A 144,179-nucleotide genomic window follows, 5' to 3' on the forward strand; every position below is an offset into this window, starting at 1 on the left:
TCAATAGTAGGTGTTCTTTGGGCAGAATATTTACTTGACTGTGTTCCACCATTTATTCAATCAGAAATGAAACATTGATTGGATCCATCTAAATGATCAGAGGGTGTTTCTTTTTTTTTTCTTCTTCTTCTTCTTCTTTTTCTTTTTTTTGTTTGTGAGAAGAATCAATGGGTTCTTTTTTCAAACTAAGATATAAGATAGAAAGGACTAAGCCAAAGTCATTACAGAAAAATCAGTGGGAGAATAACTGAAGAGAAACAAAGCTGCTAAGATCACTTTCTCGACTCAAATAAATATTGTGATGTTAGGAGTTATAATTAAGCTGGCCCATTGGGCCCTCGTTCTCAGAAAATTCTAAAGCTTTTACTTTTAGGCATTCACATCAAGTACTCTTTTGCGACCGATCAAAATTTTCTAGCACCTGAATTTCAAACATTCAAAGACAAATACCAATCGGAAAGGTTTTCTAGACTTGTTCCATATCTTTGAACCCCTTTAACTTACAAGGAAGAGACCATGTGAACAAAATAGTTGGCCATTCGATGGAAGTACAGATCATTATCTACATGATCTGCAGTACACGTAATACCCTTCGCAAACATGGTCATAGGTTAATGGGCTAGGTTTATTAAGTAATTATTATTTTTATCTGAGGTACTTGCTGTTGGAATTTATCCCATTAGTTATATTTGGATGTGGCCCAAACTTACACATATAGAAATTTATTTTATATATTTTAGATCGTTCTGAATTCTAACTAAATATAAATCTTCGATAAAATAACAGAAATATATTTGATAATTTGATAAAATTAAATACTATATAACCATCGTAGGTAATATATATCTTTCAATCTTTATGACTGATTTAGAACTGCCTCTGATAGGTGATGTATATTATAAAAGAAGACCTCCTATGGATTTGATCTCTAGCTCATATGAGAGCTTATGAGATCATCTTCATCGAAAATATTCGGAATTGAAATTGGAGAAGTCAAGGTATTGCTCCTGGACAACGAGGAGTACACCTAGCTTGATTTCTTTTTATGGTTGCAGGTAGACTAATTTCAGAGATCACGAATGGCATCAATGGCTTCACACTCGATATATTTTTTATTATTAGACAGTAAACTGGCCTGTGAAATATTTTGAAGGACCTTTGTCATACTCTTTGCAGAGGATACCTACCTTAATTTGCCAAGCCAGCAGCAAGCTCCATGCTTTAGTATTCGGATACTGTGCTGTACATATTTTGCACCGCAGAATGTTGTATAGCCTTCTATAGCCACCACATCATTTCATCATGGATATGGATAGTTGTCAAATGCAATCCATTGCATTAGTTGTCAAATATGATGCATCTCCATGGGATATCAAATAATCGTCTATCTTCACAATCAGATGATCTAGCAGCTATATAACTTTTTGTGGTGCAAAACATGCAACATGATAAATGTTGCTACCAAAATCCGAGCTAACGTTGAGGTCGGCTTAGTAGCTGGTGACTGGGGCGAAAGATGTCTTGGACAAATAAAGTTGGTCCTGCAAAAAAAATATCTTTGATCAGAAATGCCTGTGGTAAGGATTCTCTAATGTTCAAGTTAGTAGGCTATCGAAGAATATATAGAGAGAGAGCAACATAGTAAGAGTGCTTTTTTAGAGTGGACTTGAGACTTATCTAGGAACCCCTGCCCTCATCTATTTATAGAGGGAGAGTACTGGCCTTTCCTGCGAAGGGAGGCGATCATTATTGAAAAATTTGCAAATCACATGGGTGGAGATCGTGCTTCGTGCTTTGGACATGGAGGGATAAGCTGTTCTCTAGCTGTTACATCAGTCCTTTCTAATACGGTTATGAGTGTCTTATCTGACTCATCGTAATCGGAGGGATAAAGTTACTTTCCAAAATTAGTGGTTGATCAATTTAGTCCAAAACCTTCCTCGATGTCGACCAAAGAGGTCAGATTGGCCACGGTGGTTGGGTCGATCAAGATCGCGAAGCTTAGATCGACTGAGGACAAGTCAACCGAAAGGATCAAATCGGTCAAGACTAGAGCTGATCATGAGTCAGATCTTAAAATTGAACTCTATTCAATTTTTATCGGACTTTGGATCATATTTATATAAAATTTGATATTTTTCTAAGCCTAAGTCTGGCCCATGATGAGATCTAGTCAACACCAAGAAGCTCGGGCCGATCGAGGTGGCTAGTTGGATCCACGTTGAGTCCAAACTCATCTATGGTCCAAGTCAAAAACCTTTTGGCTGAGGTCAAAGTGATATAGCCATATCAATGAGGTACACTGAATTGCGTGGGTTCATCCTCACTCTATCCTGCTGTACGTACCTAATCCGCCAATTGTATGCCGGGGTTGGCGGGTGCGGGGCGCACGGTGGAAATGTAGTGGAATCACATCCTCTGCTACCGTAAGTCTGCGCCCGTGCATCAAGCCAAAATAATTGATGTCGATTGGCAGACGCCACGTATGCCACCAAGAAAACCATGCTCTCGTCATTCAGATTTTGTTCATTTAGATCCTTCAAGCTGAAATCTTTTGCTTAGCGGCTCTGATTATATTGAGTAACAGAACCACGTTCTTCTCACTATTTATCCATGTGATTAGGACAGCCAAAGAAGTGAGCCATTACCGTGCAACTCTTGCTTGACTCGAAGCTTAGCTACTACATAAGCGCTCGCCATTGATATATAAACGAACATGTGTTCTGGAAATCTGAGCTCGCCATTACGCACCATTTTAACTAGTTATCATTAATTCATACGTTCATATATCACATGTGAGCAAACGTGTATCTTAGTCTGGTTTGCTGATTTGTATTTCAATCACTAGGTCAAAACCTAACAATAGAGAGAGATTAGCTCATCAGTCTGCTGTCTAAGCCGTACGTGGACAACTTGAATTGTGCTGAAAGTTACGAAACACGAAGTCCTGGTACAGACTAGGTTGCTCATGCTCTGTTCCTGTCTGTGGCAACAATGATCTATATACTCTATTGTTCCCACCCACCTACCTGTACATGTAACTCCACGTGCCCAAACGTTGGAGCCCCTGGCTCAATATGTAAAATTTTCAGTTCCCTTGTCACAAGGTCTCTTTAAAATTTTAATTCTAATTCTTGTCTAAGCTTGTTATAGATTAAAGTATAATATTTTAATGATTCCATTAATTTGGTGGCTTTTTCAGCCTCCATTACCATCAATATATATATATATATATATATATATATATAAACCTCCTATTTGTGTAAATACCAAGTGAAGTGCCAAACATGATTTCCTTGACCTCATGCGTCATTTAGCATGCTTCCGCACCCCGGGCCACGTTTCATACAGGAACAGGATGCATCACTAACACCTCCATTTTCGCAGAAATTGATGGCATGAATGGCTTCCAAGCATGTTCCAGTATCGGCATTAAAAGTCAATTGAACTGGACTTTGCTGTAGGCCGTAAAGCCCACACGATTGCGACATTTCCACACAAGTAGCAAGAGCCACCACCATTCCATTGAAGTAGTGGAAAGAGTACAAAAAGCAAATCCATACAGATCATGATATAAAAAGAAACCAAAACAATGTATATAAAACACCCAAGAGCCCCACCCTAGAGCCAACCAAATGGAACATGCAAAAGATGTAGCCACTTGGGCTGCCTCACGAGTAAAACCAGCAACTCAACAAAATCTTGCTAGCAGGCAAAGCAGCTTTGTGCCAGTCCCCGGACAAGTAGAGAATGCAAAAAATCCAATAGGCTGCTGCGTTAAGAGGTCTCAGTTCCGTCCCCTCTTTAGCAATACGCATGTATTTTGTTCCTTCCATATTGCCTACAAAAAAAGAATGCTGGAAAGCAATTCCATTCACATCTTGGCCTTCAGAACCTATCCGAATCTCCATATCAATGACATAGAAGCCCAAGTATCAATTAGAAAAGAGAAATGTTGATTTTAATTGGATAATAAAAAATGTGTATAAAATCGTCCAAAATTATGGCATTATTTCTATCAGCTGACATAGAGGGGGAGTCAAGTTTTGCTGCTAGGAATTCTCAATAGCAATTTGAAGGTGGAAGTATATAAAGAGATGCAAGAGCTCCCACCTGATCGCTTCTCATTTTCCATTTCCTATCTTTACTAATTCGGTAAGGAACAGAGATTGGTTTGGCATAATGTGAGGGTGGTTGGCGCAAATGAGAGAATGGTAGCAAGGGTCGGGTCCAACAAAGGATAGAAAGTAACGGACAAGGGAATTGGAATTAAATGTAAGAAGAAAAAAGGAAGGGAGATCTGGGAGCGTCAGAATATTCCATCCACGTAGAATTTGGATGCGAAAAAAAGGGTTGAGATTAGTCATGTGATTATTTTTCTTTCCCGAATGGCCAATGTTGATAACTGTTATATAAGATTTTTTTTTTTAATCAAATAATATTTAATCCATAGATGAATTTTAAGAGACCCAAAGGACCCCAGCACGCTTTTTAATATAGTACGGATTTTTTTAAATTGTAGAAATTGGTAAATAAATATGATATATGAAATCTATTCCACATATCTAGGAAATTTTATTGACAAAAGCCGCGATTCATTTACCAGCAAAGGATTGCAAGTTGATTGATTTTATCTATTTGCATTTAATAATTTATTTGCTATATTCACCTGGATGGGTCAGAGTCCGGTGGAGTCTAGTTCGATTGGATTGCTTTTGATTGGATCGTGTTAGTTATATAGCTAAGTTGGTTGGATTGAGTTTGATTTAGTTGAACAAGTTTTGTTCGGGCTTTGTTAGATATGCTCAGAATTTAGTATGATTGATCCTAATTAAGCTGCAGATTTAAATAGGACCTATATTTATTTAAGTAATGTCCAACAAGATGAGGCAAAACCAAATTTTTGGATTCTCATCACCGCTGTTTTGTCGCATGTAGATACCTTTACACAGTTTATGTTGTTATCGTGGTGGAGAAATCTAAACATAATCTTTCTCGAAACCATGCAATGTCTAATTAATTTATAGCTAGTCCTGACAGCCTATAATGGTAACAGCTGAAGGCCTACCACACTTGACAAATTGGAAGCTTTCACGTAAAATAACAACCCAAAAGCTCTCTATACTCGGCTGCATTATTTTCCCTCTTCCCTCACAAATTGGACGGCATCTCATGTTCTTGCAAGGTGTGAGAACCTAAACGGGCCAACCAATCTGTCCACAAAGCAAGCAGAAAAGACCGGCACAAGACGGAGAAAAGCTGACGCAAGAGCCCTAATATTTCTTGGCCTATGCTAGCATAGTTGTCCATTTAAAAACATCCAAATCTACTCTATTTGATGTGATGGATATTTCATGTGACCTCCATAATAATTGAAGTTGGGCCACTTTGATAATATCTGACTTCATTCGTCTTAAGTACGGATGAATTAAAAAGATCATTATATCGATCTTAAATTAGCAACGAGTATCATGGCCATTTAATTATTATCAATATTTTAAATAGCTATAAGATAATATAAAATATAATTAATATATTATTAAATATGATGACAATTGTTGCCATACAATTAATATATGTTTCATATATTTTTATGATAATTATTATATTTTTTTTATAAATAAAAATATATAAAAAATTTTTAAACATTGAACTTTCATTTTTTTTTTTAAATTATTTTTTAAATTTTGATTGATTTGAGAATCAAAAATTTTTTATTAAAAAAACTCTATTACAAAATTTATTTTTCAAATCAAATTGTCAACAGAGAAACCACAACAATTACAGATTCAAATCCCGATTACATATCAAAAGAAGATCGACTTCATTGTTACTATGGTCTCAACGTCCTCAATTTGATCTCCAAGTTCAACAGCAACATTACTCATTTCCTTAAATTAGAGCGATAGGTTTTGATGGACTTATAATAGCCGAGGATTCATGCAGTATATGGTGATATGTAGTGCCAATCACGGTTCCTGTATTATAATCGACTTTTTTCGTTAATTAAGCTCCGATGTATCAAACAAGTTCGATAGCGGGGGAACAGAATAATGGAGCAAAATATTTTTGCATCCTATGAACCAAGATCAAATGACATACAGCATCTCCTACGCCACAATACCATCGGTATCTTCAAGTACTCAAAAGTGGTGAGCATCAGATGATCCGATGAATAATTGTAGTACGATGATGATGGAGGAGGCGTTAATCAATAGACTTATATGCTATCAGTTTCATGCCTGTCCCCTCTCCCGTGAAATTGAGGCCCCACCAAAACCAAACCGAGCGGCACGGCCGCTGGTTTTCCACAACCCTTCTCCACCATCCTACTGTCTCTTCCCACGTACGTCCGGACGTAGTGCAGTGTTGTTGTGGTCTGACGAAAGAAACAAAGGACACCACCAGCAGCAAAACCTCCGATGAGAGGGACAAATAGATTAAAAAAATTTCCCCATTCACTCCATCCCGATTCACTGAACGTAGGCCAAACCCCCTCCTTCCCTCCCCTTGAGTCCTTTTCTAAGATGCCCTGCCTCCGGGGCTGTCATCGCTACCTCCTCCAACCGCCCACCGCTCCGACATTCCGTCGAACACCATGCGGTCGTCGTGGTCTTTCGCCCTCTGCGGCGGCTGCGAGGAGGACCCGACATCCCTGTGGACCCTGGAAAACATCCTCCAATGCCAGAAGGTGAGCGACTTCCTCATCGCCCTTGCCTACTTCTCGATACCATTGGAGCTCTTCTACTTCGTCACGTGCTCCGCCATCTTTCCTTTCCGCTGGCTCATCCTCCAGTTCGGCGCCTTCATCGTCCTCTGCGGGCTCAGCCACCTGGTCGCCGCCCTCGCCTATGCTCCCCACTCCTTCCTCCTCCTCCTCTCCCTCGTCGTCCTCAAGCTCCTCACCGCCCTCGTCTCCCTCGCCACCGCCGTCACCCTCCTCCCCATCATCCCCCAGCTCCTCCGCCTCTTCGTGCGCGATGGCCTCCTTCGCCAGAAGGCCCGCGACCTCGGCCACGACCTCGGCCGCATGCGCCGCCAGGAGGCCGCCATCTGCCGCGTCCGCTTGCTCACCGCCGAGATCCGCCGCTCCCTCGACCGCCGCACCATCCTCGACACCGCCCTTGTCCACCTCGCTGACGCCCTTTCTCTCCACGACTGTGCCATCTGGATGCCCACCTCCCCCGATTCCCTCTCCCTTACCCACCACCTCAACCGCCGTCGTCGTGACCACCATCACCAAACAGTCTCGATCCCCACCGCCGACTCCGACGTCGCCGAGATCATCACAAGAAAGGCGGTCTTGATACTCGACCCGAACTCCAATCTGGTCCAAGCCACTGAGTCGGAGCCCGTCGGCCCAGTGGCAGCGATCCGGATGCCGCTGCTCCGAGTGTCCAAGTTCAACGAGGGCATGCCGGAGCTCGTGGAGGAGTCGTATGCCATTCTCGTCCTTGTGCTTCCCACCGGTGGGGACAGGGTCTGGACGACCGACGAGGTCGACATCGTGGAGGTGGTCGCCGACCAGGTGGCCGTCGCCCTCTCCCATGCCGCCGTCCTGGAGGAGTCCCTGCTGATGAGGGAAAAGCTCATGGAGCAGAACATGGCTCTCGACCGAGCCCACCGCGAAGCTCTGATGGCGAAAGAGGCCCGGAAGTCACTTCAGAGCGTGATGACTCGAGAGATCGTCGGGCCCATCCGTTTGATGGTGGCGCTCTTGTCACCATTGCAGCTGGAGAATTTGAACACCGAGCAGCTTGCCATGGTGAAAGCGGGGCTCGCCCTGTCCTCCCTCATCAAGGAAGCTGCTGATGTCACTACGTTCGACAAGGGTGCAGTGGAGCTGACATTCCGGCCTTTTCACATTCCGTCTGTGGTAGAGAAGATTGTGAGCGTGTCGAGGTTTTTATGTGCTTGCCGAGGTGTATCCTTCGAATTCCATGTCTCCGGAGGTATTCCTGGACCAGTGCTCGGGGATGAGAGGCGCATACTTCTGGTTTTGTTATATATGATTGAGAATATTTTGGGCACTGGTGATCAGGGGGCCGTTTCTCTCCAAGTGTGTATAGAGGATGCTACCGATGATGGAAGCTCGGATAGTAAGTACGTAGTTGGGAAGCAGAATGTGGGTCAGGGGATGGTTACCTTAAAGTTCGAAGTTTGCAGAACCAGTTTTGGAAAGGAAGATAAGATCTCTGATTTGAAAGAATCCAAAGATGCTGTTGGTGATCGCGAGATTAGTTTTTCCTTCTGCAGGAAGCTGGCTGAGGTGAGCTTTTCTTTCTCTGGTGCTTTCAGTAATTGTTTGATGATTAAGAATGCGTTTGACTTTTTTTTTTTTTTTAAAAGGAATGTGTTTAATTTGTTTGGATTTTACTATCGCATTGCTTGTGTACCTCGTTGATCCCTAAATTTCTTACAATTTGCCACTAATGGTAGAATAAAAGTTCATATTGAATGAGATCTTGACGTATATTTGGCCCTGTTAGAGCTTTTATAGCATGCTGCACCCTGTAAAAGAAGTGGTCTTTTCATCAGACAGGGTAATTAAGAACTAAGGAATGCTGGTAATTCCACTTCCGCTTCATGCATGGACATCCAGTTGTTTGACACTGTTTGTCATGCATTTTCCTCTCTTTATTGTAACCTCACTTGAGTTTGATCCCTCTCAGATCATTCTTATCATTTATACTTTTAAGGATAATGTTGTCCTATGGATTTTGAGTTGTGTGATGATTAACAGACGCAGCACCATGAATTCCCTTCTTAAGATAAGCTAGAACAGTAGAACTATACAAAGTGGAAAACTCATTGAGGAAAATACTTGTGATACCACAGTGGTCCTTGGTTGCAGGAAGAGAAGATTTGAGCAAGGGATCTTTTTTCTCATGCACCAAGTAGTAAAATAAAACTACATATGTTTAAGTTGAATTATTAAATCTCCTTTTTCATGGTAGATTGCATCTTTCTTTCTCTCTTTCTTTCCTTGATTTCTTTTCTCATTAATCTTCCTTTTCCTCTGTCACAGCAGCAACAGCAATAACAAACCTTGTTTCTTCTCTTTTTCTTCGGGTCATTTTTTTTTTTTAAAAAAAAAGAGGGCTATTTGATCTGAAGTTCAATTTATTTTTGCATGTAGTCTCTTTTTTATAATTCCACTGCCTTACTTTTATAATATCGGGATAGATTTACTAAGAGACTGAAATCAGGTTCAAATCTGAACTATATCATTAATTTATCCAATATTAAAATCTTATGACATTCTGAATCTCAAATTGCTATAGACCATGATTTTGTTGTTATAGACCCTTCATGATTTATCTGGGTTTTTCTTTTAACATCAGAATTTCACCATTTCTATTACCATTGGTGATCCGTAGTCTAAGTTATAGCACAATTTTGTCCTGTTAGGTACTTTGGAACCACCTAAGAATTATCAGTATCTCACAAAGAAAGTAAAATCATGAACAAAAAGAAGCTACATTAATATGAGGATACAAGTAGTTGAGCCCAAATTAAGATACCTCTGTAGGATAGTTGCTGAGAGAGATAAATAGGTCCTTCTACACCCCTTAATCTCAGATTAAACAATTCATTTTCAAATGACTAACCCATCAGTCACCTTGTCAGGATTTCGATCACCTATATTACAAATCTAGCTAGAAGAAACTACATTATATCTTTCATTCTGCATCAAGTGTTGAGCCTCATACTACCTGGTCTATGCTCATCACTCTTCTTGAAAAGCCATAGGTTGCAAACTTCTATAAGTTCATGCTCACCAGAAACTGTGCCATGTGGTTGTCCTCCATACATGTGCCATTCACATCTCGACATTCATACTATGTTCTCATTAACACTGGACTTTGCATCAAGAGTCTTAAAAGGTGTTTGGTTCGCAACCGAAATGGAAATCGGAATGGATTGGAATCGGATCCGAAGTGTTTGGTTTCATGATCAGAATTAGAATCGAAATCTAAATGGAAATTTGAGTCCTTAGAAGAGAGTACGGATTGAGTTTTCGATAGATTGGGCCATTCCCTTTCCATTTCGGAATCGTAGTCGGATTCCTCTCAACCAAACGGTTGGAATAGGAGGTCACCCATTCCCATTCTGATTCTAGATCCCAACCCTCCCCAATCAAACATCCCCTTAGAGTCTTACCAATGATCATGCATGGTCTTCCAGCCTCCGGGCCATTCCATGTGATAAAAAGATGGCACACTAGAAGTGATTCATGTAGAGATTCAAGCCACTGGGATGAAATACAGGTCTGAGGTGCAACGAGCCTTGGACTCTTAGACTATGGAGAACAGTTATAACAACCAAAAGCGATGCATGCAGGACTCTCTTTTCCAGTTTTCTTGATTAAAAAAAAAATGCAAAAACTGGTGGGCTCTTACACTCTTGGCTTGAGCATGGAACAGAACACACCCGGTTTTTTGATGGTTCATAAATTGCGACCTGGGGTTTATTTCTCCCCGTCTTGGAAAAAGTTGAGTATATGCCTCCTGCTTTTAAATATACTGTATATCCACTAGAACAAAAAAATGCACAATGCGTAAATGATATGTCATTCAGATGTAAGAGAGGAGTTTCTTACTGGAACTGCTTGGAACCATGTATTCTTTTATGTCAACACTTCATGGGCTTAGAGAACTATAAATTGCCCCCTTCAACATAAGGTCAGAAGTAAGTCAGTAACATTTAGGTAGTTTTTTTTTTTTTTTTACTTTTCCGGTTCTTTCATCCTTTCCACCAGTTCTATGTGCTGATATTCTTTTAAAGCTTTAAATCCTTCCCTTGCTCAATTTCAAGTGCTTCTGCTATCAGATTATGATACAGTATTGACCTTGATCCATATTTGCAGCTTATGCACTGGAGGATTTCAGTTTCCAGCACAGCAGCAAGTCTGCAGAAAAATATGAAATTGCTTATCAGATTACAACATCTGCAGTCAGGGAAAGGATTTGTTTGGCCAAGATATATGGATATTGAGGCTACCAGTTGCCCATTCAAAGGAATGAAGATTCTCCTTGTGGACAATGATTGTTATAATGTATATCTTACCAAAAAGCTTCTTGGAAGATTTGGCTGTCATTTATCCATCGTGTCTTCTAGGTCCCACTGCTTGGAGATGCTGTATTTAAAGAGAAACCAGTTCCACCTGCTACTTATTGACCTGCAAATTTTTGAAGAAGACAGACATGAACTTTCTGCTCACATCAAGAACATATGCACAGAAAACAGGCCACTGATCGTTGCACTCACTCCTGATACTCATAAGAATACCAGGGAGCAATGCCTTCAGGATGGAATGCATGGTGTTATGTGTAAACCAGTTATATTGCAAGAGATGGTAGACGAATTGCAGAGGATCACCCAAGGAACACAATCTTCACTTCCTTTATGATGACCAAGAAAACAAATATCACCCAAGCAATGGAGAGTTCTCTTCTGCCTCTATGTACTCCTTTCTCATTCACAATGGGACCAAATGGCCTCTGACACATGTAATCTGGAATATCAAAGGCTCGTCAAAAGTCAAGGGCATCTTGTGGCTTGAGAGAGCTTCCCAGAGATTGGCAATTGTGTTCTTTGCGATGGTGGCCCAGAACTGGTTGATCATCTCCTTATCTCTCAACCCCTCTCAGTTTTGGTTTTTCGTCTGTGATGTTACAGGCACTCCTCCACCACCTGATAGCTTGTTGCATATGTACTCATCTTGGCTGAGGGAGTCCTTCCTTTCTTGCAACTATCTATTTTGATGCTGCTTGTGGTTTTTAATTGGAGCTGTGGGACTGAGAGGAATGCCTGCATTTTTCTCCACAAGAACTCTTCTCTGTTGGCCATTATGAAGAAGGCAAATAAGCTTTTCTATGACTGGTCTATCTTCTGCTCTGATAAAGAACTCATGGGCTTCTCCTTCCTTGCAGGAAAATTGAGAAATCATCAACTTCAGGTTATAGCCTATGATTAAACTCTTTCCTGTTCATTTTGGGTCTTTCATACCTCTGTTCCAGGCCGTTTTGCCTTTTAAATGGCCAGTCTTTCTCAGGTTGTTTTGGTTCGACTTTGTCACTTCCTCTCTATATCTCTGTAACCCATCATCTTCCCTTCTGTAATTCTTTTTTCTAATAAAGACTGGTGGTCTATGAGCTCCATTTTCCTTCAAAAAAAATGTTCTCTTGATTTGTGCAGAATTCTGCCCCGTTAATTGTAACAATGTGAAAGTTGGTGAGGCTGCTTGAACTTGATCAAAGTTCCAGAATTTGGTAAGATCTGGGAGATTCAATCAGCAACGATGATGCAAATTAAAACTTACATTCGTTTCAATGATATTCACTTTGTTGAGGGGTATTCTGATTTCCTTTGAGTACTTGGACAAATAAACTGAGTTCCCATTCAGAACTGTGCAGCTATAGCTATGTTGCCATCGCATTAACAACTATTCTGATATGAACTGTAGAGAACCCAGTATGGATGTGTCTGAAATTGCTCTTTTCCTCATGTTTGCAGTGCGAAATGATGGCTTCTAGTGATCATTTGTCAAAAGGTAATTATTACAGATCCTGTTCATGGTTCTTTTCCCCTTGCTTCTCAAAAGCAGTAGAGAAGCGAGTCACCAAATGCAAGAAAAGAAGACTTGACGATGGTTGCCATCCTACGTAGAGATGAGGTTTATGTGATTGACTTGAGATGTTCATACCAGGCTGGCTACACATGGAAGGAAAATTTCACAAATGGTTGCGACTTTATCAAGGTACATTTTCAAAAGTTAAAAGGAGTATCTAGTGAATGGTTGTGATATGATGTACTCTTCTCACAGGCTAGCACATGCATCCAAAGCCTGTCATGTATGGAACAGCATATTAATTGAGATGTCTTGGTCCAACATTTCCAATCAATCTTAGTTCATAATTCATACTGCCTCTTAAGCTGCTTGATTTGTTTTCTTTTGGTAAGCTGCTTGATTACCATGAATACTTAATGTGATAATGTATGCACAAAATTATTTCTTCAAATCAAGAAGCATGTTAGTGGAAATTTGTTTGTTTATTAAGATGAGAGAAGATGCTTGTGGAGGATATGTATAGTGGAATTAGTCTAATGCTTACCTTACCATTTGCTTTTGGGCTATATCTGATGGTTATTGCACCATCCGATCATCTATGATCTTATAAATAATGCTATGAGGCTCTCAGCATGTGGACACGAACAATTCTCTTGCTTTGTGGAATGATAAATTGTAGCAATTTACAAGATTCGTTGCCTGACATGTCGGGAAGCTCGATAAGCGGGTGCGTGAAGCATTTGCTTTATTATATTAAGACCTATTACTTTGTAATATGTGTAGCATGTGCAACACAAGTGCTGTATGCGGGTGGGGTATCTGCTTTGTGGCAGGTGTTCAAGCATGGCACCGACCGGCTCATTCTCCATGAAACAATATGAACCCAAGCCTCTTCTTTCATAGTTTTTGTCTTGAAATCGGAACCAGGAAGTAGGTCTGCAGACATGGGCAGCAATCTGTGATCCTGGTCTCCTAGATCCAGCTATAGGCTGCGTACTGGAACAAAATGGAACAGTATATCACCTGCACTGCAATTGTAGGACCTTAGAAGTCAGATCCCTCGGTCTTCCATCGCTCTGATCGCTCCTTCAGTCTGTCATCAGAGGATTAAATGACTCCTGGATTGCGTCCTCCTCATCAGGGCTACCTCAACGAGTGTTATGGGCCTCCACTACCCTCTCACTGCGTTGAAATCTTTTAACGGAAACATCGCGGTCACAGGCACCCTTTTTTAGGGTCGGCCGGCATGCGGCGTTCAAAAATAATGGGTCGGAAAGCGAGGATTTAAATATAGGCAAGGTGGGGATCGAAGTCATCAAAAGGCCCGGCTGATCCTTCGCTTATCTTATCTTCCCCCTCGAAACTTTGGACACACAGATCGTACCCCCAGACGGAATTGGTACCGGGAAGGGCTAAAGGGAAAGGTCCAAATTTGGAAGTACGACCGGCGAAGTCAGGAGACTGCCAAATTGCACGGCATGACGTTAACTAGATGGGCCACGCAACCTGCTCAGTCCCTCATGCCGGTTATTTTAAACGTTTTTAACATAAGCACAAACTATATTTAATGCATGACTTAGAGATAAAAACAGCAATTATGGTGCCATCATGGCAGCACCTTCGCTATATTTATCATTGTATGGTACACAATAACAGTCCTATTCCTGTTACGATTGTGATATTGCTGCTATAAATGAAGGTTACAACAATCGTACCAGGTCTTTTCACTCTTTAAAAACAGAAGAAAGAAAAGTTCTTGATATGTTAGCAATGTTGTAAACAAAGAGGTAGATATACCAATTTGAAACATAAAAATCTGAATATACATGAGAATAATTTTTTTTTTTTGGTAAAAAAAATATTTCTATTTTTTACTATTTTTCACTATAACATCTAATGATGTTTGTTATGATAGGCACTGCTTTAATAAATAAAGTAAAAATTAGGGTAAAAAAATAATCAATATCATTACTATTGTGATGGATAATAATAATTTTAAGGTTCCATGATGACAAGATAATGACATTTTGAAATTGTCATGAAATTAAACTATTTAAATGCAGAATAAAATGCAAGGACCACTCATTATGATTTTTATGATAATTAAAAGCTATATAGCCAATATCATATCTAATCATTTTTTTCAAAAATATATAATATTAATTTTTAGTAGTATCAGAATAATAATTAGCTAGATCTTATTAGTGGCTTATAATTTATATCTATCTATCTATCTATCTATTATCAGTATGTCTATCTATTTTATGTGTAACATTTGTTATCACTATGATATAACTATCGTAATATTGTGCCACAAATATTTATACATCTCTCCTTGTAAGGGAGGCATGCCAACTTCTTTTTATAGAAGCAGATAGGTTATATGAAACCATGCTACTTAATGGCATGAGAAATAAGCAAGGAATATCATCAAATATACTTAAAATCTTGGTTACAATTACCGTCACAAAATCGAGGAATCATATTTTTGACACACTTCTTGGAAGGAAAGAAGTTATTATAGCGTTCTATTAAGTCATAGTTTGCATTTGCTTAACAACTGGTACAATGAGGTTCACGGACGATGCGTAGTGCAAGACAATGAAACATGTGGCACAGGTTGTGGTACCGTTTACAACTCCCATATATGAGCGGTTTCCACAAAGTTTATTGTTCCACTTCCGTCCTCTTGAAAATCTCAATTCCTTTGCAGCCCTAGAAGCTTATTTTTTTAGAAGCATTTCTTCTCGTCGGCGCATTCTACGGTGCCAGGAGGGTGCAAAACTTGAGAAGTGCGCGTGTTTTTAACGTCTACAAAACAAACAGGGAAGCCGCAGCGACATGCACATTGATCTACTCTTTACAAGCCTTTGGAGCGGCGAGAGAGCGGGTGGGCGTGCCGCTGTCCGCTGATCCGATCGGTCTGCCCCCCATTGACCGCCTTGGAAATTTCCCCCGTCTGCATGTGAAGCCACGCCATGCCACCCACCCAAACCGAAAGCCAAGGCTGCCTTCCCTTCAAACAGACAGCGAGATGCCATTACCCAGAAAGAGCAATCTTGCAGCTTGGACGCGATCACCATCTTTTGCCTACCGGATTTTAGTTTATGAGGGCAAGTGTGGTGTTGTATCAGCTCTTCTCATCTCACACTTAACCACTTAGCCTACATATTATGATAGGGAGAAATTATTAGTTAAATTGGGTCTACCAGTTCAATGATAGACCGGCGCCATACGTCACATTAAAAAGCAGAAAAAAAAAAAAAGAGGAGGGAAAAATGAGCTAAACACATTCAGAGACCTGCTTGCGTCGACCTTCATCCCTGGCGAAACCCTAACACTCAACCTCCATATGATGTCGATCTCCCCCATCTTCTTGCGCCATTGTTCTTCGACTTTGGTGCCCCTCCGTTCTCTAGCTCTATTTGCCATCGGCATCCTCCCTACCCTCCTCTGCTCGATCTCCAGCAGATCCACTGGAGTTATAGGCGGACTCTCGTGCACCATTGTCCTCTGATCCACCAATGCCATGTGCCTCTTCATGAAACCCCCCCCTTGGTTCTCCATCTGCCCCTGTTCTCCCCTCTATGTCTTTTAGTGGAGTTGCTCGAGCTTCAATTTGCAACCTGAGCGCTCTGCTCGATCTCCCTATGCCATTAGCTTCCTCCCAACACCCCCCACGTTCTTTGTGCATCATCACTCTCTCCTCCAAGTCTTCTGATGGAGTTGCCTGAGCACCAATCTGCAATCCAAGCACTTCACCCTCTCCCTATCCCGAATGGTGTCCTCCATCTCTCGTGCGCCACTCGTTCTCTGTAATGAGCCGATCATTTGATCACCCAGAACAATTAATCTCTCACAATTCACAAGGCATGGAAAGAAAGAAAAATTAATTCCTCCTCTTTTCTCTCTCCTATCTTTCTCGACAAATTTCTCCATCTAGCCTATTTTTCTACAACTTTCTCTTCCTAAAAACTTTCTCTCTTCATGAATTTATCTCTCTAGTATTTTTATGGACCGATAGAGGTCCAGGTATTTAGGTAAACCAGAAAATTGATTGACCTTAAGAGGAGTCTGGGACCTATAATATTTAGATATTTTTCATATTTTTTATCATGTGGCCAACCCAGGTATTGAGTTCGAAACATGACAAAATGATATAAGAACTTAGGTTATGATTATTAGAAATAGTGGCTTAAGTAGTATTTGAGCTTAGAAATTAATTTAGAGTTGAAGTTTAAGCTTATTAAGTATTGTGACAAATTTATGCATAGAAGTTGGAACATGATGAGTATAAAGAGGTGATTGATGTCTTTAACTTCCATGGGTGGAATTTGACTTAGGATGATAGTATGAGATGTTGATTATAACATTTAGTATATTAAATGAGTTGGTTATATAATGTCATGTATATTTATGTAGTTATCATTTAAGCGATTTAGAATCCTTAAGTTGATATGTGCTTGGATATTGATAGCCTTCTAGTTTTGTCATTAACTATTTAGCTAGTCACAAATTTTGAATTTATCATAGGAAGTTGCTTAGGATATAGCCTACGAAAGAATTTCATTGTATGAGTGAAGAATGTTCTTCAAACATCGAACATCATGTATGAAACTCACATATTATAAATGAAAATTATATTTGATCCTATTGGTGGATTTGATATTATTATCAAGATATGGGATACACATCTTGACCTGATTATTTGATTTTTGGTATATTTGTTAGAGATTTTTGGGTTGTGTTGAATTTCAAGTCTAAAATTTATTTTTCTGAATGGATCTAGCTAGTATATTTTGCTATTGTTATTAAATTGAATAAAGAAATTACTTTTGTGAGTCTTAAATGAGCTTAATATATAAGGGACAAGTTTTCACATGGGTTTATTGATCGATGCTAAAGATCATAGTAAGAAAACTTTGTGGGAAATAGTCAAGTTAATTCTATTCATAAGAATGTTAATTTGAGATTTTCTAATTTGTTGGAGATTTAATTTAATCCATTTTATAAAGAAAGATTGGTTTGGAATCGTCTTATTGATTATCAGATAAATCTAGGATTAACTCACTTCAAATTAATTTTAGATGTATTGGATTATAGATGAGTAGTAAAACTTATGCAATGGTTTCAAATATAAAAAGTAGATCAAGGTTTAATTTTAATGTAGTATGTTCGAGACATAGTGATTAAATATAAAGAAACTTAAAACTTTGCTCTAGTTCTATCAAAAAAAATAAATTAGAATGTTAGATCTTTCTTAGATTCTAATGTAAGGTGATATTTTTATTAAAATTCATTCGATAAACCTATAAAATTTAAAAAATTTAGATTAGATTGTGCAGTAGAAGTATGATGGTTTGAACTGATTAAATATATTAATTTTTTAATTCAAAAAATATTATAATGAAAGACATTAGTTTTCAAGTAAAGAAAAATTCTATTGATCGTGCAAAAATAAATGCTATTGATTATTGATCTAAGCTAGATATAGCCATGCAATTTTTGTCAATAGATTATTCTATTGCAAACAATACCAAGAAGGACACTAGACATCTCAAATTTATTGTCAGTGGAATGATGGTTCTTTGGTTAGGCTCGAATCTAAAATGTTTTGGCATAGATCTCATTTTTCAAGATTTAACATTGTTCCTCTATATGGTTGTAATGGTTTGAGGTTTTTCTAAGACAAAAAATTTAATCGTTAAATTATGTGAGGGTTTAAAAAAGAAAGAAGGCTATAGATCGTGGAGAGCATTCCATGCTCAAGTTACTTTTTAAACTATTTAGAGTAGATTGGGTTAAACATAATTTCTACATAGAGTTAATCAAGATCAATATATTTCATGAACAACAAATGATGTATTTTAATCTAAGTCGAGATGTTAGTGGTCATTTGAAAGAAATCAAGGTAATTTAATATGTATTGTAGATGAAAGGATCTAGTTTTAAAATGCCACATAATTTTTTTTAATATTAAGATTTTGTTTTGAGAGGGAGGCTATTTAGTAATTCAAGGGTGACATGAGGGATTAAGTACTTTCAAAGTTTGATCTCTAAATATGATAATTTTGAGGACAAAATTAGTTAAGAGGGAGAATGTAATGACCCGACCCTTTGATCATCCAGAACAATTTATCCTTGCACAAATCTCAAAGCATAAAAAAGAAAAAAGAAAAATAAAAATAATTTCTTCTCTTTTCTCTCTCTACAGATTTCTCTGTCTAGTTTATCTCTTTACAACTTTCTCTTTCTAGAATCTTTCTATCCCTTCATGGATTTCTCTTTAGAAATTTTATGGACTAGTGAAGCTCTAGGTATTTCGATAAACTGGATCAATTGGTTGACCCTACGAGGGTCCTTAGATCTATAATATTTAGATATTTTTCATAATTTTTATCGTTCATGATTATCTATGATTTATCTTAATTATATAGAGATACAATTGTCTGCAGCGGAACACATTGATCTGGAGTTCGTGAATTGAGGGGTTGCGATTATTATGATTGAGTCTGAAATCAGTTAAGATAAGAATTTATCGATATTGATTACCTATTTATATAAAATTATTTTATGAATTAGTAATTTTGATTGATGTGGTTTTGAATAGTTACATACTATATACCTATTTGTTAAATATATGTATGATTATATATGAAGTTATGTATGCTATATCATTGATTATGACTTAATTAGATGGATTTTGCTAACCATATGCATCAAATTTTATAAAAGAATGTGATCTTGAATTATAATACTTATTAAGTATATAATTGAATTGTATGACTGAATGTGAGATTGTGATACTTTGAGCTAGCCACTTTATTAGTATCCTACCATAGACTTGAAACGTGATCATAGTCAAGTACTTATGATCTTTTGCACTAGTTACTTTATTACTGTCCCATCACAAACTTAAAATATAGTTGTGATAGTTTAAAGTTGAGTATCTGTAGTCCCTTGGACTAGCTACTTTCTTGGTATCCTGTCATGAATTTAAAATATATCTATGGTAGTCTACAAAACTAGCCACGTTGTTATCCTATTCTGGATGATCATAATAGTCCATAGGACTAGCCATTTTTATTGTCCTATCACGAGCTAAAAATATAGTCATGATAATTCAGAGCTGAACATCTTAATATGATCAGATCTGATGTATGTTGATTTGAGATAATTATAGGACGTAACTCATTACACAAAAAAAATATATTTGCTATATATTTTTTATAAATTATGATATATTTTAGCATGTGATTTATATGAGTAACAATCATTACTAGTTTCTCATTTATTTTTATTATATTGGCATTAGTGTGTAGAAATTTTTACTGGACTGTAAAGCTCACAATCTCTTTTTTTTTCTTTTTCAGAGTTACAAGATATTTATGCCTGGTTAAGGCTAGGATTATGATTTTATAGGATTGATTAGATAGAGTATCATCAATATCAGTTGAATGATTAAATTTTAAAAATTATATAATATTTGATATTTATTAATAAAAAATATTTATTATGAATTGAGATCAATAGTATCTATAAAAATTTGAAGTTGTAATTAATTTTAAGATCTTGCATATTCTTTAGAGCTTTATCCTATGGAGTGTGCGGCCGTTGCATGATCAACTTAGGTACTGAGTTCGGAGCATGACATTCTCTAGTTGGGATCAAAGCATTTTCTGAGCTCATGTTGCTTCTCGATGCTCGATCATTATTACTATCTAATCTAGAGCTTCTCATGCCTTTTGCTCTATCAATCAATGAGCACCGAATCCAGAGACTGGCATCACATATGAAATCCTAGGGTTTCATTAGGGATGATGGGAGAAGAGAAAGGAAGAAGGTGGAGCACATTTAAACTCCATTTCTCTCTATTTTACCTGATAGGTTGGCTTACATGGATTGATCATTGTGAGCATTTAGATTGCATAAATTGGTCTCCGTAAAAATTTCTCTGTGATTAAAAAAAAGCTTCATGTAGAAGATCAATAGGCTTACTGCAGTGCACAAAACTGCAAAGCTATTGCTTGGTTGCTAGTGCTTGGCACTTGCGATGCTTGTAGCTATAGAAAGCTTATCATACAAAAATATGTCATAATTTCATCTCGTATGCCACACTTTAAGCCCTTTACATTATATTATGAGATAAATATTTCATAAAATTATTTCAAAATTAAGATAAACTATTCGAAAAATATGAGATTTCATATTGCTTAAATATCTCAAAAATTCTTTGATCATGATTGATGGTGGCAATGGAAAGACATAATCCTTCAGATGGACTGGTATTTGTTGAGTTCGAGTAGATCTAATGGGCTATGGTTCGAAAATTTGGTCCTGCTCAATAGGAGGCTCTATTGGAAGCATTTTAGATGAATTATTTAAATCTGTAAAAGGTTCGGATATGAGATTGGCAGTAAGTATGCTCGATGATGGATCATCGAGAATGGGCAATGGAATAATCAAATTGGTTCTTTGGCTATTGCGCACTAACTCTACTGTGGAATAAAAGCAATATAAAAAAACATGTTCATGAAACACTACATTTCATGAGATAAAGACATTGTGATTTTCAAGATCGTAAACATGATACTCTTTTTGTCCATATAGATAACCAAAAAATATACATCGAATGGCTCTAGAATCAAATTTAGTGCATGACCTTGCATGATTATGTGCATAATATAAGCAACCAAATACACAAAGGTGATCATAAGAGAGTAGTTAATTAAACAATACCTCATATGGTATTTTATGCAGTAAAACTGGAGTTGGCAAATGATTGATTATATATGTAGCCATAAGGACACATTCTCTCCAAAATTTTATTGGCAAATTAGCTTGAAATCTAAGTGCTCGAGCCACTTCCAATAAGTACCTATGTTTATGCTCCACTACTCTATTTTACTGAGGGGTATAAACGCAAAATGTTTGATGCATATTCAATACTCTTAGTCAAGTAAAATTCTCTCATATATATAGATGTGAACTCATCCTCATTGTCACTACAAATATTTTTTATTTTAGAATCAAACTATATAGTAACTGGTGGGGGTAATACGTTGGCCACTACAAACTAAAGGAAGTTGGGATCTTTGATCTTGTTTAAAGTGATATACCCTGAGTATTATTTAAATTTCATTGATGACTGGCCTGAAAGGTCGCCAACTAGGCATTCCAAAGGAACGCCTATGAGAGAAAAAGACTGAAATAATATTAAAACTGTTGGGAGAAGGTATCCCACTATAACTGGAGCTTGTCTTTGCCAACCACTTGACGAAATCGATCCCCCTAGAAGTTTGGCATCACCTTGCCTACTTCGGTCTCTACAGCAAACACCACCAAAAGATACAAATCCTTGGTTGCCCACTTCAAAGAACAATTAAGGATCGGATGAATGATCTCCACCTAAAGTTCAGGCTGAAAAACACTAAATGATCCCCCATGTGGACCTGTTAGGCTTCATTGTCTAGTCAAGTCATTCCGCCTATCAGTCACACATCATGTCGCATCATCATCCCTTCCACAGCTGCATGTCGAGAAAATTTATGGCTGCTGTCAGAGACATTTAAACACCTCACATGGTCTCATGTGATGGGACACAATCATAATGACCTCTTATCCTCTCACCCTTGAATTTAATCCTCCCTTTTTGGAGATGGGGCCCTAGCCAAAATTGCGACACCGATCCCTGACTCGACCATGGCTTCCAACACCTTAATCGATCCATACATCAATCGGTCCCCCCCCCCAAAAGTAGCATACGGATGTCAAGCATTGAGCCAAGGAAGGTCGACTATCTCCGGAGATTTTGAGTTAATCCTTATGCCTAATCAGTCTTTGAATCATATGCTATTATAACTTATCGTACATCGAAAGATTGACCTTTTTTCGAGCCCCGTGCGATGGGATAAATCGACCCTTAGGTCACGCTGAGCCCCACTTGTCTGACCTCCTGCTAACTTCAGATGGTCCGCTCTAGAGGATCTTCTAGCCTTCTTCTTGGCCACCAACCTCTATCGCAGTCAACCAATGGGTAGACTGGTCCAGACAGATCGGCCAATCCCCTCAGTCAATATCATCCGACGATGAGGATATTCGTAAATTCTTGAGCTTCGGCATGCTGGATAATGACCATCCATCTAAAATATGGATCAAGACGCATCAATTATGATTTTTGTCTGCATAAGTCAAGTCAGGGTACACCCTTTCATACTATTATCCCACTTGCGACCCACATGCTAGATAGATTCACATCACTTGACCTCTCCTAATTGACTACATGCTGCACAGCTCCACATGATGGGATAGTCAGAATAACTTTCCGCCCCTCCTCGCTCGATTTTGGTTCCCCCCATTAATGAAAGAGCAGAGAGGACTCTCGGAGAATGCACGAATAATGAGCCATCCGGACATCGAGCTCGAGATCAATGAAAGCTCAATTTTGATGTTATTCTTAGGGATTCTGAGTCGATCCTTATTCCTAATCGAACCTTGAGTCCTTCACTATTATAACCTATTACTCTTGAGAAGATGGCTCCTGTCATACTGACCCTTCGAATAGGATCCTCTAAAAAGTCTTCTGATATCCACATTCCTACCTATGGGTAGGTTCGAACCAACTAGCCGACCTCCCTTCTTGGCCAGCGCTCTCCATCTAATAGTAAGGACCTCTGTTGGCCTCCAAACTTCGGTGTCAAAGAAGATATCAGACATCAGACAACAGAACAGGCCCATAAATTAATTATAATTCTTGTCCAAACATATCAAGTTCGGACATATTACCGCCATTCCACTCGTCACCCACGCGCCTATTAAGCCCGCATCACGTCACCTTCCTTGCCAGTTATGCGCCGGCTAAAGGTCTACTTACCAACTAATATGATTCATATGGTCCATCACATCATCAATCACCCTATAAGTAGAGATAAAGAGGAGACCCCCAGGTATGTGCATTGTTGGGTATAAAATACCCACAGCCGAAATCCTCAGCAGAACAGCTTCGCCCGGACTCCTACGGGAGCCGGGCTCCGCCGCCGACACCAGAACAGCTCCGCCTGGACTCCTACGGGAGCCGGGCTCCACCGCCAACAGCAAGTGCAGCTCCGCCCGGACTCCTACGGGAGCCGGGCTCCACCGCCGACGGCAAGTGCAGCTCCGCCCGGACTCCTACGGGAGCCGGGCTCCACCGACGACAGCAAGTGCAGCTCCGCCCGGACTCCTACGTGTGCACCCGGAGTTGACCTATTCCAAGCTCCTTGGCGATCCTCAATCCTGCGATCAGGGCTTCATATTCCGCTCCATTGTTTGTTGCGGGGAACTCAAACCACAGAGCGTACTCCGCGACGACTCCCTCCGGGCTGGTCAAGATCAGGCCCGCACCCGCGCCTGCCATGTTGGAAGATCCGTCCACATGGAGGGTCCAAAAGCTATCGAGGGAACTGGCTTCTTCATCGGGGAAGTTCGGCCGACATCTTATTCTACAGTGCCTTTTCGAGAATGGCCACACTCCATTCTTGTTGAGGCAGAAAACTGACTTGAGCGTCGGAGGGTCTTGCCGGAGCAACCCCACCTCCGGTTTAGAATTCCCTTGCAGGTCCCGGCGGCGACCGCGGCTTCCCCGACTCCAGCTTCTCCGGTGCAAGCGGATTTTTGCACCAACATGCGTGTATGCCCATTATACTTGTGCCCTCTTATGATTTTCTCTTCTTCTCCTCTATTGCACCAGATTTCTGACTTGATCGTTAGAGGATCCTCATCAGAACCAATTCCGATCGAGACTTATTTTGCAAGAACGTCATTCTGATGGTCTTCAGTCTACTCCAACCGTATCTGTATGTGGTCAGAAATCTTCCATAATAGTAATCATATGACAAAAGGATACAAGATAAATAGATGCTTCCTCATAGCTGCCCATATATGTTTAATTGGATACCAAGGTCTTCAACATTGCTATCCATATGTGCTTAATTGGATATTGAGATCTTCATCGTAGCCGCTCATATCTGTCTAGTTTTGATATTGAGAGAATCAAGATATGATTTCTCACTCTGCTTGTACCGTGGAAAACATGCTTGCCTTGACCAAGGCGGTACACATCCAGCAGGTGAAAACAGGTCTTGGTTCTAACCGAGAGACATCTTCACAAGTCAAATTAATGCTGCTTCCTTTCTTTCTACAGGTCTCACTTAATTAACACTTTGTTTATCACTTTGCTATTATATTTAAGGCAAAAGTGGGTGCACAAATGAGTGATTAATCACTTGGTAAGACAGAGATCACCAATAGAAGTGACTAGGCTGTGCAAGCTCAACACAAGTAAAACTGATGCAAGCTTTCAGACTGGATTAATATTGCTGCAGTCTTGATCCCCTTCATCCGGGAAAAGGAGGAGGAAAAGAGAGAGAGATGGTTATCGAGTGTCTGGCAGAGGCAACGTGGATTAATGGTGCCAGAAACCGACCCCATGCGAGCAGAGGCATGGAATGGCCATAGATGGCGAACGGCAGACCACAGGCATCTAGGATCTAGCTCAAGGCCTTGGACAAGTGGACGGCCACTGCAGCTTTAATTAATTTATATCATTTACTTTGTCTTCCTCCTGCTCCCTAAGCCCATGTGACGCGACATGCATTTCTCTCTTCCGAGCACTTGCCCGAATATATAATACCATATATTATAAGCTTGAATCCATTAAACTTTAATCCGTGAGCCAGCCGATCACTCTAAGATTTCTATAGCTCCAAGTCCCAACATTGGAACCTCTGCGGGCTACAGTCGTGTCCTCTCCACTGCAGGCTCCCATGCCCCATGTCTGATAAGATCCACTTTCTGATGTCCTACAGGATTACCTCTGGGCCAACCGTAAAGCCGAGTGCATTCACGTCACACAGGGAATCAGAGCACCCACATCAGTTCATCCTGTCAACTCAGAGGGCCAATTCAACCGGTGGGTACCAACTGCACCTTGATTGCTAGGGTGGGGTCGGTACAGTTTCCTTATTCGGAAGTCTGGTGCGCCACGGAACTCTTTGCATCAGTCATAGTTACACAGCTCTGCCCCGCAAGGTGGAGTTGATGGCAATAAGCATGCAGCTGAAATAGTATCATGATGATTATAACAAATAAACATAGTGTAATGATGACAACTTTGTATATAATCCTTTGAATTTCTGCGTGTTCGGATAAAATAATCTTGGAGATCCGATCATTTAAGCCTTTCAAAATTGCAAATTGCCTGGATCAGATTTTGACCAGGTCAGAATTTCATAAAATAAAGCTAGACCTGCCTAACTCCACATCAGTAAGTCAAAACTGCCCGGCTTGTATTTGGTGGCCGGTTGATGCATTCCCACGAGTTGACATAGTCCGTCTCAATTTGCTCGATCTATATAAAGTTCACTCAATTTATATAAAGTTCACTCAATTTGTTTGATCTATATAGAATATTATATGCCGATAAATGGTTGGTCAAAAGTAACGGAAGATAATGAAAAGATAAAGTCAACCATAACAAGCGCTCAACTCATCGTTATGTCATTCATGGTGGAGAATTTGAGAGGGTAAGCGCATGCAAGGATAGGAGTATCGAGAGATGAGAATAAATGTAGTGCAGGTATTTTATGGCTTTTCTATCAAACTTTTTTTCTTTTCCTTAGAAAGTAGTGGTGGCATCGCACTAATTATTTAACAAAATGCAAAGAAATGTTATATGTATTATAGAACAAAATGATTTTTTAGCTGTGTTCGAGTACTCTTTTGTTGGTCTAAGATAGATGGTGCCTTAGCAGCAGCAACACCGATATAGTACTCCAATCTGAGCAGAGCCCGACACGTACCAAGCTAACTCGAGTACTTGCCCATTTATGACTCTTGCTAAAGATTCATCCAATTACTTAACCAGACCAGTTTGTAATCCTTCTTGTTATGGAGTTACGGGAGCTGGTCATCGGCCGTCGGAGTTTGTTTTTGACAGAAAATAATCGATCAAACAGGGGCCGCATGCAAAATTCCTAACAGCATTATCCGTCATAAAACGCATGCATTAGTGGGTTGAGTGGTGGGTGATGAAGCTTGTCATGGGAGGCTGGCCGAATGCGATGGCCGTGTTTAGGGGAGGCGCGTGGGCCCCTTAATCGATGCCCGTTCCGGACCTTGGCCTTCGCCACCGCGTCGGGACTCGAGACAGTGACGTGTTCCCACTCCGCCCCACTTTGTCATGCGCACGTTACCCCACGCCACCCCCCCGATGGCCCAAGCCCAGCCCGACATTTCTCTCTCCTCTCTCCCTCTCTGTCCCGATGGAAATAAAGATAAAGATAGCGAGAAAAATGGAGAGAGACAGAGAGGGAGAGGTGGTATACGGGGAAAACCAAGATTCCACCAAAGCGGGGCCCCAACTGTCACAAAGGGAGCGCCAGAAAGAAACCATAGCGAAGAGCGAGGGAAGAGAGGTCATTCTCTCTCTCTCTCTCTCATAGTGGATGGGTGGTAGGATCTGGATATATAGAGAGATAAACGGACCCGGAGAGAGAGTGATTGCTTCTGATAAGCCAGTGTGTCCCGGGAGGGGATCATTCCTGTACTGCATCGGCCGTAGTCCGTGGAGTCAGAAAGCGGAGAGGCCAGGGGGAGCCTGCCGATGGTTTTGTTTATGAAAAGAGAAGGCTTCTAATCGCCAGCGAAAGCCCAGTTGCTTCGCTGTTCGAGTAGTTGGACTCCCATATCCATATGAAATAGACGACGACGACTTACTTGCAAGCAGGTGCTTCTATTCTTTTCTAACCACTTTATAACCGGAGACCTTCTCGACCTTTCCTGGTCCTCTTCTCTGTGTCTTCTTTTCCCCTTCTTTATATCGACCTCCTCTTCCTATGGTTTGCATTTGGCCGGAAGATATTTCACTGAATAATAGGATTCGTGCAAGGAAGAGGAAGCTTGTAGCTAGACCTTTGAGTGGGGCTGGAGTTTCGTTATTCTAGCCGGAATATCCCTTCACGGCATCTGATCATCAAGGAAGAAGAAGGGCAGTAGTAGCTAATTAGGAAGGAGGAGGGCAGAAGCTTCCGGAAGAAGGTATAGCCACTAGATCTAGAAGGAGAAGCAGGAAGAAGAAAGAAGGAAAGAGGAGTATCAGAATAACAATAATATTGGCATGCTTGTACCCGGAATCCACCCAACAGGCTTTTGAACGGTGATTGATTTTACATCATAATCAAGCAGTGCCCGTCTTTCCCTGGCCTCGCTTGTGTGAGTTTCGACAATCGACGATCTGGCAAACCGGTGGTGGACCGGGAGCGTGGGCATGGGAGGGGTGGACCCGGTGGTCACTTCCTCGGCCGCCGGCCCCCCTCCCTTCCATCTCCGCAACCCCAACAATTCCCACCTCAGCCCTCACCGCCGCGACCAACAACAGCAACAAGACCCCCCGCCCAACCCCGCCACACCCAACAGCAGCGCCAGCAACAACGACGGCGACGACAGCCGCGCCGGCACCAATGCCGACGACCACTCCTCCGCCGCCGGCCTTGAGCTCGCCGATGGCGGCTCCGGCGGGGGAGGCAGCTCCGGCCGCCGCCCACGCGGCCGCCCTCCCGGGTCCAAGAACAAGCCCAAGCCCCCCATCATCATCACTAGGGAGAGCCCCAACTCCCTCCGCTCCCACGTCCTCGAGATCGCCAGCGGGACCGACATCATGGACGCCGTCGCCGTCTTCGCGCGCCGCCGGCAGCGTGGGGTGTCCATCCTCAGCGGCAGCGGCGTCGTCACCAACGTGACCCTCCGCCAGCCCGCCGCCCCCCTGGCGCCGTGGTCACCCTCCACGGCCGCTTCGAGATCCTTTCCCTCTCGGGGGCGTTCCTCCCGCCGCCGTCCCCGCCCGGGGCATCGGGGCTGACGGTCTACCTCGCCGGCGGGCAGGGGCAGGTGGTCGGAGGGAGTGTGGTGGGGGAGCTGGTCGCCTCGGGGCCGGTGATGGTGATCGCGGCGACGTTCACCAACGCCACCTTCGAGCGGCTGCCCCTGGGGGACGAGGAGCCGGAGGTGGCGGCGGCCCCGCCGGGATCGGAGGGCATGCCATTGCAGCCGAGCCCGGGGGCCAACGGAGTTTCGTCGTCGCAGCAGTCGCATGGGGGGATGGGAACGGACCCGAGCTCGATGCCGCCGCTCTATAATTTGCCGCCGAATCTACTGCCTAACGGTCAGCTGCCGCATGACGTGTTCGGCGCTTGGGCTTCCGCCGCTCCTCGTCCTCCGCCATCCTACTAAGTTCTTCTTCCCCATACTATTTTCATCGTGGAAAAACAAACAAAAACATTTTATGCTCTCTTTCAGGTCTTAGTTAGAAATGTTGTCTTTCTTCAGCTTCTTGTTATGTTCATGTCGTTGCATGGTTTTTGTAAACTTAGCTATGTGATATTAGCTAGCTAGTTGTAGAATTGGAGGACAGTTTAAACCAATGTGTTGCTTTTCTTCTCCCTTTTCACAGTTCCTGCTTATCTCATGTTTGGTTAGCATAGAGTTATGTTTTCTGTTTTGGTCCTGGGATGTATCAGCTGTATAATTAGAAGATAGATAGTTCTTTAATAGAAGTTTTCCCTTTCTCTTATCAAGAAAGTAGATTGTTTTTTCCTCCGATACGTCTTGCTCTCTTATATTTTTTGAAAAAGTCCATTTCTGTCATACTAGCAATTATATGTACGTTTTATTTATTTTGGTGGTTCTTGTATAGCCTTTCCATGAGGTGGCCGGTTTTGTTGTCCTTTTTTTTTTCCCCCTTTTTTTTTTAAGGGCGGGGAGGGGACAAGAAGTCTAACGGAAGGAACAAGGAAAAAAACTAGAGACTTACGGTAGGAAGGAACTAGAAGCCTAACGGAAATAGTAGAAGCGTATGGTGTCCTTTTGTGAGATTACTGAGAAATCTGAAGGCAGCAAGGCTCCACACGTCAAGTCCAAATTACTTTCTGCCTGCCAACCAATCTGCTGCATGGTTAGCCTCTCTGTAAGCATGACCAGCCTTGAAAAACTCCAGATTGGGTATAGTCTGACGAATATCCTGTAGAAGAGGGTACCATTGATCCAAGTGATGACTACTTGGAATCTCCCTCAAGAAATTTTTTTGTGCAATTTAGAGTATGAACAGCAACCATCAAACCTTCCCATGCTGCCCTTTGTTTCAGAGAGTGGGCCTGAAGATGATGGAAAACGCCTTGATCCAGCATAAAGAACCCTCCCCCAATATTGGCCATAGGAATGTACCAATATATATGTATATATAGGCCATAGGAGCCATCACAGTGAGGGTTAAATTTCAGTAATTGCGAGTTTATATTAGATCGACGAACGTGAAGACAGGAGTGAGATTTTGCCATTTCGGCGATTGTTTCATGTCTGGATCTCTAGTAAATGATGAGAAGAGTTGTAGCTTCGATCTGATGCTTTTTGGAGCCTTTTGCATGCAAACTTGCCGGGCGCAAAGCTTCCATTAATGATCAAGATACTGGTGGTTCACAATAATTTTAGGTAGAATCTTCCAGCAAAGCCTGATTTTGTTTGGAATGGATCGATTGGTTTTCTTGATGAAAAGCCAAGGTGTGCAGGAACTAGGATGATGGCTTGAAGAGATCGAGTCCTTGGCTCACTGGTGCATCGAATGCTTATCCAGGTGGGTCATTTCTATGTCAAGTTTTGGATAACGTTGTTGGGGGTTGGGATGCATGCTATCACATCAAAAGAATTGTTCGCTCATGCATTCCTCTAAAGGGTCTTTTGTGCCAAGGAAAACGTAACCAATTAGGGAAAGTAACCTACTTTTGGGAACTATATATCAGTTTACACAAGTGGTCCGAACCTCCACCCATTTCTTTTCTGCATTTAATCTGATCTCGTCTGGTAGAATCTCATGGTCTATTTCCTGGCCTACATTATGGTAGACTAAGTAGAGCAAAAGTATTGTCTGCTATATTGCATTTTTGCCAATTTTTTTTATGACATTTGGTTTTCCATTCAGACGGGAAGCAAACTCTCTGGTAATTGCTGAGTCCTGTTTATATATTTGCTTCTTAGATGAACATGCGTTTAGCAAACTCTCTGAAAATTGTCATACAACTAATATATTTTCTAATAATAGGAATTTTTTAAACAGATAAAACTCTATTAAGTATTTTATTTCTGATAAAATATATGTTATCTAAAGTTTTAATTTTTTAAAACTCTTGTATAGTTATTAGCAGTTGGGAAACTTGTCAATGTTTAAAAATTTCTGCAAAGTTGCATCTATTCTGAAAAGAATCATATGCGATGTTCGAATTCTGAAGGGTTGCATCGCTTCTGAAGTTATGCGACATTTAGACTCTTATAATCTATGGAACATCTGAAATCAAGAATTAACTTATTTTTTTATTCAGACTTTCTATTCTATACTTTCTTAAAACTCTCTTTCTATGCTTCATCTTGTTGGGTGTGGTTCTTGATTAAAGGTGATTAAAAAGTGCAATCTTACATCACCTTTGTGTTGGGTATTATATCCTGGATTGGATTTTCAAGAGTCCTTTTGCACCTAAAAAAGAGAAAATCACTATCTTTAAGAAAGCTTCCTGGAAGTACCTTATCCGACTAAGTTCTTTTCTTTTATCATATTTCTTTCTATTTCTTCAACCCAGCACAACAAGTTGGTCTTTAAAAATTATATATTTGGTCATGTAATTTTCAGTAATAAAGAGTATTGCACTGTTGTTTCTAGTCTCAAGGTGAATATCTTTTACAAGAATGAGGTAGTATGACTCAAGAGGCACAAAATGAACATGGAAAAAACATGAGGATGAGGGACATAGGGTCCACAAGGGCCATCCACGGAGACTTAGTACTGATCCATTTATTTGTTTCCTTGACCACATCAATGGGCAAGGTGAAATTGTTCTTGCTTCTTGACTAAGCATGTTTGCCAAGTTTTGAGCTTTTGGGCCGCTGTCCTTAGTCTTGTTTATTCACAGCGAGTTACTTCTGGATCGCCAACTTAGTTTTGGGACCTTGGTGATCGCATTTGTAGGTGTAGATGAATATAGCATACACTTAACTTGAAAGGAACTTATGACTTGAATGACTTGATAAATTGGGTGATTTTTCACTGAAGTCACGAATTTCATGTTCATCATTTGCTCACTTTTCTTAAGTTAAATGTAGTCATAGCAGTAGCAGCTGCAGTAGTAGTAGTGACTTTGTTAGAACATCAACAATATTGTTAAGACCTTGCCATGAATGAAGATTAATTTTTGACTTCTGTTTTTAAAGTTATGAGGATTTTTTTCCTGTTCAGATAATCTAATTCTTTACATCATTCATTTGTCACAAATTAACTTTGGTTTGTTGCAAGCTTAATGACTGTTGCATTTAAGCACTAAGTGAATTTAATCATTCTCAAATATTGCTGGCATTGTTTGACATTTTAGCTTCTTTGCTTCAAATATATCTAGATAAGTCTCTGGCCACAAGACAGCCTTTGTCTTTTTTTGTTCATGTTCATATGCACTTGTCGAGTGTCCTTTTTACGAAAAAAAAGGAAAAAGTGAGAAAAAGATCATGACCCGATTCTTTTTTGTCAGTTCTTTGGTTTGGCTCCTAGAAAGGAACATATAAAAATGATGAATATATTATATTCCTTATATGGTTACAAGTAACCAAGACCGAGGTCTCTTGTCATGGGCAGATGGTCGTCCTTGTGCTGATCTTCCTTCAGTTATTAATCATGGATTGAGTTGCCCATAGATCTCATGAGCTTTGTTTAAATGTCAACTATCCACATGCTAGTGCCGTGCTTGACAACAGACCATTCATTTAAATGGCTGCATGTGATTAACAGATACCTGGTACCTGGGACATAGCTCTGTAACCATGTCTATTTGACTCCAGCTCAATGTTATAAATTCTGCATTTTGCAAAGGCTATTGAGCCATGTTGATTAGGCACCCAAATCCACATTATATCTTTTGTTACTCTTATTGGCTTTATTTTAACCCTGCTAGAGTATCCTCTAACTCCTAAAATGACTTGGAGTTGTTCTTGCCTTGAGTGTAGCTCGCTATCAGAACTAATGTTTGTACAAACACATTTTGACAACAAACTCATTCACTGTCAATTTAAGTTGATCTGTGAAATGACTTGGATTTTTTCTTGCCTCGAGTGTAGCTCGCTAGCAGAACTCATGTTTGTCCATACTCATTTTGACATCAAACTCATTCATTGTCAAGTTAGGTAAATCTGTGCTTCCAAGCCAGTCTAATGGACTCACCAAACCCATTCTCACTCATAATCTGATAGACATGGTATCAAACAGACATTTGGGTTATTGCATCAAACTCACCTGGTTGTGAACTCATCCTCAGGATTTTAATACTTTGATATGTTGAAAATACTTTTTTGATACTCATCCAGAAAACTAATGCTGTAGCTCGGTGAAATCCTACATATATGTCAAGCACATTCATATAGAACTTGGTATCCTCTGACTTATGATCTTCATCACTGCATCTTTGTGTATCGGTTATGTTGAATCATTTTGCTCCAATTCTATTAACCACATGTTTAACAATTAACTTGCCCTCATATCAGTCTGATGCCTTAGAAATCTTTCTCTTGTTTAAGTTAGCTTGCTCTCTAGCTGAAGCAGTTATTCTTAGTCCAACAGACTTATTAGAAACTCTTGTAAAAATATTAAGCAGAATCCAGCTAGATACACACGATTCACATTTTCTGAAAGCATAAATTGAACAATTATGAACTCTTAGAGCCAACCATTGCCTTATTCTTTTTATGTATGTACACAAAAATTGAGATTCAAAATGCAGTAAAAAGAAAAAATGGATCCTGAAACTTCTGGCGAAAATTTCTGTTGGCCCATGAATCTTTGTATGGATTATTAAGACCGATCATCTATTCATTCACTTCACAGTCTATCTGGGGATTTTTACAGAAAATTTGTACTTTTGCATTCTCATTTATTTGTAAAATTGAATTGCAGCAATATCATCGGTCTCACTAGCCAATCTTACAGGTTCCTTAACTTAAAAGCCTTGCACAGGAATTGTTTCAGAACTATGTGACCACCTTTATTGTTGTTTCGCATCAAGAACAGTCGCATTTGTTTAACAGGTAGATGTGTTTTTAGTTTAATCAGAAATCTCAATTCAGCATATCATATTTCCTTGGTTGAACATTTAAACCCTTCTGTTGAAGGTTGAACATCTAAACCCTACGTACCTCTTTGTTTCCCCCATGAATTCTTTTCTTTTTTTTTTTTTTTTTTCCTTCAAAAGGGACCTGTACAATTATTATTATACATAATACATTAGGCTGGGTACAATTATTATTGCGCTTGTTTCTGTATGCCGTCGTTATCCCATGAAACTAGAACCGTACTAAATAGATTGATTTCTTCTTCCTTGTCCAAACTTAGCTTCAGCTCGGATAAGTATGTTTGAAGCGGTCACCATTATTCAGCATGCGAGCGCTTTGCATAATTGTCCGCTGCTTTTTATTTTCCTAAAGATAAGGGAGATTGACAATGAAATGTCTGACAAACTTTCTTTCCTAGCATAGAGAACCATGTTTTCATGCAATTTACTGCATGTTTAATTGAGCTAGGCTCTAAATGGTATCTTTAATTAATTAACCTCTCATACTGTAATTTAGTGAAGCATACATTAGGCCGTTACCTAGTTCGGGTCATAACAATTACATCATTTATTGAATTCATATAGAGGATCATCTCAGCAATTGACCAGCATAGAATAATTCTTGAGACCTCGTTTTTTTCTTCAATGTGAAGGGGCCGTTTCCTACATCATTTACAAGGAATTTTACGTACTGCATTTATCTTTGGAAATTTAGTCAAAAAGCTCATGTAGGCAATGAGCAATCAATTACACAAAAGTCAAACTCGCCCCGACCACTTTGTTTTGCATAGAATTTTAGTTTGAAGCAATTGCTGCGGTAAGACAAGGAAGTCCGAAGTCATATTACTTTTGACAAGGCAGTAAAAACTTTTTAAAAGTATTTATTTTTGTGTGGGTGTGGGATGCAACAATCCCCTAATAAAACAAATAACACGTGTTGCTTAATTTTGACCTTCTTGTTTCAGATAAGATTATATATTAATTAGAGAGCTAGCTAAACGACCGATCATTCGTCTTGTTTTGAATTTAAAAAAAAAAAAAAAAAATCAAAAAATAATCATTACGTCTTTTATTTTCTCCTGTGGAATGTGCTTCCTTTCTTTCATTGGCAAACAAATGGAGACTTGAGGTTTATGATTGGGAGAGCTGATACGATCCGCATTTTTTGATCTACATATCGATGGGCATTTAGCGAGAGGCATACATCGAGACGTTGCTTGCTAGCTAACGATAGCTAATTTAAAAATGAAGGAAGCCGGTACCAATTAGAAGCTTCCCCCTCGTGAGGAAGCAAACAGTAGGTTTGGTGGATAGGCTCCATGCCAACATTAAGGTCCAAGAGAGCCACTGTGTTGGTCGGGCCCATCTCATATTATCCCACGTGCGTGTGGCGACATGCCATCACTGTTTTATCTTCTTTGCCGTGGGGCCAGTCCTGCCGAATTCATTGAATGATTTGGTCCTTCAGCGTGTATGATTTGAATTCAAACCTTTCTTTAATTTTTGGTCATGAGTTTTGGTGTCCTCTTGTCAAGTGGGCATGTGATAAGGACTTCTGCAGTGTCAGTTTTCTTGGATTTGTTTGAAAGAGCGGTTGCAACTTGTCTAAATGGGATGGCGGGATTGTTGACCCGACTCGGATAGATAGGGAGAGAATGGAGGACAGGGAAAATAAAGCTGAGGTAATCATTTACTTTTGGTATTGACGTGCAATGGGTTGTTTCTCCATCAATACGATTGACGAAGATGGGGACGTCTCCAAGTGGCCCTGGAAAAAATGGTCACGCAGCTTGGCTGATTGCCTGTGATGTTCTTGGAGAAATTGTTGCTGAAAATTGACTGCTCATTGATCATTGAAGATGGTAATGTAATCCGGTTTCCCATGCTGCTGATTCGGAGTTGGATGAACGTTGCAACGCTATATGCAATCAACCTGCAGAAATATAACGCCTCCAACACATTCAAGGACCACTTGTCATCGAAACTGGTTGATGTGATCTAAATCTATCGTATCTATCATGGGCCGACATGTGGCCTACCAAGAGGCCGATTTTAATGAGACTTATTCCCAGAGTGATCCAATTAGGAAAATTAAGCCTAGAGGTAGTTCCTCATTCATATTTAGATTTTAAAAAGTTCAACTCTGACGTAATTTTTAAGCACCAGAGGATCTTGCCAAAGTCAATTCAATGAGCTTTTTTTCTTCGTTTTATATATAGATTAGCAGCGACTCTCTATGAGAGATCGGTCCTACATCTTCTACCATAACAGACATCAACGTCCTATTCGTCTCCTTTGCTTCTTTCTCCTTGTGTGCAAGAAGACGGGGGCTCTACGGGCCTCCGGTGTCATCAGGCAGGAGTTTATAGTTTAGTAGTTGCAACCTTCCTCTTGTTTGGGAATTGGAAGGTGTTCCCGTTAACGTCACCCGCACCGTCTTTTTCCCCAACGCTCGAGTGCTGCTTCCTATAACCATTCCATCCCTAATAGCATTGGAGGATTAATGCAGTACACTGGGGATCACGTGAGTGACAAATAGGCCCCCGCATACCATCCTACCGAAGGCCCCATGTATCATCCTACGGATCACGGCACAGGCGGGGAAGGGGGGTGGTGCCGTGAAGAATTTTTCTAAGTGGGACCGACCGCCAACAAACCAGCATCAGTCTGCGCGCTCCCATGACCACTGATAGCCTGCCCTGGGGCCCGACTTGATTGACCTGCTCGTCCCTAGTTCAAATAATAAAAATATTTTGGAGGGAGATTCGAAGACAGTAGCGACTTGGATTAACGGCGGGGATTGTTCACAACATCCCACAATGAGAAATATCAGGCTTCTTTGCTCTACCATGAATAATTTCTCTTGCATTCATGTTCATCGGGAAACTAATTATGTAGCTGATCGACCGGCCAATTTTGCAAATATTGAACGGGCTGAAAAAATCTGGATAGAAAGATTTCCAGCTATATTAACTTTCTTCGTCAACACGGATGCTAGAGGTTCCCCTTTCATCCACAAAGTAGTAAGTTCTTCTCCTAGCCCAGTTACCATGATAAAGTTAGTTTCTCTTCTCTTATTATTTCATTGTCCTTTGATAGAAATATATAGATTACGATTGACCAACTATTACAGAAATTCAAATTACATATTATTGTAGTCTAGACCAATTATGACAAGAATTCAAAATACATGCTATTGTGGTCAATGTCAATTATAACAAGATTTCAAATTTCATGTTAAGTAAGGAGGCCAGCTATTATAGGAGAAGCATTTCAAATTTTATGCCAAGTAGGGAGAGACCAAATATATGATTTGATTCATGCATTGATAAGAGGTCAAATATAGATAAACCAAATATAGAAGATGATCTGTGCATTGACACACCCCCTCAAGTTAGAGATTCGTGACCACGAATCTTTAGCTTGTCTCGTAAGAATTTGAATCGTGAGGTACCCAAAGGCTTGGTGAGAATATCAGCAAGTTGATCTTAGATAAAAATGAACTGAATAAATAGTTAATATCGTGCAACACTTTCACGAATAAAATGAAAATCAATCTCGACATGTTTCGTACGAGCATGAAAAACAGAATTGGCAGAGAGATAAGTGGCCCCAATATTGTCGCACCATAGAATTGGAGGACTATGGATATGATGGCCTAGCTCCTGAAATAAAGACTCAAACCAGATTAGTTCAACTGATGCATTAGCTAAAACCTTGTATTCAAACTCCGTCGAAGAATGAGCAACTGTCTTCTGTCTGCGAGATGCCCAAGAAATGAGGTTGAGGTCCAAAAAAATTGCATAACTCCTATTGGAGTGCTGCTCGGTCCCACAACCCGCCCAATCTGCATCGAAAAAGGCTTGGAGAGAGTGAGATGTCGACCGACTAATCTGTAACCCATAATCAGCAGTTGCTTTAAGGTACCGTAAGATTCGCTTGACCATAACTCAATGATTGGTACTAGGAGACTACATAAATTGACATACTTTATTCACTGTAAAAGAAATGTCTGGATGTGTCAGAGTGACATACTGAAGAGCTCCAACAATAGAGCGATACTGTGTGTAGTCCGGATGTGGAGCATCTCCTGAATTAGAAACTTGTGGTATAGCCATTGGGGTCTGAACAGGTTTACAGTCAACCATGCCTGCCTTGAAAAGTAGATCTTTAATGTAGCAGGTTTGAGATAATAACAAACTGGTAGAGTTTCGAACAGCTTCAATTCCTAAGAAAAAATAAAGATCATCAAGATCTTTAATGAAAAATTCTGTAGCCAGCTGATGAAGGAGTAAAAAGACTTGATTGGAGTCACTACTGATTACCAAAATATCATCAATATAGATGAGCACATAGATCACATGAGAGATCGTTCTCAAAATAAATAATGAAGAATCGATCTTGTTGGCAACAAACCCCAATCCAAGAAGAAACTCGGAGAGACGATGAAACCAGGCACGGGGTGCTTGTTTTAACTCATATAGAGATTTGCGAAGATGACAGATATAATCTGTATGGTCGTGGTCTTCAAAGCCTAACGGTTGAGACATGTAGACTTCTTCTATCAGGTTGCCATGTAGAAATGCATTGTGAACATCTAATTGCCGAATGAACCAATCCTGAGAGATTGCAAGACTTAGAACAGTCCGAATTATGGTAGGCTTGATAACTGGTCTGAATGTCTCATTGTAGTTGAGGCCAAGTTATTGGTGAAACCCCTTAGCCACTAAGCGCGCTTTGTAGCGCTTAAGAGAGCCATCAGCCTTTCGCTTGATTCTATACACCATTTACACAACCAAATTTTGCTAATGAGATGAATATGGTACGAGAGATCATGAATCATTGCAAATTAAAGCATTAAATTCCTCAGTCATTGCAGTACGCCACTCAGGGTGTTTTGATGCCTGTGTAAAATGAGTAGGTTCCTTGGTAAGGATAGTGGTGGTGAGGGCAGATGGTTGGTTTGGATGGGGTTAAAGTACCATAGGATGGGTACGGATGGTTTGAGCAGATGGGTCAGAGGAAGACATGTCTAGCTAAAAATCAGCTATTATAGAAGGTATAGGAAGGGACGATGTTGCTGATGAAGGGTTGCGATAGAGGTCAGTAAGTAACCTGATTCGAACAGGTGCAAAGTCGTTAATGCAAGAGGGAGGAGATACTACCAGTAAAGGAGAATGGAGAACTGATGGAGGGATGGATGCCAGTGGTGGGGTGGCCTTTTGTAAAGGTTGAAGAGATGTAACACCCCAAGGGGGGAAGAGGGAGATGGTTGCGATGGAGGATTCAATAGGGAGTGAGATTGAAAAAAAAAGGTAGATTCATCAAAGCGAACATGTCTAGCGATATATATACGATTTGTTGTCTAATCGAGATATCGATAGGCACTGTGAGAGGGACTGTAGCCGAGAAATACACACGGTTGAGATCGATACTCCATTTTATGGTGAGTATAAGGACGAAGATAGGGATAGCATAGACATCCAAAAATTCGTAAGAAAGTATAAGATGGTTTGTTGTAAACGACTTCAAAGGGGGACACACCACTAGTTACTTTAGATGGAATCCTATTAATGAGAAAATAGTTGCTTTCAAGGCATAGTGCCAATACAACATAGGCACAGACCTATAAGCAAGAAGAGAGAGGCCGATCTCCATAATATAATGATGACAGCATTCGACAGCCCCTTGCTGCTCATGTGTGTGAGGAGCAGCCACAGATGGGTAATACCAATTTTATTAAAAAAATTAGGAAGAGAGCAAAACTTCCCTCTCCAGTCAGTTTGGATGGATTTAATAGTGCGAGAGAACTGCCGTTCAACCAAAGCTTGAAATTATAAGAAAGTGGAGAATACATCATATTTACGCATTAATGGATAAAACCAAATAAATTTGCTTTGATCATCAATGAAAATTACATAATAGCGGGTCCTAACAAAGACGGAGTAGGGAAAGGACCCCAAACATCACTATAAATAAGATCTAAGAGAAACTGACTACGATGATGGGATGGAGACAAATACAACTTACTAGACTTGTCTAACTAACACGATAGACAAAGAGGACGAAGATGTATAGATTTGCAGAGAAGATTATTATTTTTCACCATAGAGCGAAGCAAGCAATAATGGGGATGGCCCAAACGGTTGTGCCAGCCATCAAGAGTGGTACTCTCAGCTACATGAACAGATGCAGATAAAGAAGGGTTGGATCGAAGAGTGTATAATCCTCCTTTACGCGAACCGGATAACAGTGTGGCCTTGGTGGTTCGATCCTTCACAAGAAAATAAAATGAGTGAAATTCAAAAAAAATATTATTATCTTTTGCAAACTGTAATACAGAAAGTAATTTTTTTAAAATAGAGGGGACATAAAATGTTAGATAACTGAAAAGAAAGAGAAGAGTGAGGAAAGAAAAGAGAACAATGACCAATGTGTGATTTGTGTAGCTCCTTACTATTGCCTACATGTACCTGATCAGAACCAATATACTCATCATAGGATGACATAAAATGAATGTCAGGAGTGACATGGTGAGATGCGCCTGTATCGGGGTATCAGGTGAGGGCAGTGAAGGGATGAGGGGTAGGGAGAAGTGGTTGATTAAGATGATGGTAAGATGGATTTGGATTTGGATTTGGGTATGGTGAATATGAAAAATTGGTATTGGGTTGTGGAGAGGAGAAATGCGAGTAGGACTGCTGAGGGCGATAAAAGCAGTTTGCATTAGAATGATTGCTACGATAGCAAAAGAAACACCATTGAGAACCATGACCACCAGGAGGACCAAAACGACCATGATCTCGACCAAATCAGCCACGCCCCCCATGACCTCGAGTAAAGCCACGACCAGTAGAGGACCCAGGGTTACTAGAGGAATGGGAGGACTGCTGAACGATATTGGCGATTGGATTTGTAGAAGGGGCTGCATCAACAATAGATAATTTTTTAAATGCTCGCATGCTTTTATGGCTAAATAAGAGCCCATGAAGTTCAGTATAGGTTGGAGGAGTGTGGCGATTGAGAATGCTAGAGACCACATCTTGTAGATCATCACATAGAGTACGCAGCACATGGAGATTAAATTCGGTTGGCTTAAGGGCATTACCAGATGCAGCAAGTTCATCAGCCACAGCTTTTGCACGTTGGAGAAGAGAGGTGACAGTTTCATCTAATTTTTAATGAAGATTCTGCAACTCTAGAAGTAGAGATATAAGTCAGGTAGGAGATGCCGAACCAAAGACTTCATGAAGAGTGCTCCAACACTCAAAACTGTTCTCTTTGTCGAGGAGAAGAGGAACAAGATCTTCAGATAATGAAGCAACAAGAAGACCGATGAGTTGAAAATCTTGTTGTTGCCAGACAGTAGTGGCAACAAGATCAGTGGGCTGTGGGTGAGAGCCATCAAGAAATTCAAACAGGCCCTGACCCTTTAAAAAAGGAGTGATTTGCTTTTTCCAGATCAGGAAGTTGGATGCATTCAACTTGATAGATAAAAAATACTGCGTCGATGGGAAGGTGAGAGGGGTCATTATGTTAGGTAGAGGAGAAGAAGGAGATGGACTAGAGGAGGTGGACATAGATGAATCGGTGGCCATGAGAGAGCACCGAAGGAAGGAGAAGAAATGCTCGTTGGAGCTTCAATGCTCTGAAACCATGATAAAGATAATTTCTCTTCTCTTATTATTTCATTATCCTTTGGTAGAAATATATAGATTACAATTGACCAGCTACAACAGAAATTCAAATTACATATTATTGTAGTCTAGGCCAGCTATGACAAGAATTCAAAATACATGCTATTATGGTCTAGAATAGTTATAACAAGATTTCAAATTTCATGCTAAGGAGGCCAGCTATTATAGGAGAAGCATTTCAAATTTTATGCCAAGTAGGGAGAGACCAAATATATGATTTGATTCATGTATTGATAAGAGGCCAAATATAGATGAACCAAATATGGAAGATGATTTGTGCATTGACAACCCAAAAGAAAAAAAAAAGCCCACAGATAACACACCAACTAAGCCAAATTCTTTGTACACCGCTTGCGGTGCAGAAAATCTGACGTGGAGCACACTACCTCGTTCGATTGATCCACATGGCACCCTCATGGCTCAATATGATCGGACATCCGCAGGCATGAGAAAACGGAGGCAGTGTGCTATTCCATCACCGAATACATTTAATGCATGTCAAAATCTATTTTTCAATTTTAACGTGACGAAAATACCCTTTCCCTTTAAGATGACTTTTTTACTATCTTGCTGTCTGGTTGGATATTTCGAATATTACTCTTCTCTCTTTTCTTTCTCGATTTGTTGAGCTTCTATCCATCCAAGAAAAAAATTTTCTGTCACAATTCTGCATTCGATGCTCTAGAGGTTAATGCGTTAGGTAGGTTTCAAATAGAGTTCTCTTTTCTATTTAAATACAGCATATTATAAAAATAATATATAAATTTATACTAAGTCAGAATATCATGATATTCTAGGTTGATATTACGACATCAGCTAGAAAGTATACTTATAGATATTTTTATAACATCCTGGGTCAAAATGATGATATTCGATGTTAAAATTATAACATCCCATATCTAAAACATTTACTGAAGATAGTTTTGATGATATTATGATATTTTAAATCCAAATGATGACATTATATATCCATATTATGACATCCTATAGGTAAAATAAAATAGAAATTTTTTTTTTGATATTTTTATGATATTCTGAGTCGAAATTATAAGATCCTATGTTCAAATTATGACATCCTATAAATAGAACGCACACCGAAGAGAGTTTCAACAATATTATGACATTCAAGATCCAAATGATGATATCATATGTCAATATTATGACACTCTATTGGTAAGACAAAATTCAAAAAAAAATTTAAGCATTTTTATGACATTCGACATTAAAATTATGACATACTATACGTAAAATATCTTTTCAATGCATGTTTTGATATTTTTATGATGTCGTGGGTCTGAATTATAATATTATATGTTAATATTCTGATATCCTGTGGATAGAATAAAATCAAAAAATCTTTTTTGATATTTTTATGACATCCTGTATCAAATTTATGACATTCGATATTAAAATTATGACATTCTGTACGTAAAATACCTATCGAAGTCTGTTTTGAAAATATTATGATATTCGATATCCAAATAATGATATCATATGTTAATATTATAATATTTTATAAATAAAATTAAATTAAATTTTTTTTTTGATATTTTTATGATATTCTGTATTGAAATTATGACATTCGATGTTAAAATTATGACATCTTATAAGTAAAATACCTACCAATGATAGATTTTGATATTTTTATGACATCGTGGATCAATATTATGATATTTTAGATTAATATTATGATATCTTATAGATAAAATAAAATCAAAGAAGAATCTTCTTTTGATATTTTTATGACATCTTAGGTCGGAAGTATGATATTCGATGTTAAAACTATGACATCCTATAGGTAAAACTCTTCTAAAAAATATAATATGACAATATTAGGATAACCTAGACCCAAATTATGGCATTATATATTAATATTATACCATCCTGTATGTAAAACAAAATAGAAGAGTTTTTTTTGATATTTTTATGATATACTGGGTCAAAATTATGATATTCTATATTAAAATTATGACATCCTATAGGTAAAACGGCTATCAGATATAGTATTTGATATTTTTATAACATCGTGGATCAAAATTATGATATTATAGATTAATATTATGATATTCAACGATTAAGAAGCCTTCCAAGTATATTCTTTGATATTTTTAAGATATACTGCTACGAAATTATGATATTCGATATTAAAATTATGGCATCGTGTGGTTAAAATATCTTCAAAATATGACTTTGATAATATTATGACATCATATAGATAAAATTATGACATCGTGTACATAAAATTATAACATCATGTAGTTAAAAAGATATCTTTGTGTAGATCTGACAATATTATAATATTTTATATTAAATTTATGATATGCTACGTTAATATTATGACATCCTATAGATGAAACATATGACAGATAAAGATTTTTATCTTTTTTATGACATCTTGGCTTAATATTATGATATTTTACATTAATATTATGATATTTTATAGTTAAAAATTCTCTTAAGTATACTTTTAGATAGTTTTATGATATCTTATGTCAAAATTATGATATTTTATTTATAAATTATGACATCTTATGGGTTAAACATTTGTCGAAGACAGTTTTGATAATATTATGACCTTCTAGGTCAAAATTATTACATTCGATATTAAAATTATGACATCATGTAGGTATAACACCTCCTAAAGGTATTTTTGACAAAATTACGACATGTTAGATTGAAATTATGGTATTCTAGGAGAGCACTCCCGCTTGGTCTGCGTAGTGCCGTCATGGCTGAATGTGATGTCTTCGACTTTTCTATATTCAACAGCATCATACTCTGCAACATCATTAAATCCTGTCTTTTTAAAATATTGAAAAGACGCTTTTGCCTCCGTTGCTTAGCAAAGAAATTGAACCGCCTTTATCTTTCTCCTAAAATATCGCTTCGTCTTTTCTTCACTCTAGCGACCAATATTTTTTTCGTTTTCTTCCTTCGGACAAACATAGCATCTCGGCGTCCTCATCTCCATGGTTGAGAATAAACGTTTTCTTGCATCATTTTCTTCCTTCAGATGGTAGCATTTTTAGATAACTACTTTTATTCATTTATGGCCCCTAAAAAGTTTAAGTTTAAAAGCATCGAGAAGAATGCAATGAAGAAAAAGAGATGATCAAAGAGAGTACAGCAATAGAAGATGATCAAAAGAAGTACAGCAATGATTGTTTACATAGGAGAGGATACCCTTATAACCTCTGGGAGAGATGAAATAGCGGAAAGAGAAGAAGGTAAATTCCTTATAAATATTAGGATATCCATTTAGGGTTTTTTTAATGCGTCGATGTTTTCATGAGCAGTTCGTCTTTAGATTTTATATTAACCAAGCATGACCTCCTTCCATTAACAATATACCGTCTATAGTTTAATTTTAGATGCATTTTATTCATTTTTATGACACCATCGGTTGAAAATTTGATATTATAGGTTAAAATTATGGCATTCTGTTGCTAAATAATCTTTTGATTTTAATTTTGACAATATTATGATATCATAGCTCAAAATTATGACATCGTAGGTTAATATCCTGACATTCTTTAAGTAAAATACCTCAAAATCGTATTTTTTATCAATTTTATGACATCCTCTATTCAAATTATGACATTGTATGTAAAAATTATAATATCATAGCTATAAATACTTTTGGAGTATGTTTTGACAATATTAAGACATCATAGGCTAAATTTATAACGTTAAAGATGAATATTATAATTTTTTGTAGACAAAATACTTCAAAGTTTATATATTTTTTCAACTTTGCAACATCCTATGTTGAAAATATGATATTCTTTGTTAAAATTATGACAGCCTATAGGTAATTAGCCTTTCGATTATAGATTAGGCAATATTATGATACTTTAAAGAAAAATTATGACATGTAGTTGAATATTATCAATTTTGGTAGGTAAAACACCCCAAAAGAGATACTTTTTATCAATTTTTTGACATCCCAGGTTGGAAATATGTTATTATATGTTAAAATTATGACATCTTGTAGCTAAGAAGTATTTGGACAATAATTTTCTATAATATTATGATATCGTAGTCTAAAATTATGATATTATAGGTTAATATCATGACATTCTATAGGTAAAATACCTCAAAATTATGATTTTATGTTATGACTTGCTGTAGTTGACCATCCAATTCTTTATTGTAGTGTTAAGTTAAGTTCACCCAAGGATTGTTCGATGCAGGACTCCAATTTTTAAGAACTCTTGTAAATCTACAATGTATGTTCAAAATGTGCAGGAAATAGATTTTTCTTCACACACATAGAACTCATCCGGAATACTTCATTCGGTGCCTATGTTGACATGGAGCCCTTTGTTGTAGATGGAGTACTACTCTCGAACATCATAAAATATCATGTTGGAGGAGATCAATTCTTTTTTTGATAAAAAAAATTATAACCTTCAGTGCCAAGGAAGTAGCACTTATTTTGGGTCTTCCATGTCACGGAATCAAAATCTCAACCACCGAAAGATGTCCAATGAAGACCGCTAGGCTGTTTGAGAGATTCAAAAAGAGATTGAACTATCGATTTCGAACAAAAAGGCAATCTCCAGTACAAGCCAAGGAGAAAAACTGCCATCTCAGGCATACCATCAATCCTTAGAGGGTTAGAGTCTTTGATTGGTCAGCTAAAGACATCTAACAGAAATGAGGATATTGAAGATATTGTCAGGCTTTGGATTGCATATATGCTTGCCCATTTTTTAGCTCCAAAGTCAAATCAAACATGTCCAAGAGGACTGACCCCCTATTTGGATGATTTGTCTGAATTGGGATCTATTGCGTGGGCCATTGCAATCAAGAACTTGACGGTTGAGGTTCTTCCAGAGATTACTAACGATCTGAGGTCTAGAGAGCCATGCCAAACCAAGAGGATTGATAAGGATACGAGACAGCCCATTCTCCTTAGTTGTTCAACAGCCCTCGTGGTAATTATAATATATAGTACCAGTAGTCCAGCCCTTCATTTTAACTCTTCTGTAGTTTGATACATGAAATTTGTTTACAAGTGTAGTTCCTCAAGCATACGAATATAAGACTCCAATCTAACCCTTCAAAATTTCTGTTGGGTATAAAATAACCCCAGTCGAAGTTCGTAAGAGGCCGACCCTCTCGGGGCTCTTCCGACTTCCGACTTTGTGGACGCCTTTTTGAACCTCCAGGACCGTCCGAGCTTCCATGATACCATCCGGACTCCTCCAATGATCGACCTTCCACAATGTCCTATAGATTCCTCTAACAGATGAACTCCTATCGTGCCATCTGGACTTCTTCAATCATGAGCTCTTCCAATCATCTACCGGACTACTCCAAATGCTCTCTGAGCTTCACTTTCAGCCGATTCTCTACAGTGATCGACTGCTCTCCGAATCTCTTCCAGACTTCTCCCAGCCATGATCGACTTTGCTCCAAACTCCTTTCGAGCTTCGTCGACGTCCGAACTTCTCCAACAACAGGACTTCTGCAGTAGCCAGACTCCATCCGAGTTTCTACGACAGTCGATCGCCTTTCGGATTTCACTCGGGCTTCTACGGAGGTCAGATCCCAGACGAACTTCTACCACAAGCAGTCTACTCCAAACTTCTACCGCAAGCAGTCTTCTCCAAACTTCTACAGCATCTGGTCTTCAATCGAACTTCCACGATAACCTGTCTTCATCCAAGCCCTTACTGTAAGCGAATTTCTTTCGAACTTCTATTGCAGGCAGACCTCAGTCGGGCTTCTACAACAAGCGATCTCCCTTCGGACTTCTACAAGAACTGGACTCCGTTCGAACTTCTACAGTGGATGGGTTACAGGCAAACTTCTACAACGGACGGGCTCCAACAGTCGGATTTCTACATTGACCAACCATCGACCTTCAAACAACACCAACCGGACTCCAACAACGCCAATCGGACTTCCACAGGATCCTCCAGAGGATGAACTTTTACAATGCCTTCCGGACTCTTCTATCGGCCGACCTTCAGCTGGATTCTTTGTGCAACCAGACCTCTCCAACAGATAAGTCTTCAAACGAGCTTCTACATCATACAAATTCCGATCAGACTCCTCCAATAGGAGGTTCCTATCCGAGCTTCTACAGCGAATGACTTCCGTCTGCAGCACCAACGGCACTCAACAACAGTTAACCCATCAACAACCTCGAAAACATCCGAACTTCTCCCAGATTGCAGAGACAGAGAGCCATTCTACTCCATCAGACATCCCAACCGAGCTTCAGCCGACAGATCCAAACTCTCTGGCAAGTCACGACAATGGCCACTACCCTACTCCACTCTTTGTAACAAATTCCACATGATCCTATCACTCTCTGGCAAATCACGACAATGGACACCACTCCACTCTCCATAACAAACTCCATGTGGCTCTGAATGGCCCACTGACGCCACTACTCTCTGCAACAAACTCCGCATGGCCTTGAACGGCCCACTACCAGACAGTTACGGACATCGCTGTCAAGCGGTTACGCTCCTCCATCTATAAAAGGGACCCTCCAGATACGTTATTCTTTAAGCTCAAAATTCTATCTCGAAACTCTGCTAAAATTCTGTTTGAGTGCTCCATTTTTGTTGAGGCAGAGTACTGACTTGAGCGTCGGAGGGTCTTGTCGGAGCACCCTCAACTTCGATTTAGACTTTCCTTGCAAGTCTCGATGGCGGACACGGTCACCTCGACTCCAGCTTCTCCGACGTCGGTAGAATTTTGCACCAACAGAATTGGCGCTAGAGGGAGGGCCTGTGCCTTCACAGTATCCTTGTTCTTAAAGGAGTGCTCAACGGGATTGTCTCCGGTCATCTTCTCCGACATCTTCTTCTCCTTCTCCTACCAGATTTTCACCTAATGCCTCCCTGAAAGGTATCCACCAGACGATCCATGACCTCCGCGGCCAGATCTCAGCGAGCTCCACAAGCTCCGTTCTCATCTCCGATTTTCTAGGCTCCTCCTCTTCCGGCAATGACAGTCGGCATGGAGCAGTTTGACTTGCTGGTTCAGCAGGTCAGGGGCCTCACCGAAGCAGTGCAGGCCATGCAGCAGCAGTCGCAGTAGCCGCAGGCATTAATGCAGCTGGAAAGAGCATCGTTGGAGTTCCAGAATCCGGCTACCGGGTGGGCCACTTGGGCAAGTCGCCCTGTCTTCTCCGAAAAGGAGAAGCAGAAGGCGGAGAGCCTACCATCCGACCATGATTCCACCCCTGGGGAGTCCCTGCCTACGTTCCACCAGAAGACCCTCGAGACCCGCAGACGAGAGGACCTCCTGGATCAAAGATTTCGAGAGATGAGCCGGTGGATCGAAGAGCTCCGTCATGCTCCCACTGCTTATGGTGAGGACACCTGCACTGACTCTCCTTTCTCTCAAATGATCATGCAGGAACCAATCCCGTCGAACTTCAAGCTCCCCCAATTCGAGAGCTACGATGGGACCTCAGATCCGGTTGACCACCTGGAGGCCTTTCGGACAATGATGATGTTCCATGGCACGCCAGACACCATCCTGTACCGAGCTTTTCCATCTACCTTGAAGGGAGCGACAAGAAATTGATACTCGGCATTGAAGTCGGATACTATCTTCTTCTTTGACCAGATGAACTACCAGTTCGTTGCTCATTTCGTTAGCAGCCGGCGTCCCCGGAGAGGTTCGGAGTCCCTCATTAACATCAAGCAAAAGGAGGGAGAATTCATCCGAGCTTACGTCAATCGTTTTAACATCATCGCGTTGGAGGTCCGAAAATTGGACCAATCGATTGCGATGGCTGCCCTGAAGGGCGGTCTTCAAAAGAACGATCTTCTATTTTTTCTGAAAAAGAAGTATCCCAAGAACTTCGCTGATTTGCTGGCTCAGACCGAAGGATATGCCCGAGCAAAAGAAGCCTTCAAGATGAAGGACGAAGAGGCCGCGAAAGAGCGGCAAACGGGAGATTCCAGCAAGCCTGCAGTTGAAAAAGGGCCGAGTGAAGCTCGGCCACGTTCTCGAACTCCCTCCGGACACAAGCGTGTCCAGACTCCTCCCCGGGCTCGTAGGCAGAGAAGCTCGGACTGTAGAGTTCGATGGGGCTCCCCTCCGAGAAGATTTCACAGCTGCGCTCCTCTTAACACATCGAAAATCCAAGTGCTGATGGAGGTCAGGGAGCAGCTGCCGAGGCTGGAAAGGATGCGCACACATCCCAAGAAGTGCATCCCTAACAAGTTCTGCCTCTACCATCATGACCACGGCCACGACACGGAGAAGTGCATTTAGCTCCGAGACAAGATCGAGGAGCTCATCAGACGAGGTCGGCTCGACAGATTCATTCGATGCCGACCTGAAGGTAGGGAAGATCGGCCAAGGGCCCTACCACAATCGGAGCTGTCAAGGAGGGAGGACCCGTCTGAAGATCGGCCCTCAATTGGGATCATCAACTCCATCTCCAGAGGACCCCGACGGGGGGCAGACCTTCTGCGGTCGTAGGATTCGAAAAATCTATGAATGTATTACCAATAACTTTGCCTTAAATAAAAGTTTCTTTCATATTTGCATATCTTCTGTTTTGGCATGAGCTCCTAACGATAGGGAGTAGCCCCTTCCGACAATCGAAACCTAACGTGTTAGGAACAGGAGGAGAACCTCGTCTTAATATGAGCAAAGTCGAAGGCCCTGTTATTTAAAGACCGGATGGGGGGAGAAGTCCTTACAACGGCCCTTATGTGCCCCCACAGCCATGTTAGAAACAGGAGGAGAACCTCATCTTAACATGAGCAAAGTCGAAAGCCCGGTTATTTAAAGACCGGATGGAGGGAGAGGTCCTTACAACGGCCCTTATGTGCCCCCACAGCCATATTAGAAACAGGAAGAGAACCTCATCCTAATATGAGCAAAGTCGAAGGTCCGATTATTTAAAGACCGGATGGGGAGAGAGGCTCTTACAACGGTCCTTATGTGCCCCCACAGTCTTGTTAGGAACAGGAGGAGAACCTCATCCTAACATGAGCAAAGTCGAAGGCCCGATTATTTAAAAATCGGATGGGGGGGAGGCCCTTACAACGGCCCTTATGTGCCCCCACAGCCTTATTAGGAATAGGAGGAGAACCTCATCCTAACATGAGCAAAGTCGAAGGCCCGATTATTTAAAGACCGGATGGAGAGGAGAGACCCTTACAATGGCCCTTATGTGCCCCCACACCTGGTTAGGAACAGGAGGAGAATCTCGTCCTAACATGAGCAAGGTCGAAGGCCCGATTATTTAGAGACCGGATGGGGGGAGAGACCCTTTGCAACGGCCCTTACATGCCCCCACAGTCCTGTTAGGAACAAGAGAAAAATCTCATCCTAGCATGAGCTGAAATTGACTGTATCGGGAACAGGAGGAGAACATCGTCCTGACACAAATGAAGACCTGATCGTTCAAGACCAGATGAGGAGAAAAGCCTCCTCAACGGCTCCTCTACATCCCTACAACTCCGCTAAAAGCAGAGAAAAAATTCTCACCCAAAGATAAAAAAGAAAGGGAGATAAAAGGGAAAGCGACGAACTACACCAGTGATAAGGGAAAAGCAAACTACATCAAACACACAAGGGACCTCGTCTCAACGAGGAAGGAGACTCTTATCAAAAACTCTCAGTCTCTAAGAGGGAACTCAACACAGGCTAAAAAAAAATCGACTTCCTCAAGGCAACGAGAAGTTCGGACTCCCAAGCTCGAGCACCGAGAGGAAACGACAAACTCAAATGGCCTCAAAAAAATCTACGATCATGAAAAAAAAGGGTGAATCAACACGGTGACGACCAGAAACCTTCAAACAACGTCGACATCGAGCAAGATAAAAGATAAAAGAAGTTCGATAAATGATAACTTAACGCAAGAATGGATAAGGTAATAAAATTTTTTTTTTATTTTGTTAGCGAAGTGTACATTACAAAGCCTTTGAAGGTCCAAAAAGGAAAAATGACAAGAAAAGAAAAGAATACATAGAATAAAAGGTAAAGAAGCTCTAAGGAAGCTCGGCTTCTTCAGACTTCGAACTCTCGGTTCCAGCCATCATCGAGGATTGCTTTAAGTTTTCGACTTCTTCTTCCAGTTCTTTCTTTCTTAACAGCATCTCCCAATACATCTGGTGGAACCGTCGACTCTCGCCCTCCGACTCCCGAAGCCTCCTCCTCAGAACTTCGAACTCTACCTCGGCATCCTTGACCGACTGCTGCTCGTAGGTCAGTTGAATCTTCAGCCACTGCAGTTCGACCTTCTCCTGCCCAAGGACCACAGACAGTTCTTCCATGGTCCTCCTCAAAGAGCGAAGCTCGTCGGAGCCTTGTGCAAAGGTGGACTGGACTCTCTCAGACAACTGCCTCAGAAGGCAGGTAACTTCGTCGGTCGTCGTCTTGAGCTTCCTTCGGTAGTCCTCTACTTGCTCGCACCAGCCGACTCGGTAGGCGTTGTAGTTCGCCTCAACATCCTGCAGCTACTTTTGAAAGTCGAAGAACTTCTTCAATCAGTCTTGATCGCAGTCGGCCTGAGTTGCGAGCCAGGACGAGCTCCCTTCCAACTGGTTGATCTTTTTTCGTGCAGCCGCCAGCTCGACTTCAAGGGAGCTGATCTTGGAAGCCTGAGTTCAAGATCGGTCGCTGGCATATTTTCAGAGTTCCTCAAGCTCCATCATGAAGTTAGCCTTCCTTCGAGTGTAGTCCATTAAACCCTTTTTGTGGAGGTCCCGAAAGCGAGTAGTCTCTGCAGTGACTTCTGAATGGCTCTTCCTTAGCCGGTGAAGTTTGTCATCCTGCTTCTTTGATCTCTTCGTTAAGTGACGAACTTTCCTTCTGAGGTCCCGGATCATCGACTTCATAAAAATTTTCTGTGTTAGGGGAAGAGCTTCGACAGGGCACTGTTGTTGGAGGACAAGAATGCCACAACATAAATTAGTGCCAAAAAATAAAAGAGAAGAAAAAGAAAGCAGAGTAAGACAACGAAGCTCTCTATAAAGGAGAATCCAGTTTCATTGATTAAGTAGTTCTTAAGTACAAGAGAACGAAGAAAGTTGTAAAAAAAAGAGAGAGAGAGAGAAGAATAAAAGAATACAAAATTAGAGATTTCGGACCTCTGCGGCAGAAGTGAGAGAGCTCGACGCCCTCAGAAGATCGGCCGCGGCAGTCAAGAAAGTTTCGACTGGAGGAAGACCGACAGCAGCTTCAGAGGGCCCGGCCTCGCCATCGGATGCCTCATCTAGAAAGTCGAGGTCCAGCTCGAAAAACCTTCCAACCACCTTCTCTTGACAAAGTTCGAAGCCCTTGATGAAGGCGGCCTGGCCGAACTCGACCTTCAGATCCCTCATCTTGGAGGAGGTTTTGAATTCCTCCACTATCCAGACCATTGCCTCCGAGACCAGAGTCGGGATCTGCACCTTCAACTCGGAGACCTCGGTCTCTGCTTTCTTTCTCTCCTCCTCCAAAGTGGCCCTCAAGTCTGCCAACGTCTGCCCCTCTTTTTGCAGTGCCTCTTGGGGACTCGCAACTTCAGCAATCTTCTCCTCGAGGCGGGCGGCCTCGGTGAGACGACCTTCCTCCGCCTGGACGGCCTCCTTCCTAGCATCGTTCATCGCCTCGATGTTGGCAATGAGCTAGTGTCCCATCTGCAAGAGCGGCCAGGGAATCAATATAAAAATCGAAAGGTAGGCAAAGTAAAGAGGCAGGAAGAAGGAGTGAATTGATCTACCTCGAAGAAGGACCCCAGAGAGTCCCAGACCCGCTGCTTAGGGTCGGCATGGACGATCCTACGGATGACCTCGGGCAGGATGCACCCGTCGACCAGTTCCTTTATCAGATCCCTATTGGTGAAGGGATTCTCCTTCGGATCTTCTTCAGAGCCATCGGCCCCCTCGATGGCCACCCTACTGCTGCGGCTCTTGCGGGCCAACGTCTTCTTTTTTCTTCTCTGTTCGGCCCCTGGTACCTCCTCAGGTCAGGCCTCTGGAGCGGGAACCTTGATCGGAGAGCTCCTTGAAGAGGCCCGGGGGACTGCGGGCTCGACGTCGAAGGAAGCATCGATGGCAATGGCCGCCTGGGCAGGCACGGTCGAGCCGGTCTCTTCTGCCCTTGCCCTCTTCGTCGCCCCCGAGGATGCTGCGCCTTTCCTTTTGTGGGTCTTGAGACCCTGGACTAGCATTCGAGCCACGTCGGCATCCATATCTGCAGTGAATGAGGATCGACGCAACTTAACAAAAGAACAAGAAGAAAGGGGAAGCAGCGAACGACAAAGAAAAAAAATGTATGTATATATAACAATACCAGCAGGGTTGAGAGGGCTTAGGCCGACGTTGAACAAAAGTTATTCCTTCAGGAGGTTGGAGAGAAGAGGAGCTGGATAAGCCTCGAGTTTATTGAAGGCTTCAAGGTCATCCTGTCTCAGGCTAGAGGCCCGGCGACGGAATCCCTCAGGGAGCCCCAGGGAGGCAACCCCAACTCCAAGGTTGGACATCGGACGTAGAAGTACCTCTCCTTCCAGTTGTGGATAGAAGAGGGGGCACCTTTCAGCAACTCCTTTCTACCGAACTGAGGAGAGAAGTACCACCAGTCTTTTGCCGAGGGATGACGCTTGAAGGTATAAAAATTTCTAAACAAAGAAAGGGTTGGCCAAACTTCAACTAAACTACAGAGAGAAAGAAATCCTATCAGAAATCTAAAGGAGTTCGGCGCTACAGAAACTAAAGAAATATTCAAGAAGCGGAAGAGAGCAATAACAAAAGGTGGAAGCAGAAGTCGAAGTCCGGTGCGGAAAGCTTCTTGGTATAAACAGAAGCAGCCGGGGGGAGGGGCGCTAGCCCAACCAGTCGGCCCAGGAAGCTCCAGCTCGTACTCCTGAGGAACTCCGTACTGAATCCTAATCTGTAAGAGTTTCTTCGGAGTCAGAGTGCTGGGAATGGTATCTGGTACAAAGACTGGATGAGGTTCATCTACAGAACTAAGATTTTGGGGGGCTGGAACAGACGGACTCCTAGAGCTGCTAGAGGAGGAAGTGTTGGAGGATATTTTGAATCAAGTGAAAATCCTAAAAATCTCGAAAAAATAAGAAACGAGATGCTTGTGAAAAATCGAACAGGCGAAATATAAAGGAGAAAGAACGGAAGAAGAATAGCAAAAAAAAATATATATATATATATATAGGGAGAGAGTTCTGGGACTAACCTAGGCTGGTCCGAAGGATGCAGAGATGCAGAGATGGGGATGACTCGAAGAACGCATAAGGCCGAGAAGGATGCTGAGGAAGAACGGGACTCTCAGGAAGAAGGAGGGACCGAAGAGACTTCCAAGCAAAGTGAGACCCCTGAAAGGGGGGAGGTGGGTTTAAATAGGCGACGAGGTCCGGTGCAACAATGATTGCAGATCTCCTCCGGTCGATCTACAACCGCCATGTGTCCCACTCACTATGGCAGGTGGCTAAAAGCAGCTGGCAAATGGTAGAACCATTATTGTGCCGTACCTAGAGCAACGCTCCAGCAGGAATTCCGAAAAAATCTTTTCGGATCGCCTTGATTTGAAAAGGCTCCAGCACCAGCGCACCAAACGCCAAAATATCTGGAAACAATCGGGTATGAAAATCAGAGGAGGCAACTTCGACTATGAAAATTGCTCTGTACTTCCTTCATTCAAAATTCAAACTCAAAAGCAGGGGGACTAGTATTGGGTATAAAATAACTCCAGTCGAAGTTCGTAGGAGGTCGGCCCTCTCGGGGCTCTTCCGGCTTCTGACTTTGTGGGCGCCTTTCTGAACCTCCCCGACCGTCCGAGCTTCCATGATACCATCCGGACTCCTCCAACGGTCGACCTTCCACAGTGTCCTACAAATTTCTCTAACAGACGAACTCCTATCGTGCCATCTGGACTTCTCCAATCATGAGCTCCTCCAATCATCTATCGGACTGCTCCAAATGCTATCTGAGCTTCACTTTCAACCGATTCTCTACAGTGATCGACTGCTCTCCGAATCTCTTCTAAACTTCTCCCAGCCATGATCGACTTTGCTCCTTAAAGATCCTGCGCCATAAAGGCGTCACCAGGCGCAGCAGAAATTTTTTAATATCGACGAGAGTAGCGTGGCAGGGAGCACACTTGAAAGGAGATAGACACTGGCGGGCTGGAATTGGCACAACGGAGCTAGTCCTCCGGTGGAGTTAGGAGTTTTTGAACTCCTTCCAGGCTTCGTCGACGTCCGAACTTCCCCAACAACAGGACTTCTATAGTAGACAGACTCCATCCGAGTTTCTACGGTGGTCGATCGCCTTTCGAATTTCATCCGGACTCCTACGAGGATCGGATCCCAGATGAATTTCTACCGCAAGCAGTCTACTCCAAACTTCTACAGCATCTGATCTTCATCCGAACTTCCACAACAACCTACCTTCATCCAAGCCCCTACTGTAAGCGAATTTCTTTCAAACTTCTATTGCAGGCGGACTTCAGCCGGGCTTCTACAACAAGCGATCTCCCTCCGGACTTCTATAAAAATTGGACTCCATCCAAACTTCTACAGTAGATGGGTTCCAGGCAAACTTCTACAACGGACGGGCTCCAGCAGTCAGATTTCTACAATGACCAACTATCGACCTTCAAACAGTGCCAACCGGACTCCAACAACACCAACCGGACTTCCGCAGGATCCTCCAGAGGATGAACTTCCACAATGCCTTCCGGACTCTTCTATCGGCCGACCTTCAGTCGGATTCCTTGTGCAACCGAACCTCTCCAGCGACAAGTCTTCAGACAAGCTTCTACATCATACAAATTTTGATCGAATTCCTCCAACAGGAGGTTCCTATCCGAGCTTCTATAGCGAATGACTTCCGTCTGCAGTACCAACGGCACTCAACAACAGTTAACCCATCAACAACCTCGAAAACATCCGAGCTTCTCCCAGATTGCAGAGATAGAGAGCCATTTCGCTCCATCAGACGTCTCAGTTGAGCTTCAGCTGATAGGTCCGAACTCTTTGGTAAGTCACGACAATGGCCACTACCCCACTCCACTCTCTATAACAGATTTTACGTAGTTCCATCGTTCTCTGGCAAGTCACGACAACGGACACCACTCCACTCTCCATAACAAACTTCACGTGGCTTTAAACGACCCACTGACGTCACTATTCTCCGCAACAAACTCCACGTGGCCCTGAACGGCCCATTACCAGGCAGTTACGGACATCGCTGTCAAGCAGTTACGCTCCTCTGTCTATAAAAGGGACCCTCCAGATACGTTATTTTCTAAGCTCAAAATTCTATCTCGAAACTCTACTAAAATTTTATTTGAGTACTTCATTTCTTTTGAGGCAGAGTACTGACTTGAGCGTCAGAGGATCTTGCCGGAGCACCCCCAACTCTGGTTTAGACTCCCTTGTAGGTCCCAACGGCGGACGCGGTCACCTCGACTCCAGTTTCTCCGGCATCGGTGAAATTTTGCACCAATGATTTTTAAGGTTGTTGAGATGGTGAGACTACAGAAAATAGAGTTACGATCAAAATTTTGACAAAATCCAACCCCATGAGATAAAATCAGATCTGAAAAAAAGAAATTCTTTCTCATAGGATGTCATATATTTTATAGGATGTCATAAAACTTTATATGGTAATTTGCTGATTTCGCCTTCTTTTTTCTTTATTACCAAATCTTGGATATTCTTCAACCTACCCCAGCGGAGCTGTGGCTTCTCAGTTCTATTGGAGCAAGGCCTGAAAAGAGAAAAAAATTCTAATGAAGTAAAGGTAGAGTCATCCAATCTGTCATACTATGCGATGTGTGCAAGGCTGAAGATTGAAATTGAGGAGCTTAGGAAAAAGCTTCCCATTCATGAAAAGTTATTGAAATCCTTGACCAAAAAGGAGATCGAGGGTAAGGAGGAGGAGGAGGAGGAATTACGGCATGGAGATGAAGAAGAGGAAGAAGAAGACGATGAAAAATATGATGACTTAGAGGAACAGAAGGAGGAGGAAATGAAGGAGTTTAGAGAGGGAGAAAGGAGGAAGAGGAAAGGAGAAAGGAGGAGGAGAAGGAGAAGAGGGAGGAAGAACAATGGAAAAAGGATGAAAAGAAAAGGATGAGGATGAAGAAGAAGAAGGAGGAGAAAGAAAGTAAAAGGCAGCAGTTGGAGGAAGAAAAGAAAAAGGAGGAGGAGGAGGAGGAGAAGAGGGAGGAGGAAGAGAAAAAGACTATGAAGAAGGAAGAAAAGAGAAAAAAAGAGGATCAAAAAAAGAAAAAGAAGGAAGAGGAGATGAAAAAGAGGGAGGAGGAAGAAAAGAGGACTGAGGAGGAGGAAGAAAAGAGGAAGAAATAGAAGGAAGAGAAAAAAAGGGAGGAGGGAAAAAAGAAGAAGAAGGAGAAGGAGGAGAAAGAGAGAAAAAGGAAGCAGATGTTTCTCTGGGATTCATGGAATTGTTTGTTTTTCTAGATTTTTCTTCCCCCCAACATGCTAGATATTTGAAGCATAATTTTTTTTTTATTGGACCTACTGCACACAGTTGTAACTCCAAAATCGACTCTCTTCGCATAAGCATTGTAAAATTGTAAACATCGGTTTCTAAATCGAACTTCATTCCAACATGAGGATCAATATTATCATTATCTAAATATGGTACAATAAAAAAAGATGGATTCTCAAGAAAACCACCACATGCTATCATAAGATTGTTAAAATAATCACTGGGAGGTATTTCATAGGATGTCAATACTAGGATGTCATAACATATATTGTCATAATTTTGATATACGACGTAATAATATTATCAAAATCATATATGGGATGTATTTTACCTACAAAATACAATAATTTTTAACATAAAATATCATAAATTTGATCTATTATCATACAATTGTCAAAAAACTATTTTCGGTAGGTATTTTACCTACAGGATATTATAATTTTGATCTAAAATATCATAAAAATATAATAAAATATACTTCGAATGAGTTATATGTACAAAATATCATAATTTTAAAAAAAATTAATAAATTTGATCGATTATATCATAATATTATAAAAACTATGTTCGAGAGGTGTTTTACCTGCACAATGTCATTATATTATACCACAATGTAATGATTTTGTCTTAGGATATATCAAAAAAATATCAAAAAGATATACCTCAAAGGTATTTTATCTACATGATATCATAATATTAATCTAAAATATCATAATTTTAACTATAAATTATTATAATATTATCAAAACTATATTTTGGAGATGTTTTAACAATACAATATCATAATCTTAACATCGAATGCCATAATTTTGTAGCAACATGTCATAAAAATTATCAAAGAGTATATTTCGAAGATATTTTATTTATAAGATGTCATAATATTAACCTAAAATATCATAATTTTGATCCACGATGTCATAAAAATATCAAAAATTCATACTTGATCGAGATTTTACCTACATAATATCATAATACTAACATATAATGTCATAAATCCTCCCTAAAATATCATAATATCATCGAAATTATCTTCGATAGCCATTTTATCTATAGGATATCATAATTTTAATATAAAATATCATAATTTCGATCCAAGATATCATAAAAATATCAAAAAAAATTATTTTTTTTACCTACAGGATGTCATAATATTGACGTATAATATCAACATTTAGACCTGAGATATCAAAATATCGTCAAAACTGCTTTTGGTAAGCATTTTAAATACAGGATGTCATAATTTTAACATCGAATGTCATAATTTCGATACAAAATGATATAAAATTATCAAAAATAAATTTTTTATTTTTATTTTACCTTCAAAATATCATAATATTAACTTAAAATATCATAATATTGATCCACGATGACATAAAAATATTAAAACATGCGTTCGAAAGATGTTTTACGTATAGTATATCATAATTTTAATGTCGAATGTCATAATTTCAATACACAATATCATAAAAATATCAAAAATATTTTTTAATTTTATTTTTTCTATAAGATATCATAATATTGATATATAATGCCATAATATTGATCAAAAATATCATAATATCGTTAAAACTACCTTCGATAGGCATTTTACCTACAGCATGTCATAATTTTTATATCAAATATCATCATCTTCATCCAAAATATCATAAAAATATCAAAAAAAATTTAATTTTATTTTATCTATAGAATGTCAGAATATTAATGTATAATATCATAATTTGGACCTGAGATGTCATAAAAATATCAAAACATCCCTTCGACAGGCATTTTACTTACAAGATGTCATAATTTTAATGTCGAATATCATAATTTCGATATAGAATATTATAAAATATCAAAAAAAAATTGATTTTATTTTACATATAGGATATCAGAATATTGATATATAATATTATAATATTGACCCACGTTATCATAAAAATATGAAAACATATATTTGTAAGGTATTTTATATACAAGATGTCATAATTTTAACATCAAATATTATAATTTTGACATAGGATATCATAAAAATATCAAAAAAAAATTAAATTTTATTTTACCTACAGGATGTCATAATATTATGTCATTATTTGAACCTGTAATGTTATAATATTGTCAAAACTGCCATCGATTTTTATTCTACCTACAGGATGTCATAATTTGAACATAAGATGTCGTAATTTCGACCCAGAATATCAAAAAAATATTCCAAAAAAAAAGCTTTTTCATTCTATTTTACCTATAGGATGTCATAATATTGACGTATAATGTCACCATTTGGACCTGAGATGTCATAATATAGTCAAAACTGTCTTCAATAAATGTTTTAGGTACATGATGTCATAATTTCAATATCGAATGTCATAAATTTGACCCGGAATGTCATAAAAATATCCAAAAATATACTTTCAAGCTTTTATCATAATATAAACCTAAAATATCATGACATCCTGACTTATTATACTTTCAGATAATATTTTTATGACATGCTGTATTCAAAACTGAAAAAAGAAGTCCATTTGAAACCTAACTAATGCATTAACTTCGCTTAACTAGCAAGGAGCTGCTGTAATAAAAGAACAACCACAAAATCATAAAAAGGCATCTACATATGACATTTTACTTTCTAATGGATGGGACATATTGCTTGAATGGACGTATATTATCTAGATGTTACTCAAGAGCCTCGGACGCAGAATTGTCACTACAAGAAATTTGATTTTTTATGACAAAATTTTTTCGTCACTAAAAATCATGTTTTCGTCACTAAAAATATTTACAATGAAAATTTTTGTCGATAAAAGTTTGTAGAGAAAGGCTCGTAGCAAAAGGTCTTAGCGACGAAAAAATTTTATTTCATCGTCAAAAATAGTCAACCTAGCAGATGAAGAGTTCACAGTATTAGCGATGAAAAATTTTTATCGCTACAACTTAAATTTTCATCATTAAAATTGATATGAAAAATATTTTCATCGTAAAAAATATTTTTTTTATTTTTTTTAATTTTAATGATAAAAAACAAAATTTCATCGCAAAGATTAGCGACGAAAATAATTTCATCACTAAATATAGGGATAAAAAAATTCCTCTTATTTTTTACGATGAAAAAAAAATTTCATCACAATTTTTGTGATGAAACAAATATTTTATCGTAAAAAATTGTGACAAAATATTTATTTCATCACAAAAATTGCAATGAAATTTTTTTCTTCATTGTAAAAATTATGACAAAATATTTATTTCATCGCAAAAATTGCTACAAAATTTTTTTCGTTGCAAACATTGCGACCAAAAAAAAATTTGTTACAAAAATTATGATGAAAAAAAATTTCATCATAATTTTTGCGATGAAATAAATATTTCATCGTAATTTTTTGCAACGAAAAAAATTTTGTTGCAAAAAATTGTGACAAAAAAATCATTGCTAAAAAAGAAAATAAAAAAATGATAATACTTTTTAGCGACGAAATATATATTTCATCACAAAATTAGCGATGAAATAAAAAATTTCATCGTGATATATAATAAAAATTTTACTTTTGGGAATGCAAAAAAAAAAATTTTTGTGATGAAATTAATATTTCATCATTAAATTAAATTTTGGATAAAAAATTTAATTTTTTTTATCAAAAAAAATCTGTTCAAATATAAATTTTCAAATCAAATATTTTATATAACAATATATTAACACAATAGAAACATTCTAATTCAAACTATCAATGCCAAGTAGCAATAAGTTTCATAACCTTCGTTGTCATATACAAAAATACACCATTTTAAATTTAAAAAATCTACAAACTAGGTATGATCTGACTCGTTGGCCTCGTTTCCTTCTCCAGGCATCGATCTTTGATCCGATACGGGTCGCGATGGTCGTGCAGAGACGGCATCATGTGACTGTAGAGGTACTAACTCGGAGGCATCAATATCGAGCCGTCCTGCCATCACAGCCACTATCCTCTCGAGCGTCTGACTACGGTTCATCCAGTAACTAATCTGATCTTGCATCATGCTCATGGATGTCCTAACTGCCTCTAGCACTGATGCATCATCAGACCAATCGGATGATAAACTGCGTGATTTTTTTGACCGCATGCTATGCCCATATCCTAGCTGCCAATCGGATGATCTCGAAATATCTATACTTTCGACTTTTCATTATGCATATGCACATATTTCTCCAAAACAAGACCCCTACTAGGACCACGTACTGTACGTCGCTGCTGTGTTCCTACATATAAAAATTCAAGAAATGAACATATATCATGTATCACTAGATATATATAACAAAAAAATATATATGGTTTATAAATTAATAGACATGTACCTGTAAGAGGATAATACTACGATGTTATGACCTCCGGCTGGGCAGGCTCTGGCTGAGCACTAGTCTGCTCTATGGACTCGGACAATTGAGTCTCATCTAAATCCTATGACTCATCATGCAAAATACTAAAGTGAGGATGTGTATCATCAAGTAGGGCCTACTGTCTATCCTACGAACGTCTACATCCAGGACCAGTCATGATGCTGCAATGATTAAAATAATTTAAATCAACATGTAATCAAAAAAACTCAAATATTACATGATGTAATAAAAAAATAAATTAAATTACTTATTCATATTAATTATTGTTCTCAGATTCTGAACTCATATCTATATAGTCATCTTCGGCAGGACACAGAAGACTTCGACCCTGAAGTGCTATCATCACTGATAGAAGATGTCTGTCAGATTTTCGTGCAAGTGCGGCTAAGTCGTCACTGATACAGTTAGAATTGTCTATATGTAGCTAAGCTATCTACAATTAAAAGAACAATAAGCATGTTAAATTTGATAAAATAAATACTATATAAACGAACCTTTAAATCATGGATGAATATTAACATAACTTATCCGTTCGTCAAATCATGATGTGAATTGATTCCTATATCGTGCTGCTGCTAATGTAGAATTGATTTTCGTGCTCACTAAAGTAATACTAAAGTGATTCAGGAATACAAGAATTTAATATTACAATACATGTCTTCTACATCAAAAAAATTTCAACAGCATTTCGACTCAGTTCTCCAGATACACAAGCACTAAAGTTGTGCTATGTATCTAGAGAACATGACCGAAAATACCGACAAAACTTTGCGATGTAAAAATACAGAGTATGCAATATTAAATTCATTCACGTGCCCAAACTGTCCACGAGGATAATTCAAGGATAGTGTGTAGAGTACCGATATTTTTTTTATTAAAGAATAAGTATTGGTTCATGTGCGCTATCTTCGAATGAGAATTCTAAAGTTTATAAATTTATTATGCTACAATTAATATATTATTATTATAATTATTTTTATTTTTAAAATATTTTTAAATAATTGAGAAGGAGGGATAAAAATGAAAAAAATATAAAAATTAAAAAAATTGCTTTGAATCCCAGAGAGAGAGAGAGATGGATACCGACAGCTGTGCAGTGACGGTGACAGCAGCCGGTGATGGCCGCGGCGGCCCTACGAAACCAGACAGGCCAGGTGTAAGAGAGGGAGACAGGGAGAGTGAGAGAGAAAGTGAGGGAGGGAGAGTGAGAAAGAAAGTGAGGGAGGGCTCGACCAGCGGTGGGGAGGGAGGGAGAGTGAGAAAGAAAGTGAGGGAGGGAGAGTGAGGTAGGGCTTAACCGACGGCGGGGAGGGAGAGCTCGACCGGCGGTAGTGGCGGGGAGGGAGTACTCGACCGACGGTGACACAGTGGAGACCGAGAGGGAGAGAAAGAAAGAGGACAGTGCGCGGAGGAGAGGGTGGCGAGGCGGGAGGGAGACAGCGCGCCGGGGGATGGGCTCGACCAGCGACGGGGGGTGGGCTCGATCGGCGACGGTGGCGGGGAGGGAGGGCTCGACGGTGGCGAGGAGGGAGAGAGAGAGAGAGGACAGTGGCGGGGAGGGAGAGAAAGGGAGGCGAGGTGGGAGGAAGATGGCGACGAGGCCGGGAGGGAGACGGCGACGGCGTCGAGATCTCCGATGAGGGAGAAAGGTGACCGGGGAGGGATCGGGCCGGAGGGATCGTGATGGATCGAGAGGGAGGACCGTCGATCGGGGAGGAACCGGCGGGGATCGGGAGGGAGAAATGCTTATCAGGAAGGATGACTGACGATCGGGGAGGGAGCAAGGGGATTTGGCGATGGCGGCGGCGGCGTGGGCAAAGGAGAGAACACGGGGTTTTGTTTGGATTGGGGCAAAATTTTGCCCTAATTCAAAGATTTTTTTTTTTTTGAAAATTGAAAAAATTTTAGTAACAAAATTATTTCATCATAAAATATAAATATTTTGGCACAAAAAATTATATTTTTTATAATAAAAATTTTTTCATCGCAAATGATTAATTTTTTGCAACAAAAATTTTATTTCATCGTAAATATTTTTTTTTTAACGGCAGTGGTGGCAGAAGAAGGATGACAATGGTGGCCTCGATCGGAAAGAGCATCAACTCGATCGATGGTGCACTCGATCGAAGAGGGAGGAGACGGCCAACACGGTGGCATGGAGGGAGGATGATGGCCAACGCGATGGCATGGAGGGAGGACGCCGATCGGAAAGGGCTTCAACCCGGTCGATGGAACGTAACACTCGACCGGGGAGGGAGGATGACCGACAGCCGGCGTCGAGCTCGACTAGGGAGGGAGGAAGAGGACCGATGGTGGCAATGAGAGAGAGCAAGAGGGTGACTTAGCCGGCACGATGGTGTGAAGGGAAGACGCCGATCGAGAAGGGCTTCAACTCGATCAATGGAACACTCGATCGGAGAGGGAGGACGACTGACGGCCGACGTCAAGCTCGACCGAGAAGGGAGGAAGAGGATCGATGGTGGCGGCGAGAGAGAGCGAGAGGGTGACTTGGCTGGCACGATGTTAAGGAGAAAGGACACCGATCGGCTAATGGTGCACTCGATCAGGGAGGGAGGACGACGGTCCGTGTCGAGCTCGATCGGAGAGGGAGGACGATGGTCGGTGCAGAGCTCGACCATGGAGAGAGAGGCGTGCCGGTGGTGTGGGACACCGAGAGGGTCTCCCTTGCATTTTGGGCAAAAATTTTTCTATAAAATAATTTTTATTTTTTTTCAACAAATTAATTTTTAGCGACAAAAATATTTCATCACTAAAAATAAATATTTTATCGCAAAAATAATTTTTTTGCAACGAAAACATGTTTCGTCGCAAAAGGTAAATTTTTAGCAACGAAAAGATTATTTCGTTGCAAATAATATTTTTGGTAATGAAAAAATTATTTCATCATAAAAAACTAATAATTTAGCTACGAAAAAATCTCATCATTAAAAATTACGCTTCTAGTGACAAAAATTAAAATTTCATTGTAAAATATTTAATTTTTTATTCAACAAATAATCTTTAGCTACAAAATTTTTTCGTCGCTAAATATAAAAGATTTTGCCGTAAAAACCTAGTTTTTTGCAACAAAAAAAAAATTTCTTCACCAAAAATTAACTTTTTTGTTACAAAATTTTTTTTGCCACAACAAAAATTTATTTTTGGCAATGAAAACTTTATTTCATCACAAAAAAATTTATTGTTTCCAACGAAAAGTCTACTTCATCGTCAAAAATATTATTTTTTTATGATGAAAAAATTTTCGTCGTTAAAGATTAACTTCTAGCAACGAAAATTAAAATTTCATCGTAAAATATTCAAATATTTTTCAACAAAATAATATGTAGCGACGAAATAATTTCATCGCTAAATATAAAAAATTTTGTTGGAAAAGCCTTGTTTTTTGCAACGAAATGTAAATTTCGTCACAAAAAATTGAATTTTTTGGGATAAATTTTTTTTCATCGCAATAAAGTACTTTTTTTTGTGACGAAAAATTTATTTCGTCGTCAACAAAATTATTTTTTGTGATGAAAAAAAATTTCATCGCTAAAAATAACTTCTAGCAACGAAAATTTATGTTTCGTTGCAAAAGATATAATATTTTACAATGAAATTTTTTTCATCACAAATATCTTATTTTTGGGGACGAAATTTTTATTTCGTCGTAAAAATTTAATTATTTACGATGAAAAAATATTTGTCGTTAAAATTTCATCGTTAAAAAATTAATTTTTTGTAGTGTGGCTAAAAAATATTTTCATGAACGGATAGAAGTTTAACAAATCTAAGAAGAAGAGATAGAATAGCAGCATTCAAAATATCCAATCAGATGATGAGATAGTAAAAAAGTCATCTCGAAAAGACAGGATATTTTTATCACATTAAAATTGAGTTAAATTTAAAAAATAAATTATGATATGTATTAAACGTATTCGATGGTGGGACACCGCACCGTCTCTGCTTTCTCACGTCTGCGGACGTCCAATCACTTTGAGTCACGAAGATGCCATGTGGATCAATCGGGTAAGATGATATGCTCCAGGTCAGCCAGATTTTTTACGCCACAGACAGTGTACAAGAATTTCGCCACCAACTAATGTTCTGACTTCTCGTGCTTTGAATTTTTTTTTGGGCCAGGCCATGCTAGCTAAAGCTTAATAGCACCTGTGAGATATTCTTTACGCACGCATCGCGGACGGTGGTTCTTTCGCCACCAACTAATGTTCTGACTTCTCGTGCTTTGAATTTTTTTTTGGGCCAGGCCATGCTAGCTAAAGCTTAATAGCACCTGTGAGATATTCTTTACGCACGCATCGCGGACGGTGCAGAACCACGTACACTGCTTGCGATGTTTGGTTTTCATGTGAAATCAAAATGAGACAAGCAAAAAAAAAAAATTCCATCGGCCCCGTACGGAACCGCACGCACCGCCGTGGTGCACACAGAGTTTCTCTAACGCATATACCTATACTCTCACTTGGGGCAGGGCCATGCTTGGCGCGAAGAGTAAACCATGGGCCACGAGCCCAAGATCCAAGTGCTGCAGCATGCAAAGCTCTTGCCTAAATTAACAATGGCTCGAGTCGAGCCGAACACCGGCAAATCCTGACAATTTGAAATATCCTGACCAAACTACGTGGAATGTCCTATCGAGAGAAAACACTAGCCCAACCTGACGTACTAAGATATGAAGATTATAATGCATGCTTTAAAGATTCATCATCACTTATTAAATTTTTTTTAAAGTGTTAAAGTTGGTCGACTCTAAGCAGCCGTGCCACATAAATTCCGCACCGACCTCTCGAGGAAGCTGGTGGGCAAGAAACAATCATTTTACACAGTTTCGAGGAAGATCTTCGATTCAAGAAAAAAGAAAAAGAAAATGATGTTAATAGGCTTTCAACAAAGTCCCTCCATAGTTTCAAAAGACACATGCTATGCAAGGCAATTCTGAACGAAAACAGCCCCCCCACCCCCCGGTGGATACCAGCTGCGAGACTCAGTCATCATCTACATAAATTGTTTCTTGCTTAAAAAGGCCGCCAAACACGTTCCTCACCTCTGCTTTTTGATCTGGGCCATCTGGCTGCTTAGGTTTTGATTTCTGTGCTGGTTGCTTTATAACTGCCTTCTGTGGTGGCAGATTTCGAGCCTTGGCCTGGCCTCTGACGGTGGCAATTTGTGTTTTTGGTTTGTCGTCAGTATTTTGAGCAACTGCAGTCGCTATTTGTGAACTCAATTTCTCCCACGAGAATTCTGCACCAAATCCCTTTGCCCTACTCAAGAGTTCGTCTAGTGAAGCCCCTGCTGCCTCTACTTTCTCTCGGGCTTCTTCGGCGAGGCTAGCAGCCTGAACTTCTTGCTCTGACAATTTCTTCATCTCTTCTTCAAGCTTCTTAGCAGCCTCTGCTGCCTCACGAGCTTTCTCTGAGGCTATTATGGCTTCCTCCTCCGCCTTCGCCTTTGCCACAGCTTCTGCATATGCTTTTCTTCTTCCATCTTCAGGAATGGCACTGAAAAGAGGGAAAGTTGGCTTGGCTTGAAAATACTTGAAGCCAAATAAAGCTTTATGTTCAAGACTAGGTCAATTGGAGGAAACGAACACAATGATCCGATATTAGCTATTTCATAAATATAAGAGAAGAAGCAAAACTTCATATTTTTGAAAATTAGAATTATTTAACATAGTGCACTCGGGGCAAGTATATTCATAAGATGAATAGAGTCTTGTAAACTCAATTAGGAACAGAACACTATAACATGCAACTGCAAAACCGTTTTATCAAGTGCCTGTAACTCAGTGGACAGGGCATCTGTTTGCTAAGCAGAAAGGCATAGGTTCGATCCCAACCAGGTATGTATGAATTATTCTAGCTCAACTACAAAAAGCTTTCAAAACAGTTGCAGAGATTATTTAAGAAGTTTAAAACATTGATTATAGGCAACCATCCCTAAGGCTGAAATCTGTGAATTCAAATTCCATAAGGTATATATATAGATCTGGCAGAGAATAGGAGAGTAAAGCATCACATTAAAGAAAGTCTGATATTTTAATACTTGAAGGCTATTTTTTATGCAGTAGTCCTACCTGGATTATCTTCCTTATGTCTCATTATTTGTATCTTTGTGTCCTCCATGGAGGAGTTTTACCTCTTGTAATTAAGGGTGGAAAACAAGCTTGAAGACAAGCCAGGTTAGGCATAGCTCAAGCTCGGCTTGTACATGATGCAGCCAAGCTCAAGCCGCTCACAAACAACTTGTTTACAAGATCTCGTTAAAAGATCCAAAAAGAGTTAAAAATCATTCGATGCTTGTATTTATATAGTTTGGCATAATAATTTCTATTATATTTTAATTTCATAGTTACAATAAATTTCATTCTAAATAACCAATATTAATTTATCAAAAATAATTAATTATAAAATCAATAAAATCTAGAATATTATTACATACATACGTTACATCCATGACATACATTACATTACATTACACACATACATTACATTACACACATACATTACATACACACATGCATATATACATACATGCAACATACATTACATACCATACATATCAATTATTTATGTGTGCTGTATTGCTTAATCCCACATAGGATGGTTATGAATAAGATGTGGCTGCTACAGAAGTGTATAGACTGATACATGACAGCAAGTACATTTACTAAAAATTGCAAGAAAACAAGCAACAAGAATAGGATTCATGACCAAGTTGTATAAGATTGCCCATACCACCTACAGTGGGAACCTGACAGTTCAAATGCTAAGTTCTTTCCAAAATGTAGTTTTTCTGGGGATTTCGAGGCATTTAATATATTGCATTTGACCAATGCTTCTAGGATGTTGCAGAAGCAAAATGAGAGCAATTTGATTTCACATTATAATGTAGCTACAGCTTGTCAGGGTATAATGAGGTTGGCTGTGTGATTATGATTTGGTGGTGCAAGGAACACTGGTTTGCATTAATTCTTAACCAATACTAAGGATTAAAAAACTTTTAAGAAATGCAAGGGAAGTAATGAATCACCTGAAAAGATCAACTATTGGCTTTGAGGTTGAAGATGGGCTGGTAGAGACTTCAACAACCTGAAAGTAACATCAGAAAAGCTCAAATCTCATGCATGACTCAGAAATCCTTTAAATATATTTAAATGATAATCAGCTACTAACTTACTTTCAGGTGGATTGTTGGTCATCCTAAGGTAGGTGGCACTTGATTGCTCAAGATAGCATCAGTACTAAGAATTGTGTGTTCTCAAAGTTGCTCTAAGACATCATGTCCTTGGTAATGTAGCTTGTTGGTTTAGCAGGATAGAAATAGCAGATATATGTGTTCTTTCGAATGATTTACACAAGATAACTGAATGTTAAAGGAACTAAGTTTCCAGGAATAAATCGGTATTAGTTGCATTAGATAGTTTGATTATAATTGGGTTCGGTATCATAATGGTTTCCAGAAAAACTTTCTAGTCTTGTACGTGATTGGTACGGAATTATTCTCTATTTAACAAAATTTAGTTGTCAGTATACCATCAGGTATTTGAGACAAATTACACAGTTCTGATTTTATGACAAAATCAGTCAGCATCTTCTCTCTTTCATTTTCCTCCACATGGGAAAAGAGTATGCATATTATCTGTATGTGGAAAAAGCATGAAGTCGCTTTAAAGGAGATCCACTCTCGGCAGCGATAGAAGGAGATAATTGGGTACAGAGTCAAGGGGGTTAGCTGAGGCTATAGAGCGATCAACGATAACCTTTGCAGGAGTGAGAAGAAATGACATGATTGAGAAGCAAGGTAACAGAACCAACAAGGTTATGACTCCTATCAGACCCACCATCCGTTTTAATCCTTATCTCCCATATTTGTATATGGACCAGACATTCAAAAGAAGACACCAGTTTGCCTTAGATACTGAAGAGGAATAAGTCGGTAAAAGTTGAGCTCCAAACAATCTTTTCTTTCTTCGCAAACAAAAATGTAGTTAGTTTGAAGGGTTAAACCCGATGAACCAGAGAGAATTTGATAAATGCCATCTTAGGAAAGTGTAGCCAGAAGTACAGTCCCAGTTAGAATAAACGGCCTAGACGTATAGCAGAGCAGCCGTAAGCCATCCCGATCCTGTCATAATAAATGTGAGGCAGAGCTGCATACCTTATTCTCTGCGATCGAAGTATTGGAGAAGACATCGGCGACGAGGGTAGCAATCTGCGATCTCGCGACCTGAAACAAACACCACCAGCGACTGTGAGGCAGAACGCAACTACGTGGAGCAATCGATCATACTAAATCGGAATCGGGTCCCCCCACCCTGGATTTGGTCGGTGCTTCCAAGCTGGTCCCTTCCTTGGAGACGACCAAGGGATAGGAGCTCTCCGTGGCGTAGTCCTCGGTCAGGCAGGTCTTGATGAGGGTGTAGCTCACGTCCGTCTCCACCACCTTGGAGAGGAACTCCCCCAGCGTCAGCGGCTGGGACCGATCGAAGAGGTTGGAGAAGAAGGACGTGATCCCATCCAGGACGTTGTAGGTGGACGGCCCTGATATCCCGGTCCCCGAGTCGTAGACCACCGCCACGTGGCCCACCCCGGCCAGCTGGGCGGCGCGGACGACCTGGAGGGCGTCGTTGGTGGTGACCGTCGCGGAGGGCCCCTTCTCGGCAGGGCCGATGGTCACCACCACCTTGGCGGCGGGGCCGATGGCCTTGGCGATGGACTCAGCCTCGTCGAACGTCGACTCCACCGCGTTGAGCCGTTTCGACTCCTCCGGCGTGATGACCTGCCGAGACATTAATGATTCCAATTTCTCCTACATTAATTACTCTCTCACGTTGGTGGACACCATCCACATACTATTAACCCTCCCTCCAATCCAAACAATCCAGAAAGGTGTTGTTATCAGATGGTCTCACCTTGTAGGTAGCAGCGATGCGGGCAAGCTCTTGGGCGGAGGGGAGGTCGGGGACGCCTGCCCGTACGGCGAAGCCTTGACGAAGGAGGGTCTGGACGATGCGGACGCCCGCCTGTCCCGTGGCACCCGCAACGAACACCGTTCGCGGATCCTTTCGCCTCCGGCTGAGGAAGAGATAGGTGGATGGAGTGCTCACGACCGGGATGACAGACTTGGCGTCTCCAATCTTGCCGAAATCGATGAAGAAACGGTTGGGCTTTGCAGATCCCTCGGCCTGGGTCTCGTCTTCGGATGCCCCCTTCTTCCGCCTTCCGAACTCAAACAGGTTTTGCCTAGCATAAATAACGGATGCTGCCTTCGGAGCACCCTTGGATTCGGGTTTGGCACCAAGACCAGAGGATAGGCGGAAGGAGCTTGAGGTGAGGGCCGGAGCCATGAAAGAGGAGGAGAGCGTAGCCTATGGAACAGGCTCCTTCACACAAAGGCGAGGCGTGCTGGGCTGTGCCTTGGTGAAGGTTGAGTTGCGGAGATTTGCATATTTGGATGGGCTGGAAGCCAGTGGCCCTATAAAATGATGCCACGTGTGAACTAATCTATCTGCAGCGGGACTTTTGACACCAGACGATTGAGCAGTCCCCCAGCCGCACCACGGGGTCAGCGCTCGGCTAGTTTCGGAGGTAAGAGAAACCCATGACCCCGATACAATAGAAGGTCCAACCAAAAGGGAGGGAAAAAACAGGGGAAAAAAAATTCAGTGCAAGATGAGTGCAAAAAGTTTGAAAGCGCAGTCCGGTTGATTAATGAACTTTCGGATAATAACAGTTAGATTTTTATCACCAGCGCCGATCATTTGAAGGTTTTGGCGTACAGGTAAAGAGTATAAAGGAGCATGTGGTCGACAGGAGAGCAGAGAGATGTGCAACTGTGGCGCTGATCGTGGCCAGAACACGGAAACCAGTTACCACAATACTGCTACAAACAATTAAACATGCATCACATTTGGATTATCTATTTAACCATCCGCACCAAAGGAGTCTTGCCAGTTAATTCACATTTTTCCACTCATAATTTCCCACTTTTTCTTTTGCAAAATTATTCTTCAAAGTCATTATATACCTGACGCACAATCTAGCAGGAAGGCAACTCAAACACCGAATTGAAGTCCTATAACCACTCCACAACAGCACCATCGGCTTTCTTTCTTTCATAAGGTAGTCCTGTCTCAAGCAAAAGTTACAATCCGAGAATCTCAAAAGCACGATTCACCAATATCCGACCATAGAATCATTCTATCAGTCGTCATCTAAATGATGTTTATCCAATATATGGATCCAGAATAGTGAAAACTCTTAGATTGTTCATAGTCACGACCACAACATTTTTTCTAAACTTGTATTCCATATACAACATCTTGGATCTATCAAAATGTTTAGCGTATTGAACCAAATAGATACGGTTAAAGCACATCATGACACCTGCCGCACTAAAGTTTGCAATTTGCATAACCCAATCACGACAATCCACACACACATAAAAATCCACGAACTAGGATAAAGACAAAAAAAAAGATGAAAAATTGCATACCACGAAAGATGGAGTGCTAAAATGTACACATAATTCAAGATAAGAAGCTCAGCTATATATTCTACCATATCTACCAGCAGTAAGGAAAAAAAAAAGGAAATAATGCATAAGATCATTGTCTAGGAGTGCGTCACCCTATAAAGTGGTGTATTAGTCTGCTGCAACGTAAGCATAACAGGTCAGAAGTTGAGCTACACATTCTACCGTATCCAATGGCCACAATATGAAAACTATGGAAAAGCAATAACAAAATGTCATTCAAGTAGAGACGATGGTAAAAGTAGCATAGATAATACGGGTCCGAATCCTATATCCGAATCAATCCACCTTTTAATACAAATTTAAAAATTCAACTAACATCAATATATATATTATATTCATAATATATATATATATATATATAGACAACCATCCAACGCATATCCAAATATCCGAATCTATCTATAATTCTATATTATTTTATATAACATTTATTAATTTTTTTAAAAAATATGCAACCATATAAGTATACTATTAGCTTAATTTATCATCTATTTAGTAATATATTTAATTCTATAATCATAAAGTTTAACCCTCCAACTTATATCCATAATTGTTTCTATATTTTCAATATCCGAATTATATCCGTATCCGTTTAAAATAAATATGAATATAAATTTTTATATTTGAATAATATTTATATTTATATTTTAATATTCAAAACTAACATACTAGTGGATGATCAGCAACTCCAGACCTGAAACTTAATAAACCAACTAATTGACAGAACTCGGCATAGGAAAAGAGGCTTAAATCTAAGCACACAGTTCAAGCCATTCATAAGTTCAATTTTTGATACCTTATTTGCTTAAATCATTTAATAATCTCATAAATTAATTTTAGCTTTTTCCAGCTTTTGTTTGAACAATAATCTTCAAATATGATGTAATAACAGTAAAAAAGAATAATTAGTTTCGAGTTGATATATTTGGCATGTCCATGCCCAAATATTCTCAGTGAAAGAGCAAAGTTTTGTCAATAGAATAATTTTCAAGGAATAAAAATTCGAAATTGAAATAAATAACTCTATTATACTCTGTATTTCACGCCACCCATCCGATACCGTTTAAAATTGCAACACGTTTGACACTTAGGAATCTGCATGATTGCATTAACTGATTTTTGAGTGTATAAGGCATGCAAAGCGGAGCCAGCAACTCCTCCATATGGCGTAGAGGAGAATAATCATAAAAACATAAGTGCAGGAGAGCAAATTCACAATGTGATTTACATAAGATTTACATCAATGGGAGCATATGCGGATGACCAGTGGCAGTGATGAGGTTAACAACATAGTAGTCTAAATCTTGGGTTCAGCTAATGACCATTAATGCCCAGAACATCCACTTGTTGCAGACGATACAACACAATGTTACTCCACGAACATCACACGATGCTGACAAGGTGGATGATGAATATAACTGGAATATATAGGCAGCTCCCGTAAGAGAAAAAGGGAACTGGTGTTGGCTAAATCAGTTCGGGAAATTGTGGCCTCAAACCACAAATTTCGGTAATTTTTTTCTTTTTTAATGACCCTAGACGGAAGAAGAAAGTTCTTGAAAAGATGCTCAACATAAATTAGAGTCTCTCGATGATTCAGACAAGTTGTCACCATGATAATAATCAAGCTTTCAGATGTGTCAATAAAGCAGAACAATTTACCACCTTCCTCTACTAATAAGCTTCATATTTTCAGCAGCCATTCTTAGCATTTTCTTATAGTTTAATAACTTAGCAATATATAGACACCATGCATTGCCAAGTCTACCATGCAAACATGCTACAACTCAGGGATTCATGCTGAATGGCTAGGCTTTTTCTCTTTTCCAAGATGAACAGAGGACTCTATAATACAACAATTAACCACTAATTTGCAGAATACATGGTAAATCCAAAACAGAAAAGACTTGTGAGCATATAAACAAAACAAAAATTCATGCTCACAGTAGGAAATAAAGTATGCAGCATAATCAGAAGGAGAACAGTACAAGAATTAATCATATTAGAGCTTCACCCAATATTAAGCTATAATAATGCAATTGAAATACTTATTCAAACCACAAAAACCAGTAAAAATATTTTTTTGCCCTCAAAAATCAAACAAGAAGATTAATTACAAAGTAATTGGCCTTGTCAGAATAATAGCTCGGCAATATTGGCTTCAAACATGTAATTTTGTGCATGACAAAGACGATTTAAAATTCAGCCATTCAAAAATTTCTCGGTAAAATTAAGATTATAAGTCTGCGCATTCACATAGGTCTCTGTGTTCAAAAGAAAAGCAAAAGTGACACCATAAATCGACCTAATATGTTTGGTCATGAAACAGTATTATAACATACTTGATGGAGCAACAAGAGCTCTAACGTTGCTTTCCCCACATTAGCCAGTAATTTCAAGTCAACTGCTCAGAATCACTATCTTAGCATGACTGTAATAGAAAGAGAATCATATCAAGAATTAAAATGATGAATGCATACTAAATTATGCTCAAGTAGCTTTCCCCAAAATCTTACTTGCAATAACTGGATGTAGAGTACGATTTTACATGTACTAGCTGTCAAGTTGCAACTGTATCAATTTTGAAAATGAAATATATAAAACATAATATATATTCTTACAGCACATATACATACAGTGGGACGACTTCCACAAAGGGAATTATCAGCTTGGCACGACAATGAAGCTATGATGAGATGGAAGCTTATAGCACCCCGATGCATATCTATGAAGTCCCCAAAACGAGTCCAGCTGCCAATCATCCAGAGGTTAAACCAAAAAAAAAAATGTAGCTAATCACATTAATTACATTAAGCATAGCTTTTATCATAGTTGCTAGATCTTTCTGTGGAAAACCATAAAGCATGTGCAACATTTCACCTGATTTGAGGTTCTAAAGGTGGCTCTGCACATTGCCAGCTCTACCAAGTCTTACTTGAAAATATTCTCATCTAACAGTCAACCACAAAACTGCTTTAGTTTCAACCTCAACTACAGGAAATAGCCAGCAACTTTAATCTTGCAGATATAATATCTGCTAATGTTGTTTTCTTCAACAACGTCAACATTCTAAGTCTTAACTAGAAAAAAATTACATAGATGATGGTTCCTGTGATACCTTGTAAGAGTTTTCAACTGGAAATGTACTAAACTTGCAATACAATGATCACCATATGAAATCCTAGGAAGAGTACCAATTACCAGATATTAGCTATAAACAAACAAATTGTCGGCTCTTTTTCCAAGTAATTGGAACACCTACAAGACAATAAAATCATCCAAACAAAGTTAGGGCAAACATTACCAGAAAATCTAGCAGCTAGGATGCCACAAAATACAGCTCAGGAATCCTCATTTATCCACTTCAGCTGCCAGAATAAACACAGGTTCCATCAAACAGTCTGCTATATAAAAGGATATGCTAACACCTTATGGTGAATATCTCATTCTACAGAACATATGAATGCATAGTAAATAACAAAACTCAGATATCCTAATTTAATGATTGATAGCCTTCTTTGCTCTGAGAGATTCAAGGGCCTTTTCTCGCAGCTCGATCTCAAGCTTCTTCTGCTCTGACTCTGTTTCTTCTGCATCACCTGGATGAGGATGCTTTCTTATGGCACCATCACCATCTGATTCATCAGCATCATGATAATTTTTCTCCAAATCTGAAGGGGGAGTAACAGTATCCACAGATTTCACTTTGCGCTTGCCTGCACGACGTTCTAACTTTCTGCGATGCCTCTCTTCACGCCTGCGACGTCTCTCCTCCTTCCGTAGCCTTTTCCCGTCTTTCCTTCTCCTCTTGGCCTCCTTCTTGTCATCTATCTGAGAATCGGACTCAGAACTGCCATCTAAATCTCTTTTATGAGACTTTTTGCGCCTTTGCTTTTCCATCTCCTGGTATCCATGTGCATCAATTTCTTCAGAATCAGAATCATGGGTATCCAAATGGTTGCTCTGGTCCGCCTTTCTTTTGAACTTTTTATCAGATTCTGTTGCATAACGTGATTCTATATATTCATCACTTTTTGAAAGTGATTGTTTCTCAGCTTTAACTGCATAAGCATCTCCACAGATGCTCTTCACTGCATGCTCATTGGATACCCTCTCCTCTGAAGAGGATGCGTCTCTAGAATGTTTCTTAGCCGAACGCGCTCTATCATAAGCAATATCCGGCGAATAGCTTTCATCTACTATTCTTCCAGGACCATATTCTATTTCTCCCAGTGATTGTAATACTAGTTGTTTATGCCTTCCAGGAAGATCTTCTTCACTGCCAAACAAAATGCCAAAATCATTACCAAATGTTAGTGCATACATATCCTACAGTTCACAAGAGTACTAGATACTAGCACAACTATAGCAAAAATAAGTCGGATATATAGACCTCTCAATTATCAAAGGGATCAGTGTAATGCATTCAATATAGAGTAGGAGATGTGTCAAGTACAAACCAAAAGGATTTTATTACTGCTCTCTACAACAGTGAACACTTTCAAGATGGCTGCAATTTCTGAAAATGAATGTGAAGAAAGAAGAATGTATGATGAGAATAAAATTAGGAGAAAAGACTCCCTCTTGATAAAGTTGCAGGGAGCCCCACTGCTTCCACATGAACCCACTTTTTCCATTTTAACTACCGAAGTATCTCGCACCAGTAGCGGGAAAACTTCTGAGAGAGCTTGAATTCAGGCAGGCAGCTACGATTGAAGAGCTTGCTTGTGTAGCAGCAACAAAGGCACACTCTAATAAGTTCCCCAATGCAAGCTTCCCCAAAAAAATTTGCCTAATACCATGTGAACTACATACAAGAACCATGTTTCATAACCATGTGTATGTTAAATGTTATTCAGACCCTTTAATTGATCCTCACATACCCACACCCACACTTAGAAATGGTTATTGGTAAAACACTTTTGTATATGTCTGCAAGAAAAAAAAAAAGATTACAGAATAGAGGGATAGGATGCTTAGACACATAGCAGCACCCGATACTTGTAAGAAGTCCATGTAACATTGTCTACAACTAGCAGATGCTGTGACACCTGCTTACTCTGAACCTTAGATTTCTTCAAGTTAAAGGACCATATCTTCCACATGCACCTCTAGCTGCTCCTAACCATGCAATAAATGCAGATTCCATGCATTGATGTTTCCTTAATTTCATATGGATTTCATTAAGTCGGAGTTGTAAGTTACTGGTATAGACTGCAATACTGCATAACAAGAGACCAAAAAAAATCAACAAGAACAGAATCAACTGCTGTAGACTGGATGCCAATCTCAAAGGTAGTCAGATAAAATCTTACTTTTCTTTTAAATTTGCAGCTCTTGATCAGAAATCAAATTAGATTAATCAGCAAGAGTTTGTGTCAAAAAGTGCTCCTAGTAGTATCCCACCATCTTAACACTAGCAACCTAAGTTCCTCTACAAAGCTAGAAACCAAGGTTTGCCATACCGACCAATACCATACTATACTGGCATACCGAACTGTATCGGTACCAAACCAGTACACAATCTCATACCATACATACTGACATGTGGCATGTCTCACCATACCATACTATACCGCATACCGACCCTGTAATAGAATGGTACCAGTACAGGTCCAATACCAAGACGGCTGACCTTGCTAGAATATCTTTTCTCCAGGCATGAAAGCAACTGCAAGTTATTTGCAAACAATTTAAAGACATCAATCAGAACAGGTTGACCAATACACATTCATAAATAGGAACTTCAAGTCAACCATACAGTTTCCCTTTACTGACCCTTCCCCATTTAAGTTGTCAATAAATGTCAAAAATGAAACAAAAAATGAAGGTCTAGATCTCTGGAAGTACACCATTGTTGGTACAAGATCTATGAGCTCTCAAAGTGTGTAAAACTTATTACTCTACAAAAACAAAGGGTCTTTACCTAAAAAAGGGAAAAAAAAAAACAAAAACAAAGGCTGAAATATGTTATTTTACTTGAATCAATTTCCCAACAGCCTGTTGCATGATAAAGAAAATGAAGCATGCGTGCATGCATATATCAGAATGCAGTGATGAGGAGGAAAGCAGAATGGGATGCATGGATCGACTGCCACACTAATAAACAAAGAATAAAATGGATAAATGAGTAGAGAGATGGAGGAGGCTGAGAGGTTGTGATCACCTCTTTTCCTCACGTTCCTTCTTTCTATTTTCCAAATAAACAGCTTGACCTTCGGAAGCTGGAGAGTAGTCATCCGCCAATTTTTCAGAAGAATACTCTTCTGGACTTAAGTCCTTGGCATGGGAATTCTTCTGCTTCACATAAGCAGGTGAGTCTCTTCTTTTCTTGCTAAAGGAATCAGCCCTATGATAAGCATCCTCCCTAAAAATTAGAATGTCCATGCAAAGTATAATCAATATGAGAATAATGGAACTTGAAAAATTTGGAAGTTCAGCAAGAGATTGTAAAACTAAGTTTGACCTGCCATAACTGGGTTGTTCTCTTTCTCTATTTATTTCTGGAGTGTCACGACGAGGCATCTGTCTTCTAGTTTGTATAACAGGACTCTCAGAAAGGCTACGAGATCTTTTAAGGAAAACCAAATATAATTTAATTAGTAGAGGAAAGGAGAATAAGCACTAGACATTCACACCACATGAATTATAAGAGACACAAGACCTATTTTCTCTTGGGCGTATTCTTCGCAAATAGGATGGTGACTCTGACTGATTTGGAGATTCGTCTGAAGTTACCCCATGCTCCCTATTATGAACGTCATTTTGATTTCTTGAATCACGTTTGGGAGACCTTGAAGAAATTGGAAGTCGACGTGATTCTGAAACCTTGCGTCCTGAGGCATGGCGTTCAGCCACTGCCCTATCCACAGCATGACGAACAGGTGACCTCTTTTCATGAGACCTATGAGAGATTGGGAGATGTGTGATTAGAACCAATGTAACACAAAGATTTACGTATTCCCTGTCAGCAAAATACCAGAAGGAAGACGACCTGAATGACACGGAAGAAAATAAGAACTACCTCTGAGATGTGTATCCATCACGATAACGTTTGGAGTCAATGCCATCAACATGGTTATCAATCTCCCTGCTCGAACTCCTACGAGATGGATATGATGGACTCCAGCTCCTATATGGACTGCGGCTCCTGCACAAATACTACCACATCAGACATGCAATGTGTGCAAGTACATTACCACAGCTAATCCAAACAAAGCAGTAAACAATATGCATCAGAACCTCTTTCTTGACCGTGAAGTAGTTTCATAATCCCTGACACGCCTTCTAGGTGAACACAAAGGTGACCTCCTTCGGTGTTTTGGAGACCTAGGTGGGGGTGATCTCCTCCTAAAAGGAGAGGGAGACCTGCGCCTTGCTGGTGACAAAGACCTGCGTCGGATAGGGGACCTACGACGAGAGGGAGAAGGTGATCTCCTGCGAACTCGAACTGGAGACCTACGACGGAAGGGAGAAGGAGATCTGCGCCGTGCATATGATGGAGATCTTCTTCGTGCATAAGGAGATCTCCGCCGGACAGGAGAAGGAGACCGATGCCTGAAGAGTGAAACAGATCTTCGCCTACTATGAGGTGATCTTTGTCTTAAAGGTGATCGAGCATACCGTGGTGAATGCATACGGCGAGGAGAAATGGAACGTCGAGGTGGAGATCTGTATCGCCTCTCAGAAGATACAGACCGTCTGGGTGGTGAACGATGCTGCTTCTTAGGAGAAACTGAATACCTTTGTGACTGAGATGATACAGATACACTGCTTGATTTACGTCCTTCCCTGAATGAAAGAGCCATTTGTGAATTACGTTTAAACAAAATAATCAAGGCAATAGTAAATTATAATGTACATAAAAGATAAAAAAATTATAATGTACATAAAAGATAAAAGCTTGCTAAGCTAATATTGAATCATCAAAAAAGGAAATCATATCATTTCAAAACGCTTTATTCTTTTACAGAACAGAACCAATAATCATAATTATAAAAAACACTTCCCAGAACATGAATTGACAAATTTCATGAAGTATGCACCGGATGCTAGAGAGGATTTTTTTGATAATTTTGGTCCATTTTCATGGCTAGCCATCAAGAAATTGATTAGGCAGGCTTCACATTGTGGGCCATAATAGCCAAACATCTCATATTGCAAAGTCATGATATGCAATAGATGCTAGAACTACTCAAATATCTGCCATTGTCATGTTCAAATAATTTTTGTGAGTCATCTTTCCATAGGATAGGTTACTAAAAACACTAATATGAAGATAGCCTAAAACTGATAGGGAATTAAAAAAAGGAACTTTGACTAGCTCCCAGATTTCAAAAATGACTTGCTGAATGATCTACTTGGTGAAGGTGTCCGCCTGGAGGGAAAATAAAAGTAACATGTTAACAACTATATTAGCTACTAGTAATAATAGCCATAATAATATAAGCATAACATTAAAAAATCAAATCAACGAAAGGGCATGAATGGTAAGATGGGGAATGATCATTTGAACATAAAGATAAAGAGTGCAAAAAGAAAGGGATAATTTAGTTTATGGGAAAAAAACTAGCCTATGCAACAAACAAATCCATAACAAGCACTTCAGGCTTCGTATTATTCATTAATGAGAGATATATATAATCAGAAAGCCAACCAATTTATGTCCCAATTCAGAACCAACAAATACTAAACCAATCTTTACCTCAGAGAAAAATTGGTGAAAAGCATAAGTAACAATAAATGGTGGAAAATGCCTACATGCGGAAAAAGATTTACTAGATATACTTAAGTAGGCAACAACATAATGGCTCCGCCACACTTAATATATCAACTAAAACATGCCAAACAGTTCTATCCACGTCAATGGTACATGTCAAAATGATGAAGCACTACACATAGACAAAATAATAGCAATTCTCAAAAGAAAAGTAGAAAAAAGAGTACATGAAACATCTTCTATGCACAACTCATCAACAGGCAAGAGAAAGATATGCATACACATAGTGCGCAGCCACAGTCATTACAACACAGAGCAAGTATTACCAAGACTTGCCTTACCACTCGGTACTACACCATACCGGTACCGAACCACTATGTTGTCTCATATGATACTGGCACTCAGTATGCTATCTTATACATACCGACACTATAATAGGATGGTAACAGTATGAGATCCAATACCAAGATGGCGAATATTGAGTACTACATAATCAGCAATACTCTATTACAAGTGGAATTAGAAAAATATAATGGCATAAGAATAAGTTGGGCAACAAAAGGTTTCTATAAGCACATCAAGTAGTAGCAACTTGTTTCGAACTAAGACGCTAGCCTAAACCTCCAAAGCTAACATATGAATTATCTTTTTATATTGTAGGCAATTAAAACTCCTGCATGGAAAAAATGTGTGTTCCAAACACTACATATCATCCATGACACATAGGACAAAATACAACCTTCTTTTATTTCCCAACTTTCATTATTCCACATGAAGTGGAAACAGGGCAGATGGACGGAGGGGATCATGGATGATGGAAGCAAAAGAAAGAATATGGTTCGACTTGTATTCATTTTTCAGAAGTGATTCTCAGTTAACAGTATCATCTTGGAACTTAGTAAAAGATTAAATGGGACAGACGTCATTTAGTTAACAAGATTTAAACATAAACCATAAAAAACCAATCTAGTCATTTCAATTTAATCCAAATATATCAACAAATCAATGGAAAGTTTTAACGATAAGAATTTGTCAATACGCTAACATCACATCCCATGACAAACAAGAATCTAGTTTGCCATTAGTAGATGGCAAATTTTGGTAATCTAATGAATGATAGAACTGAAAAACATAACAAATAAATGCAGATGTTTCTGCTTTTCACCGCAATCAGAAGATATCATTCAACATATCTTTTATTATAAGTTCAGATATTTAGTGACTAATCATGATTTTAGAACTCTTTACTCTATCTCAGTCTACGCATGCCTGGGAGCCCTATCATCCTCAATCAATAAAGTGATCAACCAGATTATATGCACAAAACCTTTTACTCTCTTTCTCTCTCTCAAGGAAACCGTCAGATCATCTTTTTCTATTTTAAAATTATTTTCCCTTCTCTATCTATCAGGAAAGCATTTTAATTAAATCTTATTTCCATTTTTCTGCTCTACTCTATTTGTTAATTGTTCCCAAACTATCCATGATCACATATGCTCAGAAGTAGGAACCAAGATGAAAGTTATTAGTTCTATATAGCAACCTCACTAGCCAAAAATATTCTCGGTCATTCTATTAGCCTTCTTTAACAATGTTTTTCTGCTAATATCTACCTGCCCTCCTCCATTCTCCACCTTCCGTCTTAAGGCTTTAAATCTGGATATCTTGATTATCTTAGTGGATTCCTGATACCGATATAATCAAGACATCAGCTTGTAACAGCCAAGATCGAGGGTAGGAATAATTTCGAAAAGTCGAAATTTCCATTATCAAGAATGATGTCTAGTGAGTGAAATATCAAGAAATCAGAAAAAATTCAGCCAGGACAAGGAAAAAAAGAATTAACTTTCTTTCTAAGAAGACTAATTCTGCTACCGTTCCCCTCCCTTTCCTCCAATCCAATCCCCACCACCACCATCCATGGCTAGCTCATCTCCCTTTCTCATCAGACCATCCAAAATCACCTCACTTAGCTTGAAGAACCATCTCTTCCCTTGACTTCCACCTTTTGTTCCCTTCTCCATTGAGCCCTTCTCCTATTTCACCACCGTCCATACTGTGAACCCACCCACCTTTCTTCTACTCACCTCATTATCATCTACCTTTCTGCACCCCCCCCCCCTCCCCGAAAAAAAAAGGAAATGAAACTGAATCAATCAATTTTCATGCCCAACACCATGCCAAGAACCAGATCTGGCTGGTCTTCCTCCACGGTTTTAGACTCCGACCAACAATCATGGCCATCGCTCACAGTCCCTACCTTCTCTCCTCATGATCTGACCAGAGCAATACCTAAAATGCTGAATCCAAAGCTGTCTTTGATTTTGATTTCTATCATCAACCCATAATACATTAATGAACGCAAATAAAATATCTTGGACAATATGCCTGATCAAATTAACATAAGTTTCAGGAGATATCAATTTATATCATCAGGTGTATTTGGGTTGATTTCTGAAACACCTCATATCAGCCAACCAGTACAAACCAAGATCTTAGCCATATTAAGAGCATTGACCTCAGCCTAAATAATAATAGCGATAACTATGACTAGAAGGGTAAAGTTTCTTGTAACCATTTTCATGTTCATGTATGTTGGAAAAACAGGTGGGGGAGGAAAAAGGAGGTTTGGCAGGCAGGTGGGGGGGAATCATCTGAAAACAATTGTAAGTAGTTGGAAAGACTACTCAATGCTTCAGTATGATGTCCAGCCATATCTATAAACATAGAACTTAAATGCTTAAATGTTGACCACTTGCAATGGAAACATTAATGATCAAAATCTTTATACATCTTAGGAGGAAAAAAGAAGTTCATATGACTACATTAAGATCAGCTAATTGCATGCAAGGTCGTGAAGAATTTAACCTAAACAACAGTAAGTGTGATCAGATCACTTATTAAACATGACATGCACTTGTGCCTCCTATGAATAAAAAGAGGGGAGGGAGGTTGAAAGAAGGCATGTGGCTGCTTACTGGCTTTTTGATCTTGAATGATGCCCAGTGTCCACTTCTCTATCGTCCTCAGGGTGAACACTAGAACCCCTTCTTGGTGATCGCTTGGAAACTGAACCCAAAACAGCAGTAGAAGGCCTCGACTTGTCAGCTGCCCCGTCCTACAGTAGTTTGAGGTAAAGAAGGATATGAACCCAAATAATCGGAGAAGCTAGCTGAATGGCATAGAGACAAACACAAGTCAAACAAATAGATTCCTCAATTAAACAACAAGAACACTTGCTCAGACAAGTTAAAGTTACCATCCTCCTCTGTTTCTCTTGTTCTAACTCTCTTCCCTCTTTCTCTTTTCTCTTTTGAATTTCCTGAGCAATTCTATCAGTCTCCGCCTACAAAAAATGACACTTAGATAGTCCAGGACAGAACAGCACAACAAAAACAACAACTTCATCCTGAGAATTTAGAGAAACCTTTCTCTTATCTGTTTCCTCTTTCTTGGCATCCAAAAACTGCTGAGGAACCCCACTGGCATTATTCTGAGCACTGAGCAGCAGACCCCAGAGCTCCTTCATGAACTTCCCGGTATTTTTCTCCATGAACCCAGTAAGCTGGATCTGCATCTGTTTCCCGTCCACCTCCTGTTTGATAAATTCGATTACAGTTAATCATAATTTTAGATGAATGTGGATCAGCTAAAGAGCAAACAAGTGATGATATATACCTTGCCATCCAGAAGTCCATAAACAAAGTTAATGAGGACTTCGTCTTCAAATCCAAGGAGCTCTGTGACCCTGGTTGCGATCCATGGCCTTATGACGTCCATCTGTACCTTCGTCATATCCACCTACGCGTTGAGTGTAAAATAATCAAAATTCAGTTCCCGAAAATAAAACGGAAAAAAGGCGCTCTTTTCACGACTTCGATCTCCTACCAAACCATAAACGCTCTGGTTTGATCTGATGGGCTGTTGCCCGCCTTTCCCTTGAATATTTAAGAATTAAAAAAAATAGATTGTACTGAAAATTCTAGAATTTACAAAGAAAAACGTGCGATGCTGGCAGTAATTTCCCACTCATCCTATTGTGCAAAAACCCTAGAGTCCTCACGGAAAATTCAGTCAATTATATAGTAGATAACGGACGAACGCGATAGGAAATCAAAAGATGAAAATCCGTGAGTGGAATCGACGCACTGACCACGTGATCGAGCTCCGATGCGAATTTTTGTGTCTTCAAAAGCTTCGCTTGCTTGTTGGAGAAGCGAGAGTCCTGATCCGCCGAGGTTCCCTAAAATCAACGCCAAGAAAACCGTTAAAACCCTAACCCATCGCTAGATCGCAAGCCAACCAAACTAAGGCGGCGAAAGAGATCGAAGGATGAATAGGATACGGTAGAGGGTTCCGCTCACCCGGAAGAATCCGCCCGACATCCTCTAGGGTTTTGCGAAGAACTGGAACGGCTTCGGCACGAGGAAGGAGAGGGGGCGTCGCGCCAACGCGCCTGGGACTCTTCCGCTGCGAGGGTTTCTTGCGGAAGCCTATCGAGGGGGTCCAACACGGTCTTGAGGGGGGTGGGGCGATCGCTTATTTATCTTTCGCCGTACGAAAAGGCCCTGACTCCAAGTCAAAAATTACGAAAACGGTACTAAGTGCCAATCTGTGGCCTTCCTCTGGGGCTAGGGTTCCACTATTGGGTTTTATATGCACCTGCTTGGGCTTCGCTGTTCGGCGTTCAGACTGTACAAAACTACGGGCCGACGGAGAGGCCTATTAGGCCATAGCCTTAATCCAACTAAAGTTTGTTAAGCATATCAACAGCATGGTACCTGATGCGGTGTCCATTCCAATAATCTAAGTTCTCAGACAAAAAAAAATCCTTCCAACATGACATTCAAATATGTCAAACATAATGCCCCTTTTTTCTAATTTTGATGAAGAGGAGGCAACGTAGTAGAAGTAGGACTTGCAAAGAGCATCACGGTTTGCTAGGCCATCCAATGGATATTGCAAAGGTAAAAGGTCCGTCCTTGCTCGTAGGGTTGATCCAGATAAGGATAAGTTCTGACAAACTAGAAGGAATGAAACTATAATGTAATGTAACTATGATCGGAAGGGGAAAAAAAAGGAAGGCAACATGGTAGCAAATTGGACTCGCACGTCTTGTTTGTAATTAGCATCCTAGATTGCCAAGCAATCTAATGGATATTGCAAAGGTGAAATGTCCAAGTGTTGCTGCCAGGGGTGATACAATTAAAGTTCTAACCACCCAGCAGTCAAGAAATTATAATAATTATGTAATTATGATTGTAAGGAAAAAGAGGACTAGGTTGCGGTATTTTAATTATGGAGCAGTATGGTGGGTATGATACCAGGGTAAAGATTTCCTTTGTAGATTGTATTTGATCTAAACTTATGTAATGGATCTTTCATTAAAGATGAAGCATACATAGTTTTGCAATTATTCATTATAGATTTACTGAAATCTGATATGTGCATTACGTGTAAGAGTGCGTTAGCATGGAAACTTGAATCTAATGCATGAACGAAAGAAAAAAAAATAAATAAATGAGGGGGTGTTTCCAGTTTTGCGTGATTTGCAATTGCAGAGGAGGCTTTAGGGTTAGACATTAGTTGTAAAGCTAAACCCAAAGTCTTTCCTATGATATATGCGGGGATTTTTTTTCAAATATTATTTTTTAAATACTTATTTTTCAATCTATCTCTTTTTGTAACTTATTTCTCAAAATATGATAGTTTGGATTAGGTGGCATGGACGTGGTGAAACCATATGTTGAACATGTGGACTCTATTAATATTTTTGACAAGGGACTATGTTATTTTTTGAATAATCCAATGTGACTTTTATCTATTAAAATGGGTGCAATTGCAGAGGAGGCTTGGCCTCCCCCATTGTAGCACATACATACAAAAAGACGATTGCAGGTTCCGTCTAACAGGGTTGATATTTAATATTGATATCTTGAACTATGTGAACCTATAATGTATGAAACTTATCGTAAGTGACCTTCCATGGCATGTATCCTAAAAACAAAGATTTAAACTAGATAGAAAAGATTCAAAATTTATTCTTCACGGTTTCAAGGATTAATATTTATTTCTCATGATTTATTACAGTCAAATTGTTGCAAATTTTCTAGACAGTCTATTTGCTTTTTTATATCAAGCACCAAGAATTGCATGTGCATATCAGGTGCCTATGCTTTTGAGGTTACCAAAAGAAGAGAAGAAGGTGAAGAGATAGAAAAAAAAAAAAATGAAGCAAAAGAAAAGGAGACATGCGAAAGTTATCCTGATTAATTAATTGAAATTTTGACATATTTGTCCCTTTCTTCCAACCGAATTCCAAACCATTTTTTTTCTTAGAAAAAAAAAAAAAAAAAAGACATTTAAGACTTGATTTCAAATGAACTGGACAAAATAATCCAACCAGCTAATGACTAATTCCGTTAATATCTCATACCGTACCAAGATAATACCTTCTACTATAATATCATTTTATGAGTGTTGAGATGAGGCATCATGATTCATCATTCAAGATGCTTGTTTTATAATATCATGGGAAGTATCTATGTTATAATTATTATTTAAAATAAATAAATTAATAAATTTAGCCATTAGTTGAGGAGGAAACATTTTGTGCCGGTTTAGCAAGACTCGTGTCTTAAAGTTTTTTTTTTTTAAAGAAACAAGGTCATCACGATTGGGCTCGATCGGAGAAATTGATACTATTAGGATTTGACGCCTTGAGATTCAGCCCACAGTGAGGTTCGCGGCGAAAAACGGAGTCCAACGAGATCAAGATCACCCGAAACAGAGCTCGGATGGAGGAGATACGAGCTTTTGAAGTCGGTACGAGAATCGAGGCGGTAGAGGACCGCCGGCGATCGGTGGCGGGCGGCAGCGGCGTGCGGGACGCGCGACCCAGGCCCGCGGCCCAGGCGCGCGTAGGCCCGCGCGCAGGCGCGGCCCAAGCCCACGCACGCGGGCCGGCCCAGGCCCTGCCGGCCCTGCTGGCCCCTTGCCCCGGTCCACCGTGGACTGGGCGGTCCACGACGGGGCCTGTGGACCGCATGGGCATTTTCCACGCATTTCTCGCGGTCCACGGTACTATTCCATGGACTGGAGCGCGATCTAAAGACACAGGGGTTGATTAAGGAGTCCTAATCATGATCTAAGTCGTGATTAAGGTCTATAAAAGGCTCCTGTGACGAAATAGAGAGGCAAGTGGTTCGGGTTTCTCACCGTACAGCGTCGTACGAACCCGAGAAGAAAGAGAGAGGCGGAAGCATTGCTGTGAGAGAAGGAGCAGGGCTCCTGGACAGCGGTCGCCAGGCTCTTCAGGGGTTCAGGGGGGTCTCCAAGAGAGAGAGAGCTTTTGTGAGGGGAACTTCAGGTGAGAGAGAATTGGGTGTACAAGGGTTGAGGGAGAGGTCTCCCCTTATAAATTTTTTTTTTCATAGTGAAGTTTGCATGCCCCGTGGAGGTGAGCCCTTTTGTGGCTGATCTACGTATTTTGATTGTTTTTCTTTTTTTTTGTTTTTTCTTTCTTCTTGCTGCATCGCGTGATACTGAAAGGATCTTGAGAGGTGGTGTCCTGGCCAGACATCCACCCAATAAGTGGTATCAGAGTAAGGCGGTACAAGGATGCAGATTGCAGTGGTGGTGAGCAAGACTGAAGATGGAGAAAACAGGAACAATCAAGATGGAGATCAACAAGTTCGATGGTAAGAGCAATTTCTCCTTGTGGCAGGCAAGGGTGAATGACGTGCTCATCCAACAGGGGTTGATCGATGCTCTCTTGTGCGATAAGAAACCGACCACCATGGAGGTGCGGGATTGAAAATAGCTACAGATGCAGGCGGTGAGTACCATCCGCATGTACCTGACGGATGAGGTGGTGATCCATGTGCTGAGCGAGACTTCCCCGACGGTGCTGTGGTCGAAGCTCGAGGAGTTGTACATGGCGAAGTCTCTCACCAACACTCTTTTCCTCTGGAGGCAGTTTTACCAACTGCGGATGACTGAGGGACAGAGCGTGCAGGAGCATCTGAGCCACTTCCAGAAGATCCTCACCAACCTTCTCAGCGTTGGCGGGAACGTTGAGAAGAAGACCAGGGTGCTGGTTTTGCTGGCGTCGCTTCCCCCTTTGTACGAGTTCTTGGTGACTGCTCTTCTAGTGGGAAGAGCACTATCAAGATGGACGAGGTCACCGCGGCGATACTCCAGAACGAGGTTCTCAGGAGGGAGAACCCAGCTTCAAGCTCAGGTGGCGGTAGCTCAGCTTTGGTGGCTTCTGGAGGAGCAGGAGGCGGTAGACGGAGCGACAGGAGATCGCAACGAGGGCGGTCTAAGTCCAGGAGGGACTTGAGCAAAACTAGGTGTTACCGGTGTGAGGAGTTGGGGCATCTAGCCAGAGATTGCCCTCAATTGAAAAATCGAACGGTGGCTGCTGTAGTGACGGCCGGCAGCGATTCAGATGGAGATGTCCTGGAGATATTTGACGAGGTATCTACTTCTTTCCAGCAGTGGATATTAGATTCTGCATGCCCCTATCATGTGTGTTGCAGAGAGGAGCAGTTTGACTCCCTGAAGAATAGTGAGGGCACTGTATATCTGCCGGATGGATCAAGCTGTGCGATCAGAGGCATTGGGACGGTCAGCTGGAGGACACATGACGGTGCAGTGAAGAAATTGGAGGAGGTCCGATACATACCCGATTTCAGGTGGAATCTTATCTCACTTAGCAGACTAGATTCGAGAGGCTACAAGATGGTAGCTGGTGGAGGAATCCTGAGGGTGCTATGCGGCGATATGATTGTGCTGGAGGGGAAGAAGAAGAGCAGAAGACATTATTACCTGGCGAGGAGCCCAGTGCGAGGTGGAGCTTCGGGAGCCAGGTGGAGCCCAGAGCAAGGTGGAGCTCCAGGAGGCGGATCGGGCACGAGACAGGAGACTCGGGAGGACGAGAGGCGACGTCGCAAGGTGAGATTCCTATTGTCACAGGATGATGCCCTGAACAGGTCTCAGGTCAGGAGGAGCACAGCATACGACGGAGATGGTATCGAGCAACTTGGCTCGACTTCTATGTTTGTCCATCCATGATCAGCAGGCGATTGTCCCAGGGCATAGGGGCGAGGAGATCCAGAAGCTCTCAGAGTTTGGAGGAGATCGAATATCGAGTCGAGATGAAGATTGTTAGGATTTGATGCCTCGAGATTCAGTCCACATTGAGCCCACAGCGAGGTTCGCGGCGAAAAATGGAGTCCAACGAGATCAAGATCACCCGAAACGGAGCTCGGATGGAGGAGATACAAGCTTTTGAAGTCGACACGAGAATCGAGGCGATGGAGGACTGCCGGCGACCGGCGGCGGGCGGCAGCGGCATGGCCGCAGGTGGCGGCACGCGGGACGCGCAACCCAGGCCAGTGCGGGACGCGCGACCCAGGCCCGCAGCCCAGGCGGGCGTGCGGCCCAGGCCCGCGTGCGCGGGCCGGCCCAAGCCCTGCCGGCCCTACTGGCCCCTTGCCCCGATCCACCGTGGACCGGGCGGTCCACGGCGGGGCCTGTGGACCGCATGGGCGTTTCCCACGCGTTTCTCGCGATCCACGATACTATTCCGTGGATCGGAGTGCGATCTAAGGGCCCAGGGGGCTCCCGATCTTGATCCGACGGTCTGGGACGTGATTTGGGTTGATTAAGGAGTCCTAATCATGATCTAAGTGGTGATTAAGGTCTATAAAAGGCTCCTGTGACGAAACAGAGAGGCAAGTAGTTCGGGTTTCTCGCCGTACAGCGCCGTACGAACCCGAGAAGAGAGAGAGAGGCGGAAGCGTTGCTGTGAGAGAAGGAGCAGGGCTCCTGGACAGCGATCGCCAGGCTCTTCAGGGGTTCAGGGGGGTCTCCAAGAGAGAGAGAGCTTTTGTGAGGGAAACTTCAGGTGAGAGAGAATTGAGTGTACAAGGGTTGAGAGTGAGGTCTCCTCTTATAAAATTTCTTTTTCATAGTGAAGTTTGCATGCCCCGTGGAGGCGAGCCCTTTTGTGGCTGATCCACGTATTTTGATTGTTTTTCTTTTGTTTTGTTTCTTCTTTTTTCCTGCTGCATCTTGTAGTATTGAAAGGATCTTGGGAGGTGGTGTCCTAGCCAGACATCCACCCAACAGATACATAAGAATTCTCAATAAATTATCATATCATCATCCTATTCCACCTCTAAATGACATAGAAGGTGTTCGGAAGAGTGGGGAGGGTTATTTTAAATATAAAACCCTTATATTCTGATATTTTTATTGGGAAAAATATTTACATAGTAATTCATATGAAACATTCATTCCCACCTTGAGCTCATCCATACTGTCATACATACAAGCAGACATTTGGCTCAATAATTAATTAAACTTGACTCTTTGTATTAAGTGATTAAGTCATATTTTACTACTTCGAATACACTATTCAGTCACAAATAGTTGCTCACAAATGATTTAGTGAATTATAAATTTCAATCCATGTTATAGATTATGAGACAAGTGAAAATCTGTATATCTAATGAAATTATCGCCACTCTTTAATCATCCTACTTCCATTCCCATGGCAAATTCTATGTCCAACAAATCTAGACTTTTATCATCTTGTAGCTTGTTCCTCTTCGATCAACATTTGCACTAAAATAACACCAAATTTTTAAGTAAAATTGAAGTTTCACCAGATAGTGGTCCACATAAAGCTTTTTGCTTTCTTTCTTTGATCCAATTAAACATATCTTGGTCAGGGAGTATAAATATATTTATGTCAACTGGAGTAATGGTTGTGCATATACTTTCTAATAATCATCATTTGTCTCCTAGAAAGCACTTGATAAATCTGGAAAATCACATAGTTTTCTTTTTCGGTACAAAAAGAGAGTCACCTGGACTGAGGTAGAGGGAAGGTACACCATCAGTATTAGCCCTAACAATTCGATTCAGCTAGAGAAGAATCAGATCAGTCCTGTCACCAGAAAAGTCTCCTTCGTGTGAGTTAGCAACCAGGTAGTCCGCGGTCTGGTTGCCCTCTCCATTTATATGAGTTGCTTTGACGGCTCAAATGAAAGATCTCCTCTGAAAGGATATCTTTGAACATGGGATCAGTACCAAACCTATGAGTAGAAGAATCATTAATCCAAAATATAATTGTAAGTGAATCTTCTTCAAATCAAACTCAGGTAGCACGAACATCACTTGGTTAATTTTTGCACCTATTTACCTTGCAGTTCCAGTTCAAGCTACCTTCAGCAGCAATAATCTTGGGGTGTGGATTAAATGATCTTCTTCGGACCCATGTCATCTCAATCCCAAATTGAGCATTGCAATGAAATCGACAAGACAGAGCCGAAAATGTTGACAATTTTAAGGCGCATCGACGTGGCGGCCAATTACGACTTTTCAAGGTGACATAGCTCCTACAAAACTGCTGGAGCAAGGCAAAGCGCCAACGTCCCGATGACTGAAGTATTTACAACTCTACAACCAATGGCAAAGACAGTCGCGGCAATCTATGAAACACGAAACAAATTAACTCATAAATGGTTGATAAAGGACCAATAAATTAGTGATAATACACTTGAAGACGACCGTAACGGGATGGTCTCTACAATCATGAGGTCACACAAGTAATCCTTCGTCAACGGCAAAGCATTTTAAGTTACAAAGTAAACAACACGCTAAGACCACGGCGGGACAGACGCGCTAGCGGCCTCAGACATGCCACCCACTTTCTACAACCCTCGAGATTTATTAATAAGGTGCATTGACCGGACGGTGTGGATGCAATGAAGAAACAAAAACAAACGGGAATCCAATCTTTGGAAATCCGGATATCAAAATTTTACAAGGCTTACATGTCTCGCTAGCTGATAAACTTAATTATTAATTATTATTGTCGTGTTTCCTAGTGTCGGAACTTGGAAGTCACAACCCCACACTTCAATTACAGATAGAATCTGGTCTAATATATAGCACAACAACCGAGCCTAAACTTACACCGTGAACTCGTCATCCGGTCCAAATCATCGCCAACATTAGTTGAGGTTGGGTCGAGATCCACCAACACACAGAAACGCTAACTAAAATGGAGTTCATGAGATGGATATATGTGCCATCCACATAGTTCTATCGTCCATCGTTTAAGTTAGACGTCAACCAAATGTATTTTTTTTTTTAAAAAAAAAAGTCAGATTCTTTGTGGCGCAATTTTTTGCACCGTAGGTTATGGTAGTTGCCACGTCATTTATTTATTTTTTTTATTTTCTGGAGATAGACGGTTCTTGCGGGATACCGTTAAATACAATATGTTACAGTGATGATTGTCTGTCTGAAATAAATTACGTGATGGCTATTTATGATGATACTGCATTAATTATGTGATGCAAAAGTCGTAGAATAGGGATCCCATTCCATTCAAAAGGGGTTTGTTTGCCGACTACTTCCAACTTGGCGGTAAACGCCCGCTGTAAGCTTCCATTTCTTGGCTCGCCGACGTTACCATCAAAGTTCTCCAATCCGGACGGTTCCGTTTAAACATCTCGCAACCGCGTCTCAGAGAACGCTCTTCCAAACGGTGCCCCAGCTCCCACTTCCTCAAATAATATCCGGCCCCCATTCTCCTCAACTCCCATCACCAATAATTCCATAACCAAAAAAAAAAAACGAACCCCGTCGATCGATCTCGTCTTGCGAGAGAAGAAAAGACGACTGTAAGATCCCTCGCTCCTCGCCAGCCTCTGTTCCAATGGTCGTCGTCAAGGCCTGGCTTGCCGATTTGCGGGCCCGAGTGGGAACCAGCGACCGCGGCCTCCGCCTCGACGACCCTCCGGGCGTCGTCGGGATCCTCGCCTTCGAGGCCGCGGCAACCATGGCCCGCCTCGTCTCTCTCCACCGCGCCCTCTCCGAGCGCGAAGTCCTCCGCCTCCGCTCCGAGACCATGCGGTCCCAGGGCGTGGCCTACCTCAACTCCACCGACCAGTTCCGTCTCTTCCGCCTCGCCTGCGCCGAAATGATGGATGAGCTCGACCGCGCCGTCACTGCCATTTCCCGCCTCGGCGCCCGGTGCCGCGGAACCCTCCCAAGAGGCTTCGCCAGCATCTACGCCGACATCAAGGCCGGCGGAATCATCGCCGATCTAGGCCGGCTTGGGATGGGGTCCACGCCGAAGGCAGTCGAGAAACGGGTCAGAAAGATGGAGCGCTACGTCGCGACGACCGCGAGATTATTCGCGGAGATGGAGCTGCTGTCGGAGCTGGAGGCGTCGGAACGGAAGATGGAGCAGCAGTGGAGGCGGTACAGCGGGCCAATACCGATGCAGAAACGTATCGCCGCCGATCCGCTCCGGCTCGAGATAAAGTCTCAGCGCCAGCGAGTCCGGCGGCTCAAGAAGGAGTCTCTCTGGAGCCAGCGTCAGGACAAGGCGGTGGACCGCATGGCTAAAGCCGCCGTCTCTGTCTTCGCCAGGATCTGCGCCGTTTTCGGCCAGTTCGTGCCGGGGCTCCCTAATTACCGGACCAATCTCACACCCCGAACCCACCCGATATTTTCCAGCAAGCACTCGTCCGGTCCGATGGAAAGACCGATTCCGAGAGACTCAAATATCCGAAACTCGGCTCCGATATCTACAACGACGAAAGCGATCCACAATTCATGTACCGACTGGAGTAAGCAATTGGCGGCGCCTCCGACCACGGTCGGGGGATCAGGCCTGGCGCGCCGTTATGCGAATGTGATCGTATTGGCGGAGAGGCTGCATCTAATGAGGTCCAGCGGCGATGGGTTGGACGGCGAGGAGTCCAAGGTGGAGGCGGCGGTGAGAGAGGAGCTGTATGGGCTGCTGCCGGCGGGGTTGCGGGGGACCGTGAGGGCGAAGCTGAGGGAGTGCTGGAGGAAGAATGGCGGGATGGTCGATGAGGGGCTGGCGGAGGGGTGGAAGGAGGCGGTGGGGCGAATTCTCGGGTGGCTGGGGCCGATGGCGCACGACACCGTGTGGTGGCAGGAAGAGCGGAGCATGGACCGGCAGCAGCGGTTCGACACGAACCCGAGGTCGCTGCTGCTCCAGACGCTGCATTTCTCCGACAAGGAGAAGACGGAAACGGCGATCGTCGAGGTGTTGGTCGGGTTGAGCTGCGTTTGTTGGCACGAGGAGCGGCGACTCGAGTCATTGAGGTTTTGAACAATATTCGACAACCAGGTTCAGAAGAAGATGAAGAACAGGAATTAATTTTGGGGATTTAGGAATTTGTTTGGGCACTAGGAATTGGTAAAAGCATTCATGGATTCATGGCTGTGTTTACCCATTCCTTTTTCTGCCGTTTGGATTGTTTTCATTAATATGAATACACACGGTTTTCGTCATTCGATGAGTTTGGCTTGGGGAAGCCGGAATAGCACCCGCTTTACTCCAGTTTCAAAGTTCACAAGTGTCCGGAGACGGAAGGAGAAGGAAAATATGGATAATTGATTGATTCAATATAAAAATTGCTTTTCTTTTTCCTTTTTTTTTTTTTTTGTTAATCCGGTCAAAGTACACCATCATAGGTATCAAAACAACTCGTTCCTCCCCTTGACAAAGATTCGGAAGTCTTGCGTCTCACGCGCCAACGTAGCGGACCGGTCAGAATCACGTATTATGTTTCAGTACCACAAGTTCGACTAAAAATAAAAAATAAAAACAAAACAAGCTTGTCGTATCTGCGTCACGCGTCCTTTGGATGCAACTTCCGCTGCGTGTTGCCACTAGATTCCACTTGATTTTTTTTCCATTTGATTCTTTGGAAACAGGGAAAAAGGAAAAATGGATGGTGTATCCTGACGCAGTCTTAAGCAGGAGGACCAATTAAACGTTTCAGCGATCAAAGCTCGAGTTATAGCTCATTCACCATTTTCTTTCCAAGTTTGAGTGATGACCTAATCCTACCAAATGGAAATGTGTATTGATATTGGCTGCCATGTATTAAGGGTAGTGTTAGCGGAAATGTGTATTGATATTCGAGAGTTTGCTGTCTTCAAATTGTTGATTATCCTTTTTTTTTACTAGCACATGTTTGCTCATGAAGGGTGTATGCTAGATATTGAATCCCATGGAGTTAGACATTTAACTTGTACTCATTTATTCTAAAAATTTTTAAAATTGTAACAAATAATGAAATTTCTTGAAAAGCAGCAACAATGTCAAGGATTTAACCACCATTACCTGAATCATGGCACCTGGTAGTTAGAAATGGAAGCCAAAAACACAAGTCCTATCAAGACTCTAACTTTTGGTTTTCAAGGAAATATGCTTGCACCACATCCTTATTTAGAATGATACTTGGGAGATACACGCATTTTCGGCCAAATGGCGAGGTTAGAGCATGGCAATTGTGATAGAACTTCAAGTGGATGCTTTGATGATAATAGACACCGAAGTAGCAGAATATCACATAAGAGAACCAACTGAGTTGGATCAAAGATATCTCTGTATGGAGCATCGAATTATATGTAGAGAAAGTTAAGAGAGACACAATCAAGGTAAACTATTTTGAGCAAGCCAATTGAAGACTAATTATGTCAAGTTGGAGGTTAATTAAGCATGACTATCAATCTCGCAAATGATGTAGTATTTGGCCATAATGACAATGAAAGTAATAGAGGACAGTTAATACTAGATCTACTCAAAATTGGATTTTCTACCCAAACGTGTACTTTTTCAAACATTTTCAAGATTGATTTTTAAATATGAAGGGCTAGGCCAAGCCAAATTTAAGCTCACCCATTAAATAGGCTGGACTCAAATTTATATTTACCCAACTTGAGATTAATACTTATATAATATATACAATAAATATGATATAAAATATAAAATATAAAATATTTTTTCTCTTCTTTCTTATCTCATTCTTCTATCTCTCTCCTCTACCTCCCGGCCTTGCCCTCTCCCCTCCACCTCTTTCTCTTTAAATTATCATTACTTTTATCTTTCAATTTCTATACTTTAGTTTTCCATTATAATGCTAATTTATCCATAAAAATAGTAATAGAGTACCATGTAGCTCCAATTATACACTATCTTTTCTCCTTCCAAACAAGTGATACAAGAGTAGCAAAAATTCTCGAAGATTGGATACCTGGATCTATGATACTATCATCATTCTCTTTTCTTTTTTATTTTCTTTTCAGCTATCCAAACATCGGTGGCATGCCCATGCACAACCTAATTATTAGACTTGTTAGCACTCTCTATGTGCAAATGAGTTTTTTCGAGCATCCTCTATCTCTGAACGGAAGAGAAAGAGAGTGAACAAACAAAATTGAAAGTAGTGAAAGTAGTGAAAGATAGTTAATGCCAGCTTGCTCAAAAATAGGATTTCCTACCCAAGCCTATATTTTTTTGGATAGGTTCGAGCTTGATATTTAAATTCGAAGGGCTAGACCAAGCTGAATATAAGCTTGCCTATTAAATAGTTTAGACTCAAGTTAATATTGACCCAACTTAAGATCAATATTTACATAATATGTACAATAAATAAAATATATAATATATAATATTTTTTCTCTTCTTCTTCATCTCATTCTTTTGTCTCTCTCCCTCCACCTTCTGACCTTGCCCTCTCTCCTCCGTCTTTTCCTTTTTCCATTACCCTAACCACCCTCTATCCTCCTCACCAGTCTGGCCACCTCTCGTCTCACCTCCCCTCCTTTCCATTTTTTTGACTAATTTGGCTGTCCTTCATCTCAACTCCCACCCCTTTCTCCTCATTGAGTGCTTTTTTTAAAGAGAGAGATTCTTTGACAAAGTCCACAACCCAACTTAAAAGCTTGAAGTTTAATAAGTAGTAAACTTAGATCTAGAAGGTAAACTCGAACATCAGATTGAGTCAAATTCGAACCTAAAAAAAATTAAAAGTACCTTTAGGCTGAGCCTAGTCCACCCATTTAATAAGTCTAATTAGCACCGGTCAATAGAATTGTCAAAAAGATGGAGGCTAGACATGGATTGTGATTGTTGGAAGTGGGCAATTGTCATATCATTGATCATCATGTACAAATAATAGAATGTATTCGAAAGAAAAATACCTTTTGACCAATCAATCAATCCAATTCATATGTCTTTAAATTATAATTATTTTTATTTTTTGAATTCTATATTTTAGTTTTCCATTAGGATGCTAATTTATTAGTAAAAATAGTAATAGAGTATCTCGTAACCCCAAGTACACACTACCTTTCGTCCTTCCAAACAGGTGGTATAAAAGTAGCAAAAATTCTCGAAGATCAAGTTATCTATATCTACGCTATTATCATTATTCTCTTTCTTTTTCTATTTTTTTTCGGTTATTCAGACATCGGTGGCATGCCCATGCATCGCTTAGCAGGCTTTTTACCACTCTTTATCAATAAATGAGTTTTTTTCTAGCATCCCCCATCTCTCTCTGGATGGAAGAGAGAGAGAGCAAACAAAATCAGAGTAAGTATATTGTGCAACATGGCAAAGGCTGCAATAATATTTAAATTTTTAAAGCTTAAAATCTCGCCCTCCTCTCTCTCTCTCCTGAAGCCCTATATGCAATATACTGGTGCCCATGAAATAGCCTTACATTAATAGTGTCAATGGACTAAGATGACATGGTAAATACATTTTTTTTCTTGGCATCAATCAAATCTATAAATTAGCTAATCTGATACATGATGGGTCAATAAAAGAACAAATCAATATAATAAGGGGGCGTTTGATCCATAACCGAAATTAGAATGGAAATGAAAATCGGAATGAAAATGCTTAGAATCGAAATCGGAACGGTCAAATCCTCCGAAACGTTTGGTTTGTGATTGAAATCGGAATCGAAATCGAAATTGGAATGAAAAATTGAATCTATAGAGGAGAGTAGGAATTGAGTTCTATATAGATTGACCTATTCCTATTCCACTTCGAAATCGGAATCAAAATGAAACTCTTTCTAACCAAATGGTTGGAATGGGAGTCATCCATTTCAATTTCGATTTCAGACCCTCACTTCTTCCAACCAAATACTTTCTAAAATTAGCCATCACCTACTATGCAATTATACTTATAAAGGTAGGAGGCATATCTGTTAAGTTAACTAGTTAGCTAATGTTGTTGGAGATATAATTGGCCATAACCTATCCTAGTCACATGTAACATAAGTGTGAGTCTAAAAATCCACATACGTGATGATTTGTTTCTTCTCCCCTACTTATTTATTGTTGATATCTCAAACAAAAAAAATTAAGAAACAATGAGAAACATAGTAGAAAAGGGCAAAAATAAATAAAAATAACAACCATACCTTTGTATTCAACAGTAGAATGTTTTGTAGTCACGCTCCTTCTCGGTGATTGGACTCTCTCTTTATAATCGGATTTATCCCCAATGATGCGTGATCCCAAATAAAAGAGAGCATCCATAATTTTGTGTCGTCTCCTCTATTCAATTTGGAGGAGAGAGAAGTCAAGCATAGAGCCTCCGTGTGTCCAAATTGCTAGCTTTCTTCCTTTTTTTTTTTTCCCTTTAATAACTCCTAAAATTTGTTTTTATTTTAGGATTATAGAAAGTAAAAGACTCCAAAAAGGTAAGAGTATTTGAGATTCTCCTCTATTTTTTTTTTTTTAAAATTATAATTTAATTATCTGAAGATCACAACAACTTCTTTTGGATTTTATTATATTTTTCTTATTTTGATCTAATTATAATATTTATCTTATTTTCATCCATTGAGCTAAGGCATGTGCATTACACGTGCCAAAAGCAGACAACTAAAAAAATTGCTACAATGAGAAGAAAGGCAATATTACACGTCTATCCATCTCGCACTTGTATTTTAAATATTGTGATTCTAGCTAAGTTTATCTACTTTTCTAAGAAATGATCGCATGCAGAGGCAAGGTAATCTGGCATCCGCTTTCTGTATGCTAGCAATCTTCCAAACCCGGCATGGGCACAAGCAAGAGTGATTGACATGCAAATTGTGTGCAAGCAATTCGGACAGGATAAGTACTTCCCAGATTTTACGTGCTGTCCAGCACGTGCTATCAAGTTCTTGGGCGCTAATATATCATCGTAACGGCCCATGGGCATGTTCGGTTGGGCTTGTGGACTATGAATAACGGGCTTCTTAGCGAGTCATTAACACTGCGAGTTGCAGGCCCATCTCATCGCCTCCGGCAAGATCCTAGAAGCATATGGATCAGGTTCTTCCAGCAATTAGTGGTGCGTCAGATATTCCCCACCTATATGATATCTTTATCCTTCGGCTGTATATATACCCCCAGGTCTCCATCCAATAAGGCGGTGCATGGGTTGGCTTGTCTCGGACGACCGCCTGCTCCCGAGCCACCTGCTGGAGTCTGAAGATCTCGACACGTGGCCCCACGCCTCCTCACGGATGCAAACCTATTTATATTCTTCTCTTAATACCCAGCTTTCTGGTCCGCGACCCCTCCTCCCCCTTCTGTTCTCTCTCCTCTCCCCGTACTGATCGCCGAGCTCGAAACCCTAGGCTCCCCCAAAGCCCTCAATCCCCCATGCTCTTGTCCTCGATCCGGCGCCAATTCGCGTCCCTTCCGCTCTCCGATCTCTCCGGCGGGTTCTCCTCCGCCTCTCCTTCCCATCCGTTCCGTTATTGATCGCCGGAGATGGCGAGCAACGTCTCTAATGTGTACATCCATGTGGTGGACGACGTCATCAGCAAGGTCCGCGATGAGTTTATCAATTACGGCGTTGGAGAGAACGTCTTGACGGAGCTCCAAGAGGTAATTTCTTCTTTCCCCCTTTCGGGTATTGAAATCTCCCTTTTCCACGGAGAGAATTTATTGTTTTTCTAATCCGCCCCATTTCTCGGTGTTTGGATTTTGTTTCTTTGATTTGGTTTAAATGCTTTGACTTACGAACGGATGCTTGGGAAAATAAATCCAGCTCTGGGAGATGAAGATGAAGCAGTGCGGAGCCATCAGCGGGACGATAGAGCGGCCGCCTCCTGCACAGAAACCTGCTGGACCGATTACCCCCGTTCATGATCTGAATGTACCATATGAAGGGCCTACGGAGGAGTACGAGACCCCGACGGCTGAGATGCTCTTTCCGCCGGTGAGCTATCTGCTTTCGTTGTGCATTTGACGGCGAAGTAACGCTTTCTATGAAACCCTCTTCTTGCAGCATCGTCTTCGGCTTGGTTTTTTTATTCTTCTTTGTTTTCTTCTCTTCCTTTTTTTTTTCTTTTTCATTTTCCATTTTCTTTGGGTTTTGCTTGCAGACTCCCCTGCAAACCCCCATCCAAACTCCGTTGCCGGGGACAGATCAGTCGATGTACAACATCCCTACAGGCCCCTCTGATTATGCTCCATCTCCGATAACTGATATCAGAAACGGTGTTGATTTAAAATCTGGAAGGCCTAGCCCATACATGGTATGCTAATATATGAATGAACTATCTAAGTTTTATAAATCGTTCGGCAAGATGCCCTTTCATCATCATCATAATTATTTTAATCTAGTTAGTGCGGCAAACAGTACTATTACTTGGGCACGCTTGAATATCGTGAACATATGTGACTGTTGCAAAGATTTATAACTTTATGAGTTATTTCAAAGGTTTTGCATGGTAAATAGTACTAGTGCAATGAGATCTTCCTGACATTTGGCCACTAAATTTTGTAGCAACCGCCTTCTCCTTGGATGGGTCATAGACCTCTGGGTGTCGATGTTAATGTGGGTAAGTACGGGGAACTTGATAATATTTGTTTCAGCATGCGAGGGTAGATATGGTAGCCAAGTAATATTATATGCTCAAGTGGATAGAAATGTGCTTTATGTGCTGTCGTGTCCTGCAGCTTATGTGGAAGGGCGTGACGAGGTGGATAGAGGAGCTTCAAATCAACCCACGACCCAGGTATACTGCTTATTGAATCTGACATTTCAGTTGCTAATTCATTGTTCATACATGCGAACATCTATTTATAGATGTTTGAAAATGCTTTTTCCTCGTAAGAAATTATGTGTAAAGACTACTGCATACCTATTCGACAGTTAGCTAGTCCCTATTTGCATTGTTTATTGTTTGAGGAAACATTTCAATACATTGCAGAATACTCCATATGGTTGCCTATTTGATAATTTGGTACATAAACTTCTGTCTTTTGAAGTATATTATCATTCCCCAGAAAAGGTTATTAAATGCGATGGTTGAATCTAGAGCTAAGAAGTTTGATTTGATTTTTCAGGACTTTTTCACGATGTCCTCTGGAAAACGTAAAAGGGATGATTATCCTTCTCAGTTAGCTTCTGGAGGTTATATGCCACAACAAGATGGAAGTGGAGATGTGATAGAATTTATCCTTCCTCAGGTACTCCACTTTATTGAATTGCAAACTAACAAAATCATTGCCTGCTTTATTGTTTTTCTCCCATTTTTATTGCACTAGAGATTAATTTGTTGTCGATGCCACCAGGCTGACTAAGATAAGGTTATTTCAGGTATGATAATCTGTCAATTAATCATGTTTAGGAGTCTGGAAAGTGCCTTGTTGGTTGATGATGTCTCAAAACACCGAGTATTGGTGGTTGGCTGTAAATGCTGCATGATATGGATAATTATCATTTGCACCCACAACAGCAAATAACATACTTTGACTTGCCAATTTGGTCTATAATAATTTTTCCCGCTAATTCCTTGAATCCCTTTACTAACTTTTCTACTATTTTTTTTTTTTTAATACTGCTTATTGAAGTTCATGAGATCATTGTTATCATATCATAGTTGATAAAAGTTATGACATTTATTGCTTACATATTGGATGTATAAATATAGATGTTTCATAATTTGCATGTGGATATCAGACATCCCAAATTTGTGAAATGCCCCTGTGAAGCATGTCTTGTATGGGGCCAACTAGAGTGATCTAATGATAAATTAAATGCTAAAAAGAAATAATTGAAATCCAACAACCTTATATGTGGAGAGTTATCTAAGGTTTCATCATTAATTTATTGACTTTAGTAACGGTAATCCAACATTGTGGTTGCATGATCAATGGTGTCAGGCCTACAGTTCTATAGCAACGAATGCTGTTTTACGTATTTTTATTGCAGTGCTTTTTTAGCTTAAGAATCATGTTTGTGCCCTTGCACTAAATTTTTTTCATCTCCATCTTTGATCAGACATCTTTTTGATAGCAATGATCTATAGTGAATCTTTGTTGTTTTCATCATTGTTGTGTCATTGCTAAATGCCTGTAATATGTTGGTCACACTGGAGGCTGACAACCTGATCCGAATACAACCATATGTTGGGCTGGACCAGAAATTGGACTTAAGTCATCATGTTGGGGTCAAATTCATGAGAAAAAAAAAGGACTGCAAAAAATTAGCAGATTCAGTCTCACGTTTCACAAGATCCAAACACAACAACCTAAAATATAAAAGCACTCACAAAGATTTATATCATAGATGTCTCTAAGTTGACAGATGCACTCCCCCTTTTAGATAAATGGGCACTCATGTACTTGAATCCTCACTCATGCCTACTTTCATTTCTGACATTTTATAATTTTCTTAACATTAATTCACACTATTTTCCTTCTTCTTTCCTACTCACTCCATCTTTGCCTGCCTCTCTCTCTCTCTTTTCTTTAGAATAAGCTACATACCTAAACGCAACTTGCCTTGACCACATGATAAAAACAATGAGTCCAAAGCTTGTGCTAAATGCATCATAAAGATTATTTCAGCTGGAACGAGGCACTGATGGTTTATGCTTTATGTTGTTTGCCCTTTATAAAAAAGTTTTTCTATAAAGTTTATCTGCCAATGGATGTGCTTATCAGTAGTGTATTGGTGTGTCAAGGATCAATGACATTCTTAATGGATGGTGCTAATTCGCATATCTACACTGCATGCTTGTCTCTGAGGCACTGCTCAATTTTTTCCCATGGAGTTGCATATGTTATTCTCGAATTTTTGCATTATAAAGTATCATTGTAATTATCAAGCATTTTGAGATGTACTCAGTGTTGGATTTGTGAATCCTTCTTGCGAACTATTCCTACAAAAGCATTTCATCTAATGTCCTTGCAAGCTTTTGTTTGTCCTTTTGTACAAAGTCTTTTCATGTTCAGTTTGGTAAGCATGGTGATGCATCTCCATATAAGATATGGTAAAATTTTCAAGTTGATTTGTTGCACTTGTTCTTAATTCCAAAAGACAAGCAAGATGTTGTGATGCCTGTGACGTGTGCATATATGATAATCTTCAAAAGCAGGGATCTTCATAGCTAAAGCAGACTCGACATGAGAAGGCAGACTCGGCTTGAGAAGGCATCTTATAAACTACTTTATTTTCCTGGTTCTTGGTACATATCTTGAGGCCATTAAGAACAACTTTATCATAAAAACCATGGGTGTCACTTGTCCTTCACTGAATGCTGTTTAAGATATCTGACATTGATGACCAACTCTAATTTCTTCATTGATCTTTAAACTTTATATCACTGTTCTCGTTTTTAACATGATTGTCCTTTCACCTGGTTTCATCTCTTCCATAGCTTCACAAAATTCTCCTTTTTGAGCTTCTCATTCTCGTTGCTTAGTTTTTTTCTTCATAACAGATTTAGCATTTTTTTGTTATAGGAGAAACTATCATGTCTTCTCCACTCAAGTCTCAGGTGACAGTAATAGCTTATTTAATTGACATTGCCTTCAGATTTAATGATTTAAGAGTACAAGTTTTATTTTGTTTTCATTCCTTGTTATTAATGATTAATAGTCTACAAAAACAGGGTTCTAATTTTGACTTCTATATTTCAGATTGTAGTATATGACATTCTACTGTGTTGATCATAGTTATGTTAAGACAATATTCTGACTGAAGGATGTATGCTGCATTTTTTATACTTCTGTTCATTCTGTTTGATCAATTTTTGTAAAATATTGGTAGTGCCATAAAAAAAAGATATTGCCGTGCACCAGGCCCAACAGTTATCCCCTCTCTTATGCTTCATGCAGAGTTGTATGTATTAGTAATCTCTGACTCACGATCTTTTTCCTGTCCAAATTACAATCAGATATGCTTCAGAGTTCAGATAGAGTTGTATATATAGTAATCTCTTACTTGTGATCTTTTTCTTCTCTCTTAATTACAATTAGATATTTGAGGCTATTGATAGAAGAAGTGAATGAGTTAGAAGTTCATTCTATTCCATAAGCAAGACTATCATGCCAATGCCAACTTCCAAAGGTGCAACATCTTATGTGCACCCATCTAGTAAGCTGTTGGACTGAATGCACTTTGGTTTAACATTTTGAGAGGGTTTATTTTATATTTTCAGCAAGATTATTGTGCCGATTCTAAATTTGAAATTATTGAGATATAAAACATGCCTATCTACTAGAAATTGTGAACCAATGAATATGTGCAAAACCTTCATGATTGTGTACAGTAAGTTTAATAGTGTGTTTATGGACTTGGGGGGCATTGTCCACTATCACAAGCAACACAAATGCGATTTTAAAATTTGGATGCTCTCATGGTTTCAGTTGGGAGTACAATATATATATATTTTTGATAGATAATGGGAAGTAAAATTTTTCTGTTGTTTGATGTAATATTTTAGCTGCTATCATGTGCGCCTATGATCATGATTGTTCATTCTTTAGAATCAGGCAGGAGTTGGAAAATCAATGACTGCACGTGGTCGAGATACTGCAATTAAGATTCTGTCTAAGAAAGAAACAAAAACAGCTCCAGTTCTTCCTCAACAGGATGGGGTCCATGATGAATATGATGATGTATTTACTTGAACGTTAGAGTAATTATAAAATTTACTATTTTTGTTTGTCTTGTATTGACATTATTATTATTATTATTTTTTTAGTTGTTTCATTTCCAAGGAGTTGCCAATGAAGACTACAATACTCCAGCAGAACATGGTACATCTTTAGTAAAATATTGAATTACATTGTTAAGCATGAAATATTTGAATAAGAAAATGCTTTGGAAGATTCTATTACAAGCTGACCTTTATGTTTTTACCTGATTTCCTCAGTTGAACTGCGAGCTCCTACCCCTGCTGTTGGCACACCAAAACCAGCTAAAAATGAGGCAGCAGAGGATGATGAGCCGCCTCTTAATGAAGATGATGATGATGAAGAAGATTTAGATGACCTTGAGCATGGAGAAGAAGAACCGAGCACACAACATTTAGTTCTAGCTCAGTTTGATAAGGTAATTGCTATTCCTTTTGTCATAGGAAAGGCATGTTAAGACAAGGTATTTGCTGTCTTCATGATTCCCTTTAATTTTTTCTTTGAGTAGGTGACACGGACGAAAAGTAGATGGAAGTGCGCACTCAAGGATGGCATAATGCATCTCAACAATAGGGATATTCTTTTCAATAAGGTATGTACTTTCAAAATACAACAGTTAACTGGTCATAATTTTTTCCATCAGCTACAATCTCTCAAGATGATTATTTTAGTTCTTATGGGGATATAATCCTGTAACAGATATTCATAGTAGTTTGTCTATGCATTTTCTTAAACTTTCAGTAGGTAGACTTTTCAAGATTGCTTGCAGATGTTTTCTCCTGTCCCTTTTGGAGAGGCAGTAAATTCATTTTCGTACATTCCTTAAATTTTAAATGTCTTTTACTGAGATATATTATTGCCGATAGCAATAACTGTTAACCTCCAGAGTTTTGTCATTGTATTAGTTAATTGTTGCCCGGGCCTTCTTTCTGTAGGTGAATTAAATTTCATGCATCATATGCCATTGGAAAGCTGATTTCTCTCCGTTCCCCCCCTCAAACTGCTTTGTGCTTGCAATTTAGTGCATTGAACTATGGTTAAAACTTTCTACCTGGATATCTAGCATTGATAAAATTATCTGGTGTCTGACGTAGTACTTGTGAAGTCTAATGCTTATGCACTTGTTTAAAAGATAATGTCATTGTGGTCAGCGATAACTGTTAGCCTCCAGAAGTTTTTAGATTGGTCATTCTATTAGTTAATTGTTTGTTGGGCCATATTTCTACAGCTGAATTAAATTTCATGTGCTGCATGTCATCGCTATGCTCATCTTTTTTTTTTTGCTAGACTTGGGATGCCCTGTGTTGAATTTTTATTGCATTAAATAATGGTTGAAAATTTGTTACCTGGATATCTAGCATTGATACTAGTATCTGGTATCTGACATTGCATCTGTGTAAAGTCTGGAACTCATACACTTGTCCACAAGACAATGTTATATCGGTACCCATATGTGATTCTGGGGGCATACTGACACTAAGTATGCCAAACCGGCCCTGTACCAACACGGTAACAATGTGGCACCAGTACAGGGCCTGGTACTGAGATGACATACCTTATATAAAACTGATACATCTATCTAAAAGACGATGCTTTATATTACCTATATATTTTTGCCCAGCTAGTTTTGGTCAATGTAGGTCTATGATAGATTGGGAGTTAAGTCTGGCACTATCATGTTATTAAATAACATATGGTGCTCTTCTATCCAAGATGGAAGATTATCTGATCTCTTTTATTTCATGAAGGTTCCTAGGGGGCATCTTGGTTAATGTTAACAGAGACATCCAGAAAACCTTTAAGAAGTGTTTCACAAGTTTAATAATTATTGTTGTCTTAGTTTGGTTGATGCATGCCGGTTGTGTCACATGGAGATCACATTCTGTGTTTTACTATGTCTCTGTGCGAACATGACATGACATGTGGCAATGGTGGAACATGCCTTGGACATACCTGGTTCCATGTGACTGGTGGTACCCCTCTGACTTGATGCAAATGTTGGTGCTCAAAAACAAGGATCTTGTGGTAGGTTCCATGTCTCTGACTGGTGGTACCTCACAAAGAGAGAGAGAGAGAGAGAGAGAGAGAGAGAGAGAGAGAGGAAAGGAAAAAGAGAGTTCTGTTCCCACCTAACTCTTTGCCTCAAACGTTTTATGCCTTTTCACAGTCTTTGATGCCAAGTTGCTGACTGAGGTTACCTCATGTACCCCCTTCCCTTACCTCCTCTCTTAAATTACTTTGTAATGGTGGTTGTTCGTTTTGATCATCATAGCAACATCAGTTCTACTATGTATGTAAAACTTCCCTTTCTTTAATATTCTGGCTAACCCACTTTTGTTTGTTTTTAAATTGTCTCAATTTTTTTTTTTGGAGAAAAACTCTTGATGGAAAGGATCTGATCTTCTTTTACTCTGCTTTTCTTTATTAGATAGCCCATGTATATGCTTTGTGGTCACTTCTATCTCAAAATTGTCCCCATGTTAGACAGATTCAGATTATCGTGGGCAGTGAGATCTTGTCATATTAAGATGTATAAGCACAACCCGTGTATAAATTGGTCATGTCTTATACATATTTCAATTCAAATCTCAAAATGTCTGAAAGATATAATGGGAGTTCTGAAACTTTCTGGAGATAATTGCAGTCCGGAAAAAAAAAGGTTGACAATACTTCCCTTCAGGGTGGTCGATGAATATAAAGAACTCCCAACATGTGCATGAACTGATAAAAAGAGTTTATCATCGTCTGGTCTAAACATAATTGTTGACAGGTGGGGCCTTAAAGGGTTACGATGCTTGAATTTATTCTCATGATGAAATGACAGTCGAGTTTTATATGTTTCTTTGATCGTTAAAAGCCAGATTGGCTGCAAATGTAGAGGTAACTTAATTGCCACAAACGGAAGCACAAGCTAGGGATGAGCAACATACCATAACCATATGACTTCATTGTACATGAATACTTACAGAACTTGCCAAACAAGGGGAGATCAGAGCCTGCAAATTAAACAGATTGCTTGATGACCTAGAGAAAGCCTCATGTTAATGGTTGCTAAATTCCTTAGCCCTGTTGGTAATGTTGGCTACAAGCAAACTTTGGCAGACAAGGCACAGCATTCGTTGGTCCTTGTCTATGCATAAGGTATCTTTGTGAATGTATTCAATATGTAGGATCTAGTGCTCAAAGAATTTCATGGATAATTTCTTAATTTGAATTCTTTTGGGCATTTAAGTTGCTAAAAAAGTCATGTCTTGGCATTTGCTTAACCTGCAAATGTAGAGGCTGCAAACTTTCATGTGTAGCAAAACATACGCCTTATTACAGCTGATGGGGATTAATCGGAAGATCCTATTTGATATTGACATGTTGTATATTGCTTGGTATTTTTGTCTGTTCTTCAACATTAATATTATTTACGCTGATCACATTCCAAGTCATGTTATGAGTTAGGCCTAAAATCCTTGAACTTAACTTTGGGTACAAGTTATCTCTTAAACTCAGCCAAACAAGAATTATATATGTTCGCCTATAGTATATTTCCAACTTTGTGCATGCTATGACTCAAATTAAGCTAGTTGCATTGATATTAGACACTTTCTACAGTCTACTTTACCGTGCCTATCACTAATCCCATTACTTAAAAACCATCTCTTGGTCCTTAGCTGATGTGGAGCACTAGGCCATGGCATCTACTAGTCATATGCTAGTGACGTTATTAATTTTGGCTTGCTAACCCCTAACATGTGCTCCTGGTTTGTGATGATCAAACTTCCTCATAATTTGCAGCTAATCCCTTTTTCCCCAAGTGGACAAAAGCATGTAGAGCTTAATTGTCCTTATATCCAAGTAAAACCAAGCTGGCATCATAACCTTCTATATTCATACCACTAACAAGTTGCCAACTGTTTCCATGGGACCAGTGAAGAGGAATTCTTTTTGTTTACCTATTTCTAAGTTGGCTGTTTGGATGTCCACACACCACCTTAAGGGGAAGTACTTGGAAAATTGAGGCTTTGGAAATGGAGCAATCTCCAAACAATTCAAGACACCTCAATATATATAAAAAAATATATTCAGATTTGGTTTTTAATATGTAGAAGCAGTGAATAAAAAAGCACGCCTTGGGCACGCCTAAGGTGCTGGGCGCATGGTGCATGATGTTTGGTGCTTAATAACAGCCAGGTGAGGTGATTTGCCTCAGGCGCACTTGAGGTGCCCGTGCATTGGCTGGTTCATGTAAGGCGCTCAATAAGCGCGCCTAAGTGAATTCAAGTCTCAATAGGACTTTTCAGCTATTAGGTTAAAGAATTTTAGTGAAACAAGGAATGTACAGCTGGTTAGGTTAAGAGTTTTGGTTAAGAGTTTTAATTATCTAGGGACTCTAGAGTGGGCTGCCAGCTGCCTCTTCGTTTAACTAAAAGACAAACTCTAAAACCAAAGAGTCTATCTCTATTTAAATTTTAAACTACTCTTGATCAAGAAGTTAACGTCTTATAGAATTCTCCTTCAGCAAGGAAACCAGAGAAACAAAGCGTTTAACCAGTGAACATGGAGAACACAACTACACAAGGACTCTTGGACTCTCTCCTTGCTTGCTGTCTTGTACTTCCTAGATTTACTCAGACGTGCACCTGAGCCTTGCACTTAGCGCCTAGGTACCAACAGCCCTTTGCTCTTTAGTGCACCTAGGGCTTTTTAATACACTATGTAGAAGGTATGATCAGTTGCTATATGGGCTTGTCGTGCATGGTATACTTTATATATGACGGGATCTTGTCACTTAAGGCTGAGCATGGGTCAGGTTCGATCGGGTTGAGAGAAAAATTTCATTCGACTGAATCCAATCGGATTGAAGAAAATTCAATCTGCTGCCGACCGTTTATTGTGTATAAATCGTTTGAAACCAAAATGAAGGGTTTGTAGTGGGTTCGGATGGGTTATGTCAGTTTGGGCTTCAATGTTGATCCAATGTTGATTTTAAGTCCAATGTTGGCTCACTTAAGCTTATTTATTTATTTTTTAAGTTAATTTAATACAAAAAAGGTCTAAATCTTATAAGTTACAAATTTTATGTTTGTTTTTTAACTTGCATAAAACAAAATAGAAAAAGAGAAGATCTACTCATCTGAAAGCAACTATATTTGAAAGCTTTCACTTTAGAATTGTCTTAAATTGATGTGCTTCTATCAACAATTTAACATTAATATTCCTATGAATCCAAATGGGTGAAGCGGTATTTTTTAGAATGAAGTACTAAAGTCTAAATGATGCCGTCCCAAAATGAAAGTGAGTATGTGAAATACTACATCGGTTGAGTTCGGTTTTATACAGTTTAAAAGTGTAGGAACCGAATATGATCGTAAATAATCGATTTTTTACAAATCTCAATCCGATTTCACCCGATTTATGTTTTTCAACCGACTGAAATTGATGTTTATTGGGTCGGATTGGGTGGATTTCTTCGGGTTTCAGTTATTTGCTCAGCCCTACTGTCACTCATGAATGACATAACAAATCCGTTTTAGCATTTTGGTATTTCATAATAAAATTATCAAGATAATACAAATAACAATGACAGAAAAGAGGCTGCAAGATATCAAGGATGATAAATTTTTAAACATGTGGGGTTGTGGGAAAAGAACGAAATGCTTGGAAATAATCAGTCATGGGTGGGAAAAAGAACGAAACAGAGAGAGAGAGAGAGAGAGAGAGGAAACCATTATCCGTCACATTAGTTGGAGATAGTTGCTGCTTCAAAGATGGTGACGAAGAGGACTGACGCTTCGGAATTGGTGTGCCGTAACCCTAGCCTCCCCCACTCTTTTTTTTTTCAAAAAAAAAAAAGTTGTTTGGTGGACGTGGGGGAGATGAGGTTTTTGGATCTCTCTCTCTCTCTCTCTCTCATTCTTTCATCCCCCTCCTTGTCAGGCCTTTTTTGGCTCATTCTTTCATCAGGCTGGGAAACTATGGTCTTTATTTTTGGGCTTTCTTTTCTTTGACAAGCTCTGAAATGGCATGACTGATTTTGTTTTGGTTTTGCCTTTGGATGCCACAGAAAACCAGGGTTATGACCATTAAATCAAGTGAGAGTAAAATCATGAAACATTGACTGCATATCAGGTGAAACATGTTATGTAAGACATGAAAATTTCCCTAGAAGTGCCATCTACAGATGAAGGAAGCTAGTGTTACAATAGTAGGCAAATGAAGTGTCAGAGAATCTCAGGTTGCTGCAGGAAGTCTTCAGTTCATTGAAAGCATTGTTGTTTATACAGAAAACAGTCTGCAAGTTTAAAAGGAGAATTCCAAAGCTGAGTCTGAACTCCAAAATTTTGCACTCCTGCAATAAATAGGCAGTGGTGTTCGATGACATCCAAGACCAGATGTTGGTTTCACTATTCTGATAAATTTAGGGAACTTAAACACTTGCAATCAACAATTTATTAATATCACCATTTGACAATCAAACAAGTCTTTAGGATTATCCTCATTCCAGTTTTTACAGTCAGATCCATGGCATACAAAAAACTCTTCAATACCAAGCATTTCATGGCTTTGGGTCGTGCCTGATATAGCCTTTTTCTGTCAATTTTTAAAATAGTTTTTCTAATATCTAGTTTACTCATGCGTGGCTTTCATCTGAGTACTTTATGAGAACATTTCCACATCTTTTTCTTATGTTCGCTTTGTTCTAAATCTGCATGTAGAAACTGGTTTCCCGGTATGCCTTTTTCCCCTGCATTTCGTGAAAGTGGGTTACTATCATTTGATAAGATATATTGTAAGCTGCTTATATATTTGACATTATCTGAGACTCCAGAACTTATTTGAGAACTTGTTAATTGCAGGCTACTGGTGAATTTGACTTTTAAGTTTTGTTATCAAGCTGTTTCTAGAGGTTGGAGTGATGTGAGATCACCAGGTGCTTGGGCTGAGTATTATCCTTGCAGGCACTATGTTATGCGGTGAGCATGGGAATTGATACTATGGAGATGATGTAAAAAGAAAAATTCTCATCAAATGGATTGTCAGGGTTGTTGATTTTCTTTGTAAAGATGCTAAATTAATTGGACATTGTAAATTTGTTTTTCCTGCAACAATGAGAACAACTATATCCGTTATTTATTCTGAGCATTTTATATTGTTGATGCTTTGCTGAGTTATGTATAATATGGTTTCCTCAAGGATGTTTTGATGGTAAGTTACTCCACTAGTAGTGCTTCACCGGACGAAAGTATTTCAGCCTGAGGCTCAATGGGGTTCGTCGGGGTTTATCATGGTCTTGAGTTCTGGAAGAATTTTCAGGTTGCCTTCAAATTGCCACAGATTTGAAGGTGTAGTTTATGTAGTCTCGACGTCTAGCATCAAACCGTACTTTTTGATTGTAATCCAGGTGGACATCAACCAGAATAATGACAGGCTTGAACCATCTTGTAGAGTTGTAGCTGAGAGCTGGTCCATGATGGATTTGATTTGATTTGTGTTGTTTCATTTATTGTGTGAGGTTATAATGGTAAGACAAGGGAGATGGTTCTAACTTTGCAAGAGAGAGAATATGGAGACTTGTGCATCGGAGCTTGTGTCTGTGTTCATGAAAATATCTGCGTCTTTCATCAGAGGGAGCTTATATTTTTAACAGGTCATGGCACGTAACTTATCTTTCCTCCATGCTTATTTAAGATGTGGTTTGATGTTTGATCATGCTTTACAAGATACATATCAGATGAATGAGAACGGAAATATATGTAAATTCTGAGTCACTTAACTAACATCACCCTGGTAATCGCATCAAGAATGGGTGGCTGGTACGATCTTCGTATCGGAGAGCATGGATTCCTTTCCTCTGTTATTGCACAAGCATGGGTCTAAATATGCAACCATGGATTAGACATTTATGCGTGGGCATCCAGGGTGCCTGGTGCTGACCTCTATGGTACCTCTATCATGAACCAAGGCAGTCGGTTAGGATCATAGTAACAATTTGATTCAACGCTTCCCGAGAACTTCCAGAAGTAATCAGAAATTTGTTCATAAATTACGTGGATTCCTAATTAATGAACACACTTAAGAAAGTAATATTGAACACGGTGTGTCATCTTACGAATTGGTGCTCTCATGCCAGGTGAACCTTCAGATGTCAATTTTTGTTTTTTTTTTTTTTGAAATATGGTCCCTAAATTATAGTACCTCTCAAATTTCATTTAAACCTCATATAACCTTTTTTTTTTATAACGGAAACTTCATATAAACCATCTTCAGAAATGTACATTTTCGCTGTTGTTGCCAGATTGCTCTCCGCACCCACACCGGACCAGAATTTTTTTCATAAATAAATCACAGGACTGATGGTAGCATACTGATACTGCATTGAAAAGAAAAAAAGGGAAAACCTCATCTCCTCTTTTCGATAAATTTGTTCTGCAAATTTATCTTTCCGTGATCTACTAATAATTATTAAAAGGACTTGAACGCAACTTCATGTAATCCGCACACAGAATTAAAAGAAAAAAAGAAAAAAAAATAGCCGTCATCCTCCTTCAACGGGTCACAAGGACTAGGAGAAAGTCCAGAACAAACTTCCACATCGTATTATTTTAATAAACATGGGGGCCCTGGGCCCTCCTTTACTTTCCCAAAAAAAAAAACTTCCACATCTCTTTCTTCTGAAAATATTTTTGTTCTGTTTTATAGCATCGAACCGATGGCCACATTGGATTGGTGGGGTTTGCTTACCTAGCATGCCACCTATGAATACAAGAGAGATGAATGGAGTTCAACTACGCAAAAATCTAAAGCAGAATTACGCGATCACTGCACGTTGTGCACCAGAGCGCATTGGAAGTGAAACATGGGAAGCAGAGACGCCGGCTCCACCACCACCATCGGCAATGCCGGGTGACGCCATCCACCGGGCGGCGGCATCGACATCCTCTCCTCGTCCTCGCACTCGCCGCCGCCTTTCTTCTCCACCTCCGAGACCGGGGCTACATCAGCCTCGAACTCCGGCGTCGGGGAAAGAATGAGCGGCGACAGCAGGGGAATTGGCGTGGGAGAAGAATCGGAATCGGCCTTCCCCCTGGCGGAGGAGTTGATGCTGCGGTCGAGCTGGAGGGACGCAGGAGCGCGCTTCTGGAGCCGGGTGGGGGCCTTTTTGGCATTGGATTCTCCTCTTCGGATTTTGATCTCCATGACCGACAGCAAATCGTATGGATGATTATTTTCCTTCTTTCCTTTTTTTGATGCAAAAAAGAGTCGGAGGGAATCCGGATTGGATTTATAATAGAGGGGGAGGGCAGAGGTTGTGGGCGTGGGAAATGAAAGGCGGAGGGTTGTGGGAGATGGCTTTGGAACGTGAGGTAATCAGGGATGCATGCAACTGTTTTTCCGGAGAAAAGGTCATACCGCGGGAAAACCGCGCGCCAGCGGTTACCGTTGCAGCGGCAACAATTAATAGTTTCTAATAGAATTTGGTTTTACAAATAGTATCACTTCTTTCTTTTTTTATTTTCTGAAATTGATAGACTGAACTGTTTGCCAAAAGAAGCAAAAAGTTGCCTTCGAATTGTCATCGTTCTTTAAGATAAAGATTGATCGTTTGGGTTAAAAACTATCATTATATTTCTTTTATTTATTTAGCGTATAGATTGTTCATGCTGCAGCAATGTTCCGGTCACAAACATCTGTTATGAGTTCAAGCAGATTGACGGGGGTCAACTTTTGGATCCAGATAACTTAGTTGTTATGAAAAGTAGTGTACCATCCCACACCAGGAGGGAGATCACAAGAAGAGTGATCCACTTTCTCCTGCTTCACAGAACTATGTATCTCCATTATCCTTCCCAGCCCTTGAAGATGCTTGACTGCCATTTAGACATTGATGCAACTCTTTGAAACGCAGCTTATCACTTGAAGCAAATCTCCCTTCACCAATCCTCTCGCCTGCAGGCAGCTCAAATGGCCTCTTGAATGACGTTAAAAGTTGATTGTTTTGCACACCTGACCACAGAAAATTTACCATCCATATTTGAATGCTTCACAACACCGGTTCCCTTAACACCGGAGACCAATCTTATTCAAGAAAATGAACAAAAAAAAAAAAAAAAAAAAAGATTGAAAGTTGGTGAATGATAACAAAATATCAAGCAAATAGTTAGCTGTGGCAGGTTGTTGAGGAGTATATATGTTGTTAATTACATATGGTTGTTAGAGAGGATTGTTTGGAAAATATTCCATTTCTTTGAGATTACAATGGGCTGACGGAATCATGGAATGGTTACTTTCTTCGGAACAACCATATCTGTCAAGTACAATAAGGGATCTCATGGTAGGGCAATAATTTTTCTTACAATACCTTGTTTTTTTTATCTTTTGTGATTTTTTTTTTTTTTTTTTGCATATATACATCATAAATATGAATATGTAACATGTCCATGCAAAACCTACGGAAAGCCATGTATAAATTATTATAGTTTTTGTATCATGTTTATTAAAAAAAATGGAAAAAAGATAATGTGCATGCAACTGGTAAGGGATCTACCGCAACCTTGTAGGTACTTTTGTGATCTTTTCAAACATCTTTTAGAAAATACCGAGTCTTAAATCATACCCTTCCATATCTCCTTCACCGGAGAGGCTGTATCATACAAAATAAAAATGGCGAGGATCCCTTGTTGGTCTTTTAACGTACATCGACCACATCGTGACCATGACCACCATGGGAGCACAATATGATTGGGCGTTTATATAGTTAAAGACAAAATCTATCTTAGATTTACATTTTGCATATTCCGCTCAAAAGACAGAACAAAAGCGAAAGCTGATATAAATCATGATTTGGTAGAGGCTTATTTTATCTTTTTCTTTTGAAACTGTCACGCCCCAACCCAATACCTGAGTTGGGCACATGACACGGCCACACAAACCCTAGAGCAGCACCCTAGGATCATGTAAGGCCTAAAATTTTAACACTTCAAAATTTTAGATAACTAATTAAATACCAAATCAATCAACCAATGTCACAACTTCAAATCAAATGCAATCTTGTTCAATACAACTATTCAAATGTTCTTTGGCATCAGAGAATTTAAACTAACTAAATTACTAAAGACTTCAGTCCTCATTTGCTCTCGCCCAAACCATCCAATCTAAGTTTCCTGTGAGTCTGAAAAAAAATTAAGAAGAAAAATATGAGCTTCTCCAACTCAGTAAGAATCACTGCACATGTACATCAAGCCAGTAAATAGAATTAATATTTCTAAAACCAATGCAATTGAGAAATCTTCTAGGTATACAATAACTAGAATAATATCACAAATATGCATATGTATCATCATACATCATCAGGTGGAATCTTCATTCATTGTTGAATTTCATATTAAATATTGTATCTTATCATATTTTTGATCTGTCAATATTTCAACCCTTTTTGGCTTTGGACTAACTCAGACCATACCTCAATCTCTTTCCAATCCAATTATTCTTTCATAAAAGCCTTTCAAGGCTGTCCCAGGATGAGCTCCTGGCCGGCTGTCCCACGTACAAAAGCCCGTGAGAGGCTGTCCCAGGCATAAGCTCCTGGCGGGCTGTCCCAGGCATGAGCTCCTGGCCGGCTGATCCACCTGTAAGCCAGTGGGGGCTGTCCCAGGCATAAGCTCCTGGCGGGCTGTCCCAGGCATGAGCTCCTGGCCGGCTGATTCATATGTCGAGGTTAGTCCAAAACATACCCTTTTCATTCAATTATGAATTTTATCGAATTATTTCAATTTACAGAATGAATAAGTTGATAATTCATGTCCATAAGATTCATACCATCAATCATAAAAATTCTTTCATAATATACTCAAAAAAAAAAAATATTCATATAAGCCATATCTCAACGTCTAAAGCATGGAAAATTCATCGATTATAATTTCAATATTGCAATTTCAACATATAAGATTAACAAATAAATAACATAAATTTAGCGATGATCATGTACAGGATTCTTACCTCGATAATTGGGAATTCAAATTCACAACCTTATAGTCCGAAAATCAAGTCCTACTCGTTGTCTCCCTGATCGTTAGACTGCTCTCCTATCAAACAAAATAAATTGATTTAACCAAATAAATTTTCTATATATTTTAAGGTCATCTGACTCATACCCATGTTCCCCCACCTTTTATATATATATATATATATATATATTTATATTTATATATATATATATATATATTTTTTTATATATATATTTTTTTTATTAAAGAAGAGAGAAGATGCTTCTTCTTCTTCTCTCCTTACGTTCGAAAACAGGGACCCGAGCCCCCATTCGAACCTCTCCCCATATCCCGACCCAGAGAACACCCCCAGCCACCTTCCCCGGCAACGTTCCGACGCCGGCAATGCTACCGTGTCGGCGGCAGAGTCACCCTCCTTGTTGCCGGCGGCAGGGAAGGAAGAAAATCACAAAAACAGGGTATCCCTGTTGAGCCCGAACCAGCTCCTTGCCGGCTTCCAAACACCGGTGACCGGAGAATAACAAGGAGAAAAGGAAATACCTGGTTCCGCCGTCCAAAGAAAGCTCCGACGACTCCTCTTTCTTCCGATCAACCCCCCCACGGTAATCTTTGAGAAAGTTTCTCAAAACCCTCGATTTTCCTCAAAATTTTTGGTTGTAATTTCCTAAAGGAAGGTCGGGGGATCTTATAGTGGAGGTTTCCTACCCTAGCCGGACTCTTTGAGTCCGAAATTGCCGGAATCGTGAAGGAAGAAGACTCCGGCTAGGAGTCTTCCTCCTTCTCTGTTTTCTTTTTTTTTTTTTTTTTTGTTGTTGGGCCGTCTGGGCTACAGGCCCAGATAACCGGGCTGCTACAATCTCCCCCCCTTAAAAAAATTTCGTCCTCGAAATTTACATACCTGAGTTTTCAAAAAGTTGTGGATACTTGATCTTCATTTCTGTCTCGAGTTCCCATGTAGCCTCTCTCTCGCTATGATTGCCCCATTGAATCTTCACATAAGGAATAATTCGATGTCGTAACACCTGATCTTTCTTGTCAACAATCCGTACTGGATATTCTTCATAAGTCATATCCTTCTGAAGACGCAAAGGTTCATAACTCACGACATGATTTGGATCTGGAATATACTTCCTCAACATCGATATATGAAACACATCATGAACACCAGATAAAGTCGGCGGTAATGCTAATCGATATGCAACCTCTCCGATCCTGTCTAAAATTTCAAAAGGGCCAATATATCTTGGACTCAACTTACCACGAACTCCAAATCTCATTACACCTTTAGTGGGAGAAATTCTCAGAAAAACATGATCGCCTACATGAAATTCCAGCTCCCTTCTTCTATTATCAGTATAACTCTTTTGCCTGCTCTGAGCCGTACGAAGTCGTTCCTGAATCATGTGTACTTTTTCCACTGTCTGCTGCACTATTTCTGGTCCCAACAGTTTTCTTTCCCCCACCTCATCCCAACAAATGGGCGATCTACATTTTCTTCCATATAATGCCTCGAAAGGAGCCATCTGAATGCTTGCTTGGTAACTATTATTATAAGCAAACTCAACCAATGATAAGTGATTATCCCATGCTCCGCCTAAGTCCATGACACAAGCCCTTAACATATCCTCTAGGATCTGTATGGTTCGTTCTGATTGTCCGTCAGTTTGAGGATGAAAAGCTGTACTGAAATTTAACTTGGTTCCAAGAGCTTTATGAAGACTCTTCCAAAACTGCGAAACAAATCTACTATCTCGATCTGACACAATAGTAACTGGTACTCCATGCAGTCGTACAATCTGCTCTATATATAAGCCTGCCAATCTTTCTAAGGAGAGACCAATCCGAAAGGGTAAGAAATATGCTGATTTCGTCAATCGATCAACAATTACCCATACGGCATTATTATTTCGAAATGTTTTAGGTAATCCAGTTACAAAATCCATAGTAATATGCTCCCATTTCCACTGAGGAATAAGAAGAGACTGCAGTGGTCCTGCTGGTCTTTGATGTTCAGCTTTTACTTGTTGACATACCAAACATTGGGCTACAAATTGTGCAATATCCCTTTTCATACCAGACCACCAAAAATTTCTTTTCAAATCTTGATACATCTTTGTGCTTCCAGGATGCATAGTGTAAGCCGAACAGTGAGCTTCCTCTAGGATCTCGTCTCTTAATCCTGAAATCTTGGGAACACATAGTCTGTTATCAAATCTCAATGACCCATCCTCATGTATCCAAAATTTTGTCTGTATACCGGATTTCACTACATTTATGACCTTTTGTAACTCTGAATCCTCCTTTTGAGCTGCTTTAATCTTTTCAATCAAAGTAGGCTGTAGTACAAGATTTGCAAGCTGAACTTGAGAATCATGCAGTCGTATTTCAATTCCTGATTTTTCCAAATCCAGCAATATAGATTTTTGTGAGGTAATTAGAGCAGCCAATTCACCAGAAAACTTTCTACTTAGAGCATCGGCTACAACATTTGCTTTCCCGGGATGGTAATTTATTGTCACGTCATAGTCCTTTAGTAGTTCCAGCCACCTTCTTTGTCTCATATTTAACTCCTTCTGAGTAAAGATATATTTTAAACTTTTATGATCTGTGAAAATCTCGCAATGCTCCCCATATAAGTAATGCCTTTATATTTTTAAAGCAAAAACTACAGCTGCTAATTCTAAGTCATGAGTAGGATAATTCCGCTCATATAACTTCAGTTGTCGAGAGGCATAAGCTATCACCTTTCCTTTTTGCATCAAAACACAACCGAGACTTTTACGAGAAGCATCGCTATAGATAGTGAAACCCTCTGTCCCAGATGGAATGGTTAAGATTGGAGCAGTCACCAGTCGTCTTTTTAACTCTTGGAAGCTTTGCTCACATTCGTCTGTCCATTCAAATTTTACTTGTTTCTGTGTTAGACGAGATAGAGGCATAGCAATACTAGAGAAACCTTCCACAAACCTTCGATAATAGCCAGCTAATCCCAAAAAGCTGCGTATCTCTGATACGTTAGTGGGTCGGCTCCAGTCAACTACTGCCTCCACTTTCCTTGGGTCAACTGAGACACCCTCCTTGGAGATGACATGCCCGAGAAAAGTAACACTGCTCATCCAAAATTCACATTTTTGTAGCTTTGCATACAGCTTCTTTTCCCTCAGAGTTTCTAATACAGTCCTCAAATGTTCTTCATGCTCGAGTGAGCTTTTTGAGTAAATTAAAATATCATCAATAAATACAACTACAAATCGATCCAAGTATGATGCAAACACTCGATTCATAAGATCCATAAAGGCTGCCGGTGCATTGGTCAGACCAAATGGCATGACCAAAAACTCATAATGCCCATATCTAGTCCGAAAGGCTGTTTTTGATATGTCTCCCGGCTGTATCTTCAACTGATGGTAACCAGAATGAAGATCAATTTTTGAGAAAACTTGAGCTCCTTGCAACTGATCAAACAAGTCATCAATTCGTGGTAAAGGATATTTGTTTCGCACTGTTACCTTGTTTAATTCTCGGTAGTCTATGCAAAGCCGAAGGCTACCATCTTTCTTCTTTACAAAAAGTACTGGAGCTCCCCAAGGTGACACACTAGGTCTAATGAATCCTTTGTCCAACAACTCTTGCAATTGTTTTTGTAATTCCTTCAATTCTGCTGGAGCCATTCGATAAGGAGCTTTAGAAACTGAACTCGTACCAGGGATCAGGTCAATAAAAAATTCAATCTCTCGATCAGGAGGTAGTCCAGGTAGGTCATCAGTAAAAACATCAGAAAATTCCTTCACAATAGGGATATCCTCTAACTTGAGTTTTTCATTCTGAGTTTCTAATACAGTGGCTAGAAATCCTTCACATCTTTTTCTAAGAAATTTCTGAGCATGAATAGCTGAGATGAACTTCTGGTGAAAGAAGGGTTTAGTGCTCTTAAAACTAAACTCTGACTGTTCTGAAATTTGAAACATTATTGTCTTTTGGAAGCAGTCAACTGTAGCATGATATGCTGCTAACCAATCCATCCCCAAGATTAGATCAAAGTCTTTCATCTCTAAGACTAATAAGTCTGCTTTCATCTCCTTATCCTCGATACTTAGCACACAATCTTTGCAAATTGAATTTACCAGGATCACCTCTCCACTTGGTGTACAGACACAGAGATTATTTTCTAAAGGTGTAGGAGACATCTCTTTATTCTTCTTAATAAAACTAGTTGCTATAAAGGAGTGGGTAGCTCCAGGATCAAATAGAGCATAGACATTGTTGGATGCAATTTTAATCATACCTGTCAGATATTCATTTATCATTCAGTGCTATATGTCCTTATATATCTAAGCATATAATAATTCATGACATATATATAAAAGAATTTTTAAGAGATCGATTCAGTACCTGTCACCACTGAGTTAGAAGCATTAGCATCCTGTTGGGTAAGTGCATAGACTCGTCCTTGGGTCTTTGATTTTTGTTGTCCCGCATCTTGTCTTTGTACATCTTGGGGTGCTCGATTAGCGGGGGTATTCTGATAATTTTGAGGCATCTGCTGTCTCTGAGATTCTCCTCCATTGCGGCATACAACTGCTTTATGGCCATCTCGTCCACATTTGTAACATTGTCCCCCAGGCCATGTGCAATCTCGTTTAAGATGGGATCCTCCACATCTATAACATATAATGCTCCCCTGATATTGAGTTTTACTTTCAACTGCAGACTGGCTTGGTTTTGGGGTTTTTGGCTTGAAGGCCCTGCTACTTTGACCTTGAGAATCAGTTGCTCGATCCCTTTTCTTCATACTTTTCTCTCTTGCTGCTTGAGTATCATTGAGTCCTTTTTCTATTATTAAGCATTTGTTTACGACTTCTTTATAAGTGGGCAGCTCAAAGACAGTCACCAACTGTTGGATTCTATCCCTTAATCCATTCTCAAATTTTCTGACTCGAACATTTTCTTCAGCTATCAATGCAGGGGCGTATCTCGACAATTCTTCAAATTTGGCTGCATATTGAGCAACTGTCATATGGCCCTGCACCAGACGATCGAACTCTCGAAATTTCTGGAGTCGGATACTCTGGGGAAAATACTTTTCATAGAAAATCTTTCTAAATTCTTCCCATGTAAAAGGTACATCATTTGGCCCAAGCTTTCCAATTTCCATCTCCCACCAATCGGCTGCCTCACCTAGTAACATAAATGTGGCAAAGGTGACCTTGTCTTCAGCAGGACATCTCAAAGCATGGAAAACTTTCTCTATTGCTTTTAGCCAGCTTTCAGCTTCCATAGGATCTGAGGTCCCTGAGAATGCCGGTGGTGCATATTTTTTGAAGTCTAATAAATTGATTCGACGTTCATACTGATTTTCCGCTCCTTGTTGTTGCTGGGACTGCCGCTCCTGAAATATTTGTTGTATGATCTGCTGTTGGTGTCCCTGTTGCACCTCCAATATCCTCCTCATATCTTCCCTTGCAGCCACTTGTTGTTGAACCAGTACTTGCATTAACTGAGCTGTAGTAATTTGTTCCCCAGGTTGAATTTCAGGTTCTCCTGGAGTTTCTTCCCCGGGAGTGACCTCAGCAGGCTCAGTAGGATATTCTTGTTGTGGTGCTTCATCATCCGATAAGGGTGGAGCATTTTCTTGTGGTGTAGCTGGCTCCCAAGCACTAGAGCCATCTGCAAAACGAGTAGGTCTCCGATTTCGCCCACGTTCAGTCCCTCTTGCCATGACAACCTACACAGTTTCACTTTAGTCAAGAATTTAAGAATAATATTTCGTATTAATCAATTTCCATCTAAAAATCTACCCATATACTCTCTCTCTAAAATAAACCTTAGGATTCCTAAACCTAGGCTCTGATACCACTCTGTCACGCCCCAACCCAATACCTGAGTTGGGCACATGACACGGCCACACAAACCCTAGAGCAGCACCCTAGGATCATGTAAGGCCTAAAATTTTAACACTTCAAAATTTTAGATAACTAATTAAATACCAAATCAATCAACCAATGTCACAACTTCAAATCAAATGCAATCTTGTTCAATACAACTATTCAAATGTTCTTTGGCATCAGAGAATTTAAACTAACTAAATTACTAAAGACTTCAGTCCTCATTTGCTCTCGCCCAAACCATCCAATCTAAGTTTCCTGTGAGTCTGAAAAAAAATTAAGAAGAAAAATATGAGCTTCTCCAACTCAGTAAGAATCACTGCACATGTACATCAAGCCAGTAAATAGAATTAATATTTCTAAAACCAATGCAATTGAGAAATCTTCTAGGTATACAATAACTAGAATAATATCACAAATATGCATATGTATCATCATACATCATCAGGTGGAATCTTCATTCATTGTTGAATTTCATATTAAATATTGTATCTTATCATATTTTTGATCTGTCAATATTTCAACCCTTTTTGGCTTTGGACTAACTCAGACCATACCTCAATCTCTTTCCAATCCAATTATTCTTTCATAAAAGCCTTTCAAGGCTGTCCCAGGATGAGCTCCTGGCCGGCTGTCCCACGTACAAAAGCCCGTGAGAGGCTGTCCCAGGCATAAGCTCCTGGCGGGCTGTCCCAGGCATGAGCTCCTGGCCGGCTGATCCACCTGTAAGCCAGTGGGGGCTGTCCCAGGCATAAGCTCCTGGCGGGCTGTCCCAGGCATGAGCTCCTGGCCGGCTGATTCATATGTCGAGGTTAGTCCAAAATATACCCTTTTCATTCAATTATGAATTTTATCGAATTATTTCAATTTACAGAATGAATAAGTTGATAATTCATGTCCATAAGATTCATACCATCAATCATAAAAATTCTTTCATAATATACTCAAAAAAAAAAATATTCATATAAGCCATATCTCAACGTCTAAAGCATGGAAAATTCATCGATTATAATTTCAATATTGCAATTTCAACATATAAGATTAACAAATAAATAACATAAATTTAGCGATGATCATGTACAGGATTCTTACCTCGATAATTGGGAATTCAAATTCACAACCTTATAGTCCGAAAATCAAGTCCTACTCGTTGTCTCCCTGATCGTTAGACTGCTCTCCTATCAAACAAAATAAATTGATTTAACCAAATAAATTTTCTATATATTTTAAGGTCATCTGACTCATACCCATGTTCCCCCACCTTTTATATATATATATATATATATATATATATTTATATTTATATATATATATATATTTTTTTTATATATATTTTTTTTTATTAAAGAAGAGAGAAGATGCTTCTTCTTCTTCTCTCCTTACGTTCGAAAACAGGGACCCGAGCCCCCATTCGAACCTCTCCCCATATCCCGACCCAGAGAACACCCCCAGCCACCTTCCCCGGCAACGTTCCGACGCCGGCAATGCTACCGTGTCGGCGGCAGAGTCACCCTCCTTGTTGCCGGCGGCAGGGAAGGAAGAAAATCACAAAAACAGGGTATCCCTGTTGAGCCCGAACCAGCTCCTTGCCGGCTTCCAAACACCGGTGATCGGAGAATAACAAGGAGAAAAGGAAATACCTGGTTCCGCCGTCCAAAGAAAGCTCCGACGACTCCTCTTTCTTCCGATCAACCCCCCCACGGTAATCTTTGAGAAAGTTTCTCAAAACCCTCGATTTTCCTCAAAATTTTTGGTTGTAATTTCCTAAAGGAAGGTCGGGGGATCTTATAGTGGAGGTTTCCTACCCTAGCCGGACTCTTTGAGTCCGAAATTGCCGGAATCGTGAAGGAGGAAGACTCCTAGCAAGGAAGAAGACTCCGGCTAGGAGTCTTCCTCCTTCTCTGTTTTCTTTTTTTTTTTTTTTTTTTGTTGTTGGGCCGTCTGGGCTACAGGCCCAGATAACCGGGCTGCTACAGAAACCTCAACCTCAAAACCATAATTGGAAATATGAAAACAAAACTAACAATTAATTAAAGAACTACATTGAATTTTATATTTGACGTCCTTCGTATGATGATCTCAGAACCAGTCCGAGTGTACTACAAGAAAATACGAGAACTGTAGCTATCCAGAGCTCCTTATGTAGATAGTAAAGTTTACTTTTAGGTCCTCGTTTCTTCTCCCTTCCTCCTGTCATTCCCCGCTGGTTCCCGCAGCGTTGAAAAATTGGACGCAAGATGACAGACTCGCGGAAGAAACAAATTTATGATACCAATGCATCTTGGAAGACGGCTAACAGCTTTAATTGCCTTGTGGTCCACTGTGTACCACAAACTAAATGGGCATGCAGTCATCTATCGAATATGATTAATTATAGCTACACTTTTGAAGATTCATTGAGTTTATACTGGAATTAATGAACACAATTAGCATAATCTTCGAACCCTGTAGTAATAGTCGTTTACCAATTTGAGCTCTTCTTGTCCAGTGCAGTGTTTGTGTTTGTTGTATGTATTTAAAGGAATATGCATATGTTCAATAAAACACCAAAACCATATAAACTTCTTGATATATTTCCTGTCATAGATTACATTAAAAAAAGAAAAAAAAAAAAAAAATTCACTATGTTCCCCAAACATTAGCTCCCACACAGAACTGTGCTCAAAATTTCATCATATGTGATCAGGGACAAAAGACAAGCGAGCATGACTTGATTTCCATTTTATTGGAAAAAAAGGAAACAGAATTAATAATTCCAATAAAATCGTATATTCTAAAACGTTCCAGAACTTGTTCCAGAAAGTTTTACACTCCGACGTATTTTCTATGGTGATGAGCCCTCCAATAAAGTTGGTGGTGAAGAAAAATCCCGCAGTCCAAACTAATCCTTTTTCATTCGTGAAGCTACCACCTACCGGAACGCTCTATTTTGGACGCGCTGCATCTGAACGCTTGCTGGCGTCCAGGATAACGCCACGTGTCACCTGTCCTAATCCCGAGTATGTGGCCGTTAGGACTTCGTAAGCCCAATCCACAAGATCCCATGGAACGGGAATCCACGAACTTCACCCAAGGAGAAACGTCCAAACCCACGGTTCCATTCCGGAGTGGTATAAAAAGGCCTCCGGTTTCCAACAACCTGGCATTCCAGTGGCGCACACAACACAAGCATTCGTCTCCGTCCTCCCACTCGATCCTCCATCCCTCCTCCTCGGTTTCCAGATGGCTACCGCTGTCTCCACCGTTGGAGCTGTCAACAGAGTACCGGTAGTACCCTGGTTTTCCCTCCCTCTTTCTCCACCACTTCCTCCTCCTATGTGCAGTCCCCATCGGTTTAATCGCCTCTTGTTTTAAACGGGTCCATAACTTTTAATTTCGTGCGAGACACCATCACGTGTCTAGTTTGGGCTCTTTGTTTTCTTGGTATGCTCGATCTTGGTTAACTTGGCCGGAGAGTGCATGGCTTCTTTCATTTCATTCGAAATAAGTGGTCTTCCAGGCTTGAAGAATAAGTTCTCTCCGTCGGTGCCGCTTGGGTTACATGTTAACCTTCGGTATTGGTATACCAGTCCCCTCTGGCTGTTTCCTTATTCTTTGGAAATCGACATGCAAAGATTTCCTAACTCTGGCTGTTGTTTTTCTAGATTTTCTTTCTGGTTTGTGCGAAAATTGTGATTGGTTCGGACCTGATTTAGTTAAGTTTTGGGCATGGAAACTATGGTTAATTTGCTCGGAATTGAGCTTGGTTTTGGTTTTGTTGGTGCAGTTAAGCTTGCATGGCTCTGGCTCAGGATATCCGGTCCCTAGCTCGGCATTCTTTGGGAGCAGCTTGAAGAAAGTGAGCTCTAACCTTAGCCATGGGAGGCTCTCCACCGGTACTCTCAAGGTCATGGCTGCCGATCTCGATGAGACGAAGCAGACCGACAAGGATAGGTGGGCAGGGCTTGCATATGACACATCCGATGATCAGCAGGATATCACCAGAGGGAAGGGGATGGTCGATTCCCTCTTCCAGGCTCCCATGGGAGATGGTACTCACATCCCCGTTTTGAGCTCCTACGAGTACATCAGCCAGGGTCTCCGCCAGTAAGGAAACAAATTAAGATCGAAGATTTAAAATATTTCAGCCAGATGTCCATGCTTAATTAACGTTATAGCAACTGCTTGATCCTGACAATGCAGCAATCATCATGGTTTTTAGGTACAACATGGACAATACCATGGATGGGTTTTACATTGCTCCTGCTTTCATGGATAAGCTTGTTGTTCACATCGCCAAGAATTTCATGAAGCTGCCGAACATTAAGGTAATCAATGCCTGCCTCAGAAGTGTTTCTCATCTTTCAGGTTTCTTATCGATGACTGTATCTGTTCGAGGTCTTTGGATGGCTGTTGGTTGGAGTTCCATGTTTGTTGTGGTTTCTCGCAGGTTCCCCTCATTTTGGGCATTTGGGGAGGCAAAGGCCAAGGGAAATCCTTCCAATGTGAACTTGTATTTGCTAAGATGGGAATCAAGTGAGTTTTTCTTCCTCTTTTTGCTTGTTGTTCTCATGGAGAATCAAAAGCTTTGACAAAGTTGAATTATTGCCTTATATTTGTGTTAAGAAGCTCAAAATCGGTTGTCCTTTTGCATCTATGAATGATGACTTTGGCGGCCTTTCTTGGTTCACTGCCTATTTATACCCACGAGTTTTCTGGAATCTTGTTCTGATGAGTACGTACTGATTATTCACTTAACTACAAATGTTAAATGCAAACCAATGTACAGAGTATTTAGATATCTGTGTTCTTCCATCCACAAGTGTAGATCTAGCAATGCATTTGTAGCCACAACAAGCTTTCGAAATAAAAATCAAGGCACCAACAATTTGTATACATATACAAATTGCTTTTTAGCTACCTGAAACGTTCGTCCAAATCTTCTCCATAGAAATGAATGTCAGTTATTTTAAATTGAATTGCCATGAAACTGTATTATGGCAAATAAACAAACAAATTGACGAGTTTGTTGAGGACAGCTCATCATCTAACATATTGTGCTGCATATTTGGTAGCCCTATCATGATGAGTGCCGGAGAATTGGAAAGTGGAAATGCAGGAGAGCCTGCGAAATTGATCAGGCAAAGATATCGTGAGGCAGCAGATATCATCAGCAAGGGGAAAATGTGCGTGCTCTTCATCAACGATCTGGATGCTGGAGCCGGAAGGCTAGGTGGCACCACCCAATACACCGTCAACAACCAGATGGTGAACGCCACTCTGATGAACATCGCCGACAACCCCACCAACGTGCAGCTCCCGGGAATGTACAACAAGCAAGAAAATCCCCGTGTCCCCATCATCGTCACTGGAAATGACTTCTCCACTCTGTACGCCCCTCTCATTCGCGACGGCCGGATGGAGAAGTTCTACTGGGCGCCCACCAGGGAGGATCGAATTGGTGTCTGCACGGGTATATTCAGGACGGACAATGTTCCCAGGGAGCACATTGTCAAACTTGTCGATGCCTTCCCAGGCCAGTCTATTGGTAAGCCTACCAACAATTCATAATTTTTCCTTCTTCTTTTTTCCCTCATCTGAGGAATTGCTGCATATATAAAAGCCGGTGAAACAAACCCTTTCTAGCTATGACCTCTGTCGCGTGCAAACAATTCTTCAAAGCAAAAGCCACATAAAAATTTTTATCTAATCCGGAACTTGGGCCATCTATTGTACTTTTATGGTACAGAAAAGTGAATCCAAAACAAAACTGCTATAGGAACTGAAACTTATGACTCGAAAGGTCACTCAGCTGATATGTCGTATTCTTATTGCTCCACTTGAATTTTCTGACTGACCATTGCATTGCTCTAATCAAAATACCAGGAGAAGATTGGAACCGAACTTGTTAAGTGACAGCGTTCCATTTTTTTGAACGATGAGATGAACCCTGGTGCTAGACTAGAGTTTGCCGGTTGCTTTTTATTGTGGTGTAACGTCAAAAATGTCAAACTGAATCGTCACTTTGCTGCAATAAAAACGCTGGTACTATTCTATTCCATTGAGAGGGTTAACCAGCATACTTTGGTGTCGATATGCAGACTTTTTTGGTGCCCTCCGAGCCAGGGTCTACGATGATGAGGTGAGGAAGTGGATTGCAGAGGTTGGAATTGAAAAGGTTGGCAAGAGGCTCGTTAACTCACGTGAAGGTCCACCAACTTTTGAGCAACCTAAGATGACCCTAGAGAAGCTCATGGAGTATGGTAACATGCTGGTGAAGGAGCAGGAGAATGTGAAGAGAGTGCAGTTGGCTGACAAGTACTTGAGCGACGCCGCGCTTGGAGATGCCAATGAAGATGCTATCAAGACTGGATCTTTCTACGGTTAGCTCCTTAATCCTAGAGGCCTTGATGGGAAGTTTGCATCTGGCTTCTGAGATTATTAGCACTAGGACAGAGTAGCTGAAGTCATGTATCATTGCTAATATGTTTATCTCTCTGGGTGCAGGCAAAGCAGCCCAGCAAGTGAACATTCCTATTCCAGAAGGCTGCACGGACCCATCTGCTAAAAATTTCGATCCAACAGCTAGAAGCGACGATGGAAGTTGCGTCTATCCATAAAACTGACAGAATCCTCTGTTTCATTGGAAATCCTAGGATGGAATCATCCATCAAGCAATGTAAGGATTGGTGTTATCTGATACCGCACCATTATAGCTTGGCGTGTTCTTTCGACACTTTGTAAAAGGGTTCTGGTTCTGGTTATTACTCTGTCTGTGACTATCAGTAATAAATCAATTTCTTTCTGTCTAGTCCCTTTTTTTAGTCTCTCATTTTGGTTCCACTGTTTTTTTACTACTCTATCCGGGAAGACCTTGATTTTGGATAATATATGTTATGTAAGAGTCTATAGCATTAGTGTAGGTCAAGCCATTACTCGATGACATAACTGCAGAACCACCACCAACCAAGCATTATCACGTCTCCTGCTTCAGCATTAATAACCGTATCAGATCTTGAAAGACTGTAAATTGGTTGGTTTAAACTGGACCAACTTTTAGTTCCGTATTTCGTGGTCCCATTCAACTGGGTCCATTGCCATGAATTGAATTTTTTATTTTTTACCTCGGCTAAGAAGGCTCTAATGCTCTAGTTTTTTCCCGAGGGCAAGTTCATGTCTTGGTCAAACTCATTTATGGTCTGACTTTGAGTTGATACTAATTAAACCACCCTTCCAGAAAGAAAATGATAGCATGGAAGGCTCAGAATTACTACAAACCAGCCATGTGGACTATAACCTGGTGTTTGATGCGCTCGGCCACAAGTAATGAATCTTACACCTCAATGAATTCACATTAACCAGTATGTAGCCATGACAAATGGTTTAATTGAGATGGACAACTCACCATGGTCTTGTGCTTACACACTAAACATAGTGCCAAAAAGTGAGGGAAAAAATAACAAAATAAGACACTTAAGCAGTACGACGACTGTTGCATAGAGGAAATGTAGAGAACTAAATATGAAAAAGACTCAAGGAAGACAATACAAAAGGGCCATCAAAACTACAAAATAAAATCTAAATCCCATGCATTGAGATATTAACATTCTCTCTGTAAATTAAAATTGAAGTACTCATAATGTATTTTTGCCAAAAATAAAAAAAATGCACGTAATGTATTTCTAAAATATGAAACCCCTATTAAAGTTGATTATTCATGAACCAAAATCAAGGAATCAAGTCTTGGTCATCTCCTTACACTAAATTCAATATATGTATTTTGCAGATTTCCTTGACATGAATTTTTAAATTTACTGAATAAGATTTCCAGATATGATACTTTCATAATATATAATGAGATCTTTATTCATCCTCTCATATTCAAATTTTGATCTTGTGGTCATACGTTTAATATACATCCTTTTCTTTGCATTAGAACTTAGATATAAAAAAAAAAAAAAAAAAAAAAAAAAGAGGTCTCCTTTGCACCCGCTATTTGATATTTGTTCAATCCTCTGGTTTATAGTCCGAAGATTATATATAATTATTGTTTTTGAAGGAAAAATGGAGGTCAAAGGCCACCAGACTTGATTAAACTAGAAAAGAAAGAATAGCAGAAGGGAAGACAATAGTTTATAGAGATATAGAGGAGTATAATTCAAACCGCAACAACCTGAGAAAGACAGGCCAATATTTAAGAGGAGAACCAGCTTAGAACAGAAGCATCAAAAAACCAAATGAACAGGAACAAGCAAGCTGAAAAAGACTGCATTATAGTTTGCAAACATCCAGAAAACAAACAAAACCATCTGAAGCGAGATGGACAAGAAAGTATGTTGCAACTGCGAGCGGGTGCATGAAGATTAGCACAGGTTGATATTGGGTTTCCTCTTAAGCGGGTCAGAGTATTGGAGTGATAAAGGTGACCCCAATTCCCTGTCGTCTATGCCAAAAATAGTAATCGAGTTGACCCGTACCAATCGGCTCTTCTTGATCTTATCTCTTAAGCGGGTTGGGACCCCGTTCCCTACATCTACGCCAAAAATGGTGATAGTGGTGACCCCAATTCCCCACGTCTACGCCAAAAAGATTACCTGTTAACTTGGAACATGACCTGCCGTGTGGATAATATTTAGGTGGTAAAGTAAATCGCCGACCCTTTCTGCATTATTATTATATTTTTCGATTTCCAATGGGAAATCAAAAAAAGGCGGATGCTAACTATCAACTTATTTGACTGGGAACAACTCTCGGTTGACAAAAGAATCGTAGCTGACGCAGAATGTCTTCTCTTCACAGTCACGTAAGATGCGATTTGTCTCATGAACCTACACCGATTAGCCACTGAAGTGGTGATATTATATATTATACATTAAAAAAAAAAATGGTGATATTATAAACTCCCACCTTTTGAATGGGTGCTCCTAAGTCCATGCTATGAGATCATGAATTGATAGGACCAAGTAATGCCAGCGGATTTTATTGACCCAAGAGGTCGGTTCGGTCCGCGGTCAAGCCACGTTGCGTCCCGCATGTCAAGGCCAAAATCGCTGTGGGCCACACTTCTTCGTTGACTGCGGAGCTCCACCGAGTCCGCAGCGAACGACCCGTTTTGTTGCAGGTGGTTTTCTCCCATTGATATTTACCTCATGCCCACGTAAACAACGCCAGCAGTTTTCCAGGGTCGTCCATTTGATGCACCTTAATGTTGCTGATCTGGACCAATCATATCGAGATGGAATTCGCCATGGAAAATCAGGAATGATTTATGGTCTTACAAGCATGTCATGCGATCCGAGTATGTAACCCAAAAAAGAAAAAAAACGACGACGGCAACAATTGTACGAATGGTCTTTTTTCAATTGTGACAATATTTTAAATGGTGATGTCTATGGTGGATCAAACTTTATAATTAAAAGTACAAGTGGTATTCTAGTTGCGGTATGCACTACAGTTTCTATGATAGAACTAAAGCTATATAAAAAAACTATATCATATATCAGAAGAATTTTGAAAACTTCCCATATTATTCTTGAGGAAGACTCTCAATAGTTGCTAGATGGATATTTGCTAGCTATCTTTAAAGATCAGTATCCATCGGCCAAGACAGGGTTACTAGAGAACGGGGGAAAACATACAATCTTTTGAAGTGATAGATGGAACTAAGTATATCGTATCTATTTTATGAATGATATTGATAGATATTTTTTCTAAATTTTTAGAAATTTTATTTTTCTGACTTCCATGAATGCATTTATTCAAAATTAATTTAATTAATCTGATTTACCAAAAAGCTGTTTAGCTATATACATGCAAGGTTATCCCTTGGGTTGGGGTAGCGTTCGAGAGCCGGCACCTTGTACCTTCCAAGTCATCGTTTGAATTCGGCTGGGTTTTGGTGCGACGTATGTAGGGCCGGACCACGTGAGTCATCCACTCATGAGAAATATAGACAAATAGAGAAAGAGACACTCCATTCTCCAAGTGGATGCAGTGGCCCCTGTTCTAAGATTCTGTTTATGGAAAAAACTCCTCTTCCTATCCTAAGTGACCAGTGGGCTCCATAGCTCATGTTTCCAAGCAAATTCATAAACTACTAACGGGTAAATGGTCCAAGGTATTCAAACATCTTAAATCTACTAAAGGCATGTTTCTCTGGAGAGAGATGGGTTCTAGAATAAAAATGATCTAATTATTACTTGGACCAGGTCCAATGGAAAACGCCAAATATCATGGTGGATGACACACCATATTTCACCAATTTCCAATAGCACGTTATCCAACATGCATACGCCCCTTGATTTGCCCTAGTCTATTTGGATTTGCTCCCTGCAATAATTTCTCATGAAAATGAGAATGAGCAAGTGTTATCCCAATTATTTGGTTGGGATGAATCCAAATTTGCTTAAAATAAATCATTTATGAATTGGATTGACAGATAGAATCATAAATTATTATCTTTTAAGTGAAAAAATAATTGATCTCCTTTTGCAATGTGAATTGTTGAATTATATTTTGCATAATTTTTTAAGCATAATATTTATTTTTGATTTATGTTAATAGGTGGATCTCTTTGAAGGACTTTGAAAGTTATGTCCCACGGCTAACGTTGCGAAAAAAATCAACCATCCTGGATGGGAAGGATACAACTCAAATCTAAGGACAAACCTTGCCATCTTGTTTTCTATTGAAATAAAAAAGATATATCTCGTTTATCTCAACTATCAATCTCGATTGTGAAAATAAATCAATCGAAGCCAACAATTGCACAGCACCGTGTGTCACCCTTGCCAAAGAGTTGATCCCAATCTAAATTAGCACTTTAAAAGACGATTGTTATTTCTCTTCGGATTCAGCTCTTTCTTTCCGATTCTGAATGATCCTTGATGTGGATACAGGTTCTACTATTTTTCTTAGATGCCAAGACTTTTCTTTTAGGATTCGTTTGGTTCGTAAGAAGAATTCTTTTCTAAGAAGTAATTTTTCAAAAAATTATTTTCTGAAAATAAAATTTTGATATATTTGATTGATCATGAAAATGTGGCTTATTATAAAGTAGATTATGTTTGAATGAGTATTTATTTTTCTAAAAAAACTATGTAAAATACCTGTTGGTGCAAAAATCCGCTTGCACCGGAGAAGCTGGAGTCGAGGAAGTCACGGTCGCCGCCGGGACCTGCAAGGGAAATCTAAACCGGAGGTGGGGTTGCTCCGGCAAGACCCTCCGACGCTCAAGTCAGTTCTCTGCCTCAACAAGAATGGAGTGTTCGAACGGAGAATTTAGCAGAGTTTTAGGTAAAAAGTAGAGCTTATAGAATAACGTATCTGGGGCCCCCCCTTTTATAAGCGGAGGGGCAGTAGCCTGATAGCGATATCTGTAACCGTCTGGCAGTGGGCTGCCCAGGGTCAGGCGGAGTTTGTTGCGCAGAGTAGTGGAGTGGACCCGTGGCTATCACCGGGGCGTGCCACGTGGAGTCTGCCGCGGGGAGTGGAGTGACGTCCGTTGTCGTGACTTGCCAGCGGATGGGAGAATCGCGCGGTATCCGTCGCAGGAAGTGGAGCAGGATCATGGCCGTTATTGTGGCCTGTCAGGGAGTAGTGGAGCTGCGCGGAATCCGTCGTAGGAAGTGGAGCAGAGCTGCGACCGTTACTGCGGCCTGTCAGGGAGTGATGGAGCTGCGCAGAATCCGTCGCAGGAAGTGGAGCAGGATCGTGGCCGTTATTGTGGCCCGCCAGGGGGCGCAGATCCATCGGCTGAAGTTCGACAGCGGTCGGAGTCCGGCCCCCGTAGGGGTCCGGGCGGAGTCCTCCTTGAGGTTGGGGTCGTGGGTGGAGTCCGGCTCCCGTGGGAGTCCGGGCGGAGTCCTCTCGGAGCTGAAGTCGCAGGCAGAGCCCGGCTCCCGTAAGAGTCCGGGCGGAATCCCCTGCAATCAAAATCAGATGCGAAGTCCGGCTCCCGTAGGAGTCCGGACAAGGCTTACCGGCAGCTGATGTTGAGAACGGAGCCCGGCTCCTGTAGGAGTCCGGGCGGAGTCTACTTGCGGTTGAAGTTGTTGGCGGAGTCCGGCTCCCGTAAGAGTCCGAACGAAGTCTACTTGCGGTTGAAGTTGTTGGCGGAGTCCGGCTCCCATAGGAGTCCGGACGGAGTCCGTCTGCAGCCGCTGGAGTTGAGGACGAAGCCCGGCTCCCGTAGGAGTTCGGGCGAAGTCTTCCTGCAATTAAAGTCAAAGGCGAGGTCCGGCTCCCGTAGGAGTCCGGACGGGGCTTACCAGCAGTTGATGTTGAGGACGGAGCCCGGCTCCCGTGGGAGTCCGGGCGGAGTATACTTGCGGTTGAAGTTGTTGGCGGAGTCCGGCTCCCGTAGGAGTCCGGACGAAGTCTGCTTGCAGTTGAAATTGTTGGCGGAGTCCGGCTCCCGTAGGAGTCCGGACGGAGTCCGTCTGCAGCCGCTGGAGTCGAGGACGAAGCCCGGCACCCGTAGGAGTTCGGGCGAAGTCTTCCTGCAATTAAAGTCAAAGGCGAAGTCCGACTCCCGTAGGAGACCGGACAAGGCTTACCGGCAGCTGATGTTGAGGACGGAGCCCGGCTCCTGTAGGAGTCCGGGCGGAGTCTACTTGCGGTTGAAGTTGTTGGTGGAGTCCGGCTCCCGTAGGAGTCCAGACGGAGTCCGTCTGCAGCCGCTGGAGTCGAGGACGAAGCCCGGCTCCCATAGGAGCTCGGGCGAAGTCTTCCTGCAATTAAAGTCAAAGGCGAAGTCCGGCTCCCTAGGAGACCGGACAAGGTTTACCGGCAGCTGATGTTGAGGACGGAGCCCGGCTCCTGTAGGAGTCCGGGAGGAGTCTATTTGCGGTTGAAGTTGTTGGCGGAGTCTGGCTCCCGTAGGAGTCCGGACGAAGTCTGCTTGCGGTTGAAGTTGTTGGCGGAGTTCGACTCCCGTAGGAGTCCGGACGGAGTCCGTCTGCAGCCGCTGGAGTCGAGGACGAAGCCCGGCTCCCGTAGGAGTTCGGGCGAAGTCTTCCTGCAATTAAAGTCAAAGGCGAAGTCCGGCTCCCGTAGGAGTCCGGACGGACCTCCTGGAGCCGATTCTGCTGAGGACTTCGGCTGTGGGTATTTTATACCCAACACCAGTCCCCCTACTTCTGAGTTTGAATTTCGAACGAAGGAAGTACAGAGAGAGATGGGCACAGTCGAAGCCATCCCTTCGAATCCTGTGCACTGCCGCCCCCAGATATTTTGGGCATTAATTGCGCGCGTGCCGGAGTCTTTTTGAATTGGGGCGATACGAAGGGACTCTTCGAAATTCCCGCAGGTACACTGGTCCAGGTACGGTGCAATTATAGTCCTGCCAACCGTCAGCCGCTTTTAGCCGCCTGCCGGGGGGAGTGGGACACGTGTCGGATGCGGACTGGCTTGGGGGGATTCGCGATCATTATGGCGTCAGATCCCAGGGTCTATTTAAACCCGTCCTCCCACCTTTAGGTGCCCTATTCCATTCCAGAGTTTCGACCAGTGTTTGCCTTCTCTTCGAGAGTCCTGTTTCAGTGGGCATCTTCTCGAGCCGTAGGTGTCTTCCAAATCGTCTCTGTCTTCGTCCCTCTGGTCCCTCAGAGCGATATAGGTTAGTTCCAGCACCTTCAACCTTCTTTCCACCGCCTAGGGACCTCTTCTCTGTCATTATTTTTTTTTTCGACCTTTGACTCTTGATTGATTGGTTTGCTTCTTTTTCCTCTTTCCCTTTCTCTTTTCTCTTTCTTTTCTTCTTTTTTTTTTCGACCTTTGACTCTTGATTGATTGGTTTGCTTCTTTTTCCTCTTTCCCTTTCTCTTTTCTCTTTCTTTTCTTTTTTTTTTTTTTTTTTTTAGGAATGAACACCGAAGCAGCGCGGATGCTTGCCAGGGGCCTTAGGGCCCACAAGAGAAAGGATGCCGCGACCTCCGGATCGGCGAAGAGGGCCAGGGCGGAGGAGTCGAGCTTAGCTGCACCCATCCAGGTGGCCCCGGCCATCGACATTCCCTCGGACGTCGAGCCAACGGCTCCCCGGGCCTCCTCGAGGAGTCCGCCGACCGGGGCCCCCGTTCCGAGGGTTCGCTCAACGGAGGCGCCCGCCGCGGAGAAAAGAAGGAAATCGGTGGCCCGTAGGGCGAGTAGCCACCGAACTGCTGCGGACGAGTCCCTCTGCTCCGAAGAGGGGTCGGAGAATCCCTTCAACGATAGGGACTTGATCAGGCGGCTGATCGACGGCTGCATTCTGCCCGACGTCGTTGAAAGGATCGACCGCGCCGATCCCGAGCAACGGGCCTGGGATTCTTTGGGGTCCTTTCTTGAGGTAAGCGGATCTTCATTTACACGGCTACTCGGCCTTTGTTCTAATTCCCTAGCCGCCCTTGCAGATTGGGCACCAGCTCCTCGCCTATATCGAGGCGGTGAGCCGCACGAGGAGGGACATCCTCCAGGTGGAGGAACGCTGTCAGGCGGAGGTTGCTCGCCTCCAAGCAAAGACGGCCGAAGTAGCCGCCCTCCAGGAGGCCCTGGAAAGAGAGAAGCAAGCCCGGGAGGAGGAGAGGCAGATCTTGGAGGAATCAGCGAGGAAGGCGGAGGCCGAGGTCGCCAACTTGGTCGAGCAAACTCCGGTCCTGGTCTCGGAGGCCCGAGCTCTTGCGGTAGAGGAATTCAAGGCCTCCGCGAAGATTAGGGACCTGAAGGTCCAATTCGGCCAGGAAGCGTTCATTAAAGGGTTCGAGCTCTGCCAAGAGAAGGTGGCCAGAAAATTCTCAGAGCTCGACCTCAGCTTCCTAGGCGAGGAGTCTGAAGACGAGGCCGGTCTCTCGTCAGCCGTCACTGCTGTCGCAGCCCCCGTGCCGGGGACGCCGAGTTCTCCACCCCTCGCCCCTGAGATCTGAGACCTCGATCTTGTACCTTTATTGCGTCGTAATTTTTCTTTTCTGTTTGTCTTCAAAAATTATTCAATCAATAAAGTTGAATTTTTTGTTGCGGACGGCTTCTCCTTCCCCCCTCCTTCTCTCTGCTTTTCTTCCTGCAATGAGTCGTGCTTTGACGCTTTTGCCTTCTGATGGCAGTGCCCTGTAGAAGCACTCCCCCTGCCCCTGGGGGTCCCGTTGAAATCGACGATCCAGCGGCTGAAGAAGGAAGTCCTTCACCTGACAAAGAAGTTGAAGAAGACGGAAGGCAAGCTCCGCAAATCGAGAGAAGGTCACTCTGAAGCCACCGCTGAGGCCACCCACTTTCGGAGTCTCCATGTGAAGGGGATCATGGAGTATAGCCGGAGGAAGGCGAACTTCGCAAAGGAACTCGAGGAATGCAAGAAGAGCGCCAATGACCGAATTTGAGCCCAGGCCGTCAGGATCAGCACCCTCAAGGTGGAACTGTCAGCTGCGAAGGGGAAGATCGGCCAGCTGGAAGGAAATTCATCCCGGCTCTTGGCCCGGGTCGACGATGACCAGAGGTGGTCGCAGAAGGTCTCCGACCTTCAGCAGCAGCTTCAGGACGTCGAGGTGAGCCACGACGTGCAACGGGCTAGCTGGCGTAGGCAGGTGGAAGAATATAAAGGAAGATTCAGGACGGCGGCCGACGAAGTCATTCGTCTCCAGAGACAGTTGGCTAACAGGGCACAGCTTACTTTCTCCCGAGATTCTGAAGAGCTCCAAGCCCTAAGAGGCACCGTTGAGGAGATTTCTGTCTCCCTCGGGGAAAAGACAGCTGAGCTGCAATAATTGAAGATCCAACTGGCACTCGAGCGGCGGGCTGTCGCGGACGCGGAGGCGGAATCCGAGGTCTTGAGGAAGAGGCGTCGAGAGGCGGAAGCCGAGAGCCAGCGACTTTGTCGGGTGCTCTAGGATGCGCTGCAGAAAAAGAGAGAGCTAGAAGAAGAAATTGAGAATCTGAGGCAGTCCTGGTTAAGGGACGGAGTAGATAATTCTAGGTCGGAGGGAGCAGGGCCTCCTTAGAGCTCTTTTCGTCTTTCTGTCTTTTCATGTATTTACTTCCTTTTTGTCGTTTTGCCTTTCTTTCCTTGGCCTTCCGGGCTTTGTAGTGTGTATATCGGAAATGGAATGAAAAGGGCGTTTTGTGTTACCTCGTCCGCGCGTTGCACTAAATTGCCGTCTGCCGAACTTTTCTTGTCGTTTGACTTGTCTGATGTAGACGTCGTTAGGGGGCGCCCGGTCGTCGATGCGTTAGCTCGCCTTTCTCGTCGTGCATGGCCGCAAGTCCGAGCTTGGCCGTCCGGACCCCACATTATTTCGGAGATGTCGTTGTCTTCCTAACCGGTGTCGAAAGTCTTTTTAGCGGTCGGAGGTGTTCGGTAGGAACTCTCCGTTTCAGTTGGGACGATGTCCTTTAGGTCTTTTGGTGTGGTTCATCCTTCATCTGTTCCCGTCGTAGTTCGTCATCCTTCCTTTTTAATTTTCCTCCTCTTCTCGGAGTGAGGGCCTTCCCCCCACTTTTCGCGGGGTTGCATAGGAGCGAGGAGGTGCCGATGAGGGGCTTTTTTCTTTCACCCGATCTTATTGGGCGGCCGGGCTTCGCCACCATCAGCTCTTGCTGCAGAAGTCGTGGGTGGAACCCGGCTCCCGTAGGAGTCCGGGTGGAGTCTTCCTTGGCGTCGTGGACGGAGCCCGGCTCCCGTAGCAGTCCGGGTGGAGTCTTCCTTGGCGTCGTGAACGGAGCCCGACTCCCGTAGGAGTCCGGGCGGAGTCTTCCTCGACGTTGTGGACGGAGCCCGGCTCCCGTAGGAGTCCGGGCGGAGTCTTCCTTGGCGTCGTGGACGGAGTCTGGCTCCCGTAGGAGTCCGGGCCTTCCACTTTGCTCGAGCCAGGACGAGGTTCTCCTCCCGTTCTCGGCTTGGCTGTGGGGGCGCGTTAGGGCACTGTAAGGCCTCTCCCCCCATTCGGTCTAAAAGAACCGGGTCTTTGGCTTTGCTCATGTCAGGACGAGGTTCTCCTCCTGTTCCTGACATGGCTGTGGGGACACATCAGGGCGTTGTAAGGCCTCTCTCCCCATCCGGTCTAAAAGAACCGGGCCTTTGACTTTGCTCATGTCAGGACGAGGTTCTCCTCCTGTTCCTGACATGGCTGTGGGGGCATATTAGGGCATTGTAAGGCCTCTCCCCCCATCCGGTCTAAAAGAATCGGGCCTTTGACTTTGCTCATGTCAGGACGAGGTTCTCCTCCTGTTCCTGACATAGCTGTGGGGGCACATCAGGGCGTTGTCAGGCCTCTCCCCCCATCCGGTCTAAAAGAACCGGGCCTTTGACTTTGCTCATGTCAGGACGAGGTTCTTTTTCTCCTGTTCCTGACATGGCTGTGGGGGCACATCAGGGCGTTGTAAGGCCTCTCCCCCCATCCGATTTTGAGATAGTCGGACTTTCATTTTAGGTATGCTTGGGCGGGGTTCTCCCCCGTTCCTAACAAAACTTTATTTTTGGAGGGGTCATATCCAATCATAATAAATCCACGCCAGATGGGAAGAGTATGTCAAGTAGAAAGAAATTTAGATTCAAGGTGAAATCGTAAGTGATACATTTACAGGTTTTTCGAGTTCCACGGTCGCGGGTGGTCCGCTCCTCCTTGAGGCCCTCCGGTGATGGAGTCGATGGTCCCAATGGGAGGCCGGTCTCCGAGTTGCTCCTCCCTTCTTGGCGGTTCAGGCTGCGGAAGGGCCTTTGGCCGATCTCCTCTACCCTCGGGCCTGCGTCGGATGAACCTGTCGAGTCGACCTCGTCGAATGAGCTCCTCGATCTCGTCTCGGAGCTGGATGCATTCCTCTGTGTCGTGGCCGTGGTCACGGTGGTAGAGGCAGAATTTGTTGGGGTTGCGCTTCCCGGGGTGTGTGCGCATCCTCTCCGGCCTAGGGAGCTGCTCCCTAACCTCCATCAATACCTGGGCCTTCGAGGCGTTGAGGGGGGCGTAGTTGCGGAATCTCCCTGGTGGGGAACACCACCGAACCCCGCGATCCGGGCTTCTCTGCCTGCGCGCCCGGGGTGGAGTATGGGTGCGCTTATGCCCAGGAGGGGATCGAGAACGCAGCCGGGCTTCCTTTGGTCTTTTTTCAATTGCGGGCTTACTCGAGTTTCCCGCTTGCCGCTCCCTCGCCGTCTCTTCATCCTTCATTTTGAAGGCCTCTTCCGCTCGAGCGTATCCTTCGGCCCGGGCCAGCAAATCAGCAAAATTTTTGAGATATTTCTTCTCCAGGGAGAACAAAAGATCATTCTTCTGAAGGCCACCCTTCAGGGCGGCCATTGCGACTGATTGGTCCAAGTTCCGGACCTCCAGCACCGCGATGTTGAAGCGGTTGATGTAGGCCCGAATGGACTCCCCTTCCCTTTGCCTGATGTTGATGAGGGACTCCGAACCCTTCCGGAGGCGCCGGCTGCTGACAAAATGGGCCACAAATTGGTGGCTCATTTGATCGAAGGAAAAGATGGTACCCGATTTCAAAGCCGAGTACCAGTTCCTCGCCGCTCCCTTCAAGGTAGACGGGAAAGCCCGGTATAAGATGGCATCAGGAGCACCGTGAAGCAGCATCATCGTCCGGAAGGCCTCCAGATGGTCAACCGGATCCGAAGTCCCGTCGTAGCTTTCGAACTGGGGAAGCTTGAAGTTTGACGGGATCGGTTCCTGCATGATCATTTGGGAGAAGGGAGGGTCAGTACAAATATCCTCACCATAAGCGGAGGGCGCATGGCGGTGTTCTTCAATCCGTCGGTTCATCTCCTGGAGCCTCCGATCCAGGAAATCCTCTCGACTTCGAGTCTCGAGGGTCCTCTGGCAGAACGGGGGCAGGGATCTTCCAGGGGTGGAGTCGTGGTCCGATTGAGGGCTCTCTACCCTCGGGTTTGTTTTCCCAGGAAGGACGGGGCGGCTGACCCAGGTGGCCCGCCCCGCCGTCGGGTTCTGGCATTCCGGAGACGCCCTTTCCGGGTGCGCCGACGCCTGCGGCTGCTGCTGCTGCATTGCTTGCACAGCTTCGGCGAGGCCTTTGACCTGCTGTGCCAGCAAGTCAAACTGCTCCGCGCCGACCGCCGCCGCCGGAGGAGGAGGAGGTTGAGAAACAGGAGGGGAGGCCGGAGCCTGAGATCTGGCCGCGCAGGCCATGGATCGTCGCGTGGACGCCTTGCGTGGAGGCATCGAGTAGGGATCCCGCGGGGGGAAACAAGGAGTAGGTGTTGGAGGAGACGATCGGGGGCGGCTCCGTTGAACGCTCCTTTAAGAACAAGGGTACTGCGAAGACATAGACACTTCCTCTAACGCCAATCCTGTTGGTGCAAAAATCCACTTGCGCCGGAGAAGCTGGAGTCGAGGAAGTCGCGGTCGCCGCCGGGACCTGCAAGGGAAGTCTAAACCGGAGGTGGGGTTGCTCCGGCAAGACCCTCCGACGCTCAAGTCAGTTCTCTGCCTCAACAAGAATGGAGTGTTCGAACGGAGAATTTAGCAGAGTTTTAGGTAAAAACTAGAGCTTATAGAATAACGTATCTGGGGCCCCCTCTTTTATAAGCGGAGGGGCAGTAGCCTGATAGCGATATCTGTAACCGTCTGGCAGTGGGCTGCCCAGGGTCAGGCGGAGTTTGTTGCGCAGAGTAGTGGAGTGGACCCGTGGCTATCACCGGGGCGTGCCACATGGAGTCTGCCGCGGGGAGTGGAGCGGCGTCCGTTGTCGTGACTTGCCAGCGGATGGGAGAATCGCGCGGTATCCGTCGCAGGAAGTGGAGCAGGATCGTGACCGTTATTGTGGCCTGCTAGGGAGTAGTGGAGCTGTGCGGAATCCGTCGTAGGAAGTGGAGCAGAGCTGCGACCGTTACTGCGGCCTGTCAGGGAGTGATGGAGCTGCGCGGAATCCGCCGCAGGAAGTGGAGCAGGATCGTGGCCGTTATTGTGGCCCGCCAGGGGGCGCAGATCCATCGGCTGAAGTTCGGCAGCGGTCGGAGTCCGACCCCCGTAGGGGTCCGGGCGAAGTCCTCCTTGAGGTTGGGGTCGTGGGTGGAGCCCGACTCCCGTGGGAG

General features: G+C 41.1%; 8 protein-coding genes across 16 annotated transcripts; 5 read left to right on the forward strand and 3 right to left on the reverse strand.

The window, feature by feature from the left end:
* The first annotated feature begins 6,256 nt into the window (after positions 1-6,256).
* LOC105044350 (ethylene receptor 2) lies at positions 6,257-12,923 on the forward strand. Of its 5 annotated transcripts, XR_002164868.3 has the most exons (4): positions 6,257-8,269; positions 10,871-11,962; positions 12,202-12,275; positions 12,520-12,923. XR_002164868.3 is itself a non-coding variant. In XM_010922209.4 (2 exons), exons 1-2 carry the CDS (start codon positions 6,599-6,601, stop codon positions 11,411-11,413), a joined length of 2,214 nt encoding a protein of 737 aa, XP_010920511.1. In that variant the 5' UTR covers positions 6,257-6,598; the 3' UTR covers positions 11,414-12,923. The 5 variants fall into 5 exon arrangements, 1 of the variants encoding a protein (XP_010920511.1); XR_012141287.1 differs by having other exon boundaries at positions 10,871-12,275; XR_831886.4 differs by having other exon boundaries at positions 12,202-12,923.
* Positions 12,924-26,908: 13,985 nt separating this feature from the next.
* On the forward strand, positions 26,909-29,051 carry LOC105044351 (AT-hook motif nuclear-localized protein 20). The gene is given in 2 exon segments (XM_010922210.4): positions 26,909-28,365; positions 28,368-29,051. Coding segments are annotated over 2 exon segments (960 nt in total). The 5' UTR covers positions 26,909-27,878; the 3' UTR covers positions 28,841-29,051.
* Positions 29,052-67,100: 38,049 nt separating this feature from the next.
* LOC105044353 (protein PLASTID TRANSCRIPTIONALLY ACTIVE 16, chloroplastic) lies at positions 67,101-71,825 on the reverse strand. Of its 2 annotated transcripts, none has more exons than XM_010922211.4 (5): positions 71,167-71,825; positions 70,569-71,033; positions 70,413-70,481; positions 69,285-69,343; positions 67,101-67,753 (listed from the first exon to the last, which is right to left on the reverse strand). In XM_010922211.4, the coding sequence occupies exons 1-5, from the start codon at positions 71,599-71,601 to the stop codon at positions 67,240-67,242; spliced, it is 1,542 nt and encodes a 513-aa protein (XP_010920513.1). In that variant the 5' UTR covers positions 71,602-71,825; the 3' UTR covers positions 67,101-67,239. The 2 variants fall into 2 exon arrangements, with proteins under 2 accessions (XP_010920513.1, XP_073113215.1); XM_073257114.1 differs by having other exon boundaries at positions 67,101-67,819; positions 71,167-71,796.
* A 3,465-nt stretch (positions 71,826-75,290) lies between these two features.
* LOC105044354 (uncharacterized) lies at positions 75,291-86,040 on the reverse strand. 3 transcript variants are annotated; one of them, XM_073257113.1, is made up of 16 exons: positions 85,875-86,040; positions 85,664-85,753; positions 85,189-85,311; positions 84,938-85,105; positions 84,770-84,856; positions 84,489-84,628; positions 80,034-80,582; positions 79,816-79,941; positions 79,456-79,695; positions 79,258-79,362; positions 78,958-79,158; positions 76,096-77,070; positions 75,910-75,972; positions 75,672-75,742; positions 75,428-75,542; positions 75,291-75,348 (listed from the first exon to the last, which is right to left on the reverse strand). In XM_073257113.1, exons 1-12 carry the CDS (start codon positions 85,893-85,895, stop codon positions 76,290-76,292), a joined length of 2,631 nt encoding a protein of 876 aa, XP_073113214.1. In that variant the 5' UTR covers positions 85,896-86,040; the 3' UTR covers positions 75,291-75,348; positions 75,428-75,542; positions 75,672-75,742; positions 75,910-75,972; positions 76,096-76,289. The 3 variants fall into 3 exon arrangements, with proteins under 3 accessions (XP_073113214.1, XP_010920515.1, XP_010920514.1); XM_010922213.4 differs by having other exon boundaries at positions 75,291-75,516; XM_010922212.4 differs by having other exon boundaries at positions 75,291-75,542.
* A 7,956-nt stretch (positions 86,041-93,996) lies between these two features.
* LOC105044355 (protein PSK SIMULATOR 1) lies at positions 93,997-95,862 on the forward strand. The gene has a single exon (XM_010922216.4). It carries the CDS (start codon positions 94,250-94,252, stop codon positions 95,678-95,680), a length of 1,431 nt encoding a protein of 476 aa, XP_010920518.1. The 5' UTR covers positions 93,997-94,249; the 3' UTR covers positions 95,681-95,862.
* A 5,075-nt stretch (positions 95,863-100,937) lies between these two features.
* Positions 100,938-113,427, forward strand: LOC105044356 (transcription initiation factor IIA large subunit). Of its 2 annotated transcripts, none has more exons than XM_010922217.4 (11): positions 100,938-101,256; positions 101,420-101,590; positions 101,757-101,909; positions 102,161-102,215; positions 102,334-102,392; positions 102,724-102,846; positions 106,153-106,284; positions 106,371-106,425; positions 106,542-106,720; positions 106,811-106,894; positions 113,151-113,427. In XM_010922217.4, the coding sequence occupies exons 1-11, from the start codon at positions 101,140-101,142 to the stop codon at positions 113,172-113,174; spliced, it is 1,152 nt and encodes a 383-aa protein (XP_010920519.1). In that variant the 5' UTR covers positions 100,938-101,139; the 3' UTR covers positions 113,175-113,427. The 2 variants fall into 2 exon arrangements, with proteins under 2 accessions (XP_010920519.1, XP_010920520.1); XM_010922218.4 differs by having other exon boundaries at positions 106,159-106,284.
* A 1,550-nt stretch (positions 113,428-114,977) lies between these two features.
* LOC105044357 (uncharacterized) lies at positions 114,978-115,606 on the reverse strand. The gene has a single exon (XM_010922219.3). It carries the CDS (start codon positions 115,489-115,491, stop codon positions 115,111-115,113), a length of 381 nt encoding a protein of 126 aa, XP_010920521.1. The 5' UTR covers positions 115,492-115,606; the 3' UTR covers positions 114,978-115,110.
* Positions 115,607-127,291: 11,685 nt separating this feature from the next.
* LOC105044358 (ribulose bisphosphate carboxylase/oxygenase activase, chloroplastic) lies at positions 127,292-130,973 on the forward strand. Its single transcript, XM_010922221.4, has 7 exons — positions 127,292-127,450; positions 127,950-128,269; positions 128,385-128,490; positions 128,613-128,698; positions 129,238-129,710; positions 130,264-130,545; positions 130,670-130,973. The coding sequence occupies exons 1-7, from the start codon at positions 127,406-127,408 to the stop codon at positions 130,780-130,782; spliced, it is 1,425 nt and encodes a 474-aa protein (XP_010920523.1). The 5' UTR covers positions 127,292-127,405; the 3' UTR covers positions 130,783-130,973.
* The last annotated feature ends 13,206 nt before the right edge of the window (positions 130,974-144,179 follow it).

Source organism: Elaeis guineensis, chromosome 5, assembly GCF_000442705.2.
Source record: "Elaeis guineensis isolate ETL-2024a chromosome 5, EG11, whole genome shotgun sequence".
Taxonomy (NCBI): domain Eukaryota; kingdom Viridiplantae; phylum Streptophyta; class Magnoliopsida; order Arecales; family Arecaceae; genus Elaeis; species Elaeis guineensis.

Coding starts and splice junctions, on each gene's coding strand:
- LOC105044350 (XM_010922209.4), top strand. CDS start 6,599: ATGCGGTCGTCGTGGTCTTTCGCCCTCTGCGGCGGCTGCGAGGAGGAC. Junction 8,270..10,870: donor TCTGCAGGAAGCTGGCTGAG/GTGAGCTTTTCT, acceptor CCATATTTGCAG/CTTATGCACTGGAGGATTTC.
- LOC105044353 (XM_073257114.1), bottom strand. CDS start 71,601: ATGGCTCCGGCCCTCACCTCAAGCTCCTTCCGCCTATCCTCTGGTCTT. Junction 71,034..71,166: donor GCATCGCTGCTACCTACAAG/GTGAGACCATCT, acceptor ATGTCTCGGCAG/GTCATCACGCCGGAGGAGTC. Junction 69,344..70,412: donor CTTCGATCGCAGAGAATAAG/GTATGCAGCTCT, acceptor TGTTACTTTCAG/GTTGTTGAAGTCTCTACCAG.
- LOC105044354 (XM_010922213.4), bottom strand. CDS start 85,895: ATGTCGGGCGGATTCTTCCGG. Junction 85,312..85,663: donor CATCGGAGCTCGATCACGTG/GTCAGTGCGTCG, acceptor CTCAACGCGTAG/GTGGATATGACGAAGGTACA. Junction 85,106..85,188: donor ATGGACTTCTGGATGGCAAG/GTATATATCATC, acceptor TTTATCAAACAG/GAGGTGGACGGGAAACAGAT.
- LOC105044355 (XM_010922216.4), top strand. CDS start 94,250: ATGGTCGTCGTCAAGGCCTGGCTTGCCGATTTGCGGGCCCGAGTGGGA.
- LOC105044356 (XM_010922217.4), top strand. CDS start 101,140: ATGGCGAGCAACGTCTCTAATGTGTACATCCATGTGGTGGACGACGTC. Junction 106,721..106,810: donor TTCTAGCTCAGTTTGATAAG/GTAATTGCTATT, acceptor TTCTTTGAGTAG/GTGACACGGACGAAAAGTAG. Junction 106,895..113,150: donor GGGATATTCTTTTCAATAAG/GTATGTACTTTC, acceptor TGTTAATTGCAG/GCTACTGGTGAATTTGACTT.
- LOC105044357 (XM_010922219.3), bottom strand. CDS start 115,491: ATGGAGATCAAAATCCGAAGAGGAGAATCCAATGCCAAAAAGGCCCCC.
- LOC105044358 (XM_010922221.4), top strand. CDS start 127,406: ATGGCTACCGCTGTCTCCACCGTTGGAGCTGTCAACAGAGTACCG. Junction 128,491..128,612: donor TGAAGCTGCCGAACATTAAG/GTAATCAATGCC, acceptor GGTTTCTCGCAG/GTTCCCCTCATTTTGGGCAT. Junction 130,546..130,669: donor CAAGACTGGATCTTTCTACG/GTTAGCTCCTTA, acceptor CTCTGGGTGCAG/GCAAAGCAGCCCAGCAAGTG.